The 144,179-nt window shown below is 37.3% G+C and overlaps 1 protein-coding gene and 1 long non-coding RNA gene across 51 annotated transcripts; both read left to right on the plus strand.

Moving 5' to 3' along the window:
- Positions 1-16,677: 16,677 nt before the first annotated feature.
- Positions 16,678-121,174, plus strand: KTN1 (kinectin 1). 50 transcript variants are annotated; one of them, XM_054666570.2, is made up of 46 exons: positions 16,743-16,841; positions 34,781-35,118; positions 38,377-38,500; positions 48,643-49,195; positions 53,175-53,312; positions 54,618-54,788; positions 55,834-55,964; positions 64,588-64,704; positions 66,630-66,770; positions 69,922-70,028; positions 71,213-71,345; positions 73,136-73,223; positions 73,886-74,052; positions 74,469-74,537; positions 75,876-75,913; positions 76,597-76,687; positions 77,058-77,126; positions 77,617-77,654; positions 77,811-77,892; positions 78,376-78,444; positions 83,590-83,624; positions 84,660-84,750; positions 85,433-85,501; positions 86,404-86,441; positions 86,957-87,047; positions 87,196-87,264; positions 88,517-88,554; positions 89,473-89,563; positions 89,640-89,708; positions 90,177-90,214; positions 92,665-92,755; positions 95,165-95,233; positions 96,277-96,314; positions 98,124-98,214; positions 100,554-100,640; positions 103,847-103,936; positions 107,335-107,415; positions 108,172-108,261; positions 108,391-108,483; positions 109,235-109,306; positions 109,530-109,613; positions 109,773-109,856; positions 112,432-112,515; positions 114,950-115,042; positions 116,162-116,282; positions 120,694-121,174. In XM_054666570.2, exons 4-46 carry the CDS (start codon positions 48,673-48,675, stop codon positions 120,696-120,698), a joined length of 4,074 nt encoding a protein of 1,357 aa, XP_054522545.1. In that variant the 5' UTR covers positions 16,743-16,841; positions 34,781-35,118; positions 38,377-38,500; positions 48,643-48,672; the 3' UTR covers positions 120,699-121,174. The 50 variants fall into 50 exon arrangements, with proteins under 50 accessions (XP_054522551.1, XP_016781605.3, XP_054522541.1 ...); XM_054666567.2 differs by having other exon boundaries at positions 16,747-16,847; XM_016926115.4 differs by lacking the exon at positions 34,781-35,118 and having other exon boundaries at positions 16,699-16,841.
- A 16,780-nt stretch (positions 121,175-137,954) lies between these two features.
- Positions 137,955-140,737, plus strand: LOC134808357 (uncharacterized). Its single transcript, XR_010151126.1, has 2 exons — positions 137,955-138,084; positions 139,845-140,737. It is a non-coding gene; the product is annotated as an uncharacterized LOC134808357 (long non-coding RNA).
- Positions 140,738-144,179: the final 3,442 nt, after the last annotated feature.

Consider the following 144,179-nt stretch of genomic DNA (forward strand, 5'->3'; position numbering starts at 1 on the left):
GTAACTTTCATTCCCCTCCTTTTTACATATGAGGAACTTGAGTTCCAGAGATGTCAGCAAAGCGGCCCAAGGTTGTACAACAATTGGGCTCAGAGCTTGGTTTTGAGCCCTGGTAGGTCAGATTCCTGTGCATTTTATACAGCACCTGGCTGATTCCAGTAAAGGAGAGCCTAGGCTCTGTTACGAAGATGAGATGCATTTCACTCAGCTGCTTGCTACAGTGCTCGTCTGTACTTGATGGCGGCCTGGTGTCTGTTCTCTCTTTGGTAACATTACTCCAGTTTTCCTTTGGGCAATAACCTCTTTCCCACTTTTAGTCCATATGACACAGAAGGGAGCTGACCCCATCACTGGCTTCAGGAGTAGGTATGTAGTTGGAGCCTCAGAAACTGACATAGTCCTTCCTCCTAAAACCACAGTGGTTTTTCAGAGGTCGGCATGTGACCAAAGCTCAACCAAATTCAAATCAACCCCAGACTTTTGCTAGAACTATTGGAAACAGATCTCCCCCTTTCCCTAGGGTTACTAATCTCATAGGGTGAAAGCCTAAATCTATTGGTGGAAACTCCCAAAGAAAGCCTTCCAGAGAATGACGCTGACAGAGGAAAGCAGGGCCATGGGTGGGAGCAAGAGTGAGGGATTCCTGAGTCTCTGGATCTTGCTGTGCCTGAAGCCAAACTCTCCTTGGACTTTTCTGTGACATCAAGCAATAAATTAGTCCCTTCTTTGTTCAAGGAATTTGAGCTTTGTTTCTGTCATCGCTGAGACAGTCCTTCCTTGGTTCTACTGTAAATGGACATTTGACTAATATTAAGTGGCATAGTTATTCACTCTAAGCTTTACTTTTGTTTATTCTGTTAGTCAAGAATACACTACCTAAGGTCTCCTTTTTAATTACACAATACGGGTTGAAGATTTGTTTGACCTGGGGGAGTAAATTCTAGTCAATTAAACTATTTACTGAACACTCACTATGTTCAAAAACTACTAAGTCATGGAGAGAAAAAAAGATGAACATGACTGTTTTAGGGCACAGGTAGGTCATTGAGCCCAATCGGATGACCATGAATTAATACTGCAGCAGCTGATTCCAATTAAGTAGTAGACTCCCCCACCCACCAAGCTCTGTTCCGAAGGTGAGATGCAGTTTATTTAGTTGCATGCTGTGGTACTCACCTGTTGTTTTGGGAAGGCTTGCATCCATTTCCTCTTGTTTTGGTGATGGTGCCCCAGGCATAAATCAATTTGTCTCCATAGGCAAATCAATAGAGACAGAAAGTAGATTAGTCATTTCCAAGTAAGGAGACTGGGGTAAAATGAGGATTGACTGCTAATAGGTATGAGATTTCTTTTTGGGATGATAAAAGTATTCATAAATTGATTGTGGTGATGGTTGCACAACTCTTATACTAAAATCACTGGATTGTACACTTCAAAAGGGGTGAATTGTATGGTTTGTGAATTATATCTCAATTAAGCACACGTGTGTAGTAGTCTCATTGTCTGTGGAGGATACAATTCAAGACTTCCAGTGGACACCTGAAACTGAAAATAGTATTAAACCCTATATATACAGCTGACCCTTCAACAATGTGAAGGGTAGAGGTGCCCATTCCCCTGCACAGTCAAAAATCCACATATGGTCAGGCACGGTGGCTCACACCTGTAATCCTAGCACTTTGGGAGGCCAAGGCAGGTGGATCACCTGAGGTCAGGAGTTCGAGGCCAGCCTGGCAAACATGGTGTTTGCGGGAGGGACCCTGTGGGAGATAATTGAATCATGGGGGTGGATTCCCCCATACTATTCTTGTGGTAGTGAATAAGTCACACGAGTTCTGATGGTTTTGTAAGGGGAAACCCCTTTCACTTGGTGCTCATTCTCTCGTCTGCTGCTGTGTAAGACATGCCTTTTGTCTTCTGCCATGATTGTGAGCCCTCCCAGCCATGTGGAACTGTAAGTCCATTAAACCTTTTTTATTTTATAAATTACCCAGTCTCGGGTATGTCTGTACTAGCAGTGTGTCAACAGACTAATACAAAATCTTTCATCTACTTTGATAAATTTATTCCTAAGTATTTTATTCTTTTGATGCTATCATAAATACATTTTCTCTTTGGATTGTTCATTGCTAGTGTGTAGAAATACATCTGATTTTTGTACGTTGATTTTGCATCCTGCAAATTTACTGAATTCATTTATTATTTCTAATAATTTTTTGTAGATCCCATAGGACTTTCTATATATAAGTTCATGTTACTTGTGAATTGAGATAGTTTTGCTTCCTCCTTTCCAATTTGGACTGCTGTCTTCAAGACCACTGCTGAGCTGCAGAGGGGTAGAGAGCAAGGGTAAGAAAAATGCCACCAAGCTCTTCTACCATGTTTCTGTGGCCCTTCTCCTATCTGAGCATTCCCCTTGGACTATCTTCCAGTGTTCTGATTAAAGTTGATTTTGGAAGCTCTTTTGGTGTTTCTGTGGAGGGACAGGTTCTCAGAGTTTTCTACTTTGCCATTCTTGCTGAGAACATGCCAGCACAATGTCTGTGGGATTCATCATGTTGTTTCTTTCAGAAATTCATTCTTTTTTATTGCTGACTGGTATTCTACTGTACTGATGCACTACGATGTATCTGATTGACAGTTATGGGTGTTCATTGTTTCCAAATTTTGACTATTATGAATAAAGAAGCCCTAAACATTCACCTATAGGTCTCTGTGTGGATATATCCTGTCATTTATCTTTCATTTGCCTAGCAGTGAGATTGCTGGTTGTATGGTTTTATGAATTGTGTCTCCTTCAAATTCCTAGATTGAAGCCTAACCCCTAGTACCCCAAAATGTGGCTATATTTGGAGATAAGGGCTTTAAAGAGGCACTTCAGTTCAAATGGAGTTGTTACGATGGACCCTAATTCAATATATCTGGTGTAGTTATAGGAAAAGATGAGGATACACAGAGAGACACCAGGGCTGTGCACGCACAGAGGAAAGACCATGAGCACACAGCAAGAAGGGGGCTCTCTGAAAACCACGGAAGAAACCAAACCTGGCGGTACCTTGAGATAGCCTCCAGAACTGTGATGATTTTTTTTTTTTTTTTTTTGAGACAGACTAGGGTGCAGTGGTACAATCTCAGCTCACTCTAACCTCCTCCTCCCGGGTTCAAGTGATTCTCTTGCCTCAGTCTCCTGAGTAGCTGGTACTACAGGCACATACCACCATGCCCGGCTAATTTTTGTATTTTTAGTAGAGACGGGGTTTCACCATATTGGCTAGCCTGGTCTCGAACTCTTGACTTCTCGTGATCTGCCTGCCTGGGCCTCCCAAAGTGCTAGGATTACAGGGGTGAGTCACTATACCCAGCTGTGTTAAAGGTATTTTTAAATGACAGCCGTAGCAAACTACAGGTTGAGTATCCTTTACCTAAAATACTTGGGACCAGAAGTGTTTTGGATTTTGAATTTTTTAAGATTTTGGAGTATTTGCACTATACTTACCAGTTTTCCCTATCAGAAAATCTGAAATCTGAGCATCATCTCAGCACTCTAAAAGTTTCCAATTTTGAAGCATTTCAGATTTTTAATTTTCAGATTGGGGCTGTTCAACCTGTTATATATATGTGTGTGTGTATGTGTGTAAATATATATATGTGTGTGTATATATACATATAGTGTGTGTGTATTTAGTTTTATAAGAAATTGTCAAGCTATTTTCTACAGTGGCTGTGACATTTTGCAGTCTTACCAGTAATACATGAGCGTTCCAGTTGCTCTGCATCCTTGTCAGCACTTGGTACTGTCACAATTTTTAATTTTAGTCATTCCAGTAGGTACAGTCATTGTTCAGTGTTCATAGGGAATTGACTTCAAGACCCCCTGCAGATACCAAAATCTGCAGATGTTCAAGTCCCTTATGTAAAATGATGTAGTATTTGTGTAAAACTACACACATCCTTATACTTTAAATCATCTTTAGATTACATATAGCACCGAATACAATGTAAATGCTAGTAAATAGTTGTTATACTATATTGTTCTTAAATTTGTATTATTTTTATTGTCTTGTTATTTTATTTATTTTTCAAATATTTTCAATCCAAGGTTGGTTGAATCCACAGATATGGAGAGCTGATTATATGCTGTAGGACTCAAATGTGTTTTAAATTTGTATTTCCCTAATGACTTAATAATATTGAGCATCTTGTATTCTTCTTATTTGCCACTCGATATGGTTTTAATTTGCAATTTTCTGATGATCAGTGATACTGGACACATACTTATTGGCCATTTGTAAGGTGCCTGCCCAAGTCTTTTACCCATTTAAAAAATAAGATGTCAGTCTTTTTCTTTTAGAGTTGTAGCTGTTCTTTACATGTTCTGGATACGAGTACTTTGTTGTGTATCTGTATTGCAAATGTCTTCTTCCAGGATTTAGCTTGCATGTCACTCTCTTAATGGTGTCTTTTGATAAAAAGAATTTTAATGAAGTATTATTTTCAATGTATAGTGTTATGCTTATTTTTAAATCTATGACAATTTTTGTCTATGTCAAGATTTTAAAGGTATTCTCCTATGTTTTCTTCTAAAACTATTATTTTATTCTTCACACTTAGGTCTACGTCCATTTCAAATTAATTTTTTGTGCATGTATATATGAGATAGGCATCATATTCCCTTGTCCAATTGATTCACCACTATTTACTAAAAAAAATGCACAAAATTTAACTATGGATAATATTTGCAGAATGGAAGGCAGTGGTATTCCAACATGAGAAAATGGAAGGCATTACCAATGAAATAATATATTTAGGAATGGGTAAGTAGGTCTGTTTGAGGTGGACATCAATTTATCTTTTTTTTTTTTTTTTTGACAGGGTCTTGCTCCGTTGCCCAGACAGGAGTGCAGTGATGCAATCATAGCTCACTGTAGCCTCGAACTCCTGCGCTCAAGCGATCTTTCTGCCTCAGCCTCTTGAGTCGCTGGGACTACAAGGGTATGCAACCATGCCCAGCTAGGATGTCAAATTTTAACATCTATACGTATTATCTATTATAAATGTTGATTCCTGGATATGCCTCCATTCTTTTCTCTCCCTCCCTACCCCTGCAACATTCAGACCAAGAGGTCTGGTGTGGATCACAATTTGTGAGTTACACTTTGAAAAATGCTGGTAAAATCAGGGTAGGTGCTGTCCTGTCTCTCTTTCTCAGATTAAGCTTATATAATTACCTTAAAAACTCTGTGGACTTCCTGAGTGTCAGTTTATAATCCACCCATCATATAAAAGCCAAGCCCACAAACCTCTTGATATAAGTATCTTCCCTGGACTCTCTGAAGCTGTTGTGGGACAATGACCTTACATTCCTGGAGGCCCTGCTGTTTAAGCAGAGAAAGTCTGCAAGATAAACTCTTAAAATCCCCGGAAGGCCTTCTTCTGTCTGTCTGCTAGGACCTAGGAGATGCCACCTTAAATTTCCCTGACTTCTTAATAAAAGATCTCACAGCTCTATGCTAGATTTGGTTTTGCTCCGAAGCTATTTGATAATAGTTTCCTGCCTAACATAGACTCCTACCACTGATGGGACAAGAGTAACTAAAAGATTTGTGAAAAGACACTGGAAAAAAAAAGTTTAGAAATCATTCAACCTGAAGCTTTGTGTAATGCTTTGGCTGTTAATTTGAACTCCTCCTTCTAATAAAAACTTTCTGTGCAAAATACTTATTTTCTTTTCTCAATAATAAATGACTTTTGACAAAACTATTTATAGAACTTAGTGGAGCATTGATGCTTGGGTCTGGTCTTTTTAGCACTCTTAACATTCTATCCTCTATTGTCAGGCTAGAAGCTGAAAGGTGTTTGTTGCTGCTAATCTTGGTGCTTCTGTAATCTTGGTTTCTTTTCAAACCCCTGAACGAGTGGGAATTGAGATCTCCCATAACGGTCCAAATACACTCAATAGAAGAAAATTAAGTTATAAAATAATAAATTTTAAACCCAAAGAAGGAAAAAAGTGGTAAAAAATATTTTTCTTTAGAAATCCCCTTTCTTTCCTGGCAATTTTACAGGAGGTAGACTCTGACAAACCGGAGTGAGTTTCTAAGCATAACGAATATCTCTTGGTTACAATTTAAATGGCGTCACAAATTCTGTTCTTCTTTATTGTTAACCTCAAAAAATTAGAGGACTGATTTGTAAGAGCAAAATACAAGACCAGCAGTCAATTTACCCCATTATTTGACTGAGATTAGCACCAGTGGAGGATTTGTGGGATGGTATTGTTTTATCTCAGTTGTTTCTTATATGAAATGAAATAAATCTTAATCTTGGTTTTTGAGTTCTACTCTGTGGTTGGCGCTGTAAGCCAGGTCCATATGGAAGCAGATCTTTTGACAATCACAGATGTTATTACCAAGACACAATAGAAAATGGGACTTAGCAGACCAAGGTCCCTCATCAACAAGCTCTCATTGAGTAGTGATTTTTGATGAGATGCTAGAGAACACTGAGGTTTTGAAACTCAGAGTTCACGATCATTATACAAGCAAAAATAAATTACTCACTACATCAAATGTGCAAGTGTAATTTTTGGTCAATTGAGGAAATGAATGCCTGGTTAACATGACAAATCATAAGCTAAAACAAAAATAATGAAGTTCTAATATTAGGGCAGTTGCAGATGAACATGAAATATTTGGGTTTGGGTTAGATGATTTCTATGATCCCTTCTTGAACATAAATTTTCCATGGTGCTGGAAAAATTAGATTGATGAGAGAATTCATTTGAAAAACTAAATATCAAGTAGTACATCATTCTGGGAAAATATGAGTAAAGAACAAAAATGAGCTCAAGTATATGACATGCAGGGTTTTCCCTTCAGCTTGCCAGGGAAGCACTACTCCATCCTCAAAGGCATAGGAGCCACTGAGGATGATGTCTGTGGATAGAAGTAAGCCAGTGAAGGAGCAAGCCAATGCTATCTGCAAACATTTCTCCCTGGGATGCCAAATAAGTTTGAGTGTCATCAAGGATCTACTTTGGGAGGATTGGGATGGCTTCTGCTTGGCATAAACAAGATCCACTCTAAAGCAAATGTATTGAGTATCTACGATGTCCTAGGGAAGTTAGTTGGGTAACCAATTGTCCCAAGTTGCCTAGGACTAAGGGATTTTCCAGCATGTGAGACTTTGAGTGATATAACTGAAAAAGTCTCAGACAAACTGGTATGAGATGGTTAATGCAGTTACAAGAAAATCAAGCAGGGGTCAGATCCCCTTGGTAGTACGGATCCATGATTCCAGTAAGAATAGTATATCCCTTCTCTGTCTGTTCGGTGGCTGGAGAAACACATAAACGACCACCTGGAAGCCTCAACTGTCAGATCAAATAGGATATATTTATCTCCTGATAGAAGTCTTCCTCCCCTGGCATCCAAGACCTCTAAATATGCAGAGATTAATAGGTATAATAATAAGAGCTGGCGGGGCACGGTGGCTCATGCCTGTAATCCCAGCACTTTGGGAGGCTGAGGTGGGCAGATCACCTGAAGTGAGGAGTTCAAAACCAGCCTGGCCAACATGGTGAAACCCTGTCTCTACTAAAAATACAAAAATTATCCCAGTGTGCCGGCACACGCCTATAATCCCAGCTACTCGGAAGGCTGAATCAGGAGAATCACTTGAACCCGGGAGGCTGAGGTTGCAGTGAGTTGAGATTGAGCCACTGCACACCAGCCTGGGAGACAGAGCAAGACTCCACCTCAAAAAAAAAAAGAAAAAAGAAAAAAGAAAAAAAAATTAAGAGCCATTCTCACTTCTTCCTTTTGGTTTCTGCACCTATATATTTTGTCTACAGATTTTTAAAAAAGTCATACAGATTTGTAGCTGATTTGGAGCACACATATTGCATCTGGTAGAACAGCACTCTAATGCCTCGGTCTCTGTCTCTCATTTGTCACCAAAGCTGTTTTTTTGATAGCCATTCCAACCATTCTGTAATGTTAGCTGCTGCTTGTGAATTCTTTGCCCATTGTCTCACTCTGCTGTGATTATCAGTTTGTCAGAAGCAATGGTGTGTGGTGTGTCAGAAGAGCCATGTGGATGAGGTTTCGACTGAAGTCAAGGAAAGAGAAGCATTTCAAGAAGTGATCAGTGCTGTCATATGTAACAGAGAGGTTCTACCAGATGAAGACTGAGATGCTTCACTAGAGTTAGCAGCAAGAATGTCATTGGTGACTTTGGTGAGAAGTGTTTCAGAATCTAGTTGTGGGTACAGAAGCATAATATGAGGAGTGAATGTGAGTGAAAATACTCAGTCAAGTAAGTGACTCCTTTTGTTTTTTTTTGAGACGAGGTCTCACTCTATCACCCAGGCTGGAGTGCAGTGGTGTGATCTCAGCTTACTGCAACCTCCACCTCCTGGGCCCAAGCGATCCTTCCACCTCAGACTCTGGAGTAGCTGGCACCACAGGCACACACCACCATACCAAGCTAATTTTTGTATTTTTTGGTAGAGATGGGGTTTTACCATGTTGCCCAGGCTGGTCTCAAACTCCTGAGCTCAAGTGATCCACTCACTTCAGCTTCCCAAAGTGCCGGGATCACAGGTGTGAACCATCACACCCATCCTAAGTAAGTGACTCTTAATTAACCAATCAGCCAACCAACCAACCAACCAACCAACCAAAAACCTGGCTTTGCAAGAAATGAGGTAGATGGGGTGATCTGGAGTTGGAAGTAACTTTTTTTTTCCCATTTAAGTGGAGAGAGCTCTCAATGCACTAATGACTGACAGAGAGGGAGAGGTTGGAAATACAGACAGAAAGGGCATTGCTGATGGAGTGAGGTCCCTGAGGGGGCTGAAAAGGCTGACATCCAGAGCTCTGTGTCATGAGACTTGGCATCTAGAGAAATTATTCTACAGCCTTCATGGAATAATGATTTGTAACAGAGCTTGGAATCTATTTGCTTTTTCTCATAAATAGAAAATTTCCAAAACAATATACAGAAGTACCAAAAGGTGGCTTTAAAAAAATTGTTGACTCAGAAGAAATTGGTATACTGGAGATGTGGTCAAAAATAAATGGAACAAAGCCTATGAAGGTTAACAGAGCTGTCATGCTACAGGGGGAAAAACACTGGGTAAGGGCTGGCTGGGGTCCAAGTGTTATCACAAAGGAACTGAATAGGAGTCAGTAAACAGGAGCGAGGTTTAAAATGTGAGCACCACTTCGGAGGACAAAAATTTTTGAATGCATGTTTTACATTCAAATACCTAACAGGATGCTATGCACGTTATAAATATTTGCTGACTTGATTTGATTTGTTGCTACTTATCTGCCCTCGCCTGGTCATATTAAGAGTTATTTGGACAGCAGTGGTGATGGTTTATGCTGACATATCCACATTCTCTAGCCTGATTCCTCAGGCCAGGTTTATCCCTGCAACATAGTTGGTCAGGATGAAGGTTGTGCAGGCAGTGAAAAAGAACTTTTTTGTTTTTCTTTTATATGACACATATATGACAGCCTGCTGCCTGTATGTTGACCAAATTTTTTATTTAGGCCTTGTGGAAGAGCTAATACTGATCACCTAAAACTGATCTAACTTTCCAAGCAAATAAAACTTGTCAAGTGAGGACTAAAGAACTACAAAGTAACCTTCCATTACTGGGAGCATTCTTTAGGGATCTTACTAGCAAAAGTGTAGCATTCATTATTAAAGAGAGCCATGGAAAATCTTCCAGAGACTTCCCCAACCACACCCCAACCCCCCAGAGACGAGGAGAGCACTAGCAGCATAAGATGCATGGGTAATTGGATTAGAGGATAAAGACTGCAAGGCTGATTTTTAATAAACACTTTAAAGTATTTACAAAAAAAGTGACCATCACAAAAGATACAAGGAAAGGTTGTAAACCACTGGGTTTTGCTTTTACATTTTTTTTTCTGCAAATTTTCTACAACAGCCATAGTTTTCTTTTCTTTTCTTTTTTTTTTGAGATGGAGTCTGGCTCTGTCACCCAGGCTGGAGTGCAGTGGCGCCATCTCAGCTCACTGCAAGCTCCGCCTCCCGGGTTCACACCATTCTCCTGCCTCAGCCTCCCGAGTAGCTGGAACCACGGGCGCCCGCCACCGCGCCCGGCTAATTTTTTCTATTTTTAGTAGAGACGGGGTTTCACCGTGTTGTTAGTCAGGATGGTCTCGACCTCCTGATCTCGTGATCCGCCCTTCTCAGCCTCCCAAAGTGCTGGGATTACAGACGTGAGCCACCGCGCCTGGCCTCAATAGCCATAGTTTTCTTTTGGATTTTTCCCTCAGTATTTTATTGTGAAAATTGGGAAGCATGCAGAAATGTTGAAAAACAGTGCAATGTACACCTGCACACCTACCACTTAGACCGAACAACTGTTGACATTTTTCCATGTTATCTATATATATATTTACTAAATCATTTGAAATGAAAGTAAGTTAGACATCATTAATTTACTCCTAAGTACTTAAATGGGTGTTTCTGAAACACAAGGATATTGTACATAATTCTGTAGTATAAGCACACATATAATCATTCCCAATAAAATTAACAAGTCCTCTAATATTCAATATTCAGTCCATATTCAAATACCTCCCATTTGTACCAAAAACATCTTTTATAACTTTGTTTTTTTATGAGGATCCAATCAAGGGTAACTTACCATGTTTCTTTGATCCGTCTCTTTGGTCTTTTAAAATATATAATAGTCTTCCCAAATTTATTTGTTAATTTTAAAGTCAGAAAGAAATAGATGTTAAAAAAAAAAAACAACCCAGGATATTATTTAAAAGTTTTGCATGTGTTACTTCATTTAGTATTTACTAAAACAATTACAATAAAAGTATGCTGGTATTTAAAAAGAAATAAAAATGTTAGGGTTATCTCTAGATATAAAACTATAGGTGATTTTTCAAAACTTCTTTTTATTTTTTTCACAATGAACATGCAATTTAAAACGTTTATAAGATTGAAGCCAGGTGCGGTGCGGTGGCTCACACCTGTAACCCCAGCAGTGTGAGAAACCGAGGAGGGTGGATCACTTGAGGTCAGGAGTTGAAGACCAGCCTGGCTAGCATGGTGAAACCCCGTCTCTACTAAAAACACAAAAAATTAGCCGCGCGCAGTGGCAGGCGCCTGTAATCCCAGCTACTCGGGAGGCTGAGGCAGGAGAATCGTTTGAACCCGGGAGGCAGAGGTTGCGGTGAGCCGAGATTGCGCCACTGCATTCCAGCCTGGGCAACGAGAGCAAAACTCCGTCTCAAAAAGAAAAAAAAAGGTTCTAAGATTGAGTTCAGAGTGATAGAGGAATTACATAACTGTGAAGAACATTAAACCTTTAAACACTGGGTAAGTAGCTGCTGAGAAAGGGTGTTGAATTATATGTAAAGCTTTTAAAAATAAAGGTTGGGAACTGTGGCTCGCGCCTGTAATCCCAGCCCATTGGGAGGTTGAGGCGAACAGATCACTTGAGCCCAGGAGTTCGAGACCACCCTGGGCAAAATGGCGAAACCCTGTCTCTACAAAAAATAAAAAAATTAGCCTAGTGTGGTGGCGTGTGCCTGTAGTCCCAGCTATTTGAGGGGGCTGACGTAGGTAGATTGCTTGAGCCCCAGAGGTCCTGGCTGCAGTGAGCTGACATTGAGCCACTGCACTCCAGCCTGGGCATCGGGAGTGAGACATTGTCCTTCCGCCCCCGCAAAAAAGGATTCCCACCTATGTGGTGAGGCTAAGAGTGGTTTGGGCTAAAAGTGAGAAGAAAGAGATCAAATCTCCCTTTTCTCCTGCTGTTCAAGCAGGTTGTAAACTAGCCTGTTGGCATGTAGGGAATAGTTTGGTAGAGAGGAAGGAGCTTGAACTTCAGAGTTTCAGTCCCAGCTCTGCCACTTAGTAGCCATTTGACCTTAGGCAAGTTATTTTATTCATTCTTTCTATTTTTTCCTCCTTTTGCACACTTCTTTGCTGTGAATTATTTCCTTTCCTAAGCCTGCTGTCTCATCTGTAAAGTGAGCATAATTACATCCCATGAGGTTGTTATAATTGGCAATTATATATAGTATATGAAAAGTAGCTACTAGGGTGGTTATTATTATTCAGATACATTATAGGTTAAATAATGCCTATTTATATTTAGACCCTATGAGGTGGTTACTCTGTTATATAGTTATATGCTATTTTGTAGTTTAAAAATATTTTAAAATACATTATCTCATTTATTAATAATTCTCACACTCTTAGAGCTAACTCTTGGCCTCCACTAACTAGTGAGGAAACTAAAGCTCTGGGAAGTGAAGTGACTTGTCCAATGTCTCATTACTAGAAAGGGACAGAACCGGGAGGAAAATCAGGTTTTGTAGTTGCAAATTCAATACCTAAAAAAAATTCTTATAAGGAAGTGTATAAAAAAAAAATCACAAAATCAAGCATCCAAGTGGCTTGGATTTTTTCTTTCAATTGCCAGGTGTACTTGGACAAAAATGTACACATTTCAATGCTACATTCTTTCTGTTAGAAAAATTTACATGAAACTGGTTGATAGCCAGTATAATATTGCTGATTTAAACTTACATATCTATTATTATGCAAGTGACAAAAAACATATCATAAGCAAAAATTACGTATAAATGAAAATTCACATTTTAATAGTTTGTATACCTGAAGATTTACACCTTGGGAGTCAACATGGTATTGGGGCACGTACATGGGAATCGGAGTCAAAGAGCTCTAGGGTCAAGTACCAGTTTGTGAGCCTTGTGTCTTTGCACTAGTTAGTTACCCGTGTGAGCCTGATACTACAATATGGGGTTGTTTCGAAGACCACATGAGCTAAGATACGTTAAATACCTGGCACAGTGCATATGCACAAATACTAGTTTCTCTGTCCTCATTTAATCCATTAATTTCCAATTCACTGGCAGCCTTTGAGGATGGGAGACATTAAGGTGGTTTTAATCATGTTAAGTAATGTTACATAATAGCTTTACCTCTCTACCTACTTCTGCCCAAATTTCCCTTGAAAGGCTCCAGGGATGTCTTGAGACTGTATGAACAAGGTAGAAACTTCCTTCTGCTTGAATAAGATTTCTTGCAGCTATTTAAAAGAGTGGAAGAAGGCTGTTCCATTTATCTATTACATGACAAATTATAAAAAATTACAAAAATTATTTTATTTGTAAGGGGTCAGAATTCTGTGGGGTCAGAAACTCAGGCAGTGCTTGGTTAAGTGATATTTTTGCTCCACATGGTATTAACTGGGGTCGCTTGGTGGCATTTAGCTTGTAGCATGGATGGTCTGGAGTTCAAGAAGGCTTCATTTATATTTCTGTCATCTTGATGGGGACAGTTGGAAGATGGTCCAGCTGAGCCCCTCTCCCACCCAATGTAGTCTCAGGGCCTCTCTACATGGTTTTTCCAGCAAGGTAGATGAACTTTTTACATGGATCTAAGAGACAGTGAGTGGAACTGCCTGTCTCGTATAGCCTGGACCCAGAAGTTGGCAAAGCGTCACTTCTGCTATATTCATTGGTCACAGCAGTCACAGAACTCTCCCAAATTCAAGAGGGAGGTCTACAGATCCCACCTTTCATGCAATGAGTGGCAGATAATTTTCAGTCATCTTTAATCTGTTATGACAGCACATGCTTGAAGACACAGGTCAAAAGAGCACAGTGCAGACCTTTATGAAGCACCTTTCTGTGACAGATACTTTGCCAGAATAGCTAATGACTTCTAGATCTGCAGCTGAAGAAGTTTCGATGAACCTTCCGTCTCCATTACTTGGGTGAAAGTGGACCTGGAATCCTCCAGTTGCTTCCATTATACTTTCATTTCTGCTATCCCTGATCTTGTGGAGTCAAGAGATATAATCTGTTATGCATTACTCAAATCTCTACACAAGTCACCACTTATGGGAAAACTACCCTAGTCAAAACAGGAATAGCCAGCTTGTTCTCCATCTGCAGGACAGGCATGTATTATTTGTCTTTAAAACTTTCCCCAAACTCAGAAGAAAGAGTTGTTACACGCAAAAAATTCAGAAGACAGTCTTCAGTAAATTGCAATTTTGTTAAATTAAAAAAAAATAGGATGTGTGCTCTTTAGGTAACAGTGTTTAGACTTTATAGTTTTCAATAAAATTTAATTTCTTAGTTGTTGCAACTAGAGGTACCTCAGATCCTGGGTGTGTTGCTAATCCTTTTTAACAAGTTAGTTGTTGGTTTCAGTGACATTGGAGGGTAGTAAATAGCAGCCAAAGTTAATTATATCGTAGGTTAATTATATGTGTTAACTATAGCTAATTATATTATACTACACTTCAAAACCTAGAGGGTTGGTGTTAATTCATAATAGGGCTTGCCTATTATGCATAACACTAGAGAAGCATAGCATTTCTAGTGAATCTTTTTTTTTTTTTTTTTTTAAGACAGAGTCTTGCTCTGTTGCCCAGGCTGGAGTGCAGTGGCACCATCTTGGCTCACTGCAACCTCTGCCTCCTGGGTTCAAGCGATCCTCCTGCTCAGCCTCCCCAGTAGCCGGGATTACAGGCGTGCACCACCATGCCCAGCTAAGTTTTGTATTTTTAGTAGAGCTGGGGTTTCACCATGTTGGCCATGGTGGTCTCGAACTCCCGACCTCAGGTGATCCACCCAGCTCGGCCTCCCAAAGTGCTGGGATTACAGGTGTGAGCCACCGCGCCCGGCCTCCAGTAAATCTTTTTGTTTTGATGTGAATAAATAGAAAGCTTATAAAAAATAAAGCATTCAACCACTTCCCTTTCAATAGTCAAAGTTCAAACGCCAGAAAAGCTGAAATAGGTGATACAAAGTCATCCTTTAGTATAAGCAGTAGTATGTTTTGAGAAAATCCTAAACTCCACTCATTGTCTTACTTACAAGTGCACCGAAATATTATTGCCTGTAAATGACACTGCAGTTTTACTGGTCAGGAAAATGAATGATATAAATTTTTAATTCTAACCTAAAACCTGCGTTAGTACTAACCTGAGGAAATAACATGGTTGTTTGTAAGCTAATCAAGAGCCCTTAAACTCCATTACATAAATGATACACTTACCCTTTGTATTAAGGGACTAACGGCTTCGCTTTTCAACAAAGCTGGATCTTCTGGCACACGCTCAGAAGATAGCCAGTACTTCAGAGATAGATTGCTTTGAGGGCACTGGAACCGCTGAGGGGCAGAGTAATCCTAATGAGAAAGAAAAAAGAGGACGCCTCTGGAGTTAAAATAAGACAATGCATCTGTGGAGAACACGGTGACTGAAGACTGGCAGAATTCTCAATATCTCAGGCCACTATACACTGCGCAGTTCTCATTTGTATTTTGGAGGTGCTCTAGAAAACTTAGAAATGATTAGAATAAAAAGTATAGATACTTTTAACCAGCCCATGTACAGGAAATTCTGTTGGTGTAGAAACGGTTCTGCTGTTCATTCCTTAACTGCTTCTGTTCCCACTTTGTCAGATGTAGGGCGAGGTGGTGGTGGTGAGTCCTAATTTTTTGTATCTCTATCCACAGTCTGGAATCGTTAGGATTATTTTAAGCCTTCATAACATTTGCGGACAGCTTGGAGTGTTTTGTACATGTAGTGGGGCAGTGCCTGGCCTCCTGTGAGAGATTGATCATCGGTAAACAATCCACACGAAACTCACTTGCCAGTGGACCGGGAGGATCGCTGCCATCCTTTCAGCAAAGAGCTAAACGAATAAGCAGAGATCCGGGCCCATCCCTCCTCGCGCAGCAGTTTCTAGATTTTTACCCCGGCTTCATAAATGGCTACCAGCTGGCAGTCACAACACTTTCATAATATTTGCACACAACTTATTTGGGTCGCTTTCTTTTCTTTCCTTTTTTTTTTTTTTTGAGAGAAACGGAGAGTCTTACTCTCTCGCCCAGGCTGGAGTGCAGTGGCGAGATCTCGGCTCACTGCAACCTCCGCCTCCTAGATTCGTGCGATTCTCCTGTCTCAGCTTCCCAAGTAGCTGGGGCTACAGGCGTGCGCCACTATGCCCAGCTAATTTTTTGTATTTTTTTTTTTGGTAGAGACGGGGTTTTACTATACGTTGGCCGGGCTGGTCTCGAACTCCGGACCTCACGTGATCCGCCTGCCTCGGCCTCCCAAAGTACTGGGATTACAGGCGTGAACCACCGCGCCCGACCATTATTTGGGTCGCTTTCTAATTTCTTTCTCCGTTTGTAGCTAGCGTTGCCCGAAGGAGATTTCAGAGAAATCTGCCCTGGAGAAAGGGACGGGGGATGTCGTTTTCCAGTAATTTCTGGGGGAAATCTGGGATAGTCAGGGGGTAAATCTAGTGCCGTTTGCTGAAGTTAAAAGGCGTGGGGAGCCAGGTGGTGCCCTGGAGGGAGGGCCGCGCGAGACGAGACCAACCTTCGGGACAGGGGAGAGCGGGGCTACTGAACGCAGGGGATTCCGCTGAGCCTCCAGCCCCTGAGCGTCCACCTTCGGCCCAGGTGGGGGACGCGGTCTCGGGAAGAAAGCCCGGAATCCCGAGCCGGCCAGCCGCGAGCAGCGGGTACCGGAGCGCGTGGGCAGGCGCGCGGAGGCAGAGGCGGGCCGGCGGCTGTCCCTTTAAGGGGCCGGTCTCCCGGCGCCGCCGGCCCAGACGCCAGGACGTGCCGGGGCCGCCCCGCCCCGCCCCGAAGCCGCCCGTTTCCTGCCGAGCGGCGCGACGGCACCTGAGCGACTGCGGCGGCGGCGGCGGCGGCGCCTCGGAGCGGGCGGCCCGGGCTGTAGTGCCGGCGCCGCCGCGTCTTCCCGGTCTCCCGGGCCGCACAGGGTGAGGGTGAGCAGGCCGCACCGGGACGGGCGCCGGCGGCGGGGAGCGCGGGGGGAGGCGGCGCCGGCCGCGGGGTCCTGGGGCAGGCGGGAGGGCCGCGCCGGGCGGGGGGGGCGCGGCCGCGGGGCCCGGACGCCGCCCACTGGGTAGGCCTCGGGCATCCGGTCGCCGCCGCGGGGCTCTTGCTGGGGCCGGGACGCCGCAGGGGGCGGGCTCGGAGGGACCTCCTCGGCCTCGCGGGGCCACTCTGGGCCCGACCCCGGCTCTGTCGCGGCACCCGGGGCGCGGCCGAGGGACACCCCCCACCCTCCCCAAGGACGACTCTCCCGAAGGCGAGGTCGACCCGAGCGGGCCCTGGGGTGACCGAGGCACCTATTTTTAGCCAAGCCTGAGGGCCCCCGGGAGGGAAGGCGGATTGCCGCCTCCTCGGCCGGTGGACGGAGGCAGCGCGTCTCCGGCGGCGTCCCCGGGCCGGAGCTGGGCCACACTTACGCCATGCTGGAGTTCCAGTCCTCGCCGCTGCCTCCGGCGGTCTGGGCGCTCGCCCCCTTCCCCGGCGCCCCTCCCGCTGCCCTTTGCGAGTCCCCAGGTCAGGGCGGGAGGCGGTTGGGCACGGAAAGCAGCATGAGGGGGGACTTTGGAAAAATCCGTGGACCACCCTCGACACCGGCGAAGTTATCCCTTCCTGTCCCCGAGGGGTGTGTCTTAGCGATTTGGCCTGACCCCTTCAGTTTCCAAAAGTGAGATTTTTGGCCTTGGGGACCTCGCCAGAAAACTATACGGGAAGTCTAGAGAAGTCGTCTGGCTCTCAGCCATACGTCTGGTGTGGGATGTGCAGCCCCGCACGCTGGCGGCGAAGGCGCTGGGTGCACTAGACGTGGGCAGCCCCGGACGCGGGCAGCGGCGTCCCAGCCGGCCCCAGTTGCACCTTGACTAGGTTAGGCTGAAAGTAAGCTGTTCAGTGTTGGCCCTTCTTTCCTGTGGGAGGAAGGAGGAATCTAAATTCAGAACTGTGTTGGCAAACGGATTCCTTAGCCGCTATTTAAGTTAGTAGTGCTTAAAGAGCTACGGTTGAAGTTAACTGTTAAGGTGTGTGTGTGTGTGTGAGTGTGTGTGTGATGACTTTGTGGAAAGCCTTGAGTAAAGAGCTACGGTTGAAGTTAACTGTTAAGGTGTGTGTGTGTGTGTGTGTGTGTGTGATTTTGTGGAAAGCCTTGAGAAATGTAGACACCCATAGCCAGCAGTTAAGGGGTGTGTGTGTGTGTGTGTGTGTGTGTGTGTGTGTGATGACTTTGTGGAAAGCCTTGAGAAATGTAGACACTCATAGCCAGCCCAGCTAAAGATAAGCATCTTCAGGTGAACTAAAGGTTCTGAATTGTATAGGAGTTGACTTAAAGTTAGAATTTTTGCTAAATTAGGTTGCATTTGTTTTCCTTAGCTTACCTAGCAGGCTAATGGCAACAGTGTCTCCAGTTTGGTCCGAAGCAATTGCTGGTGAGACTTGGGATAATTATCCCAAGAATAACACTAAATTACTCTTGAGTATTTTGGGTAGACATGCCTTGCAGTAGACTTTCATATTTGATGTGCTGCCTGATAAAAAAAGGCTCTTTTTTTTCCCTTTTTCCTTTTGTTTTTAGTTTAAGGATCTAACCTGAAATAGCTGGGTCTGTTCATGAGTTTCCCTCCCACCCCAACATTGAGTTTCAAATGTCTCTTCTAATTTTGTAGCCTTCAGCAGACATAACAATACCTTATCAAGTGAGCTTAGAGAATAAGGTGTTCTACTTGATTTACTTGAGGCTGATAATGAATTTGAAAATATAACAAGATCTATTGAAAAATTTTCTTAATACTTGAAAATTATAAAGAATAACAAGTATTTAACTCTTAATGATTCAGCGTCAGCATTATGAAGAGACATTTACGATTTTGTTTCCAATTTAGATCTTTCTATATTCTTTTAATACCAGTAGTCTCTTCCGTTTGATGTTGTGTTTTTCCCTAAAAATGCGTCACTTCAGTCTCCCTTCTAGTTTATAGGCTTTAATCTGCTTTTGGTAGGGAGATCGTTTTAATAATTATATTTTTAATATCAGTCAAGATGGCTTTTTAAAAGAGCCTAAAACGTGAAAACCTTTTTGAGACTTCTAAAGAACCCATATTAAGATTGTCACTGTTGTTAAGTTCTTAACTTGAATTTAAGTTATGGTTAAAAGTTCTTAATCAGCCTGTCATGGTTAAGATGACACGTAGAATACTGAATCATAATCGTTTTTTTAAAAGTTGAATGTGTCTTATACATTTCCTATGTGTAAGTTAATTTCTTAACTTGAATGGAACGTGTGTTTTTAATTGTATGCTTATAATTTTTATAGCAAATTAAGTTTTAACCTGAAAGATCTCCAATACTTTGTTAAAATATAAAATTGTTAATGAACTTAAGTGGTTCTAGGAAGGTTTTGGTTCTCTTGGGAATCTGACCTAATATGTAATAAGGAAATGAGAAAAATCGTGCTTTGCAAGATCGTTCATATATTTGAGAATACACCTTATGACCTGCTTGTTCTCTGTACTGTTTTTAGTGACTTTGAAGGTAAATCCAGAGTATACTTAGAGGATACAAGCAGGTAACTATTTCTCTAGAAGTGACATTGATGATCACTCATGCTCAAAGAGAATTGCATTTCATTGCTTCCTCTTTCAGTTCCTGTGAACATGACTTTGTCCCAATCAAAAAATGTAATTTATTTTCAAATCACCAGGAAAATATTGGTCTAGATGAGAATATAAGCCTTTTTCCCTCCTCTATAAATAGAAAATTAAACATTAAGGGGAAGACCCTTATGTGCTGTGAACTAAGGGGTTTAATTTAACCTTCTGTATCTGAGGTCTAGAGAAAGAGAAATAATGACAGTTTACAACTGTGTGCCGAGCTGTTGTGCTTAAATGTGTTTTTGACAGAGGTAGCAGTGAAAACTATGCTATTTTTCTTTTTTAAAAAATGGTACAAGCTTTTAATTGGTTTTATGTAAAAGAAAATAGGCAAGATATACTTTTAATTCTAACAATAGTTTTAGTAGATACTCTGATAGGAAATATAATATTCCTCGGAAATTTAGAAGACATACCCTAAAAAAAGTTATGATTTAGTATTTTACGAGTCGTCCTAGCTACTACAGGGAGATTAAGAACTTTTCCGTAACTTAAATCTGGTTTCAGCAAAGTGATTTGTACACTAAATGTAATTTGTTTGCACTCTTCTTCCAGGACATTCTGCTTTTTGGGCTTTCTCCTTCCTAATTGCTTTGTTCATTCTATCTTCCATCTTCTACTCTTAAAGTTGACATGCTCAGTCCTTGTTTCACTTTTCTTTTTATATTCCTCTGACAATCTTATCCAGTGTCATGGTTTTAAATACTTATATGCTGATGGCTCCCATATTTATATCTCCAACCCAGACTTTCCACATGTCCTGTTAGGCCTATCCACTTGGATGTGCAGTAGTCAACTCCAACTAAATTTCCATATTTTTCCTCAAACATGTTTGATGTTTGATGTTTCCATCAAACATTCAGGTAAAAAAACGTTGGAGTCATCCCTGACTTATCTCTTTCACACTTGGCATTCTGTGCTCTGTCTTATCTTGAAAATATAACCAGAATCCAATCAGTACTTACTGCTTCCACTGCTCACCAGCCTGGTGCAAGCCATTCTTATCTCTTACCTAGATTTATGCAATTAGCCTCCTAACTGATCTCCCTGCCTCTGCCCTAACTCCCTGCAGTCTTTCCAACACAACAACTGGATCATATTACTTATCTTCTCAGAATGCTACAGTGACTTTCTCTATGCACAGTGAAAGCTGAAGTTCTTATGTCCTTAAGGCCATACAGAATCTGGACACTTCCACTCTCCTCATTCCTCCTTACCTCTAAGGTTAGCTACTATTGTCCCTCTGCTTACTTCTCTCTGGCTCCAATGGCTTTCCTAAGGGCAGCTACATATCAGACATTGCCCTAAACGCTTAGGCTCCATCAATAAACAAAACAGACGAAAAGCTCTGCCCTGATAGAAGTTATGTAATAGTGTATGTTTGAGGGCAAGAGGAAGAGATAATAAACACAATCAATGAGGAAATTATATACTGTTTACTTCTCCTGGCAAGAAGGTGACAAGTGCCATGGAGGAAACAGAGCTGTTTTTTACACTGGCTGTTACCCTGTAGATACATGCATGGCTTGTTGTCTCCGTCCAGTCTTTGCTTTTTAAATGTCAGTTTCTTAAAAAGATGTGCCTATTTTATTTAAAACTGCACTCCCCTACGTCTGATTCTTGTACCTTGCTCCGTTTTCTTTATAGCATTTGTCACCTTCTGTCATACTATATAATTTCCTGGTTGTGTTTATTGTCTCTTCCACATAACCCCCAAACACACAGTATTACATAGCTTCTATGAGGGTAGGCTTTTTGTCTGTTTTATTGATGACTCTTTAAGAGTTCAGAGCAGTGTCTAGCACATAGCAGGTCCTCAATAAAAATTTGTTGAACACAATAATTAAATCCTGGCTAGGTGTGATGACTCACATCTGTAATGCCAGCACTTTGGGAGGCCAAGGTGTGTGGATTGCTTGAGCCCAGCAGTTTGGGACCAGCCTGGGCAACGTGGCAAAACCCCATCTTTAAAAAGAATATAAAAATAGCCAGGCATGGTAGCGTGTGCCTGTGGTCCCAGCTTCTTGGGAGGCTGAGGTGGGAGGATTGCTTGAGCCAGGGAGGTGGAGGTTGCAGTGAGCTGAGATGGTGCGACTGCACTCCAGCCTGGGTGACAGAGTGAGACTCTGTCTCAAAAAAAAAAAAAAAAAAAAAAAAAAAAAAAATCTCGCATTCCTTCGTTTGATGGATAACTCATTATTGGATACATGTAGTTTTCAGTTTGCTCCTTTCCTCTTTCAGGGATGGTCAGAGAGTGGAAGAAAGTGGCATGGAGCCTTTGGGAGCTGCTTGGTGGAAGGAATGATGTTAGAGTGTGGTGGAGACCCTCTTACATAGTCCACATGATTAGGACCATTTGTTAGTTAATTCAAAACGTTGGTTAAAGCAAGGAATCAAAATATATGTGCACCTTAAATGTTTTCACTTAAAATATTTGATTTTACTTTTATTTGCCTTTTTATTTTTACTGATTTCTTTTCTTAAAATAAAGGTTATCCTGATTTTCCTTTCATAGATTGTACTCTAAAAGCATTATCTATAATTTCTAGTATTGGTTTCTTTAAAGTGGAATGAAAAGATAGGCACTGGGAAACTCTCCAAGTACAAAATCTTTATAGATTTTTCCAGTTATTCATCAAGGCCTTCCAAAGGATTTAATGTCATTTTTATAGAAATAACACCTTTTGACTCTATTTTCATGTTTGATAGATATATAGAAATAAGTGAGTAGGAGAGTAACTGCTAGCCAGAAACAGCTTTCTGAAGACACCAGCCCATGTATTTTTACAAAGGAGGAGAATGTCAGTTAATCCAGTGAGAGATCCTGTAAGACAGCTTCCACTTTGAATAGGTTCCATAGGGGCCGTAGGATCATAGCAGCCTATAATTACTAGAAGAGAATGTTATTTACCCTTATTTCTTTATTTTGACTCTGAGTAACATCTACCATTAGTTTTCAGAACTTATGTGAATTCAAGTAAGTGTACATTGTCTATCAGGAGACATGATGTTACACTGCATTTTCACTGGAAAATGTGGGACAATTATTATTCTTAAGCATGAGTCATTGAGTTGTCAAGGAAACAATCTGGTCTGGTATAATAAGCTGGAAGTCACTAGTTAGGAGACCTACAGGTCTTAGACCTTATTAACTGTAAGGTTTTATGCAAGTTCTTTATTGTCCAGTTCTTTAATTACATAATGTTCTGTGGGGTAGTGGAAACAGCTTGGGCACTAGGGAGCCTGAAGACCTTGGGCTTGAATTTAGTTTTGCTAGTCAGTACCACTTACTGCATGTGTGATCTTAACCTATATTAACCTGCCTAAGGCTCATTAAAGAATTATCTTACCTCAGTAGTTGCCTCATAAGTGATAGCTAACATTGGAGTACATATTTGTTGTCAGACTCTAAATGCTTTAGGTGCATTATCATATCATATCATATTTAATCTTCTCAACAACCTTATGAGGTAGGTACTATTTGGTGAAAACTAGAGAGACAAATAATTTGTTCAAAGACACAAATATCTTTAGGAGGAGCCTGAATTTTAACTGAGGCATTCTGACTTAGAGCCCATTCTTACCCGTTGAGCTGTTTTATAAGAATGCTTTCTGAAGAAAACAAAACGCTGTCCATGTGCAGCTGTCTAATGTTAGGCATTACAAAGCTAAATGAAGGTTATAAGGATCCCCCTCCCCCGCATAGGAATTAGAAGATTAATTCTTAAAACTAGTGATTTAAATTTAAAGACTTGAAGTTTTTCAAGTGGAGAAAACAGTAAAAGCTACTTAAACCACATGCTATAAAATGTTTTAGTTATATGGAAAGCAGTAGATAGAATGTCGTCCTTTTGTTTCCAAGAAACTTTTCTGTTTCATTTCCTGCATATGTTCATTATAAGTTACTCTTGTGTGATCTTATAGACATTTCTTAATGGTTACCTCGAAAACGCCAACTCTGACCCTACCTAAAAATGCATACCCTCCCTATTCTTTGTCACAGCCTTATTTTTATTAATTGCACTATCAGTCACAACCTGATGTTATAATACGCTTATTTCTTTCTTGGTATCTGCCTCACCTACAAGAATATAAACAATGTGAGGCAGGGACTGTGTCTTGTTCATCGCTGTGAACTATATGTCTGACACCTAGGTAGTGCTCAATTTGAATGAATGGGTGGTCTGATGCTTGAAAATGATTGGGACTCATTGAGTCTTTTGCTTTACTTGCCATCCATTATTAGCATGGCTAACAGTGATATTTGGTATGCCATATAAAGTGAAACTCTAAGAATAAGGGTTTTAGGTTTACTCTTGGGAGAGTGGAATGGAAAACAATTTGAAACACGAATTTCAGCAAAATGCGTGTGCTTAGTCCCAGTTAATCTTGTTCATCAGTAATGTAAGTGTTTTGAGTGGAATCTGTACATAAATAATTTAGTGAATGCTTGTGTTTAGATCTAATTACCTTCTGAAATAAATTTGGACAAGCTAAGCTGTGCACTGAAAACTCCCTAGTGTTCTGAATGCTATGTTGCAGAACATTGAAGATGTTGCCTTAAATCTGTAATATCCACACAGGTTGAATTCACTTATGTGCCACCAACCTGTACTTGCCTACTTTATTGGGAAGTCATGTTCATTTGAAATGTTTCCGTAATTACTTTACATAGTTTTCATAATCTGGGTCTCTTGAGGTTGGCTGAATGTCATGATTTCTGTGAAGGGAATTCCTCAAGCTTCTATTTAGTGCTCTTATTTCTGGGTACAGTTTCAGGTGCTGTGCTGGGTAATCTTTGTGCTTGGTACTCTATTGCTGGGGAATCATTTCTTAAATAGCTTCCAGTTTGACTAGATGTTTGCTGTAATTTTAAGTTTAAATTGAATCCTTTTGTAAAAGTGGCTTAATTCTTTCACTCTTTTTTTTCTTTTAGTCTAAATAATTGGATTTAGTTTTAACTTGAAGTATTTCTGAGCTTGAAAATTCTGGGGCACTTTTCAAGTAAAAAATACAGCTGACCTTTGGACAATGTGGGAATTAGGGGCACTAGCACCCTGTGCAGTCAGAAATGTTTGTATAACTTTTGACTCTCCAGAAACTTAACTACTAGTACCCTACTTTTGACTGGAAACCTTACCAATTACATAAATAGTCAATTAACATGTATATTGTACGTTATATGTATTATATACTGTATTCTTATAATAAAGCTACAGAAAAGAAAATGCTACTAAGAAAATCATAAGAGACTGTGTATTTACAATACTGTACTGTTTATTGATACCATAAGTTTATATCATCTGTAAGATGAATCATCTGTCTGAAACAGTGAGCAACTGTAACTGCAGACCTCAGTCTAAGTACATATCAAGTAATTCAACTTTTCCTTGTCATGACTTTTCTCTGCTTCTCGGGAGCACTTCCAGCATTACTAGTGGCACTTGGCGTGGGTCTCATGGTGTTATTCAGGGTTTACAGTGTTGTGCTAAAAATGATGAACAATATGCGAGAACTTTGATCACTTTTTACTGTGATACTGTTACTGGAAGGACAGAATGCTCATGTGGAGATAATTAGAGTCATGGATAGGAGTCAGGGATACTTCAGACACTTGAGCTCACAGTAATACCAACAGTAGGTGGCCACAAAATTATTACAGTGGTACAGTATGTACTGCAGTTAATTTTATGCAGTTGTGATTTGGTACTGTATCTTGACCTTTGTTTACATTTCCATCTATTGCAAATGGCACCATGTACGGTAACCATATAGGGTCTGGTTTGTGTAAGTTTTGATAAATTTTAACTTTATAATTTGTGTATATTTTATGGTAGTAAATTATAAAATAGACTGGGATCTACATATATTTTACGCATTCATGACATTTTTCTTAATTTTTTTCAATATTTCTAGGCTGTGGTTTCCCTGTGAGTTTTTTTCATATTGTTGCAGTCTCCAAAAAATTTTCCAATATAGTTACCGAAAAAAAAATCTGCATGAAGTGGACCCACACAGTTTAAACCCATAGTGTTCAAAGGTCAGTTATACATTCAAGATTAGCCTTGGAATTATATGTAAAATACAGCCGAGGCATTTACCTTGTCTGAGGTTTTGGGGAGAAAAGAAATAATTCATAAATATAAGTTAGTTGTAAAGTGATGAAAGCCGAATTTTTGTCTGCTCTTTTAGGATTAATTACTGGCATAAATTGGTAGTTATATTTCATATCCTTTCAGTGTTATGTAACCTTCATTTAAGCAGAAAGTCCTGGCAGCATTCAAAATAACATACTACTTTTGGTATAAAGAGATTCTTTTTTTTGAAACGGCGTCTCGCTCTGTCACCCAGGCTGGAGTGCAGTGGTGCAATCTTGGCTCACTGCAACCTCTGACTCACTGCAACCTCTGCCTCCTGGGCTCAAGCGATTCTACTGTCTCCCGAGTAGCTGGGATTACAGGCACCTGCCACCAAACCTGGCTAATATTTGTATTTTTAGTAGAGATGGGGTTTCATCTTGTTGGCCAAGCTGGTCTCGAACTCCTGACATCAAGTGATCCACCCGCCTTAGCCTCCCAAAGTGCTGAGATTACAGGCATGAGCCACCATGCTGGGCCACAGATTCTTTAATTATTATTCTTGGTTACTATATTCATGTGATTTCTTTTTCTTTTTTTTTTTTTTTTTTTGCGATGGAGTCTCTCTCTGTCGCCCAGGCTGGAGTGCAGTGGCACGATCTCCGCTCACTGCAACCTCCGCCTCCCAGGTTCAAGTGATTCTCCTGCCTCAACCTCTTGAGTAGCTGGGACTACAGGCATGCATCACCACGCCCAGCTAATTTTTGTATTTTTAGTAGAAACGGGGTTTCACCATGTTGGCCAGGATGGTCTCGATCTCTTGACCTTGTGATCTGCCCACCTCAGCCTCCTAAAGTGCTGGGATTACAGGTGTGAGCCACTGCACCCAGCCTTATTTATCTGATTTCTTAAGGTAGCTTTGTAATAAGTAAAAACAAAACAAAACAAAAAACACACATACAAACCTAGATATTTTCTGTAAACATTTTTAACAGATTTCTTATTTTAAAGGACTTTTCTTTTTGGGGAAAATTTCTTCCAAAGTAGGAATAACTTTCTACAATTATTCAGTGCTTTTATTGTAATTGTGTAAGTTAAGAAGCAGGGAAGCTTATGCCTGTTTGCTTGTTTGTTTTGATTTACATTTATCTCTTCCTACTTGTCTTTTTATTTTATTGAAAGTTGAAACCACTATTAAATGATTCAGACATATAAGAGAATATATAATGTATATGTACAGTTTAAAGATTAAATGTAAAATGAACATCTGTGTACTGAACACCTGTGTACCTCTCAGCTTTAAATTTTTTCTTTTAAAATAAAATACATATGAAATAATATTTTAAGAATACGTGTAAGATATAAAGACATAATGAACAGCCTTGTATCTAATACCCAGTTTGAGAACATAATCCTTTTTATTTCTTTATGTCTCTTCCCACACTCTAACCACTACCTTTCTTACCTTTGCTTTTCTTTTAGTTTTGCCAGATCTAGTTGTATCCCTAAACTATTTTGTTGTTTTGTTGGTTTTTGAACTCTAAATGGAATCCTTCTGTATGAGTTTATTTGTAACTTCCTATTTCCCCTCAACCTTGTTATCAGGATATTCTTTTTTTTTTTTTTGTGGTGGAGTCTCGCTCTGTTGCCCAGGCTGGAGTGCAGTGGCGCGATCTTGGCTGACTGCAACCGCTGCCTCCTAGGTTCAAGCGATTTTCCTGCATCAGCCTCTGAGTAGCTGGGATTACAGGCATGCACCACCACGTCCAGCTAATTTTTATATTTTTAGTAGAGATGGGGTTTCACCATGTTCGCAAGGCTGGTCTCGATCTCCTGACCTTGTGATCCACCCGCCTTGGCCTCCCAAAGTGCTGGGATTACAGGTATGAGCCACCATGCCCGGCCCAGGATATTCTTTCACCATGTTGTATGTAGCTCTAACTGATTTGGCTACTTCGTGTATGAATATTTTACAACCTGTTTCCTGTTGGACATTTGGGTTTCTAGGTATTTTTGTTGTTAGTATACACAGTGCTGCTATGAACACCCTGAATAGCATAGGTCTATTTGTTGCACTTGTGTCTCTAGGATAGTGTTTTTTTTCAAACTTTTTGTTACCACTCACAATAAGAAACACATTTTAAATTATGACTCAGTATATTATCAGGTATACTATTCCATGCTGTTCTGTTTCATTAAAACTAAAAACGCTAGTCAAGACCTAAGTTTTATGCTAATCGCTAGTGAATTGAGACTAGAGTGTAGATAGTTTTGGGGCTTATGACTAGCTAGAAATAGAATTGCTGGATTGTAGGAGACAGACATTTTCAACTTTACTAGTTCGTGTAAATTGTTTTCTTTCCAATATAAATGTGCCAGTTTATTCCTGTCACCAGTGTATATGTGTGATGGCTCCACATTCTTCCCTATACATGATAATGGCAAAAACCAGTTAGCCTATTGTGTGTGAATTGATACATTGTATGTCTTGCATTTCTTTCTTTCTTTCTTTTTTTTTTTTTTGAGACGGAATTTTGCTCTTGTCTCCCAGGCTGGAGTGCAATGGTGCGATCTCTGCTCACTGCAACCTCCGCCTCCCAGGTTCAAGCGATTCTCCTGCCTCAGCTGGGATTACAGGCATGCACCACCACACCTGGCTAATTTTGTATTTTTAGTAGAGATAGGGTTTCTCCATGTTGCTCAGGCTGGTCTCGAACTCCCGACCTCAGGTGATCCGCCCGCCTCGGCCACCCAAAATGCTGTGATTACAGGCGTGAGCCACTGCACCTGGCCTTGCATTTCTGATTAATGAGAGAAAACATATTTTCAGAGTTTGCTAGGCACTAGTTTCCTTTTCTCTGAAATGACTGTTCATTTTTCTGTTGGGTTTATCTTTTTGGGTGGCAAGATTTCGTCATATGTTCTGAATACTAATTCTTTGCCAATTATGTGTTATAAATGTCTTCCTACTTTGTGGCTTGTCTTCTGACTTTCTTATGGTGTCTCTGTTAAAAGTTAAAAATTTTAATGTAGTTGAATTTATCAGTGTTTTCCTTTTATAATTTGTACTTTGTGTCTAGTTTAAGAAATTCTTCTCTACCTCACGGTTATGAAGATGTTCTTGCATGTTGTCTTATAAAGTTTTATGTTGTCTCACAGTTCTTTCCCTGGAATTGATTTTTGTTTCTTCCCCTTTATGCTGTTTTCTTTTTTCCAAGATTTCCACTGCTTACCATTTCAGTTTTTAAGGGCTAAAATGTGTTTATTTATAGATGCTTTGAAATAATACTTTGACAGTATGGAGTTGTTTCGAGGATTGCATCTACAACTTACTTTTAGAGTCATAAGAAAATAATTGCAGTTGACCCTTGAACAACATGGGTTTGAACTGCATGGGTCCACTTATACGTGGAGCAGGATGGTGAAACCTGAGTAGATGGGCTATGGAACTTGACTATGGGCAGATTTTGGTGTACCTGTGTGTGTCCTTAACCAATTTTTGGTGCATACTGAGGGATGACTGTATGTAGGAGTGTTTTGAAAAAGAAACTTTGGATAGTTATTCAATAAACTTTGAAGTCCCTCCTCCAGTCCCTATTTGACATCCTAAGTGTTTTGTAAATATTTCACAGTGATGCCAGTGTTTGCATGTGGTTTTCTTAAATTGTTTTGCACATATATTGTGAAGTAGATCTTTGTGCTTGGTATTTTGAATATGTATGGACAAACTTCTATGTATACAGCTTGTACTTAGAGTATACTTACAGTATGAGGAATCAAATCTTTAATTTTGAAAAATTCTCACCTCTTTAAATATTGCTTCTTTTATTTTCACTTTTCTCTTTTGCTAGACCTGTCTTGGAGGCTAAGTTTATCCCGTGTTTTTAATTGGTCTATCATTTTTTTCTCTTTTCTGTGCTTCATACTAGGTGAATTCATTACTGTCTAGCAATTTACCATTTTATTTTTCTATTTTGTCTAGAGTGTATTGTATCTGTTAAGTCTATATGCCAGTATCTATAATTTTCATATTTTAAATTTGGAATTGCTTTTTCATAATCACCTGTTTCAATTCTCTTTTTGTTTGGCAACCCTTTTGCTACTTAGAAAACCTCTATCTCCTTCTTTAACATGTTCAAATTTAAAAATCTTTGTCAGACCATTTCATCAAACATCTGGTGTGAATTCATGTTTTTATATGGTTGTTTTTTCTCATTAAATTTCTTGCTATGTTTTGGATTAAAAAAACTGGTTTTAATGTTGGACAGACTCATTATTTTGACAACTCTTGCATTCAAATAAAAACTCTGAAATTTAATCTTATTTTTGAATTTACTAATTGATCAGAAATAGACAACCCCCCCACCAAAAAAAAAAAAAAAGAAAAGAAAACTTGTTAAACACTGTGAGGGTACTATCAACAAAATTCACACTGGGAAACGCGCTAGGACTAGCTGCTTGGTTTTTTTTCCCTTCCCAACTAAAAGTTCTAAGAATTGTAAGAAACTGACAAATAAAGAGATAGGTATAGTAGGTGAAAGGAGACAAGAAATATACCAGTCAAGGAATAACAAAATACTTACAAAGTACATGGGGAATGTGAACGAACACTAGCTTTGCATTAAGGAATTACTAATTTTTAATTTGCTATGACATTGGATGTTTTGTTGTCTTTTTTTTTTTCTCCAGGCTTGGAGCTTCTGTAAAGTTATAGCTCTGGATTTGCAGTGTCATTGTTTTTCTCCCCTCTCCTCCCCTCTCTTTTTTTACCTTTTTATTTTTTTGAAACCTCTCTTTTTACAAGCTGTGCAAATCTTGACCCCTTGGTGTCAGGCGATGAACCTGGTTCTGTTTTGTTGCTGTTACCTTTAGGAACTGAACTATCCAGCCATCTTCCTGGTTCCTTCTTCCCTCTACTCCACTTAAGATATGGGTTACTGTTTTGAATTTTTATTGCATTTCTCACCCAGTACGATGTTTATCTTAGTTTTGAGTTTAGCCATATCTTTTAAATTTCCTTTTATATTCGTGCAAAAGGTTGGCGCAAAAGTAATATTTCACACTATTACTAAGTATTTGGAGGAGGTTCCTTATTGGAAGTCGTTATCTTCATTTCTACCTATCTTAGGCTTACTTGTTTTTTGAATCCCAGCTTATGTATCCTGAGTAGTATTCATAGTGTATCCTGAGTGCTCTAGTTCAGTGATCTGTTCCCTTCCTTTGCACAAATCTTTTAATCTTGTTGAATATTATTCAGCTCTACAGAACACATCTGATATTAGCATCACACTAATTTATGATTATATAATAATTAGTTAGACTCTTTAAGCATTGAAATGCGATTCTTGCTTTTGCTGCTCGATCTCACTCATCCTGTGTTTCTTCGTTCTGTTTTGGAGTTGCTGTTCCCACTCAAGCAGAGTAGAGTTTTTTTTTTTTTTTTCATTTTTTTTTCATTTTTGAGTTTGGACTGGTATCCATTGTTGTCTGAAATATTTTTGCTTGTTATCTCCAACTTGAAAATCAAATATCCAATGTTTTGAATTCATTCTTGAAAACCCTGCTGCTAATTTAAAAGCTATTAAATGAAAGCATATTTCCATTAATTTTAGTAGGGAATTATGATGCGGTATTTCATCCCAAACAGTTTTCACACGTAGGTAAATATTAATCTAACAATGAAGACAAATTTGTGTAGGTATAAACAAGTTGAAAGTAAATACACTTTATACATAAAATAATAATGTAGTATAATGAAGGCTAATTGTATTTGCCAAAGGAGAAAGAAGATTTGATAGTGGATGGTAGTGTAGTTGGTAGAGTGTCACTTTTTGGGAAGTCTGTTTCTTCTGTACTGTGTTTTTTCACCAATTCAAGCTTTCTGGAGTTCAGAGTTATCTTGCATTCAGTACGCACTTAAGTTGTCTGCACAGAAAAGCACCACTAGGGCAATAACAAACACAAGTTGTTCACAACACGGGAAATAGAACACATGCAGAAAAGACGGAGTTGTAGGAGCTGGAAGCTCATTGACTTTCTTGCTCTGCATATGTACACAAAGCATATCTAGGTTCATCCAGTGTACTGTATGTACAGTATAGATCTGTTCCATATGATATACGCTGATGGGAAATAATTAATGTTGAATAAAACATTGAGTGTGTTGAATAAAACATTGAGTCTGAAATCATAAATGTTGAAATTTCACTCTATAGAATATTTTGTGTGTGCTTAGGTAAACAGTCACTAATACCAAAAAAGGTCATTGCTTGAAAAGTGGTAATTTTCAAGAGCCATTTTGATGAAAACCAGTTAAATGAACAGCTCATTATGTGGTTAAGTCTGTAGTAGACTTAGTAACGTGGTGTTCCAGCTTATCTGAACTAGTTGTCAGAATTTCTGCTATTCTAACCAGGTAACTCAAAGAGTAACACAGGATAATACAAATCTTACGTTCTGAAACCTTTAATTGGTTTGCCCTTTGTTCTCATCCTCATATTCAACACATTTGTAACCTGGCAAGATTATCTTTAAGTAATTGATTAAAATGTTAGTAAGGTCAGACTTAGTTTTTTGGTACATTGTTAAGATACTTTCTAAACCATTAATTGTCAACTTTGGGATATTATTTTTTAACCTTTTAAATATTCTCCAATTTATGCCACTATTCAGCCATGTTCAGGATTTATCAATCTTATCTCCAAGGATAGCTTGTTTACTTTATTGACTGTTCTGACAAAATCAGACATTCCATAATGTGTATTGGGTTTTCCTGATTTAGTAACCCTTTTATTTAAAAAGGTATCGGAGTGATTTTTTTTAATAGTGACTGGTTTGGCGGCTGGGCGCGGTGGCTCACGCCTGTAATCCCAATACTTTGGGAGGCTGAGGTGGGCGGATCATGAGGTAGGAGATCAAGACCATCTTGGCTAACATGGTGAAACCCCGTCTCTACTGAAAATACAAAAAAATTAGCTGGGTGTGGTGGCAGGCGCCTGTAGTCCCAGCTACTCAGGAGGCTGAAGCAGGAGAATGGTGTGAACCTGGGAGGCGGAGCTTACAGTGAGCTGAGATCGTGCCACTGCACTCCAGCATGGGCGACAGAGCAAGACTCAATAGCAAAAAAAAAAAAAAAAAAAAGAATAAATAAAAATATGTAAAATTAAAAAAATAAAATAAATAAATGGTTTATAGTGGATGGCTTTTGATGTGCCTGTATTTTTTAGTAACATTGTCTGGATTTACCTAAAATAAATTCATCAATTTTAATTTGACTACTTTCTATTTTTAGTACATGATATTTAATAGCTTTTACTTTTTTCCCCCTAACTCTTAGGCATCTTCTAATAGTGAGGAAAGCAGAAGCCTTTCATGGAACGTGAAATGTAGGATCATGGCAGCTGTGTCTGTTGAAGGCAACATCTATCTTTGCATGGCTGTTGAGGTGGTTGTGTTGTAAACATGGATTCTAAGGATGACCATAGGATAGGAGCCTCTACTTGTGGCTATATTTTAGGTTCTGATAACTGATCACCTTTCATCCTCTTACCTCATATTTCTGTTGTCTGGAAGGCAGTCTTTGCAATCACAAATTTTGAAGGTTCATGGTGTGCTGTGTTTTAATTATGTTAATTACATAATTGACATACTTAAACCAACTTTCAGTTGGTGAAATCACAAGGACTACTTTTTCTTGGCGTTAGCTCCCTAAGGTTCTTAGTAAGATCGGGTCTCTCACTAATTTTTTGCTTAGGTTTCCTATTATTGCGAGTGATGTCAAAAGAATAGAACCTTTTTTTTTTTTGACAAAGTTTTTTTTGCCACTGTAGACTTAAACTTTGTTAATATATCAAAGCTACACTTATTTCCAATTCAAGGTAATTATATCTGTACTTTTTGATGTTTTTTCTGTCATAGACTCTTTTTGCAGCTTCAAGAATAGAACATTATGGTGAAGTCCATATCATGATAAAACATCCTTGATTTTGTGTTTCAGAGTACCAGTGAACACAAATAGGATTAGTATATACTGTATATATGAAGGATTATTTTGAAAAAAAAAATCCAAAGGGAAGAACTCACAAGGACCACCTATATAAAGTTATTTATGTTCAGAGAAGTAAATATTTGACAACATTGTGCGTTGGACTCTGTGTTGGGCTCCCAGATAGATGGGAGAACATATATTTGAAAAGGGGAGTTACTCATTTGGCTTACACTTTTTGAGTAGTATAAGCTAAACTTTGTGTAATAAGTGAGTAAAAGTCTTCAGGGAATGTTTTCTTAAGCCATAGTTCTTAAGGTACAATTTCAGAGAATGATAAACACGTAAGATTGTGAATGTATTAAAGCAAATGCCTCTTAATTTCAGTGAATCAGAATGAACATTTCTTAATTTTATCGGATTCTTCATTTGTACTTGTTTTTAGATTGTGTGTAAGATTTTGCTGTTTATTCACAATTTTGCTGTTTGCGTAGATGTCGAATATCTTTGCTGTTTCTTAAATAGCAATGATAGGAATTTCCCTGTGGAATATGAACATTAAAATTGAAATGTAGAAGGGCTGGCATGGTGGTTCATACCTGTAATCCCAGCACTTTGGGAGGCTGAGGCGGGCAGATCACTTGAGGTCAGGAGTTTGAGAACAGCCTGGCCGACATGGTGAAACCCCATCTCTACTAAAAATACAAAAATTAGCCAGGCATGGTGGCGGGCACCTGTAATCCCAGCTACTTGGGAGGCTGAGGCCAGAGAATCATTTGAGCCCTGGAGGGGGAGGATGCAGTGAGCCGAGATCGCGCCACTGCATTCCAGTCTAGGCGACAGTCAGACCCTATCTCAAAAAAAAAAGTAGAAATGTAGGTTGTAGAAGTGTAGAAATTAAAATGTAGACTACAGAATAGATTGTAAGGTTTAGAAAAAAAAATTCAGGCTTTCACCATTTGATTGGTGTACTTGACTATCTGTGAAGATTTATCCTAATTTCATATGGCTTTGTATACGGAAGCTTGGAGTAATTGAGGGGCCAGAGAGGGAAAACTCTTTGCTAGCACTCTTCTTTGTGCATTCCTGAAAAGTTTATTAGAGAAAAGCAAAGGTCAGCTGTAATCCCTAGTGAAATAATAAGAATATTGCTTTCTCGGCAGGGCGCGGTGGCTCACGCCTGTAATCCCAGCACTTTGGGAGGCCGAAGCGGGCGGACCACGAGGTCAGGAGATCGAGACCATCCTGGCTAACATGGTGAAACCCCGTCTCTACTAAATATACAAAAAATTAGCCGGGCGTGTTGGCGGGCGCCCGTAGTCCCAGCTACTCTGGAGGCAGAGGCAGGAGAATGGCGGGAGCCCAGGAGGCGGAGCTTGCAGTGAGCCGAGATCCCACCACTGCACTCCAGCCTCGGCGACAGAGCGAAACTCCATCTCAAAAAAAAAAAAAAAAAAAAGAATATTGGTTCCTCAATCAGTCATACTCTGGTTGGAAAGAGGTACTGTTCATTAAAAAAAAAAAAATTACATTCTGGATTAGTAAATTTCATATAAAGTCTGAATTAATTTTTACTAATTATTTACTAATGTTGATCAGTTTTGTTTGTTGCATAGCTGACAGACTTATTGCTTCTAAAAACTAATATTCCAGTGTTCAGCAGGGTCTAGAATTCTGTGGTAATTAATGGTCATTGTTTCTATGGAGATTTTATTACATTATTCTTTGGCTTCTATTGCTAAGTACTATGTAAGTCTAAATTTTTCGGTACTCTTTTCTGTATTGCTTTCAAGACTTGCTTAAGTTACACAACGTTACAACAGATGTTTAAATATCTTTTATTCTGTTCAAATTTTGTTGCCTTTCCTGAATTGGAAGATCCATAGCTTTCAACAGGTTTTGAAAATTCTCAGCCACTGTGTTTCTTTGTTCTTTCCTCTCCTTGAATTCCCATTGGATTTATTGGACGTTCTCATGTATCCTTTATGTCTGTTAATTTTTCTTTCATATTTTCCCTTATGTATAATTTTTTTGTGGTACATTGTCAGTTTTTTAATCGTCTGTCTTGTTTGATAATTCAACTTTATATAGTTATCAGGCCATTTAGCTTTTAATTGCTGGGTGTTTGTATGTCTGTGTACATATGTATGTACACACATAATTTATAAAATTCAAGTTCTAAGTTTTCTGTTTTTTTATGAGTGTTTTCTGTGTTTCTGATTTCTTTTATAACTCTAATGGCTGAAATTTTTGTTTTAATAGTCTTTCACATTCTGTTATCAGTTTTTTTGGGATCTACTCCCTGTTTGTATGTGCTACTCTTGTTTATTTTGACTGGAAGTTCACCTCTGGCAGGAGTATATCTGCAAATACTATACTGTACAGACTAGATTGGACAGAGGTAGTTTTTTTTCCAGAGAGATTTTTCCTTCCCAAGAGTTTTTCCTGAGTCCCAGGGCTTTTGTGGCCATTGAGCCATTTTTTTTCTTTTTTTTGAGACAGAGTCTCGTTCTGTCGCCCAGGGCGGAGTGCAGTGGCGCAATCTTGGCTCACTGCCAACCTCAGCCGCACAGAAGCACAGATTCAAAGCGATTCTCCTGCCTCAGCCTCCGGAGTAGCTGGGATTAACAGGCTCCCGCCACCACGCTCGGCTGATTTTTTGTATTTTTAGTAGAGACGGGGTTTCGCCATGTTGGCCAGGCGGTTCTCGGAACTCCTGACCTCAGGTGATCCGTGAGCCATTTTTATGTCAATATTTGTGGTAGGAAGGGGGCAGTAGGGGGTGTTCTGGATTGGCAGAAACTGTAGATCAGAATTTAAGGTTGTAAAATCTTAATGGAGACTTCTGGCCTTTGGAAAAGCAAACAAGCTTTCTCTTGTGTCTTTTTCTCATTTGTGTCAATACTACTTATTAAATCTGTTTTTTTAACTTAGTGATTTGAAATGGCACTGTGATAATATACCAAACTTTTTGTGTGTATTTGGGCTATTTTGCCTTTAATTGGGTGTTCTTGGACAATAATTAAAAATTCTTGTTTACATAAGCAAAACTTTTTCAGTAGTCATTTTTGATAGTATTTGATATTCTAATTTACATTTTATGTTTAGTTTGTGAGATGTTTTAGGTATTATGTCTCTTCTGGGGATAAGCAAGAATATCCCCAGAAGAGACATAATACCTAAAACATCTGATCATTTTAGTACTTCCATTGTTGAGTGACCTAAGGTGATACACCTAAGAGTTATTTTATTAATATTTTATTAATTAACCCGTTATGTTCAACTTTAATACCCTAGCTAAACTTTTCCAAAGGATGATAAATTTTTGTGAATGATAAATTTTGAAGTAAGTTTTTCTATTTGCTGCTAAATTTAATTTCATTAAATTTAAGCATCAGTTATTAAGACTACCCTGTGGTAGTGGGATTGGACAGATTTGTTATGGTTAGGGTAGAGCTAGGACCACTGGGAGAAGTTATAGGATGATGTGATTTTGGATCAAAACTAAAAAGAACTTGTCTTTCTAAAGAAATAAAAGGGGTTTATGGGAGGTATTCATCCCTGCTTTTCAAACATAGGCTGGCTGCCTGTTCAGCTGGGTTTAATCTCTGAGTGGCTAGTTGGATTAGATGGCCCTTTCTTACTCAGAAATCTTATGAAAGGAAAAGTAGGTCAAGATGGTAGATTTTAAGGGGAGGAAAGCTTCTGTACATGGTGTAGCTGTTTTACGGTATGAATTTCATGTTGTAGTGTTAATTTTTGAACAGTTTTGATGACATGTTCTTTTGTCTTCGAAAACTGATTTTATGTGTTGATTTGAAAGACTGTTTTAAAAAGTTATTACTTTTTTGGTATTAAAGCTTTCAGTTTGTCTAATTATAAGTTAGATTTTTTTTTACCGAATAAACTTCTAACCAGATTATTTCCCATGAAAGTGTTTTTAAATGAGCAGTGCCTTTTCCTGAGAAAATGGGCTGGTTTGGGCATGATGAGTAAGCAAAAGTCTAAAAGATACTTTCAGCAGCTATGACCTCTGCAATTCCTTTTCAGTTTCTTGGGAAAGCTGTTCAAATGGATTGATGTATTCTCATATTAAAGGGAAAAAAGTTTGATTAAAAAATAGAAGTCTCATTTGTTGTGACATGATACCTAATGGAGAAATTAAATTTCATTACTCATTTCTGGCATTAGTTGTATTCATTTCACATTGGGTTAGCAGTACTTTAGAATGGATATTGCTGAAGTAAGTGGTGTGTTAATAAGATGTGAGTCATAGAAATAACTGTCTTGCAGTTTAAAAGGAGAAATTGTACCATAGCTTTGAAATTTTAGTGTGGTCTATAAAGTTAATCTTAGAAAAGATACTGTAAATGGGATTCCCATGTTGGGGAATTCCAGTGTTTGGATTTCCTGGATTGTTTTGTCTTTTGCTTGCTTTGAATGTTTTTCCTCTTATCTTATTGTATAATTATGTTGTGCACTCCGGGGCCATTATACTTTTGGTGTAGTGACTGACTAGGACAATAGGAATTTAGATGAGTTTTTGCGTTTTGATGGCCGTTTCAGGAAATGGTTAATGCTTTGTCTATTTTTCTCATTGAATTTTTTGTTTTTTTCAAAATGATTTGTAGAATCATTTATTTTTAAAAATTCTTACTGCAAATGGAATATACTTACAAACATTTAAACATGTAGAACTATGTAAAATGAGCCTATTTTCTTGTGTTTTGAAGTACTTTATATTTTTTCTTTTTTTCAGGTAGATTTTCGTTCCGTCACCCAGGCTGGAGTGCAGTGGTGTGACCTTGGCTTGCTGCAGCCCTTTGCCTCCTGGGTTCAAGTGATTCTCATTGCCTCAGCCTCCTAAGTAGCTGGGATTACAGGTGCGTGCCACCACACCCAGCTAAGTTTTGTATTTTTGGTAGAGACAGGGTTTTATCATGTTGGCCAGGCTGGTCTTAAACTCCTGCCTCAAGTGATCCACCCACTGTGGCCTGTGAAGGTGCTGGGAGTACAGATGTGAGCCACCACGCCCGGCCCTCAAGTGCTTTATATTTTTTCTTATGTTTGAAACTTTATTTGGATGTTTTTAGTCGATTTGAATGATACAGCCTTCTACTGATTACAAATAACTTAGAGCAAACTAAATTTTTGTATGTATTTAGATTTGTTTTAGATTTTGAGTTCAATTTTATTTTCTTTATCACACTGCAGTATGTTGCTGCCTTGCTATATTAGTTGAAACCATTTACTGTCTCATAGAATTATATGCATGTCTGTGTAAATAGAGAATAAGTGCTCTGGAATTTTAGGAGGAGAACTAGCTGTAGACATGGTACTTGAGCTGGAAGAGTAGAACCATATGGAGGCTCAAGTTAGGATTTTTGCTCTAGTTAGGTTTGTAGATACTATATACTTCCTTTCTCAGTGAGATTATAAATTCATTTAAAGTCAGCAAATTTATTTGTGAACACTGTCAAATACCCTGCATTCAAAAACTTCAGTGGAAAATTAAAGTGAGTGCAACTTACAAAGAACGAAAACTACAGCAATAATTATAATGTGTTTTATAAGGCCTTCAACACTGTCTTTTTTTTTTTTTTTTGAGAGAGGGTCTCCCTCTGTCGCCCATGTTAGAGTGCAGAGGTGAAATCATGGCTTACTATAGCCTTGAGCTTCTGTGCTCAAGCGATCTTTCTGCCTTATTCTTCCAAGCAGCTGGGACTACAGGTGCATGCCACCACGTCTAGCTAATTTTTTATTGTTTGTAGAGACAGGGTTCTGCTATGTTGCCCAGGATGGTCTTGAACTCTGGGCTCAAGCAATCCTTTCTCCTTGGCCTCCCAGAGTGCTAGGATTACAGGCATGAGCCACCGTGCCTGGCCACCATCTTTTTTCCACTTATTCTCTGCTTATGACTTTGCTTCTCATTTCATAAAGAGAATAGTAGCATTAGGAACAGAATTTTCACAAATGTCTATACCGTCTACCTCCTTTCCTGTCCTGGGTCTGTGCTTTTATATTCTTCCTTCTTTATGTTTCTGCAGATGAACTGGCTGTGCTACCATCTAAGGCCAGTCACTCTATCTACTTGTCCAAATTCTGTCTTTTCTTGCTATTTGAAAACATTGCCTCTCACTCCTGCATCATTGTTCTTTCCCTTTTTACTGGATCATTTTTTTTGTCAGCATATTATCATGCTGTAATTTCTCCCATCTTTAAAAACCAAACTGTTAACCTCATATTCTCCTCCAAGTTCCATCTTATTTCTCTGCATCCTTTCACAGGAAAGCTGCTTCAAAGAGTTGTCCACACTTGCTAGAGTTCTTCTAACTTTTAAATTCATTTCAATCAGGTTTTGATCACCACTACTCTACTGCTTTGGTCAAAGTCACCAGTAACGTCTGTGTTGCTAAATTCAGAAGTCAATTACTAGTTTTCATTGTATTTTAATTACCAACCCCATTTGACAAAATTGATCCATCTCTCCTCCTTAATAGACTTTATTCATCTGGCTTCCAGGACAGCAGACTCCTAGTTTTCTTTCTAGCTCTCCTCAGTCTCCCTTGAGAGTTCTTCATTTTCCTGTTGTTGAATTTCAGTGCTTCAGTCTTGAGACCTGGTCTCTATTTATACCCATTTGTTTGGGATTTTATCCAAGTTTATGGCTTTAAATATAGTCCATTTGCTGAATACTTCCAAATTTATATCTCCAGCCTTCACTTGTCACGTGACAACTCTTATTTAGCTGTCTCCTGGACATCTCCACTTACCTAAAACCTAACTCCTTATCTCCAGCCTTAACCATGTCCCTGCCACTTTTCCCCTATCTCAGTAAAGGGCAGCTCCTTTGTTTTTGGCCTAGTCTAAAAGCTTTGGAATTGCCTTTGGCTTTGTTTATTCTCTCATACCCCACATCAAGTCCATCAACAAATCATCTTGGCTCTACCTTTATAAAGTATCAAAAATTTGACCATCTCACCTGCTACCATCATCTCTAAATTATTTCAGTTGTCACCTAACAGTTCTCCCTGATTTCACTTTCTCCCTACACCCTTCCCTAGTCAGACCCCTCCAGTAGTTTTCCCATATTACTGAGAGTGTTAGCCACAATCCTTTTCCTGTAAGAAACTACATGAATTGTTAACCACATCCCCTCTCCCTTTCAAATTCTCTTTGACCTCATCAGTTTATCCTTTTGTTCATTCTACCCGAACCACATTGTCCTTACTGCTCTTGCTCATATATAGCAGGTATGTTACTGTCTCATGATCTTTGTGCTTGCTCTTCCCTCATTCACTGTATTTTGCTCTTCACTTAGATATGGATAGCAACATGGCTCTATCTTTAACTTACTTCAGGTCTTTATTGAGATGTCATTTTTTAAAAATGAAATAATCTCTGACCATTCTACTCTAAATTTTAACCATTAGGAGTTTGAGACCAGCCTGGGCAACATGGCAAAACCCTGTCTCTATATTAAATAATTAAAAAAAAAAATTTAAATAAAATTTAATGACTGTCCACATCTTCCTGTGCTCCCTATTTCTCTTCCCTCCTTATCACTATTCTTGCTACTTGTTACCCTTTCATATACTGCATACTAATTGTTGGTCTGTCTTACCACTTAGTAGAATGTTAGCTCTGTGAGTGCAGGGTTTGTGGCCCTTTTACTGCTGTTTACTCAGAATGTCCTAGAGCAGTCCTGACATATGGTCGGTGCTAAATAACAAATGAATAATAAAGACTATTGTGGAAGAGAGTTGAAATTACATATTCATAGGTTTGATTTAAGCTGGGTTTTGAAGGATAGGTGGAGATTTCATACAAAGGACATGGCAAAGATTTTTAGATTTGATTGCAGGGATAAGGTGAAGTGCTTTAAATGGAACTTTAGAAAGTGTTTCCTTTGGTTGCCTGATTTAGAATCCATAGTAGCCTCTTACTGCTGATTTTTCCCACTTGGTTGACTGCTGATCTTTTCTAGCTGGTCGTCCCATATTTTCTTCAAAATCTGATCTAGAACTCCCAGATAGGAGCCTATTCCTATATTCTTAATCTTGTCAAGGGGTTTCCTCATTTATGGAACCTTCCAGGCATGACATGTTGGAATTGTCTTATTAGTGTCCTCACTCACTTTCAAATAGTTGTGTTTTCTTGTTAGTTGTTCCACCCAAGTATTTCTGTGTTGAAATTGATTTATTGTCATTAGATCTACTTAAACTACTGAAAGTCATTTTAATTGGTCTCCTTGCAATTATTTTTAACCTATCCATTTGGTTTTATTTATTTAGTTAGTTATTTGAGAGGGAGTATTGCTCTGTCGTCCAGGCTGGAGTGCAGTTGGAGATCTAATTCTTTAGCTCGTTTCTGCTGCCTCTTGTTCATGATGGCTTATCACATGTTCTGTTATTTTGTGTTGTGGGCTTATATCTGGATAATAATTTTTAAAAACCTTAAGGAGCCTGGCTTGGGGAAGGAGTCCGCCAAAGAGGTTATGCATTTGCTTCTGCCACGGGTACTCTGGGCACCACCAGCTGGGGGCCACTTAAATTTTTTGGCTGGCATATCCAAGATCATGCAAGTAGTTTGGACCCTAAAGCCATGTGAGAAGAAACTCATGGATAAAACTTTTTAAGTAAGACTCTGAGTGAAGGCCGAATTGGGACTAAAAGCCAAGACTCTTGCCTTCCATTTTACTGCCTCATTATATTGCTATTCACTAATCTTAAAATAATTTACTTTTGCTCAGGATGTATCTGCAATATAACACGCATACTGTATTTGAAGGTTATCAACTACATGATGGCTAATATTTACTTTTAGCAGGAGGAGTTCATTGTATCTAAACCTTTTGCAGAATGGAAATCTAATTAAATGATACTTGGCTACCAATAGTAAACTTTTTATCACTGTAGAGTACTTACCATAAATCATTTTTCTTAAAAAAAGATCAACTTGTCTGTTTAAAAAAAAAAAGATAGTATTGTGGGTTTAAAGAAAGGTAAACATGGTATGAAGAGTGGCCCGTTTGGAATGCCAAGTATTTAGATTCAGTGTGATCAGATTACAGATAGTTTTTTTTGTTGTTTTTTGTTTTGTTTTAACCTATGAACATTATTTTTACAAATAACCTGTAAAAATAGCTTTCAGCTTAGGCCTCACAGCTACTTCTGTAATATTTTAACTGTATTCAAATAATGAAATAAAGCTCTTATAGGCTACTCTGGGAGCCTGTATATCTTAAAGGTGTATTCATTTAGTTGTCCAGACATTGATTTATACTGGAATTTTTATGAAATTATGCATTCCTGTGTTGAAAATTACGTTTCCCTCAACTTACTGTTTTTGTTTTTTTCAAATGTGTCTGCTTGCTTAGTATGTTTTTTGGTAGAAAAAGATTTTCACTGCGTTCAGATTTCAGTCTTGAATTTTGATTTGTTAAGTTTTTGCTAATGGTTTTTTTGAGCCACCCCAGCTGATAAAATTGTGTCAATTGAAGGACAGAAATATTGATAAAATTAGTTTTTTTGTGTCATTTGTTTTCATTGTTTTTAATGTGAAGAAAAGGATAGCAGAAGCAAGAGCAACTGAAACACTATAGTAAGAAAATATAATTCAAAATTGTTCTATTACTTGAAATAAAGTATACTTATCAAACTGCCTCAGTTTTTTCTCATAATATTAACAATTCTTATGTTTATGTATTTAAGCTTTTAAAAGTTTAATACTGTGCATTCAGGTTGGTTACTTAAATTATTGTTTCAATGTGAAATTTTAAAAGTTGAACAATTAACCAAACAGTAAAATGTTTGTAATAATCTCCCTTCAAAAAATGTAATGATTCTCATTTTTTAGGTATCATCTATGAGTGTATGTAATACTCAACACAAAACTTTTAGTCTTTCTGCTGTGTAATGTATTTTGCTGCATTACAGTCTTAATTATTTTAAATGGTTGTGTGATGTGTCTTCACATGTCCCACACTGAAACAGTTTCATTGTTTTATTATATAAACAGTGTGGTCTGTCTTGTATATACATAAATATATTATCCTTTTTGGTTAAGCAGTTCTATTGAAATTCTAATAATTGCCGCCAGATTTTTATATCACTTAAAATTTTAGGTTTCACTTCTTTGTTATATTAATATAAATGGGTCATTGTGCCTTCTGAGAAGTTTGTAAAATTTAACTCAGTGATGTGTCTCAGTTTTTGTATGAACAAATGTAAGTTATAGGAGAGCGAGTAAATAGAATTTTAAAACTATTTGATTAGTATTTGTAATACGTACTCTGACGAAACACGACTTACATATTATGCGTGTTAACTTATTATAATTATTTTTTTAGTTCTTTTAAGATAGGGCAGGAATGAAAACTCAATATAGAGCAGGATTTTAAACCTGGGGCCCGTGCATATTCTTCAGGGAATCCAGAAACCTTCTGGAGATTATATGTAAAACTTAGTGAGTGTGGATACTTTTTTTCTTTGAGAAAGAGGGTCAGTATCTTTATCAGTTTCTTGAAAGATTTATGTCCGAGTGAAAGATAAAAGACAATGGTGTGGAATGTGGTTTTAAAATAGTTTGGACTTGCTTTCCTATTGTTCCATGGATATTTCTCTCCTGGTTCTCTTGACAGAGAAATCCTATTTGCCACCACTGGCTGTTCATTGCATTCAGATTGGAATCTATTATGACTTATGTGTGATGAGGTTAAAGAGGTAACTAATATTAGAAAGGGTAAGCCAGGCTAGGTGGTACATGCCTGTAGTGTAGTTCCAGCCACTTGGGAGGCTGAAGTGGGAAGACCTCTAGAGTTTGATGCTGCAATGTGCTATCATAGGGATTGTGAATAGCCAATGTGGTCCAGCCTGAGCAGTGTATATATAGAGACCCCATTTCTTAAATGTGTAAAAATATTATACATTTTTTGTGATAACTCGGGTTGTGAGTTAGCAAAAATCACCAGTGTTATTTCTTCCATGTGTGAAAGAACAACATGAGTGTCTACATGTCTCCATGTTTTTCAACTCAACAAACATGTATTGAATTGTATACTGTGGACTTAGAAAATTTTAATGACCTGGTTCTTATTACCCAGAGCTAAATTAACTTTGTCTCAACCTCTTTACTTTTATTTTTCAGTTTTGCCTCCCTGCTTTTAAAACTTTGTGTTTGTTCTTCCCTGAATTTTCCTCAGTTTCATTCCCAGTTCCTTTTTGTCTCCTCTTTTTTCCTCCTCATGTAATTCTGATGCTCATGGGTAAAATGTGAATTTGAGGTATATTTATTGGTATTGTAGTATTTATTCAATAAACACTCATGTTTTGCCTTTTTAAAATAATATTTTATGAATTTATCATAAACAAAGTTTAAAACTAGAGTATTAAGGCAAATGAGACTGTCCCCATGATTCTGGCACAACTCCTTAGTTACTGAACTTGCATACATAAAATGTTTTGATCATATAATTACATATGATTTTGACTTTTTAGCAGCATTGAATTGAATTTAACAAAGTTTTAGTGTTCATGGTTTTAATACCTATACTTTGAGTTGATATTTGCTGATTGAAATCATTCTGATTTTGAATGTTTTATTTCTTAGTTTTTATGTAATATTGCTGTGAACTTTTTTTTTTTTTTTTTTTGAGACAGAGTCTCGCCCTGTTGCCCAGGCTGGAGTGCAGTGGCGCGATCTCAGCTTACTGTCACTGCAACCTCTGCCTCCTGGGTTCGAGTGATTCTTTTGCATCAGCCTCCTGAGTAGCTGGGATTACAGGCACGTACCACCACGCCCGGCTGATTTTTGAATTTTTAGTAGAGACGGGGTTTCACCATGTTGATCAGGCTGCTCTCGAATTCCTGACCTCAAGTGATCCGCCTGCCTCGGCCTCCCAAAGTGTTCACAGCCACCATGCCCAGCCTGTGAACATCTTTCTATATGTTTTTTTCTTGCAAATAAATTCCTAGGGATAAAGAATTGGGATTATTGGGTTAAAGGAATGCAAACATTTTCTTCTTTTTTATTCTTCTAAAAAAAAAAACAGGATACATGTGGAGAACGTGCAGGTTTATTACATAGGTATACGTGTGTCATGGTGGTTTGCTGCACCTACTGACCCATCCTGTACGTTCCCTCCTCTCAGCCCCCACCCGCAACAGGCCCTGGTGTGTGTTGTTCCCCTCTCTGTGTCCATATGTTCTCAGTGTTCCACTCTGACTTATGAGTGAGAACATGTGGTGTTTGGTGTTCTGTTCCTGTGTTAGTTTGCTGAGGATGATGGCTTCCACCTTCATCCATGTCCCTGCCGAGGACATGATCTCATTCCTTTTTATGGCTGCAGCAAACATTTTCTTGATTCTTAATCTCTTGGTGTCTAGTTAGGTTCCTCTAAATGCATAGTGAGACTCAGGTGAGCTCAAGTGAAGGTGAATTGAATTGTGTGAAGAGAGACTCCCGTGAAAATCCAGAGACAGAAAGCTTGATTCCTTCACGCCTATATATGGGACCTGGAAAAGGAAACTAGAAAATCATTAAAACATTTGAAGAATCAGTGTTTCAGAATTCTTGTGGTCTCATACCCTCTCTTCTTGAACATTTGCTACTTTTTCTTTCTATACGGGGGAATTTGCTGTGCTTGATCATAATTTCTGCTTTCCTAAAACCTAGGTTTGTACAGGGCTGCAGCTTATTCATTAGGCCTTTTTGACTTTTACCCCTTTTTTCAGCTTCTATTACTGCTGCTAAGTGCCTTAGCGTCTCTTCTTCACCAAAGCAAAAACTCGAAGCATTCCAACTCATTGTTTTGTGTTTTTTCTCCCTCGGCTGCCCAGCTTATGTTGAATAGGCTGTGTATTCTGTGGATGCTATGTTAAAAAAAAAATTCTGGGCTCTTTTAAAGCATTCCTGGTTGACGAATCACACTTAACGGAGGCACAGTAAAATGTGTCTAATTTTAAAACCTGGATAGTTCATGTTAATTTGAATTATCAGGGAAACAATTCTGTATGGAGTTTCTTTTAGTATTTTGTTAGCACATGATTCCTTTTCCCCCTTAACTTGTTAAAACCTTGTCTTAGTAAATCTAGGGTTTAACTAATACTATTAAAAAATTGCTTATGGAAGTATGAAATATTACTTCAGTCATATAGATTAATAGCATGCCTGTTGAACAAATGACAGTCATTCCTTGGTATATGCAGGAGATTGGCTTCAGGACCCCTGTGTATACCTAAATCTAAGCATGCTGGAAGTCCTGGAGTAGTCCCTGTGGAACCTGAGTATACAAAGTTGACCCTCCATATACTTGGGTTTCACGTCCAGCGAATACGTATTTTCAGTAACAATTGGTTAAAAAAAAAAAATTCATGTGTAAGTGTACCTGTGCAGTTCAAACCCATGTTGTTACAGTTCTGGCAAAGTCTTATATTCAATAAACTCACATTTATCCAATTTAAAATCAGATATTTTCTTAGGTGTAAAATAATTCTTAGAATAAGTTCCCTGTTTAGGTAGAATTTGGTTTCTTTATCTAATCATGACATATCAAGACTCTCCAAATTGATAATTTAAAAACTTAAAAAATTCTCAGATTTATTTTTACATTAAAGATGTAGCAATTAACTTTAATTTGCTTTATCCTAAACATGTCCTGATGTTTAATTATGTCTGTATTATATACCTTGTCTTTTTCTACAACGCATTTAAGATAACATAAGAATACAAGTCACTTTTATGTGGCTTATGCATGTTTGTAAGGAGCATCAATATCTAGAATCTCAACATCAGAATCATTTATACTTTGAGATTTAATTTTAGCAGAAACTACCCTTCACGTAAGTGATATGTATATTCAAGGCAGATGTTGGTAGTCAAATTACATCGCCACCCCACCCCCCCCGCCCCGGGCGTACTTACTGAGTCCATCTAAAAGTAGGGCTGATGTTCTGTTGATGAGGCAAAGCCTTTTATTTAGCAATTTCGGTAGGATGTTGATGGCAGCCTCGCTTTTGCTGTATAACTTGTTTTGTGCAGTATGGGGTGCCTTTAAAAAACTGAGATAAGTTCCTAACTTGTAATTTATTTCACTATTTTATTTTTTTGAGACAGAGACTTGCTCTGTTGCCCAGGCTTGGAGTGCAGTGGCAGAGTCACAGCTCACTGAAGCCTCGACTTCAAAGGCTCAGGTGATCCTCTCACCTCAGCCTGCAAGTAGCTGGGACTACAGGCTCACTTAACTACGCCCAGCTAATTTTCTTGTCTTTTTTTTTTTTTTTTTTTTTTTGTAAAGGCAGGGTTTCGCCATGTTGCCCAGGGTAGACTAGAACTCCTAGGCTCAAGTGATCCGTCTGCCTCAGCCTCCTAAAGTGGTGGGATTCAGGCATGAGCCACTGCGCTTGGTCTGTAATTTATTTTAATGCGAAATGCCACATCCTAACATTTCAATTTTAATTTTATTAGATTTTTATATCCTTGATAGATCCCACTGCATCATGAGGCTGATAGTCACTGGTGTAAAGATGCAAGCAGTTGGTGACTGGTCTTAATCTGTAAATAAACCACCTCTTTTTGCATGTGTGTGCATTTCAGAATATGACACTTTTAATGAATGTCCATTGAGTTAATAGTACCTCCTTATTTTCACGTGTAGTAGTTATCAACACTGTACAATAAACAAAAAAGTTAACTACTAATAAAGTACCAAAAGTGGATATTTCGGGAAAAGAAAGTAACGAATATTTAAATTTTTTCTCTTCAGTTAGGATATTTTCACATGATTTAGAAATGGAAGGATGTGTTCTCCTCCTTCTAGTTACCACTTGTCTTATTTTTCATAGTATATATGAATTGTAGTTGGCAAATAAATCAAGAATGTGATTTAAAGAACTAACCTGTTTAGATTTGTAGGTCAGGTTAGATTTGAAATGCCACTTGAAAGAGCAGCAGTTTTGACTTTAATTTTTATGAGACTGACAGGTTCTTTTTTTTTTTTTTTGTCCCCACCTTCTTCCCTATTTAGGTTTTATAGGATCACATTGACAAAAGTACCATGGAGTTTTATGAGTCAGCATATTTTATTGTTCTTATTCCTTCAATAGTTATTACAGTAATTTTCCTCTTCTTCTGGCTTTTCATGAAAGAAACATTATATGATGAAGTTCTTGCAAAACAGAAAAGAGAACAAAAGCTTATTCCTACCAAAACAGATAAAAAGAAAGCAGAAAAGAAAAAGAATAAAAAGAAAGAAATCCAGAATGGAAACCTCCATGAATCCGACTCTGAGAGTGTACCTCGAGACTTTAAATTATCAGATGCTTTGGCAGTAGAAGATGATCAAGTTGTACCTGTTCCATTGAATGTCGTTGAAACTTCAAGTAGTGTTAGGGAAAGAAAAAAGAAGGAAAAGAAACAAAAGCCTGTGCTTGAAGAGCAGGTCATCAAAGAAAGTGACGCATCAAAGATTCCTGGCAAAAAAGTAGAACCTGTCCCAGTTACTAAACAGCCCACCCCTCCTTCTGAAGCAGCTGCCTCGAAGAAGAAACCAGGGCAGAAGAAGTCTAAAAATGGAAGCGGTATTGTAATCTATTTAATCTATTTAATTTTATTGTATGATTTGGAGCTTGGAATTGAGATATTCTGTTAGGTACATACACAGAATGTTTAATACTGAATTTGAAACCATGATTATTCATTTCATTATGTGTTTGCTTCATTAACATTAATTGCTGGTAGAAATTAGTATTGATCATAAAATAGCACTTTAAACTTCAGGGCCTGATGCAGTGGCTCATGCCTGTAATCCTAGCACATTGGGAGGCTGAAGTGGGAGGACCCCTTGAGCCCAGGTGTTTGAGACCAGCCTGGGCAACAAAGTGAGACCTCATCTCTACAAGAAATTAAAAGAAAAAAAAAAAAACCCATACATCTTATAAATATCCAACTTTGGCTGTTTTACTTAAAACCACTTAGGACCTGTAAATATCAGCAGTTACGAACTTTCTAAATGATGTGGTAAGAATTAAAGGTGAAAAGCTAAAATCAGATATCATTTCTCACCCTTGATTGCTTCATTTTGCTAACATTTATCAGATATCTGTTTTATGCTAGGCATTATGCTAGGTAATAGGGCTACAGAGATGAATAGTGCATTTTCGAGGTAGTCGTGTGCTAGCTGTAGACACAGATAGGTCATTATGAAAGATTTAGTGTAATGGTCTAGATATGTCTAAACCAGTGTAGGAATTCTAAGGTAGACCACTTAAAGCATGTAATGCCAGAAATTTTAAAAGTTTGGTTAAGTACTAGTTAGGTTTTTTGGGTGGATGGGGAGGGGAGGGAGATTCCAGGGAAAGGGGGTTGATAGGTACAATGGAAAAGCCTTGAGAATTGGTGTGGCGATGTGTGAAACTGTAAACAGTTTGTTTTATTTGAAAGGACTTGTATGTACCATTAAGTCATTTGTGTGTCTTAACTTGTAGGAGGTTATATTTGATTTTTTTTTTTTTTTTTTTTTTTTGAGATGGGAGTCTCACACTCTCACCCAGGCTGGAGTGCAGTGGTGCGATCTTGGCTCAGTGTGTCCTCTGCTGCCCAAGTTCAAGTGATTCTCCTGCCTCAGCCTCCCGAGTAGCTGGAATTATAGGCGTGTGCTACCACACCCAGTTAATTTTTGTATTTTTAGTAGAGATGGGGTTTCACAATATTGGCCAGAGTGGTCTCGAACTCCTGACCTCAAATGATCCACCTGCCTTGGCCTCACAAAGTGCTGAAATTACAGGCGTGAGCCACCACGCTTGACCCGGTTGTATTGGATTTTAAATATTTGCATGTCAGCTAGGATCAAGGCATAGTAAGAACTACATGTTTTAGTTGGGGAAAAGGACACGTAAGCCAGTAAAAAAAATGTGGTTTATGTAGGAGATAGAGAAAGTATAGAGGAAATATAGAAGCCAAAGCAACTACTGCTTATGCTGGGCTGAAAGGCTTTACAGGGGAGGCAGTTCCTGAGCATTGAATCGCTTCATCAAGCAGATAGTGGGGTCTCATTACTCATTGGCAGAATATCATGTAAAGGCACAGAGCTGCAAGAGTACAGTGTATTATTGAGCCATACAACGTGAGGTATAGAGAGTGGTAGGGAACAGAGCTGAAAAGATAGCAGTGGCTAGATCATGGTGGTTTTTGGATACTGTGCCAGGGAGCTAGGACTTCTTAGGTTAGCCATTGTTGAAGATTTTCAAGCAGTTTAGTTACATGGTCATATTTCTGTTTTAGAAAGATTTTTTTGGCAGAGCTAGCAAGAACAGATTTCATGGGGCAGTATTTGATGCCGGCAGACTAGTTAAGAGGTTATTTTAGTTTTCTAAAATTAAGATGTAGGCCTGAACTATGGTAGTGACAGAAGAAACAAAGTTGAGAAGTATGCAAAGTAAGAATGACACGAATAACCTCACTATATAGAAGTGTGGCAGATAAAGGAGAAGATAGGATTAAAGCTGATCTCCCAAGTTCTGAGTTAGGTTGGGGTTGGCAAACTGCAACCTGTGAGCCACATGTAGCCCACTTCCTTTTTTTATGCCCATGAACCAAGAACACTTTTTGCATTTTAAATGGTTGGGAAATAGAATAATATTTTGAGAAATGTAAAAATGTAAAAAAAGTCAAAATCTCAGTATTCATAAAGTGTTTTTATATGCAGCTACATTCATTCACTCATTCATAATATGTTTATGACTGGCTTTCATGCTGCAGTGGCAGACTTGAATAGTTGTACCAGAGTCCATATGGCCTATAAGGTCTAAAGTTTTTACTACGTGGCCCTTTGCAGAAAAAGTTTGCCAACTTGTGCTTGGCAGATGGTTGGTAGCACTAAAATAGGTAATACTGGAGAGAGACTAGATGTGAATTGAGAAGAGAACACTTCCAGTTTGTGTTTCCAATGCCTGTGGGGCCGTCTACATAGAGCAACTCAGGATGCAGTAGGGTATGTAAATGTAGAAAAGTAGATTCAGAAACCTTAAGCGTGAAGGTAGTAGAAGGCATGGGAGTAGATAGCTCATCCAAGGGAAGTATTTTAATTGAAGCCCCAACCCTGAGAACAAGCAGTATTCAGTAGAAGCAGTTCCCAAAGGATACCGCAAAGGAATATTTCAAGTGTAAGAAGAGAATTATCATGGGAGCTGATAGGAGATAATTTATTTTATTTATTTTTATTGTGGCAAATTACATACAGCATGAAATTTACTATTTTAACAACTTTTAAGTGTGTAGTTTTGTAGTGGTAAGTACATTCACATTCTTATATAATCATCACCACTAGCCAAGTCCAGAACTCTTTCATCTTTTCCACATGAAACTCTGTATGCATTATACACTAATTCCCCATTCCGCCTGCCTCCCCCTTTTCCCCCGTCCCTCCCCCTTCCCCCATATCTTGACAATTACCCTTCTACTTTCTGTCTTTATGAATTTGACTACTCTGGGAATGTCATATAAGTGAAATTATACAATATTTATCTTTTTGTCACTGCCATATTTTACTTAGCATAATGGAGAGGAGATAATTTTAAGAAAGGGGTAGAGACCAAAAGTATAAAATGCCAAAGAGTAGTCAAATAAGGATTAATGAGTATTTGTAGAATATGGCATTTGGGACACTGGGGGATCTGAGTTAATCCTTTCGTGGAATGAAAGAGATAAAAATCAGGTTGCAATTAGTTGAGGAATGATTGGTAGAAAAGGAACTAAGAGTATTTTGTCAATATGTAAGGAAATGGATGTGGGATGCTGGGAATTACGGTGATGGGGAAGGGTTTTCTCTTCCTTCCCTTCCCTTCCTTCTTTTCCTTCCTTTCCTTCCCTTCCCTTCCTTCTTTTCCTTCCTTTCCTTCCCTTTCTTTCTTCCTTTCTCTCTCTCTCTTTCTCTCTGTCTCTCTTTTCTTTCTTCTTTCTTTCTTTCCTTTTTCTTTCGACAGGGTCTTGCTCTGTTGCTGAGGCTCGAGTGAATGGTGTGATCTTGGCTCACTGCACCTTCGACCTCCGGGGCTCAAGCTATCCTCCCACCTCAGCCCCAGAGTAGCTGGAACTACAGGTGTGCGCCACCACACCTGGCTAATTTTTTTATTTTTTTCGTAGAGATGGAGCTTTGTAGAGATGAGGTTTCACCACTTTGCCCAGGTTGGTCTGGAACTCCTGGGTTCAAGTGATGCTCCTGGGTTCAAGTGATCCACCTGCCTCAGCCTCCCAAAGTGCTGGGATTACAGGTGTGAGCAGCTGCACCTTGCTGTTTATTTTTTAAGATGATAGAGACTTGATCATGCCTATAGGCTCAGTAGGGTTGAAAATAGCTGAGGAATGGGAAAGCAGGAGTAAGTACATTGAAGAACTGGTGTAGTGGAGTAAGAAAGCTAGAATAAGTTATTGGTGAGAGCGTTATATGTCAGACTTTAAATTTTTAGTGGTAAAACATTCTGGGAATTACTCAGTGATTGCATCTTTTCCGTTATGTTCATTGTTTGCCACAATTATTTTTTTTGTTTGTGTTTAATAAAGATGACCAGGATAAAAAGGTGGAAACTCTCATGGTACCATCAAAAAGGCAAGAAGCATTGCCCCTCCACCAAGAGACTAAACAAGAAAGTGGATCAGGGAAGAAGAAAGCTTCATCAAAGAAACCAAAGACAGAAAATGGTGAGATGTTTAGATATGTATTTTTGTAATGCTAATTCTAGAGAAGTACACCAGCACAGGGACCCTGGAATCTCACACACTCTTTAGCTCCCAGTTTAATGTGTGCTAATGACAACTGTAATACTAACGCACGTCTAAAATTATCTTTAGCCTTATGACTTTATAGCGCTTTGACAGATGGGCAGAGTGTACATTTGAGATGAAAAAGTTTATATACCATTTACAAAGGGCAAAGCATTTATAAATATTCTTAACTCAGTTTTGAAAAAATAAATAGCATACAGACCATAGAAGAAAAACATTCTTGAAATTTTGTACTTTTTAATATCACTTAAAGGTAATGCTTAAGGACATTAGCTAGATCTGGCATTAGCTTACATTTCCAATTAATTCCTAAACAGAACTCACATGTGTATATGGCAAGCATCAGATTATAAGAGATGGAGCAATCTTATTTGTTCACAGTTTTCCAGGGAAAGCTTGGCTGTGAAATTTGTGAAGACTAAACAACTTAAAATTATGACATATCAATTAGGTATGAGAGAAATATTACCTGAATATATTTGTTAAAATTAAATGTTAAACCATTTTAAATAAAAGAAGAGACATATATAAGTAAAGAAGCTCTTTTTGAAAGGTAGGAATGAAAAGAAAAGAGATTTTCATCTGGGTGTGGAAGTTTGTATCTCTAACCAGCAGACATTAGGCTTAATGTTCAAACTCTTCAAATTCTTCCCATTAAAATTAGGAACAAAATAAAGAGGCTTCCTTCTTCCACTTTTAATGTATTTTGGAAGTTTTAGCAAGTGTAGATGTGCCATGGAAATTAGAGGCATAACTCTTCAGAAATGAGAAGCTATCTGCAAGGAGCACTGTGGTTTTTGCACTTAGCAAGTACAAAGAACTTGTTTAAAAATTATCAACTACAGTAAGTTGGTAAAGTACCAACATAAATAAAAACTAATAGTTTTCCTTGAGCACTAATTAAGTGGAAATCTTATATTAAAACAAAAATTAAAGGAGACCTAAGGATGCGTAAAAAGTTTTTAGATACCATTAGAGGAGATATGCTATACACTTTTAGATGATTTAAATGATTTACTATAAAATAAGACTGTTGAGCTGGTACGGCTTCATTAGAATGAGTGTTTTGACTTGTTAAATGACGAAATAGGAATTTAAAACCAATTTGAGCTACCAGTAAAGGTTTCAAAAGAACTGCATTTATCATTAAATTATGCTTGCATGTCATTTACTCTGTTTTGTAAAAATTCTAATTATGATTTTGTTGAACTTAAATTGCAGTCTACGTAGATGAACCCCTTATTCATGCAACTACTTATATTCCTTTGATGGATAATGCTGACTCAAGTCCTGTGGTAGATAAGAGAGAGGTTATTGATTTGCTTAAACCTGACCAAGTAGAAGGGATCCAGAAATCTGGGACTAAAAAACTGAAGACTGAAACTGACAAAGGTAATATATGGGATTTACAGTCTTTGTTGTACTATAAAAACACATTTCTGAGTTCTGATGGAGTCATAGATTTCATTTTCTCATAGAAACAATGCATTTCAAAAGAATCAAATCCTTGTGGTAGAAGACTTATTGGTAGTCTTTTAGTCCAGCCTCCTCAGTTTTGTAGATCTGGAACTTGAATTTGACTTTTTAAAGGTCCTACAGCTATTTTGCTATCTGATGATTATTTCCCAGCTACTACTGTCTCCTGTGAGGTTTCTTGGCTAATTCATAACTGTTGTTTTTTTTTAATAGACTTTTTTTAAGAGTAGTTTTAGGTTCACAGCAAAATTCATTGGAAAGTTCAGAGTTCCCACATATCCCCTGTTTCCACATAAGTACTCAACTACCTTTTAAAACTTATAATTTAGCTGAAGTATTAAAAGCCCGAGGCTCCTTTGAGTCTGATGGGTGGCAGCTCTTTTTAAGAAGAGGTTGTTAATGCCTAATAGGAGAATCTTGGGAAAATAAGGGTGGGTGGGTCAGGAGGTGCTTGACGCATGGATTTTTAAAATGTCAGGATGGTTTGCATATATTTGATCTTCATAGGATCAGATTTCCTTTTTATAATTATCTTAGAACTTATTTTCTCATGTGTGGAATTTGGCTTAATATCTCTCAGGATTATTTTGTTTTTCACAGTTGGTTGTCAGTGTGCAAGGATTATTAAAGTTCATTGAGATTATTGTGAATATAATAGTGCAGATATTAGCACATACTAGACACCTAAGTGATTTTCTTTTAAAGCGAGGGTATATTGGCATTTTAGTATTTTGCAGTTTGAGCAAACTTTTAGCTAATGTAATTATTCCGTATTATAGATGATAAACCCTTTTTTTCCTCTTGACTGGAGTATTTGTTTTATTTAACCTGAAGTATATATCTGTTTTCTTTCGGTTATTGACTTTCTGGGCCATGAATTCTTCATGCTTACCTTTGCTGAAGTTATTATTTGTGTTTTTTAAATGCCAACTCTTTGTTTGTTTGTTTTTTTCAAATTAAGAAAATGCTGAAGTGAAGTTTAAAGATTTTCTTCTGTCCTTGAAGACTATGATGTTTTCTGAAGATGAGGCTCTTTGTGTTGTAGACTTGCTAAAGGAGAAGTCTGGTGTAATACAAGATGCTTTAAAGAAGGTAAGCGTGTTTTTTGATTATGGGCATATTCATGACCAGTCATTAGAAGTTCACCAAACAAGACTTTAGCCAGAGCAATTAATATCTACTCCCGTCCTTAACATCTCAGAACATACATCTGGAATGCCTTCAGAAATTACTTTATATATTGTATTAGTCTGTTTTCATGCCGCTGATAAAGAGATACCCGAGATTGGGTAATTTATAAAGAAAAAGAGTTTAAATGGCTCACAGTTCTACGTGGCTGGGGAGGCCTCACAATCATAGTGGAAGGTGAAAGGCACGTCTTACTTGGTGGCAGGGAAGAGGGAATGAGAACCAAGCGAAAGGGGTTTCCTCTTATAAAACCATCAGACCTTGTAAGGCTTATTTACTACCACAAGAATAATATGGGAGAAATTGCCCCCATGATTCAATTATGTCCCACCAGGTCCCTCCCACAACACATGGGAATTATGGGAGCTACAATTCAGGATGAGATTTGGGTGGGGACACAGCCAAACCATAACATTCCACTCTGGACCCTCCCAAAGCTCATGTCCTCACATTTCAAAACCAATCATGCCCTCCTACTGGTCCTCCAAAGTCTTAACTAATTTCATCATTAATTCAAAAGTCCACAGTCCAAAGTCTCATCTGAGACAAGGCAAGTCCCTTCTGCCTATGAGCCTGTAAAATCAGAAGCAACTTAGTTACCTCCTAGATACAATGGGGTGTAGGCATTGGGTAAATACAGCCACTCCAAATGGGAGAAATTGGCCAAAACAAAAGGGCTACAGGCCCCATGCAAATCTGAAATCCAGTGGGGCAGTCAAATCTTAAAGCTCCAATATGATCTCCTTTGACTCCATGTCTCACATCCAGGTCATGCTGATTCAAGAGGTGGATTCCCATGGTCTTGGGCAGCTCCACCCCTGTGGCTTTACAGGGTACAGCCTCCTTTCTGGCTGCTTTTATGGGCTGGCGTTGAGGGTCTGTGGCTTTTCCAGGCTCACAGTACAAGCTGTCAGTGGCTCTACCATTCTGGGATCTAGAGGATGGTGACCCTCTTCTCACAGCTCCACTGGGCAGTGCTTCAGTGGGGACTTAGTGTGTAGGTTTCAACCTCACATTTCCCTTCCGCACTACCCTAGCAGAGGTTCTTCATGAGGGCCCCACCCCTGTGGCAAACTTCTGCCTGGACATCCAGGTGTTTCCATACAGCCTCTGAAATCTAGGCAGAGGTTTCCCAAAACTCAAATCTTGACTTCTGTGCACCCACAGGTTCAACACTACGTTGAAGCTGCTAAGGCTTGGGGCTTGTACCCTCTGAAGCCATGGCCCATGCTGTACCTTGGTTTCTTTTATCCATGCCTAGAGTGGCTGGGTTGCAGGACACCAAGTCCCTAGGCTACATACAGCAGGGGGGCCCTGGGCCCTGCTCAGGAAACCATTTTTTCTTCCTAGGTCTCCAGCCCATGATAGGAGGGCCCTTCTGCAAAGGTCTTTGACATGCTCTGGAGACATTTTCTCCATTGTTTTGGTGATTTACATTTGGTTCCTCATTACTTATGCAAATTTCTGCAGCTGGCTTGAATTTCTCCTCAGAAAGTGGGATTTTCTTTTCTATGGCATCATCAGGCTGCAAATTTTCCAAACTTTATTCTCTGTTTCCCTCTTAAAACTGAATGCTGTTAATAGCACCCAAGTCACCTCTTGAATGCTTTGCTGCTTAGAAATTTCTTCCGCCAGAGACCCTAAATCATCTCCCTCAAGTCTCCCTCAAATCTCTAGGACAGGTGCATAATGCCACCAGTCTCTTTGCTAAAACATAGCAAGAGTCGCCTTTACTCCATTTCCCAACATGTTCCTCATCTCCATCTGAGATGACCTCATCCTGGATTTCATTGCCGGTATCATTATCAGCATTTTGGTCAAAGCTATTCAGCAAGTCTCTAGGAAGTTCTAAACTTTCCCACATCTTCCTGTCTTCTTCTGAGCCCTCCAAACTGTTCCAGCTCCTCTGCCTGTTACCCAGTTCTAAAGTCACGTCCACATTTTCGGTTATCTTTACAGCAGTTCCTCACTCCTGGTACCAATTTAGTGTATTAGTCTATTTTCACGTTGCTGATAAAGACATACCTGAGACTGGTAATTTATAAAGAAAAAGGGGTTTAATGGACTCACAGTTTCATGTGGCTGGCCTCACAATCATGGTAGAAGGTGAAAGGCATGTCTTACATGGCAGCAGGGAAGAGGGAATGAGAACCAAATGAAAGGGATTTCCCCTTTAAAACCCTCAGATCTTGTGAGACTTATTCACGACCAGGAAAACAGTATGGGGGAAACTGCCTTCATGATTCAATTATCTCCCACCGAGCCTCTCCCACAGCACGTGGGAATTATAGGAGCTACAATTCAAGATGAGATTTGGGTGGGTACACAGCCAAACCATATCATATATTCACACTAATCAATTCACTTATTTAAAATGTCATCTGTTGTCATCTGATCCTTTGACAGAGCCAATTGCTTAAAATAAGTAAGATGATTTATATTACTTTTTTTTTTTTTTTGAGACAGATTCTTGCTCTGTTGCCCAGGCTGGAGTGCAGTGGCGTGATCTCGGCTCACTGCAACCTCTGCCTCCTGGGTTGAAGTGATTCTGCTGCCTCAGCTTCCAGAGTAGCTGGGATTACAGGCATGCACCACCATGCCTGGCTAATTTTTGTATTTTTAGTAGAGATGGGGTTTCACCGTGTTAGCCAGGATGGTCTCGATCTCCTGACCTCGTGATCCACCTGCCTTGGCCTCCCAAAATGCTGGGATTACAGGCGTGAGCCACCGTGCCCGGCCAGATTTATATTACTTTTAAAGTCATTTGGCCCTTGGCTAAACTGTACCGTGCTTTGCTCTGACTAGAAGTGCTAAAGTCAAAGTCAGGTGATTTCTGGATAGCATGTATGAACGGTTTTTGTGACTGAAGATCACACCGTTCAAAGAACCTCAGGACTATTATTGTGGGGGGGGGGGTGTGTGTGTTGTGTTTGTAATAGTACTCTTCTAAAAGAAATGATTTGAATGGCATAATCACTGCTATGGCTGATGTTTTAAAAAAATTGTAAAATAAAAACCCCACGCAGCTAACATCTATATTGTTATGGGTCATATTCACTATAATATCATATGTACTATGTCATACTGGGAAAGGTGACAAATTTTCAAGGGTTACCTATGTAAAATAAAGTGATATGTTGTCTGCTATTCAATATTAGATGGTGCATTTAACTGTCTTTATTCTAAAAACACACACATGCACACCTTTCCCCATAACCTCTTGCCTACTTTCAAACCTTCAGTGGTTTAATTTTTTCTTATACTAGTCTAGACCATTACCTTTCACCTGATTACCTACAGTAGTCTCCAGATTGATGTTTCTGCTTTTCCTCTTAGTCCTCTAATTTTGTTTTTTTCCCACATAACTGTAAAGTGACCTTTAAGAGATAAATTAGGTTATATTACTGCTTTAAAAACCCTTTGGTGTTTTTCTCTTTTGTAGTTAAAACATAAATCCAGATTCCTTAACAGGTCTATGTCCTGCCTCTCTCTGCAGCCTCATCTAATGACATTTTTTCTTATTCCCTCACTAAGTTTCACCCATATGGAGTCTTCTCTGGTTCTTCTGTCATACCAGACTTGTTTCTTCTGTCTGTCCTATCTCCCCTTTCCTCCCAAACCCTCCCTTCCAATTTCTTTCTATGCCCACTTCCTCCTTCAAGTCTCCACTTAAATGTCATTTTCTCATATAAGGCTAACCTGAATTCACAGTCTAAATTGTTTGCCCTGCTATTCTTTCTTACAACCGTCTGGATGTTTTTGCCATAGCATTTATCATAGCATTATAAGTCTGTCATACTTCTATTGACAGTGCATTTTATAAATCTGTGGCAATTTTACAATGTAGTATGCTTGTTAGTTTCCATGTGATGCCAGCAATGGCCCAGAGTAAAAAGGTAATCAGTAAATATGATAAATGTGACTTTAAATACAAAGACAGATGCTTTATTGCAAGGAACTTTCTTGATTATTTTTATTTTTGTTTTTATTTTTTTGAGATGGGGTCTGGCCCTGTCACCCAGGCTGGAGTGCTGTGGCGCAATCTCTGCTCACCGTAGCCTTCACCTCTCGGGCTCAAGCGATCCCCCCATCTCACGCTCCTGAGGAACTGGGACCACAGGCAATGCCTGGCTAGTTTTTGTATTTTTTGTAGAGATGGGGTTTCAGTGTGTTGTCTATGCTGGTTTCAAGGTCCTGAGCTCAATCAGTCATCCTGCCTTGGCCTCCCAAAGTGCTAGGATTACAGGTGTGAGCCACGGCTCCTAGCCTTGATATTGATTAAAGAATTTGTCCTTCGGTTTATTTTATTGTAATTGGGTGAGTAAATACTTAAAAAAGTTGTTAGTTATATGTGGGGATTGGGAAAAGCTCCTAGCAGGGAAGAACCTTGCTGAAGTTACTATGTTACTATATTGCTGTTTAGAGTTAATGCTTTTTAAGATTAAAAGTAATTGCTTTAAGTGTCTCTCTTCTAATGAAAGATGTTGCTGGTAGCTTATGGGGGCAAGAGTAATCATTTTATTGTCTGAGACAGCTTTCAACTCTAGAGTCTGGGTGGTAAATCAGACTACCCTTTATCTATTTTAGGCAGGCCTTGGAAGAAGTTGGAAACTATTAAAGATAGCATGGAGCAAGTGTTTTGAAACTGTTCACATTTTTCCCCTTTTCCTTGGAGCCATTTGGTTTTAGATTAAAATCTTATTGTTCTTGGTTTCTCACGGGGCGGTTCTATTCTCTACTGAAGGAACTCTGCCTTTGTAGGTCTCCTGTATCTGAGTAAGACTAGGTAAGTTGAATTTCTCCTTTTTCCTGCCAGAAGTGAGTTGGTCAGAGCTTTTCACAGATTGTTCGAAGTCCCAGAGGTAATTGAATCCTCGTGCTGAATAAAGACCACTTTAGAGCAAGGGGGAAGATAAATACAGGGCACTGGCATAGGATAGGATTTTTTGAGCATTTGTATGTAGTGGCTAAAGAAGAGTCCATGGTGACTGCTTGTTTTCTTTCTTGAGTAACTGGATAGATTGTGGTGACAGTGGTTTTTGTGAACACTTTGTAGAGAGTAGAGGATTCAGAAATTTCAGAAAGCTGTTTTAGGCATCCCTTGTGCCATTTAAGTGGATATAGTCATTTTATAATTAACATATTTCTCTGGAGTAGAAGAAAGGCTACAATGGGAGTGATTGAGGAAGATAATCCACTATCAACAGTACATATGGTAGATGTATATTAGATCAGGGAGGATGTGAGAGGTGATAGAAGGCTCAAGAATGAACCCCAGGAAACACCAACAATTAAAGGGCAAGGAAAATCACCATGAAAGATACTGAAGAGGAGCGAAGTGGTGGGAGGAACACCAGGAGGTAGTGGAATCACAGAAACTTTGAGTTTGGGAAGTAGGGAGGTTGGGGGAATGATCAACAGTAACATGCTTTAGAGATGTCAAGGAGGATTAAGATTGTAAAACTGGGTTTGATATCCTTAGTAAAAGCAGTTTCATTGCAGTACAAGACTATAAATAAGTACCAAATGAATGGGAAAAGTGACAGCGAGTGTCCGCTACGAGTAAGCTTAGGTGGGAAGGGGAAAACAGCAAAAGCTAGAAGGGTTGGAGCAGGGATGTTATGTTGTGTGAGTGCACACATGCCCTTGTATTCGAGTTATGAGGCACTTGAGAGTGTGGTTAAGATCCTGAGCTCTGGAGTCAGACTTCCCAAATTCAAATCTGGACTCTGCCACTTGCAGCTTTGTGGCCTTAGATAAGTTACTTAGCTTCAGTGACTCAGTTTTCCCATGACAAAAATGGGAATGATCAAGTTTTGAGAATTAAATGCTAGTGCATGTTAGGTGCTTAGAGTCCCTAGCATATAATAACTGCTGAAAAATGTAAACTATTATTGTAATTATTAGTAAGAAAATGTTTAATTATTAATTTTTTATCATTGACCTTTAAATATACTTGCTTCAGTTATATTTTAAACTTTAAATTATTAACAATTTGGGCCCCATGCTGTGTAGCAGGAGGAACTACTGTTACACCACTTAAATTTTTTTCCTAGCTTCTTTCTTCCTCCAGTCTCAACTTCCATTAATAATAGTTTTTCTGTTTGGCAGATACTTGTAATATTTGACATCTTTTCTGTGATTATAATTTTCATGTTTTAGTTTTAATTTTGTAGTTTAATGGTGGGTCCAGATCTCAATGTTAGTACTTTTGTCATAGCTTCTTTATTCATCTCTTGGTTAGCTGAAGTTGTTTTTCCTGGGATTTCTTCAAAAAATTTTCCAGATTTTGGCAAGTTAACATGCTTTTCTTGTATTTGTACTCAAATAATAGTTTGGTGGGGTATAACATTCCAGAATTTCATTTTTTTTCCTTGAAACATTCTATGCATTTGTTGTTTCACTGTTCTCTTTATTCATATTGCTGGTAGAGGTCTGACGCCAGCCTGCATTTTGCACCCTTTTCATGTATTTTTGTTAAACTGCACTCTCACAATAAAACATTCTTTGAATAATCAATCACGTGTTTATTATTTACTGGATTTTTTTCAGTGTCTGACCTACTCTACACACATCAAGGGATTCAGTTTCTTTGGCATTCAGTAGTTGTACTATAATATGGCTTGACATTGACTGCTCTGTTAAACTTCCCTTGGATACAGTATGCCTTTTCAATCATTAGATTCAAGTTAGCTTTTATTACTGGGAAGTTATATATAATGTTCTTGAAATAAGTAAAATAATGGAGATCAGTTAAATACATATGGGCTCTCCACTGCCTACCTTCGTTGTCTTTTCATATCTTTAACAAAAAAAAAAACCCTAACACATAACCAAAGAAAACTTTATTTCTACTTTTTATTTATTTCTCTTCACCATGGTCTCTATGGCTCTTACTGTGTTTACAGCGGCATGTGCTTTTCTGTTTGCTGCTTCCAACTGTAGTATTATTTCTGGGATGGTGTTGCTTTTGCTTCCACTTTAGTTTTGCCAGCTCACGTTTCATCTCGTTTTGTGTTATCTTTTCTCTGAGCTCTTTTATTTTCCAGAGATGATTACTATATTAGATTTTTAACCACAGTTTTTTCCTGCTGTGTGATAACCTTTTTCTGGTGATTTTTCTTCACTTGTTATTTGTGTTTTTCTTATTTTCATTTTTTGGTATCGTGTATAGATCCTGTTTTGTTTTGTTTTGTTTCATTTTATTTACTACTACTGTTCTTCCAATGAGGGGTGTTTTTCTTGGATCATCTTTGTGCTAGAGCTTGGTGTTGTTGAAGGGTCAGGGATGGCTGGTGTTCTCCTTGGGGTCTGTGTATGTAAAATGATTTTTTTAGCCTTTGCTGCTTTTCAGATAAGAGGCTTAGGGTCTCCCTGTAGAGAATCTTTTGACTGCCTCACTGGCTAGTTGCTCCCTTTGAGTGATGTTTTTCCTCTTGAGATGTGGGATTTTATCTGCAACGTTTTTTTTTTCCTTCTTGAGACCTTCTTCCAAGAAAGTTCCTGCTTGCAATCTTTGCATTTGTTTGTTGTTTCCCATGTCAAGTTGGGGATGGCTGGTTTTACCTTTCAGGATGTGCCTGTTAATTTCAGAGAACTACACATCTATGGCACCTCTGTAGCCATGGGTATATTCTGACAGGGTCGTGGAGCATCTGAATTTGATCTTTACTATATTTGGTTTGATCTTTACTATATTTGGTGGTCTTTCCTCATATACTTTGAGATTACAGGTTACTGTTTCATTCATAGCAGCTTACATTTTGGTTTCATATTCTCTCTTTTGATCTAGCAGGAGAAGGAGGAAATTACTGTCTTGACTCTGAGTTTAAAACTGGAATTCCTGTAATTCTTCGTAAAAATCTGTTTCTTGGTTGATATGTATCTAGTTGGAAATTTCAGGATACGCAACATTAAAGAGATTTTTCTGAATATTTCACTGATCAGTATTTGGCAGTTATTTTACTTTTTATGTAATACAGAACTCTGCATTGACCCAAGAACACTTGATGTTAGATACTTCATTTTCATAATTTTTTTTAAATCTTAGCACCTTTTATTTTTTATTTTATTTATTTATTTTTCTTATACTTTAAGTTCTGGGATATATGTGCAGAACGTGCAGGTTTGTTACATAGGTATACACATGCCGTGGTGGTTTGCTGCACCCATCAACCTGTCATCTACATTAGGTATTTCTCCTAATGCTATCCCTCCCCTATTCCCCCACGCCCCGACAGGCATGTTGCCCTTCCTGTGTCCATGTTCCCCTTCCTGTGTCCATGTGTTCTCATTGTTCAACTCCCACTTATGAGTGAGAACATGCAGTGTTTGGTTTTCTGTTCTGGTGTTCGTTTGCTGAGAATGATGGTTTCCAGCTTCATCCATGTCCCTGCAAAGGACATGAACTCATTCTTTTTTATGGCTGCATAGTATTCCATGGTGTATATGTGCCACATTTCATTTTCATAATTTTTATTAGCCCATGGTAACTATTACTAATTCTGCATTGCTTTCTCAATTGCAGTCAAGTAAGGGAGAATTGACTACGCTTATACATCAGCTTCAAGAAAAGGACAAGTTACTCGCTGCTGTGAAGGAAGATGCTGCTGCTACAAAGGATCGGTGTAAGCAGTTAACCCAGGTGAAGACATTCTTATGTACGAGGGATATACTTCCCAAATCAGAAGCAACAAAAGATTTTAGAAATTGTCCATAATCAGTAGTTTAATTATTTGTAATTTATGTCCAACAAAAGTAACTTTCCTTTAGAGTTTTGGGAGGGTAGATAGAGCTGTCTGTCTCTTTTGTGATATTATAGCCTATAGTTGAATTATTTAAAATAAGAGTACTTACAGATATCCTAGCTTCAGAATAACAAAAGCACTCTGTACAGAAGCATGGGAATTTGTTTTAATTGGATCTGACCTAGATCTGTTCTCTATAGAAACACAGAATTTGGTGTGATCTTGTTTTAGTCTGATTAATGGAATAAGTGTGAAACTCTTAACATAGGTAATTTATTTATGGAGCTTCTTGTGGTAAGTATAATTTTTTGTCAAGTTCGTCACATCTCAGAAATTTTACTTTGAGAGGTTAATAGTAAAAAATACCAGAAAAGCCAATCTTTAAAACATCATGAAACTGAGAGAACAGAATTGAAACTATAGAAAATATGGTTTCATTATTCCTGAAGTGCTTGTTTCTCTTTCTAGGGATTAAATGCAGTAGAATACATGATGTTTGTTTATGAGTCATTCACCTAGCCACTTGATGACATTGTAAGAGTGAATGGCTTTGTTTGAATATAAATCCTTTATGTGAATTTGAAGTAAATAAAAAAAGTCAATGGAAAAAGTTGGCAAGATTAATTAAAGTTGTTAATAAAATTAGAAACTTTAACATAGTTTTTTGTGACTATGACTATATAAAATATTAAAAATTAGGATAACTAATTTGATAATTCATTGAGCTGCATACTTATGATGTGTATACTTCTAAGTATGTTATACAGGAGTATAACAATTTGTAAAGATGAATGAACAAACTCAGGCAGCCATAAATTATGTAATATCTCAAATTTTGTCATACAATTGCTTTAGAGCAGGAACATGATTAGTCCTAATGATACCTGCAGCTAACTTTAAAATTGCTTGGCTTTCATGTACTTTGATAATTAATATTTGTTCTAGGAGTTCATAGTACCGGCAAAACAAAATGAAATCCCTCATTTAAGATTTGACTTAGTGGCCGGGCGCAGTGGCTCATGCCTGTAATCCCAGCACTTTGGGAGGCTGAGGTGGGTGAATCATGAGGTCAGGAGATCGAGACCATCTTGGCTAACAGGGTGAAACCCCGTCTCTAATAAAAATACAAAAAAAATTAGCCGGGCATGGTGGCGGGCGCCTGTAGTCTCAACTACTCGGGAGGCTGAGGCAGGAGAATGGTGTGAATCTGGGAGGCGGAGCTTGTAGTGAGCCGAGATCACGCCACTGCTCTCCAGCCTGGGCGATGGAGTGGGACTCCGTCTCAAAAAAAAAAAAAAAAAAAAAAAGATTTGACTTAGGAAGATGATAAAACTTTGCTTTCTGAATTTGCTTTCCCTTGTTTCAAACTTTGACTCCACTATAGACATCTTATCCCTATTTTTTCCCTTAGGAAAGAGAATTATTTCCTTCTAGGCCTTTTTTCCCTGAAAGAGAACGTGTACCTGGGAATGATAGAGAATGAACTGTTGTGCTTTAAAGTGTTCTTTCGTGTAATCAAGTTAGAATGTAGGATTTATTCTAGGTTCATAGTCTTTAACTCATAATAAACTAGAAAATGCATTTGAATTAAGAGTAAACAACAGTGGCAAAGTGTTTATGAAGGGAATTGGCGTGAAGAGCAGATGAGATGCAGAAGACTGTTTTTAAAAACTTTTGACCTTGCTTTTTTTAAGCAAGTACTTAATGTTTTATCATTCATGATTATTTTACTGATGTTAAATAACATCATTGTTTATCATTGTTGCAGGCTTATGATACTTATTAAATAACAAGTTTTTTAATTTCTGGGATATTCTTTTAGGAAATGATGACAGAGAAAGAAAGAAGCAATGTGGTTATAACAAGGATGAAAGATCGGATTGGAACATTAGAAAAGGAACATAATGTATTTCAAAACAAAATACATGTCAGTTATCAAGAGACTCAACAGATGCAGATGAAGGTATATTTTCATTCTTTGGAAACAAGATGAAATGGTTGCATTGACTTTATTAGCAAACTTTTAAGTGGCTAGTATGTACAAGGCCCTTTGTTGGGCCATCAACATACAGTGGCTAGTGAAGTTCATTCTGTGTCCTAAGTAAAACAACTTTTCTAGGTGGGGATGAGGTAGGGAGGCCGGATGCAGATAAATATGATGATAGAGATAAGTATTGGCGACTTTAGAGCAATGGTGATGGGAGGTAGGGAAGAAAAGGATTTGATAGGGAAGACTTTTTAGAAGTGATATGCAGACTGTGTTAAATCTTTTAAAACAATTAGGCATTATCAAGTAAGAGAGTAAAGAAATGGGCACTGAGGATAAGAGTTACTTGGTGTGATTTCTTAGTCCATCTCTGGAGGTGATAGTTCAGTGGGTATATTTTGGGACCCAGGATTGAGCTTTTTAATGAGTGCACTCCAGGTGTTACCAGTACAGATTGTCTAGAGTAACTGCTCTATGAGAAATACAGTAAGAGTTGTGGTATTTGGTAATGAGGGCTGGAATGAAGAAGGGATATTGAGAAGTAGATAGAGGCCCCATCTTAAAGGGCCTTGTATACCTGAAGACTGGGGAGCCAGTGAAGGAGTTTAAGCAACGCAGTAGTCGCTGGAATTATACTACTATTTTAAATTTTTACCTTGGTAGCAGTGGGGAAAGTGGAGCAAGGGATAGTTGGAACACTTTGCTAGAATTCAAGTCGAAGAACAAGGGCCTGAAATTAGATGTTGACAATGAGAGAATGAGTTTGAGTATACAAAGAGTTAGTTAGATAGGGCTTGGTGTTAGTGTGAAGGGGAGAGGCGATAGTGAAGAATGACTTCCAAGGTTTTGGCCTGAGTGATTTTGTCTGTTGTTGCTTGCTACCCTTTCACCTGTCTTCTGTCAGAAGGCTCAGTTTTTACAGTCTGTCTTTTGTATATATTTTCCATTTTCATGATTGTAGTTAGGACTAGACCAGTGAATTTTTTTTTCTTATTTTTGAAAAGATTGAAATATCTTTATTACTGCTAAAGAGGCTATTGAAGAATATGGCTTGAGTCTGCTTGCTTGGTGGTCATGTAATACCTTCCTTAATTTAACTTTCTTGACCAGTGACTTTTTGAAATTGTTACTTCCATCTGCTGGCTGATCCTTCAATTCGGAAGGTCTGTCATTACCTCAGATTTAATATATGTCTAAAACTCACCTATTGATCAGGTTGAGATATATATATATATATATATATATATATATATATATATATATGTATTTTTTTTCAGGCCAATCATGAGCAATGATGTTTTTAATATTTTGAGGCATTATTATCTTTATGCTTGAATCCTGTGACTTTTCTCTGCCTGGCTTAGGCTACAATTTGCTCTGAAATCTTAAAGACACTTTATTTCTATGGCCAGGTGCCGTGGCTCATGTCTGTAATCCCAGCTGAGGTGGGAGGATCACTTGAACCCAGGAATTTGAGAACAGCCTGGGCAACATAGTGGGACCCCATTCTATAAAAAAATTAAAAAGTTTGCCAGGCATGGTGGCATGCCCATGGTCCCAATTACTCAGGAGGCTGAGGTGGGAGGCTTGAGCCTGGAAGGATGAGGTTGCAGTGAGCCGTGATCACACTATTGCACTGCAGCCTGGGTGACAGGGTGAGACCCTGTCTCAAAAAACAAAAAACTCCAAACCTCTTTATTTCTAGTTACTCTTGCATTCAATTCTTAGACATGTCTTTAGTTTATTATTACATACTGGGATAATTATGGCTGATATTAATAGGTTTGTCATTTTCATTCCGTCTTGTATTTGGTACCAGATTTTTTTTTTGGTAAAATATTGCTTTGATAATATCACTAGTCTGCTAAAAATTTTAAAATATTCTTTGCTGCTTTCAGAGTCCCAATGTTTTCCTCTGAAATGCCATTAATAGCAAAAAAGAAGTGAATGATGCTGTTTTCATGTTCTTACCCTATCCACTGCTTTTAGCATTTGTTTAACTCATTCCTTCATCTTCTCTTCCCCCAGCAATTTGAGTTAGTGAAGAACTGATTTTCCTAGCCTCAAGTGATCTTTTCTTCTTAATCCCTAATTCCTGTTAATTTGAAAATTAGGCAGATACTTGTAGCAGCATCTTTTGTTGAAGGTGAAAGGTATTTAAGTGATTCATCCTGTTTTACTTGATTACTTACAGAGGTCAGGATATAGATTCCATATGATAACTTCTGTGAAAAATAGAAACGTATACCTTCATTTCCCTTAATAAGCAACAGTTTCTTTTGAAAGAATTATTAATAAGATTATTTCATACAAAAACATGTTCTTATGAGAATATAAGAGTCAGTGTGCCTTTATCTTTAGATTCTTTAATCCAAAATTTAAAAATTAGAAGAAGAAAGTTAGAGTGGTGGTCGCCAGGGGCTGCAGGGAGAGGAATGGGAGTTATTCGTTAAAAAGTGTAGAAGGTGTTTTACACAATGAAGAGAGTTATGGAGATGAATGGTGGTCATGATTACACAGCATTATGGATATATTTAATACCAGTGAACTGTATACTTGAAAATGGTTAGAATGGTACGTTTTATGTTATATGTATTTTATAATGTAAAAACTTGGAAAAAAAATTAAGAGGTCAGAATATTTTAGCAAGCAGGTTTTTGTGTTATCTGTATGATTATGGCCCAATTTGTAACTTAATATAAAGTATACCAAACATATTTTCAGTTTTTAAACTTTGGCTTACTAAAGACTTTAAGAATATTGCTAACGTATAATTGACATAAGATCAGGACAAGCTTAATTTTGTATGAATCTATTCGGTAGGAAAGAAGTCCTAAATCATATTTAGTTCTGAAACATCATCTCTAAGCATGTTTATCTTGTATTTCAAATATGATAGCAGCTAGCATCTACTTGTATTCTTGAATGTGGTGACAGTTTGTATTTGATTTGCATTCATCACTAACAAAATATAATTCTTTTAAATTTGTTTATATTTATTTGAGAAGAATGATTCAAACTTCATTCTATTGATGCTTTTTATATTCTCATTTTAATAAAGTTTATTTTAAAAGTTAGCTTTGACAGTCTTTGTTTTCTAAGTTTTATATGTGTAAAATAATTTTAGTTTCAGCAAGTTCGTGAGCAGATGGAGGCAGAGATAGCTCACTTGAAGCAGGAAAATGGTATACTGAGAGATGCAGTCAGCAACACTACAAATCAACTGGAAAGCAAGTATGTTTCCAAATACCTTATTTTTAATTGAATGGCAGAGTATTTTCTTGAATCATCAAAATATTAATAGCGTTTGATAGTAATTGGTTAGACTTTTGTTTTTTTACATTTGTTTCTAAAATGAGTTACTTTTAAAAACAATTCTCTTTTGCTTTGTGAAGAACTTCTTCAGTTATACATATGTAAACTATATTATATTAATGTCATACTATTATATAGTTATACAAATACATTAATATATATCATATATTACATATTTATGTAAACATGTATGTGTATATTGTATATAAACTATGTAATAAATACTAGTACCACCAATGGAATGGTCTACAAGCTTATGAGTTTATAAGTTTTAAACCATCTGTCCCCTTTCACAGTAGCTCCCAAACTTCAGTATTCTGAAGAGCACCTGGCATTCTAATTAAAAAGTGTATTCTTGAGTCCTCCCCTTAAAAGATTATGATTCACTGACTCTGAGGTAGAGCCCCAGGAGTCTACATATTAAGCCACTTTCGGGCCGGGTGTGGTGGTTCATGCCTGTAATCCTGGTACTTTGGGAGGCTGAGGCAGGCGGATCACCTGAGGTCAGGAGTTCGAGACCAGCCTGGCCAACGTGGTGAAACCCCTGTCTCTACTAAAAATACAAAAATTAGCTGGGCTTGGTGGCGCACACCTGTAATCTCAGCTACTCGGGAGACAGGAGAATCGCTTGAACCTGGGAGGCGGAGGTTGCAGTGAGCCCAGATTGCGCCACTGTACTCCAGCCTGGGCGACAGAGTCACACTCCGTCTCAAAAAAAAAAGACACTTTCCTTGTGATAGTGATTGGCTCTGAGGCCATACTTTGAGAAATAGTACCTTAGAGAGACTAGTAATACCGGTACACAGTACCCTGACTGGTTGATTTTTAATACGTTTTCAGAAGACCAGTTTGAAGGTGACACTATTTATGGTCGTCCATTTTTCTTGATATTTTACAGTGATTTTAGAATTTGAATAACTCATTAGAATTATATAGGAATTATACAACTAAACTTTATTGTTAGTAGTCACTTGTGTTCTGTTTCAGTTGGGCTGTAAATGGAACTACTAGCTCAGCTCAGCAAAACTAACAAAGTATGTTTTGTTTATTTCTTATATATATTTGTAATAATGGAAGGCTCCTAATCCAGTTACTGTTTTCAGGCAGTCTGCAGAACTAAATAAACTACGCCAGGATTATGCTAGGTTGGTGAATGAGCTGACTGAGAAAACAGGAAAGCTACAGCAAGAGGAAGTCCAAAAGAAGAATGCTGAGCAAGCAGCTACTCAGTTGAAGGTGATATATTCTCACCTTTATTTGTCATTTCATGAATAATATAGGCGTATTAGTTCGTTTTCATACTGGTATGAAGAACTGCCCGAGACTGGGTAAATTTTTAAGGAAAGAGGTTTAATTGACTCACGGTTCAACATGGCTGGGGAGGCCTCAGGAAACTTACAATCATGGCAGAAGGTGAAGAAGCAGCAAAGCATCTTCTTCACGAAGCAGCAGGAAGGAGAAATGCCGACCGAGGGGGAAGACTCCCTTATAAAACCATTAGATCTTGTGAGAACTCACTATCACAAGAACAGCATGGGGGAAACCATGCCTATGATTCAGTTACCTCCACGTGGTCTCTCCCTTGACACGTGGAGATTATGGGGATTACAATTCGAGATGAGGTTTGGGTGGGGACACAATGCCTAACCATATCAGTAGGTATTTAATTTGATGACTTAAATGTGTATATAGGTTTGAAAAATATAGTTTGAAGCCTAATGGGACCTGTAGTCTAAATGCTGTGCCCTGATGAAAGAAAAAGAAGCATGTGCCCTATTGAAAGAATTGAATATAGGCTTGAATTTGAAGTTAAAGACCGTTTGAAGATATGGTAAATGATGTTAGCTGATTGACAGATATAAATTGTAGAATTTTATCTTATATATGGGGGTTAGGGTCTACAGTATAGGGCAGAAATCATGTAGTTAAAAATTACCCTTAATACCACTTTATCACCCATAGCTTGGATTTTTCAGTAGGTCCAGCAGAACCTAGTTTTCTTTCAGCACTGGAATAGGTAGTTTTTCCTTTGCTTCAGCACAAGACTAAGTAGTGTTCCAGTGGCTTGCGCTCGACCCATGATGTACAAAAAGTCACATACTGTATCTTTAGACGCCAGAGTGTCACTTGGTCCAGTGAGATGCTTATACTATGAAGAGATGCATGGCTTTGCTCAGGCTGACTGAGGGAGGAGCAGATTCATTTATCTCATTTTATATGCATTCTGAAGCATATGTACATTGAATAGAATGATGAGTATAATTCTCTATTCCTGCTTTTATTGAAGAGGAAATTTGTTGAAAGTATAGTTCAATTTGTGTAAGTTAAATGCTACCTCATTATAATAGATTCCTACCTAGGTCATTGATACAATTGTACTTTGATACCAGTTCCAGAGTAGGAGTTAAAAAGGCTTCAAGAGTAATTGAGTATGGAAAATAGTGTTTTTCTTAAGTCTTGTTGGGAGATTGATATAAGTATCCTTTCTTTTATTTAATATTGATCTTGCTGGTGGGTTTACTACTGGCATAGATACGGAAGTCTGTTCTCTGTGGATATGGATAAATAAATGACATTAAAGATTATAGTCATGATTGGAGTGTTGTGTTATAAAAATACCTCAAAATAAGAATTTTTAGCTACTTAGATTTAGCAATAAAGACACCATCCTGTCCTTCGGAAGCTTATCAGCTAAAGGAAGGTTAGTGGGAAACAGGTTATTGCTAAGTGGATCAGATGTATATAGTAGTAGCTATCTTGATAGAAACTCAGCACAAATATTGAGTCTGAAATAATCTCCAAACTGTAAACCCTGTAATGCTGGAGGATAGGATGGCTATGGCTAATAAATAAATGGCTTTTAGACTGTGTGTATCTGCTTATCTTATTGAAATGTAGGAAACTAGTTGCAATAAGCAGTTTTATGATACAACAGTAAAGGTAGAGGATGCTTTTTTTCCATCTTTTTCAAAGTAGAAATTCTGTGTTTGTGCTAATTTATCCTTTCTCCCTTTTAAAATACCAAGGTTCAACTACAAGAAGCTGAGAGAAGGTGGGAAGAAGTTCAGAGCTACATCAGGAAGAGAACAGCGGAACATGAGGCAGCACAGCAAGGTAAGGGGAAGAAGTATTCATGTAAACTTTGTATATAATTTTGGGTAAAATTTCCTCTCTCTTCCATCTGTGAAGAAAGTATAATTTGGCATTTTGGTTATAGCTCAATAAAAATAGCTTTTATGCTTTCAGAATATCTTTCTTTCTTTGACATTTGTTAGGGTTTTAAAATAAGTTACCTACTAGCTTTGCCTGAAGCATTAAAGTTGCAGGCAAAATTATAGTACATGATAGGTTAATGGGATCCTGGCTGTGTGTGTTTCTTTTCTGTAGTTATTCTCTTTGGTTCTTTGGTTAATTCTTTTTTTTTTTTTCCCAAGAAAATACTCACTTCTTATTTTGAAGAGAAAAACAGAGCATTACCATCCCAAGTAGTTTACTTAAAACTGCCCATTTAATACATGCTAACTTTTACTCATTTACTCTTAATTTGATGGATCCATCTGGGAGATAATGGAGTACGTGTTATGTGTATTGTTTGTTTCTCTACTACTCCCTTTCTCCCATGAAACGCAAGTATAGCCTGCTACAGGAGCATGCAAGAATGGAAGCAGGAGAGATTCAAAGAAGGTTTTCTAGAGGCGAGAATGCCTACACGAAAGATGAGTATGAGTAACTAGGCAAAGAAAGAGACCTCTGTAAAATGTAATGTTTTATTACAGATTTACAGAGTAAATTTGTGGCCAAAGAAAATGAAGTACAGAGTCTGCATAGTAAGCTTACAGATACCTTGGTATCAAAACAACAGTTGGAGCAAAGACTAATGCAGTTAATGGAATCAGAGCAGAAAAGGGTGAACAAAGAAGAGTCTCTACAAATGCAGGTTCAGGTATTTTTTTCTTCTTTTTTTTTAAAAAAAAAATACAGGTGGTCAGTTATTAGATCTGTGTGTCTAGAAGAGAGACTAAAGTCTACCTTATCCTAATTCTGAAATGATGATGAATAATTATAACTTTGTCTTTTGAGCACTTGTCACAATATGGTGTGTTTGAAGGTGTGCTCACCCACAGTCTTAGGCTCTTTGTGTTAGATTAGGAATAGCACAAACATATCTTTAACTTCTGTCTTATAAGCTAACTCAGATTGTCTAATCATTGTTTAAAATAATGCCTTTTGGAATCTAAGAATGCCTTAAAAAAAAAAAAAAAGAAAAGATAAACAAATGTACCTATAATACGTTGTGTTCATATACATGGGGTTATTTATTAGCATGCTTTTTCTCTTTTTGGTTGCTATTTATGAAAGGATATTTTGGAGCAGAATGAGGCTTTGAAAGCTCAAATTCAGCAGTTCCATTCCCAGATAGCAGCCCAGGTAATGATGCTTTCTTATTGCTTATGATTAATAACTTGCAGCCATTTAAACACTCACCTGAATGTCTGTTGAGTGCCAAATACTGGATTAATAGCTGGGAGACTAGTCAATGAATCAACAAATGATGATCCTGAGTGCTAAACACTTGCTAATTATGTACGGTGCTGAGGGAAAACACTAAGAAAGAAATCCATACCAACTAATTGGATGAGGGGAAGGTTAGAGAGCTTTTATTATACAAAAATGTCCCCAATCCTGTCACAAAACAAGGAGAGAGAATTGGCCAAATCCTATCTAGAATAGTGGCTTATGTATTACAGATGTTCATTAAATATCAGCTAGCTCTGGAAAATCCTAATATATCAGCAGGGGGAACAATATGGTAACCATAGATCACAGATTATATTTGCAAAATGATCAATTGAAAATTTGTACCTCAGTTTAGTGACTCAGCCTTCCAAAGTTTTCAAGTGATAGTGTAAGACCTGTTATTCTTTGATGTGACATAACGTCTTTATAAATAATATAAAGAAAATCAAATAAAAACAAGTATTGTGAATTTTGAGCTTCAGTTTTTCAACTTGAAAATTCTGAGAGTTATTTGTAGCAAAAAGTATTGGCTCAGAAGTCTGACATTTCTGTATAAAAAGTGGTTTTTAACATTAAAATTTTGTTTTTAAGGTTCAGAGAAGTTCAGACTCCCAAAGCTTTGACCATATAAATATATTTTTCCCAGTTGCTTTATCTGTAGAAATTATAGTCTAAAGTAATTGAGGAAGAATTAATGCAGGAAAGGGTGCTGGTGTGGATGTGTATGTATATGTGAATTACCAACTCAGATTGAATTGTGATCTTTAGTTATCAGCTGAGAAGTGGCTCTAAAAAATTTATCAGGAGTTAAATACATAGAGAATGCTGTAAGAATCTTTTAAATAGTAAACATGAACATGGGTATTACTAAACTATATTAGTCATGGAATGGATAATTTTATTATTAAAAGTTGTTACTAAGGAGAAGAAACACAGGATGACAAATGGCCTTTCTGGCTGTTTTTCCTACTCATTTGTTGCTTGTCAATTATTTAGTTTCCAGGCCTGTCAACTTGTTTTATTCTAAATGTCTTGTGATATGTAATTCGTGACTACTGGCTGTTGGTGATCAAACTTGCTTTCAGAATGATAGTTACTCTTTATTGAACACTTACCATGGGCCAGCTACTTTCATAAAAATTTATATACATTAACTTCTCTTAAAATTTAAAGCTCTGTTACGATTATTGTATAGCTATAAAGCTTTCTCTTAAATACTTTTATGTTGACACTATTTTTCTTTCTTAGACCTCCGCTTCAGTTCTAGCAGAAGAATTACATAAAGTGTAAGCCTACCTTTTCACACTCTTATAATTGTGTAGTCACCACTAACTGATACTTGTTAGATGCGACACTTATGATTAACTTTATACCTCTGACCTGTTCAGAAAATACTCTGAACTAGATTTGGAGCAACTTTTGCTTTTTTTTTTTTTCCTTTTTCCCATTAGTGAGTTGGGTCCCTAAACATTATATATTCTGCTTTTATTTATGTTTTTATTACAACAAGAGTTGGGGAGACTTTCATTTGAGTGTTAGCAATTATGTGGAAGAGGTAATTGTTTAGAAAGTAGTGGAAGGAAATTAGTTTTTGTGTCTTATAAGTAGTTGTAGTTCTTCTGTGTCCAGCTCTGTGGTAGTATACCCAAAACAAAGTTATATGCTTTTTTTGTGCCGTATAATTTTGCATAGACACTGATCACTTGAGTTCGGAAGATCTGAAATCTGGTTTTGACATAGCTAGCTTTAACAAATTAACCTCTTCTATCTCGAGTTTTAAAACAGGGTTATGTATTTTAAGGAGTTATAGTAATGTGTATGACAGTTGTTAGTAAACTGAAAGGGGCTATAGAAATGGAAGGTATATGAGAACTACTGAAGTAAGGATGATGCTTTTTAAGGCTTTAAATCCTTTTGATTTGTGACTTCTGAATGTTTATTGAATGTACAAATGTCTTTCCTTCTAAAGGATTGCAGAAAAGGATAAGCAGATAAAACAGACTGAAGATTCTTTAGCAAGTGAACGTGATCATTTAACAAGTAAAGAAGAGGAACTTAAGGTATAGTAATTTGTATAAATGGCTACAATATTTTACAGAACTGAAATTTAAATTACTTTGATCCACATAATCAGTGAGGGTATATGAAGAATGGAAAATAGTCTAGAATTCATTTGAAATAACTGTTTTTCTAAACTACAAAATTCTCTAGCTCTCTACGAGGAAAAATTCAAAGGGCTTCTCTCATGTGATATAATTTACAATAATTTGATAGGAATATGCTAAATAACAGGAATTGGTGGTTTCTCTTGATTATTTGGGAAATTTTGTAAGTTGAGACATTTGCTTAACTCTTTTGTAGAAAAGATGCTTTACAAACTTTAAAATCAATTGTATTAAGTATTTTAAATGCTGTTTTTCCTTGTTCTAGGATATACAGAATATGAATTTCTTATTAAAAGCTGAAGTGCAGAAATTACAGGCCCTGGCAAATGAGCAGGTAGATCTTTATTGCTTTTGAGCATTGATCTCAGAATTTCAATTTGCGTATTCTTATTTTCATTGATATTGTGAGCCCCAATTTGATTGTGTAAGTAAAAAATATAATGGTTTCTTATCTTTGGCTGCATGATTTGATGTTACTGTTTTTATGTTGAAATAAATATTTGATCCAGTGAATTAATCACTTCAAGATATCACAGGAGGCAGTTAAAATTATCTTACTATGCTGGTTTGTTTGAGTCTTTTATTTGAGCCATTTAATTCAAAAAGGATATACCTTTTTGTTAGTGTGTATGAAGAATGGAAAATAGTCTAGAATAAAAGAAGTAAAAAATATCGAACAGCAAAACATGTTACAGAAATATATAGTATTGCTGTAACTTCAAATATATGGAAATACAGCTTTTTAATATGTAAAAATTAGTGAAAAAAATAGTTTTGAGCACTTCCTGTGAAGTGATATCATTTTCTTCTCATTCCACACACAGGCTGCTGCTGCACATGAATTGGAGAAGATGCAACAAAGGTGACTAAAGTATTGTACATCTAGTCGTTCATACATTTATGTTTAATTATAATTGTTGCAGAAAATATTGCTGCTTCTAACTGATAGTTGTGCCCATAATTCCTGTAGATTTTCTGAATGTATGAAGTATTTTAATTTTTTTTTTCACCCTCATAGTGTTTATGTTAAAGATGATAAAATAAGATTGCTGGAAGAGCAACTACAACATGAAATTTCAAACAAAATGGAAGAATTTAAGGTGTGTGATTAAGCTTGTACACTCAGGTTTCTTAGAACAACCTTGTATACTTTTCAGTTGAGTGATTCCAGAAATACTACATTTTGTATGAAGTCACTCTGAAACAATGTTTCTGTAGTTTATTAGGGGACTTATGCAAACCATGAATTTTATCATAGACTTTCCCCCTAGATTATCTGTTCTTTTAGTAGAGCTTGGAGATTTATTTTTGGCCCCCAATCTTTTCTCAGCTGATAGTTTCTATTTGGGACTGCCTTATTTGTCTCCACTGTTGCTGTAGTTCTAGTTTCTGGTCATGGCCAACCAAGTGCTAGGGTGCATCTCTGTGTCCAGTGAAATTTGAATTATGTCAGTGTATAATTCACCTGTCACTTTGAGGACTGAAAGCTGAGATAAAGGTTTGATTGTTCAAAAACCCATTCAAACGATTGCTTTATTACCTTTTTTCTTAATAAAACAGTAAATTGAGACTCTTTCTTCCAGATTCTAAATGACCAAAACAAAGCATTAAAATCAGAAGTTCAGAAGCTACAGACTCTTGTTTCTGAACAGGTAAGGCTTTTCCTAAATTACAAAGTAGAAATACTTGATATATAACAAGATCTGGTTCTTCTTATTTAGGTACCAAATTACTAATTGAGAAATTTTGCTTAAGCTTAGATATGGCTGTTATTGCCTTTCTATTCATCCTGTATCTAAATTCAGGAAATTCTTTCTCCCTGAGGTGAAGCTAATGCCAATCTGCTCAAAAGCACATTCCAGAAAAATAAAAATGTGTAATAGGATGCATAAAAATAGTTTAAGCCATTTTGATACATTTGACTTTCGGAATAAATGTCCTGCCTTAGACTTGGAGCCTCAGCTTTTTCTTTTAGGGAGTATGGTGTCTTTAAAGGTTGAAACTTATTACCAGCACTTAAAAGCAGTGTGATGTTGATCAAATAGCTTAACCTTTGTGACACCTCTCATTCCAAGCCTTTCACGTGGAGATTATATTATATTTACACCATAAAGTTGTTAGATTTGAAAGGAGAAGCTTATGTATGGTGCCTAGCCTAGTGCTTTGTTTATGACAGGTATCTAAACCTTAATTCTTTTCCCTTAGAGTATTTATTTTATCCATCTCATCTCCATCCCCTGCCACCATCACTATTCATTTTATATTTATAGCAAGGCATCAAAACTATATCAGCTTTGAATAAGCATGGTTCCATAAATTAGAGCCCAGTGTTAATCTGTTCTCTGCCTATTCCTCAGTGCTGCCTTCGTACTCTTCTTCTACGCAGCTCTTACAATTACAATTTATTAATAAAACACAAACTCTTGATGACACATTAGAATAGGAAGTTTGCGTTTGTTCCTAATATTAAGTTTTTGAATTGTACTTTTATTGGAAGCCGAAATGTAAAGCCATTGCAAATGATAGCACTTCTTTAGCAAATGCATGCGTTCTTTCATTCATTTTAAAATTCACATTTATGCAGATATTGAGCTGGTGTAAGTAGCTGTGCCTCTGGAAGTATTTTGTTAACTTGTCAAGAAATAATCCATTTATTCTACCTCCCCGTATGATATTAAGTGCATTATTACATAGTCTTACTACTTACTTTGTATTTGCTTTACCCTTGTAAACTAAAGGTAATAGAGGAGACAGTGCTGAAGGGATGATATTTAGTTTAAATGGCATTTAAGGCTTATTCTTTTTTTTTTTTTTTTTTTTTTCTTCTTGAGACAGAGTCTTCCTCTGTTGCCCAGGCTGGAGTTCAGTAGCACTATCTTGGCTCACTGTATCCTCCGCCTCCCAGGTTAAAGCCATTCTCGTGCCTCAGTCTCCTGAGTAGCTGGGACTACAGGCATATGTCACCATGCTCCGCTGATTTTTGTATTTTTAGCAGAGACAGGGTTTTGCAATATTAGCCAGGCTGGTCTTGAACTCCTGGCCTTAAGTGACTGCCTGCCTCGGCCTCCCAAAGTGCTGGGATTACAGATGTGAGCCACTGTGCCCAGCTAAGGCTTATTTTTGTCTTATTTCCTTTTCTGGTATAGCTTACAAAAAAGATATGATATCAATTATAAGATTTCTCTCCCCCCACCCTCCCTTACCATCTCTGAAATAAGAATGTATCTTGTAGTCTCTGGTTACAGTTTAGTTGTTTAGTTGGCAGCGTTTTTAATTTTTACTGTTAAATAGCAGTGGTGAGATATAACATTGGTGACTTGGATTAGATAAAATGTAATAGATTTTTGTGTGTGTGTTCTTACTTGGAAAAGCAGAGTATAGTTTCTGTGTGTTAGTTACCAGAGATTTTTGAAATGCTGATAACCAGTGTATGAAGTTTTAACCTTTAAAATTAACTTCATGGAGGTAAAACAAATGCTTAGAAACTTCTGAAACTGTCCTAGAATTCTTATATTCTAGTAGTATCCAGGTGCTGGCAACTCTTATTTAAACAGAAAACTTTTGTTCTTTGCTAAAAATGGTATTTTCCATCATTAGATAAAAGTAAAACCACCAGCCTTAAATTTTTCTTTTCCTTTAAAATCATATAATACCTTGAGAAATGCCATTGTCATACCTTATGTAAAATTCCCAATCATATTTATGAAAGTTAATATTATTGCTATCTTATTAAGTCAGCCTTTTATTATAATGTTTCTACGTACTTTTAGATGTTCTGTTAAAGTGACAACTTTTAGTATGAGATGTGCTTTTGTTACGAAGAATAATTAATTCACAGGATACAATTTTATAGCCACATTTTTTGATTTATTTAAAAGAATTATTTGATAAGGGGAAACTCATTTTGTGATACTAATTTAAGATCTGTTGGGTAATTCTTAGAATTGTTCTTCTGACTCTGAAAGCTTTTTATTAATAGTCTAGAAAGCATATGACTGAGGTTTTGGTTATAGTTGAGACTTCTTTCATCTTGGCAGACAAAGAATCATTTTTGTGGCTTTTCCTCTAGTCGTTTTTATTGTTGCTGCTAGTGAAAGAAGAGAAAAGATTGGTATAATCTTAATTTCTGTCATTTCCACTTTTCTTTAACCCCTTTCTATCCCACAGTCAGAATTCCAAGTGACAGTTGAGAGATTGAACAGTTTAGTTATGTAAAAATTTCAGTCCTTTTACCCCATGGATTTTTATTCTGGAGGAAAAGATTGAGCGTATGAAAGCAGAAACCAATAATGGTGCCAAGTTGTTGTTTCTTCAGGTGTAGGAAGCAGAAAGACAACAGGTACCAAGTAAGTTAACCTGTTGATACCCTAAAGGAGGGAAGGCTGCATTTGGATTTAGGCTTGCAGATGGTCAGATAATGCAAATAAATCATTTACTAATATTTCATTTACTCAGAATAAGACTTTTTTTGTTTTTTGCTGTGGGAGAGCACATTTTGACTTTTAGTGAAGGAGCAACATGACTTATTCTTATTCCAGTAGATTTTTAAGATTCAGTGATCAAGATTATTAAGTGAAAACTATAAGAAGTTTCTTCTTTTTGCCCTACTGCCTTGTTAAATTGTATTGCAGAATATATTGTATACGGTTTAGTTTTGGAAATCATCTAGGGGAGGAAACAGTAGGATTGGATTAAACCAATAAAGTATGAAGTAAAGTAAAAATGTTGGAGATGCAAACTAAGCTGGGTCAGGTTTATGCAATAGAGTATTTGATGAGCTGCAGACCAAGAATACTTTCTAAACTGGAACTTCATTAAAAAAAATTCATCAAATACTTATTTACTAGTTGAGTATATGCTAGTTACTTACCTACATGCTGAGGTTACAGAGATGAATGAGACTTGATTCTTGCCCTCCTAATATGGAGATAGATCTGTTAAACAGAAAGTTATGGTGAATGAAGTTTCTGAACTCTGTACAGGTTTAGAGGAAGAGATGAGATAATGCATTCTATTAATATTTGAAGGAGGTGGGGAGGTAACACAGGGAACAGCTAAACCTGATTTTGAAAAATGAGCTTGAATTTGCCAAAGAGCTAAGAGACAGTCCAGGCTGAGGGAATACAATGTTCAAAGACATGACAGTGTGGCAAGATTGGCATATTCAGAGTATTGGTATATTGCAGAAGTACAAAATACAGGAAGGATGTAAGGAGTAGAGAAAGATTTGCTAAGACCTAATTATGAAGGGCTTTGTATGCTGTGTCAGGACCATGAACCTGATGCAGCATGTGGGTAAGCCACTAAAGAGTGTTGCAAGGATAAATGAGCATTTAGCCTAACATTTTAGAAAGAATACTCTGGTAGGTAGGAGTAACTAAAGGTACAATACAGTAAATGGTTAAGGTGCAGGTAACTTAGACTTAATAGTGTTATGTCTTTTTGTGAGATGGCATTCATTGAAAATAAAGATGGACAAAAACCATCTTCATGAATGATTTAAAGGCTTAATGCATGATTTGTTTTTCGTAGTATAAACCTGATTTAATGTACTTTTGACAACTCCTATTTCCCTTCTCATGTTTGGATTATTTTTTCCCATTGGGAAGTTTTTTCCTGTGCCTCCTACAAAACAATTCTTATGAACTAGAAGCAGAGAGAAGAATTAGGGTATTATGATATTTGAGATGAGTAAGCTGAGGGCCAAAACTTAGGCATTAAAGAGAAGGGTTTAATTTCATAAATATGTACAGAGTGGAATTTTAGGACTTGGATAGGGCAATGGAAAAATTAATATCATTTGTAAAAAATGATTGTAATAAGATTGGGAAAAACAAAAAAATGGGAAAAAAAGTAAAAAACTAGCAAGATTGGGAAAGGGGTGCACAGAAGAGAATGTTCTAGGAGAAAGACCCTAAATCTTTTTGGTCAGGCTGCTTGGCTGTCTGAAGATAAGGGAAGATAAGGGAATACTGAGGGAGAAATCCCACTTTGGACATAAGATAAATTTTAACACTGGGGACTTGTGTGTGTACCAGAGGATGCCAGGAGAAGTTTCAAAGGGGACTCATCTTACATGTCATGTTCTAATGCTTTATAAATAGAATGTATTCCTGTTGCTTTTGCAATTTACAATCAGTTTTAAAACATTTTATATCTTGATCTGGTTGGTAGTTACATAATATCTATCTACCAAAATTCACTGAGCTGTGAACAGGATTTATGCACTTGTTTATGTAAATGTTACACCTTAGTATAGAAAAAAAAAATCAATTAAAAGAGCCCCTGTTTGCCTGTCTTTCTTTCTTTCTTCCTTTTTTTCCTTTCCTTCCTTCCTTTCCTTTCCTTTCCTTTCCTTTCCTTTCCTTTCCTTTCCTTTCCTTTCCTTCTCTCTTTCTCTTTCCTTCTCTTTTCTTCTTTTCTTTCTTTTTTTTTGGGCTTGCGAGGTCTTAGAGTCTGGATTCTTTGTATTTGAAGAATTGAATTAATGTAAAGGAAGTGAGGCAGATTGTCTTAAGGTTATCTTTTCTAGGGATTAAGATTTTTTTCATAAGATACTAATTCATTTTGCCAGCCCATTTTACACTACTACTTTTTCTGTGTCTCTTGTGTAGATGTATCTCTTTGTTTTGTGTTTTCTGAATTTTTTAATTATCAAGTCTTCAGATAAGTTATTGTCCTAAATTTTGTATCTATTTAATAACCCTAAACAATTTTCACAAAATTACATTTCTCATCTGGTTTTACTTCATGCAAATTTGGTAAAGTTAAACTTTTTTTGGTGATTTTTATTTTAGCCTAATAAGGATGTTGTGGAACAAATGGAAAAATGGTAAGAGTTTAGTTTTCTTTTTATATTTTGATGAGTTACTTCTACCAAATTAACTACATTAATTAGAGTTTTAAAATTCTCTTTAAACTTTGTAATGGAAGAAATGTAGTATGCTGTTGATTTGGGATTACATTACCGTTTGTGGGTTTCACGTGTGGCAGTAATTTTACTTGTTGAGGCTAGCATATAAGCATGAATTACTTGAGTACATTTTACTTGTAAAGAGGAAGTATCCTCAGACCATGATCAAAGATCCCTAGAAGCCTTTCTAGAATTAAAAGTTTGTAAGAAATGATGGACAAAAGAGTTGATCCGTTTAAAATGATTAGAAATAATATCATTAACTGGCTGGGCATGGTGGCTCACACCTGTAATCCCAGCACTTTGGGAGGCTGAGGTGGGTGGATCACCTGAGGTCAGGGGTTTGAAACCAGCCTGGCCAACATGGCAAACCCTGTCTGTACCAAATGTACAAAATTAGCCAGGCATGGTGGTGCATGCCTGTAATCCCAGCTACTTGGGAGGCTGAGGCAGGAGAATCGCTTGAACCTGGGAGGCAGAGGTTGCAGTGAGCCAAAATCATGCCATTGCACTCCAGCCTGGGCGACAAGAGTGAAACTCTGCCTCAAAAAAAAAAAAAAAAAAAAAAAAAAAAAAAAAAAAAAAAAAAAAAGAGCCGGGTGTGGTGGCTTATGCCGGTAATCCCCAGCACTTTGGGAGGCCAAGGCGGGTGGATCATGAGGTCAGGAGATCGAGACCATCCTGGCTAACATGGTGAAACCCTATCTCTACTAAAAATATAAAAAATTAGCCAGGCGTGGTGGTGGGCGCCTGTAGTCCCAGCTACTCGGGAGGCTGAGGCAGGAGAATGGCATGAACCCGGGAGGCGGAGCTTGCAGTGAGCTGAGATTGTACCACTGCACTCCAGCCTGGGTGACAGAGTGAGACTCTGTCTCAAAAAATAATAATAATTATAATAATAATATCATTAACTGAAAAATAGTTAATACATGTGTTACAAACTTATAATTTCAGCATTCAAGAAAAAGATGAGAAGTTAAAGACTGTGGAAGAATTACTTGAAACTGGACTTATTCAGGTGGCAACTAAAGAAGAGGAGCTGAATGTAAAGCATTTTGTAGTTTTGTTTTCCTTGTGATTATTCAGTGACATAAAAGGATTTCTCTGTAATTTGTGTAAGGTTTTTCCCATAGATCTTAAACTTAATAGTACCTCTCACATTTATAAATTTATATAATGCTTTTTTAAAGTTTTTTTAGAAGTTAAAAATGCATAACATTGACTGCCTTAATGAGGTAGATACTATTGTTATAGTTTGTCAGTTTCCCCACTTGCACCAAAATTATAACCAAATGATAACTAGCAGACTTAATTCATGAAATAGTACTGGAGGCCAGAGAAGAGATTGCCATTCTATTTTATGGTTGTCATTAGCTTTACCTAACTTGATTGGGAAAAGGTTGCTGAAAGAAGTAAGTTAAAAGATGTATTTGAATTTAGGGAGAGGAGTAGCTTAACTAACAAGTTGTATACTGTATATTTTTGAGGTTGTCCAGATATGAGTGGAAATATATGTGGGTGTAATTGAATTAAAAATTTGTTTGGATAGCTATAGAAGTTACAGAATTATAGACATTACAGAATTATAGACATGGAAAAAAGTGAGAGTTTTGGGCCTTCCAGAGTAGAAAAGAAGCAGCTAAAGAAATGAGAAACTAATGTATTTTGAAGCTAGCTATATTTTTCAGAGAGTAAAAGCATGTTTTGCTTATGTGTCTTTGAAAAAGGCAATAAGAACAGAAAATTCATCTCTGACAAAAGAAGTTCAAGACTTAAAAGCTAAGCAAAATGATCAGGTAATGTAAATTTTTACAACTGTTCTTTGTCTCTGTGTTTTTTGTTTGTTTGTTTTTAAATTAAAAGAAACGGGGTCTTGCTCTTTTGCCCAGGCTGGAGTGCAGTGGTACAATCATAACTCACCGTAACCTCGAACTCCTGGGCTCAACCAATAACTCCTCCCTCAGTCTTCTAAGTAGCTAGGACTATAGGCTCATGCCACAATGCTCGGCTTTTATTTTATTTTTTTGTAGAGATAGGGTCTCGACATGTTGTCCAGACTGGTCACAAACTCCTGGCCTCAAGTGGTCCTCCCACCTTAGCTTCCTAAATTGCTGGAATTATAGGCATGAGGCACTGTGCCCAGCCCATTCTCTTTTAAACAGTGGGCAAACTGTTGCATAAAAACAGGTCTGTTGTTTCTCTTCCTCCAGGTTGGAATATGTCAATTATAGTTTTAATTTATGAATGATAATCAGTAATAGAGGCTGCAATTTAATACTGATTGTATGCCAGGTACTGTGACAAATGCTCCAGATAGGGTGCCATTGCCTCTTACTAGAGTGATAAAAAGGTTCTAAGTATACAAATATAAAGTAAGACTCTAGTAAAAGAGGCCGCCTGAAATTAGGCAGTTTCTTAGTTTTGTTTTCTCTATGGTTGGAATTATTGATTAAATAATTTTAACATTTATCTAATGATTTTTTCTTTTGGCATATTTATAAGTGACCTTAAAGCTACCTATGTTCAAAATGCTATTTGTTGTCATTATTATGACATTAAAAAAGTCTCGAAAGAATGCCTGGGCTTTTCCCATTTGGATTTTGATTGTATTGGAAAATCTAAGGATAATGTGCATTTCTATTTCTGACCCATTTCTATTTTGAACAAATTACTAAGTAGGATACTTTCCTATTTCCAGGTTTCTTTTGCCTCTCTAGTTGAAGAACTTAAGAAAGTGTAAGTGATAACATTATTATAAACTGGTTTTTCTTCTTTGGTCCATTTTTTGTGTGTGTGTGCTTAGAAATCTAGTTTTATTGTGCAGTTGGGACAGCTGATGTGTGTTTAACTTTCACTCTATAATTTTTCTTAATGGAATAAGACAACTTAGCTGTGCTTTCCCAAATTCAGTATAATTAAAAGAAAAAAAACAAAAAAAAAACTATTTCCAGAGGATGGGAGTCAGTATAGTTGAATGGAACTTGATTCTTCTCTGTATTCCTCAGGGTACAAATCTTATATTTCTGATGTACTTCTGAAGCACTTAACTGACTTCTTGTGTGCATAGGCTTCAGCTGTCTGTTAGGAGGAGCTTTATGTTCACCCTGGCCATTCTACAAAGACATGTTGCTATTTTATTTAAAATGGGAAAGGGTTGATTTGGAGAGCCATTTCATTATTTGGTGCTATTTTTATATCTTGGTGGGTCTTGGTGATTTCTAATCAAATTATACTGCATTTCTTTATTGAAGGATCCATGAGAAAGATGGAAAGATCAAGTCTGTAGAAGAGCTTCTGGAGGCAGAACTTCTCAAAGTTGCTAACAAGGAGAAAACTGTTCAGGTATTGGGAGACAGAGAACTGTGTTTTATGTTTTTGTTTATCAACTTTAGTTAATATCATTTAATTTCGTGTGTTTGTCTGTGCATTGCATTTTATGTCAATTTCTGTGTTTCCATTGTCCAATCTTGTCTGTTTTGTCATTGTCAAGGATTTGAAACAGGAAATAAAGGCTCTAAAAGAAGAAATAGGAAATGTCCAGCTTGAAAAGGCTCAACAGGTAAAAATCCCAGAGCCATAGCATGACAGATTTATTAGTTGTGTTATTTATGAGCTATTTGATTTTTTTTCTTGTTACTCAGAAAAAACTTAGTAGTATGCTGTAGGTATATTGGGTTATGTGCTTTTCATTTTATTTTTTGCCTGATTTGAGAAAGTATTCTTGATATTTTAATCTGTATGTCTTAAAAATTTTAACTGTTAATGGTTATTTTCTAGAACATTTTTTGTGTTAATGTTTCATTTTAGTTTGCCAATTACAAATGAAACACGAAACAGTTTGGCAATTTTTTAAATCCCCCTGCCCCCTTTTAAAAGAAAACTGCATGGACCAAAATGTTATTTGAATATACATTGCTCTATCTCTGCCTTAGAACAAAGTACAAGTTTCATTGGGATTTCAGACATAGATGTGATTATTGGAAATTGATGAGTTTTGCTGATTTTAATCTGATAAGGCTTTCTTGAAAAAATAGATTTCATTGAAGAGATGATTCATTCATCTCATAGATTCATTCAGCAATATTTATTGTCAAAACAGTACTTGTCAAAGCACTGTACTTGTGATTGGTGGATCACTAGCTAGTGATTGGAGATAATGTGTTGAACGAAACAGGTAGGATGAAAAGATCATACTTTTCTAATATAGATTGAGAGTTCAGGAAAGTCTCCTCCTGAGGAACTGACATCTAAGCCAAGAATCTGAAGGGCCTGTGAGAAGAGAGTGGAGGATAAAAGGTATTATCAGACTGTGTATGATTAAGAAAAAATTAAAAAAGGACATCATAGAGTACTGTTGAGTAGTTGGCCTTGAAAACTGGGATGGAGAAGAGCTCTGATACGGTAGGGAGGTGTGTGGAGAGTTAATATTCTAATTTTCAGTACTGTAGAAGTATGACTGGTCTGAGTGCAGTGGTGTTTACAACTGATTGATCACAACCAGTTACAGATTTCTTTATTCCTTCTCCATCCCACTGCTTCACTTGACTAGCCTAAAGAAAAAAAGCATCACATTAGTTAGACTTATTATTCATAACTATTTTCCTTGTCCCTCCCCCTTATTATTTTTAGTTTATTAATTTTCCTGTTAATTGGAGTCAAGAGGAGGTAAACTCAAAACACATCTCATTTTGTCATGAAAAATTCAGCTAGTTTCTTTGTAATTTGAAGTGTACACATTATAAAGACTTATAAAGCTTAATAAGTTAAATTGAAAGGATTATTAATTGATTTTTCTGTCCTTTGTATTTCAGTTATCTATCACTTCCAAAGTTCAGGAGCTTCAGAACTTGTAAGTACCATTTATCTCATTTCCTTTTACTATTTCTTTTTCATGAGTTAAATAGAAGTATAATGAAAATTATAGCTTCTTGATTTCAAGTGGTGTTTTAGAAAATACGAAAATACTGATTATCTCAAAACTCCTAAAGGCCCTAAGTTTCTTATTTGGCTTTAACCTATTAAGTTTTTTTGTGGGAAGGAGGTAGGAAGTCTTTTCATGATTTATAATCTGAATATAACCTCAAATTGAGATGTTGCTCTTTGCCTATTTTAATAGCCATGTGAAATTGGTATCTTTCACATCCAGATCAATTGTAGTAAGTTTTCCAAATTTGTTTGTATTGACTTAAGGTGATACAGGGTAGAGGTACAGCTAAACTAACTTACTCATGTCTGGATATTCAGTGATAGAATGGTTTTCCTTAATCATCCTATGCTTCCTGATTTGATTGTCTCCAAAATCTTATATGCCTTTTTTTTGTTTGTTTGTTTTTTGAGATGGAATCTCGCTCTGTCGCCCAGGCTGGAGTGCAGTGGCATGATCGCGGCTCACTGCAACCTCCACCTCCCGGGTTCAAGTGATTGTCTTGCCTCAGCCTCCCGAGTAGCTGGGACTACAGGCGCGCACCACCACGCCCGGCTAATTTTTTTGTATTTTTAGTAGAGACAGGGTTTCACCGTGTTAGCCAGGATGGTCTTGATCTCCTGACCTTGTGATCCGCCCGCCTTGGCCTCCCAAAGTGTTGGGATTACAGGCGTGAGCCACTGCGCCTAGCCTTGTATGCCTTTATACTTGATAAGTTTTAGTTTAGTTTAATCAGCTGGTCTGTGAGTACTACCCAAAATATACTTTTTTCAGTGTCTAAGATTTTTGCTTTTTATGGTCATGTAACATTTTCATTTAGAGTTCTGATTAATTTATTATCAGATTAAAAGGAAAAGAGGAACAGATGAATACCATGAAGGCCGTTTTGGAAGAGAAAGAGAAAGACCTAGCCAATACAGGGAAGTGGTTACAGGTGAGAAATTAAAAACAATAAAAAATAGCCTTTTTATACTTGACTATCAATTTAATTTACGCCTATTCTTTTTAAGGATCTTCAAGAAGAAAATGAATCTTTAAAAGCACATGTTCAGGAAGTAGCACAACATAACTTGAAAGAGGTATAGTATAAACAAATTACCAACATGTTACATAAGGAATGAGAAATCTTTGTTTAAGGCATTAGAAAGTAAAGATGTTAATATGTTCTGAGTTTCTTGCCAGAAAAATTATGTTGTACCGTAGTTTTGTTGTTGTTTAAATAAGTTAGCTTTTATTTCTGGCAAGTCATACTTAACTGCTTAATCTGTCAACCTGAGCCTACAAGCATTTCCTTATCTCTACCTTTTCAAATAGACTCTTAGTTCATCCTTAACTGTTTAAAGTATTAGTCTTTAATCTTTTAATAAGTATGAAAAATTATTTAATAAAACTCATTCTGTCCTTGCTTTATAAATGACCCAATCTTAAATTTACTGCATATAATTATGTTTTTGTTTTTATTGGTGGGTGATTCCATATATATGTTGTAGCACCTACAACATAACATTTAATGCTAACAGCATTAAAAATATGATTCTGTTTCTCAGGCCTCTTCTGCATCACAGTTTGAAGAACTTGAGATTGTGTAAGTATGCTTTAAGACCACATTTTGAAGAGAAACAAACGTCTCATTATTTTCCAGGGTGTGCTTGAATATAATGATGAGTTTCCTGTACATCATTAACTTTATTGTTAAGTGGAAATTATAATTCCAGACGCAAATAGGCTAAGTCTCTGTTGGGTAAAATAAAGGTTATTTAAATGCTTTCAGATACCTGGAGACTTTATCCTTTCCAAATCCATCAAACCCATTTTTTCAATTATTCTTTCCGCAAATATAGACTGGTTTTAAGTTATTTTTTAAAACAAAGTATGCAATTATTATAGAGATTAAACTTATTTCAAATGAAAATTAGTATTTGAATTAGATGTTAGTAACATCTCTGAATTAACCAAAAGATAATCTTAGCCATAATCTTGATAATGAATTTTAAACCTTTCTGTAATTTTAATTTATTTATAGGGAAAATGGAACTTGTCATATTATCCTGTGCTGAATAGGAAAACTGAATCTAGTCAGCATAAGAGGTGTCAGTTTCTGTAGATATTAATCTTAGAAAATGTTTTATTCTAGAGAGTCTGTTGTCTTAAGGTACAGCAGGTTACAATGGTGGGAAAGGGTATCTGGACCTGATCTTCTTGGCCCCATTTAAAATTGCTTTTAACAAATTTTTCTTGGTGATACCATTACTCTTTATTGATACTTGTTTTAAAGAAGTGCCCCGTTTTAAACTGTCAAGATATTGAGGATATTCATTAGGTTATTATCTTTCTAAAAATAAGGGTGATTACTCTGTTCTTGGAAGATTACTCATTTGTACAATTATTGTTTGTCTTTTGGCTATGGTGTAACTGTCGAGGTGCTTATCTCTTATTTGCTTGGAAAGCTTAGGGCCTCATTTCTGGCCTGTTTATAGTAGAGATATGTAGACCATTAAAGTAGGTAATTTTAGGTATATTTCTGCCTTACTTTTTTTTTTTGCCATTTTCTTTTTTAAATTAATAGATTTTATTTTTTGTGGTGGAGAACTTTTTATATTTATAGGGAAAAAAGAGAGAAATACCAATTCTCCCTATTAACATCTTGCATTAGCATGGTACATTTGTTACAAGTGATGAGCCAATAGCAGTACATTGTTATCGTTGTTATTAACTGAAGTTCATAGTTTCCATTAGGAAACTATGTGGGTTTTAACATGTATAATGACATGTATCTATCATTACAGTATCATACAAAACAGTTTTACTGCCTTAAAAATCTCCTGTGTTCTACCTGTGTATCCCTCCCTCCCTTCCTCCACATCCCGGCAGCACCCCCCACCCAACCAATGATCTTACTGTCTTCAGAGTTTTACCTTTTCCAGAATTTCGTAGTTGAAATCATACAGTATATGGCTTTTCTGGTTTGGCTCTTTTCTTTTCTTTTTTTTTGGGACAGAGTCTTTCTCTGTGGCCCAGGCTGGAGTACATGGAGTGCAGGGCTGTGATCATGGCTCACTGCAGCCAGGACATCCTGGGCTCAAGCAATCCTCCCACCTCAGCCTTTCGAGTAGCTGGGACTACAGGCACATGCCACCTTGCCTGGCTAATTTTTTAGAAACAGAGTCTCCCTGTGTTGCCCAGGCTGGTCTTGATCTCCTGGGCTTGAGTGATCCTCCCATCTTGGCCTCCCAAAATGCTGGGATTACAGGCATGAGCCACCATGCTCAGCCTTGGATTGCCTTCTTTTACTTAGCAATATGCATTTAAGTTTTTCCCTTTTTATACATTTATCTCACTCTTCATGTATGCTGTTTTGTCATTTTTTTCATATAGATTTATAAGCATCTTGAAATTCTGGATCAAGGTGTGGTAAAAATAAGTGTTCAGCTCAACGAATACTTGAGACTCTATTATGTGCTTTCTGGCATTGGGGATACCGAAATGGATAAGATTTCCTATCCTGAGGAAACAGTTAAACAGATCATTTTGATGGTGGTGTTATGCTAGCGGTCTATTGCTTAGGATGACCAGGGCAATTGAGATTCACTTGGGCTAGATAGAGTAAGATTTACGTCAGCATTGGGTAAGGGAAAAACAGATTAAATTATCCATAGCATCTCTTCAGTACAAAGGTTAGACATATTTTGTAATTTCCAGGGTCAACAAATTATGACTAAGATTCTTGGGGGCAAAACTCCTTGCTTTTGAAGTGGTAATTTTTGCAACAATTTGATAAAATATAGTTTTGTTCCTAGTTTTTGTTTTAGAGTTTCTTCCTAGATAAAGCCACATTTGCTTAAGAAATGTTAAGTATGACTGAGTAGAATGATCCTAGAAATATCTTTTAAAACAAACTTCTAAGTTGGTATAATATGGGGAAAAAAAAGCTGGTATGTATTGTTTCTGCCATCTTTTTTCTTAGGGGTGATATTGGAGTCTGGTTTTCCTTTTTTATGTACTTTAGTTAATGCAGATCTTTGTAAAAAATTCTAGGTTGAAAGAAAAGGAAAATGAATTGAAGAGGTTAGAAGCCACGCTAAAAGAGAGGGAGAGTGATCTTTCTAGCAAAACAAAGCTGTTACAGGTGAATATGGTGACTTAAAATTAATTATTTTGTAAATTATTGTCTTTGCATGCTTTAAAATAATTTTTAACTGCTGCCAAAAAATAGAGTACAGAATGAGTCTCCCTCCCACCCAGATACTAGGTGTCATTATTGGCATATTTTTTGAGTAAGTACCCATGCATAAAATGTGTGTATGTATGTATACTTGTTTATTAAATACTCTGTTGAACTATACTAACTTGTATATTTTGCTTTCTTCACAATTAACAGTGTTTTCAAGATCTTAACATATAAAGCACATTTCTGCCTTAACTTTTAATAGTTTTATGATACTGGATGGTTATATCATTTATTTTATTTTTATTTTTGAGACAGAGTCTTGCTTTGTTGCTCAGGCTGGAGTACAGTGGCGTGATCTCGGCTCGCTGCAACCTCCTCCTCCTGGGTTCAAGCCATTCTCCTTGCCTTAGCCTCTAGAGTAGCTGGGACTACAGGCATGCACCACTATGCCCAGCTAATTTTTGTATTTTTTAGTAGAGATGGGGTTTCAGCATGTTGGCCAGACTGGTCTCGAACTCCTGACCTCAGGTGATCCTCCCACCTCGGCCTCCCAAAGTGCTGAGATTATAGGTGTGAGCCACCGCAGCCAGCATATATCATTTATATAACCAATTCCAGTTGATGGATACCTAGATTATTTAGGGCTGTTTTTTCTGCACAAACAATGCAGCAGTGAATATCCTTGCACATGTTTTGAATACTTTTACTAGTGTTATCTGTATCCTAGAAGTGAAATTCTGGATCAAGGCTTATGTAGCTTTTTTGTTTGTTAAAAGAGATAGTTAAATAGAAAATCAATATCTTACCTTCATGCAGTTAGTATTCACCTTACTTACAGAACATTGATTTGAAGTCATAGCAAATGCGTAGATGCCTACATTGTCTTGGATTAATCTTGCTCACATTACATGCTTCAAGGTTCGAGTCTACCACATTCCTTCTCCCTCTCATGTAGGTTCATTTTAAATTTTGTTAGACAATGCTAGATAGACCTGCAAAAGTGTTTTCACTAATTGACACATTCACCAACTAAGGGCCATTTCACCTTCTTCCTTTCCAACATTGACAAGGATAAAAATTTTTGATATTATACTTGAAAGATGGTAAGATTATTTTTAATTTGCATTTGACTGTGAGAGAAGTTAAGCATTTTTCATATGTTCAAGTCATTTTTATATGAATTGTCCTTTAATTTTTCCCACACTTTTTCCACTGAGTTGACTTTTTTTTTTTAACTAATTTGTAAGATCCTTTTTATGTAATAAGGGAAATTAAATAACCTTTTCTTATTATATGAGGTGATTTATTTTCCCCATTTTTTCTTCTGACTTCATTTGTGTTTTTCCCCTTTTTGGGAAATTTGAAACTTTTATGTACTCAAATATAAGTAATTTCTAGAGTTTTAAGTCTCCGGAAGAAAGGTATCTCTCTACGATCATAAAAATATATTCGGCTGGGTGTGGTAGTTCACAGTAGTAATCCCAGCACCTTGGGAGGCCGAGACAGGTGGATCTCTTGAGGTCAGGAGTTCGAGACCAAACATGGCCAACGTGGTGAAACCCCGACTCTACTAAAAAAATACAAAAGTTAGCCGGGCATGGTGGCAGGTGCCTGTAGTCCCAGATACTCAGAAAGCTGAGACAGGAGAATCACTTGAACCCGGGAGGCAGAGGCTGCAGTGAGCCAAGATCACACCACTGCACTCCAGCCTGGGTGACACAGCAAGACTGCCATCTTTAAAAAAAAAAAATTACATTTTCTTCTAATGTGTTTATAATTCTTTTTGTTTGTTTGTTTGTTTAGCTTATTTAGTGTAACTTATTTCAGTAAGCTGTAACAATAACATTGTAACCATTAAAAAGAGAAGGCTAGCCACATTATTAAATAATCCATCATAGCAGTAGTAATTCCGTTCCCCAGGGGACATTTGTCAATATCTGAAGACATTTTTGGTTGTCACAGCTGGGGCAGGCGGGCTGGGGCATCTAGTGGATGGGTGCCATGGATGCTTCTAAATGTCCAGCAGTGCATAGGATAAAACCCCCACAACAAAGAAAAATATCAAACCCAAAATGTTACTAGAGTTGAGGTTGATTTGAAATGTCACTTCATACTAAATTCTTAGAGCTATTTGGGTATATTTCTGGATTCTATTTTGTTCCATTGAGACATGCAAACTCCGCAGCTAGTACTAATATAAATACTCTAATTTCATCATATGTTTTAATAAAGAGCTTATTACACCCTTTAAAATTATTGCTATTTTGGAATTTTTCTAGCTTGTATGATCTGTTTCTAGCTTGTATGATCTAAGTTTATGTGGAAAAAATCTGTTTAGATACTGATGTTTAATTTTTATTTAATTAGGATGTACAAGATGAAAACAAATTGTTTAAGTCCCAAATTGAGGAGCTTAAACAACAAAACCACCAACAGGTAGGTATTATTAGATGTCTTGCCTTTCACTTATGTGGCAAAAAAATTATATAACCAGTGACATATGAGTATTTTTGCCATTTCTGCATTTTCATTGAGAATGAAGTATGTTTTATGTTTATCAAATTTTATATAAAAGAAAGCAACTTGCTATGTCATATCCAAAGTAAAACAAATCTATAAAGTATACACAAATAATATTATTGCCTGTATTCCAGCTCTGTTTTGTATTCATGTGTGTTTTCTGATCCTAGAATTCTTAGCAAGTCAGTTTAAATACTGTAGAGGTTGGGTTAAAGATATGTGTACACTTATCTCCCCTCTTCCCAAATGAAACATTAGTAACTGGAGAGAAACTAACAAATGTATCATAAGCAATAGTCTACTACTATTTAAAAGAGGTTTTCAAGTTATAATTCTGCTTGGTAAAAACAAAAGTGTGTTTTTATAAAAGATGCTACCCAAAATAGCCTGTAAATTAATTTATGCATGTATATGGATAGACTTGATAGTATTTTGAGAAACAAATGAATTGGAGTCCTTGCAAACAAGAAGCTTGAGAGATTATTGTCACCAAGGAATAAATACCATATATGAAGGGCTGTGTACCTTTGCATGTTGATGTATAAATAACTTTGTTAAACGTGAGGAAACATAACTTGTCCTAGTTTTGCTTTTGATTTCTGGTATTTTTTTTTTTTTAAACTTGGAAGCTTAACATTTTTATGTAGTCAAATTTGAATTGTGCAGTTTGAAAATGTAAGGTGTGCTTCCATGCACATAGTGGGAAATTGATAAATACTTATTAAATGAAGAGTTCAAGTACATTGCGACAGTAGAGATTGGATTTAGCATTCAATACATTTTACAGATTTGTACATGTTTTTATTAAAATCACTTGATTAAAGTCAGGGTTACTGGCATATGAAATATATACTATTTTTACTTTTGTTGTTTTCTTAATTTATATTTGAGAAAAGCTTCAATGTTTTTAAGTCTCCTGAAAAGTTTTGTTCTGAAATAACATTTAACTCTTTTGATAGGCATCTTCTTTTCCCCCTCATGAAGAATTATTAAAAGTGTAAGTAATAAGTTTGAGTCACAGTTTATAAAGTAGTAACTATTTTTATGTGATAAACCATTCTCAAATAAGCAATTTAGTGTAACTGCAAATGGCACCTGATTTTTACAGTTCTATTTGGATATCTTGAATTGCAGTTTAGAGTTGAGCAGTACTTTTGGCTAAGATGCTTTTTTTATGGTATTTGGATTTGAATATTTTGTTGAGGGAGATGTTTGTTTTTGTTTTTTTAGGCATTCAGAAAACATCAAATCAAGTTAAACTATACTTTGCAGGGTTTTCTAAATCACCTTCTATTATCTCAGTTATCTTACTGGGTCTTCTTTCTTCTAGATGTGGTTGTGTAATTGAATGATGCAAATTTTGTCTTAGCTTCATTTTTTAAAGAAATTTTAGGAAAGATGTGGTAGCTCACGCCTGTAATCCCAGCAGCTGGGGAGACTGAGACGGGAGGATCACTGAGCCCAGGGGTTTGAGATCAGCCTGGGCAACATAGTCAGACCTAGTCTCTACGAAAAGTTTAGAAATTCCGGGTGTGATGGCATGCACCTGTGGTCCCAGCTACTTGGGAGGCTGAAGTGGGAGGATCTTTTTAGCCCAGGAATTTCACACCATTGCACTCCAGCCTGGCACCAAGAAAAAAAAAATACATATATATAGTCTTTATGATTGTCTTTCTTAAGGAGTTTTTTTTTTTTACTGATACCTTTTTCTTGTTGGCCTGTAATTTTCTCTGTGAGGCTACATTTAAGGTCATTTCACATAAGTTAGTGTGTTTCAACATGTTAAAATGTCAACCACATTAAGTATATTAATAGATGATGTAAGTGATCTATCATTGGGAATATTGTTAATTTTTTTTCTTTTAATCTAAATGTTTTTCCATCTTGGTTGGTTTACAGAGTTGCTTGTTTACTAGGTTAGAATTATTGACTATTAAATCGAATCTTGAGTTTGACTATATAGAGAAAAGGTTGGCAAATATTTTCTGTAAAGGCCCTGATAGCATTTTAGGCCTGTGGGACCCATAGGTCTGTTTTATACATGTGTATATATATGTGTATATGTGTGTACATGTATAAATAAAACAACACTTTAAAAATGTAAAAACAGCTCTTAGTTTGAGGACCTACAAAAACAGACTGTGGAGTGGGCCCATAGCCCTAGTTTGCCAGCCTCTTATATGGACACTGATTCTCAGGGAAGAGCTATTTGTTATTTAACTTTCTACTCCAGCCACTCTCAACTATAACAGAATCAAATTATGAATCTTTGCCATTGCCTTCTGCGTTTCTGGGAAACAGTAGCAGAAAAAAACATGAATGTTGAGATTGGTATGAAAATGGCAAGAAAACACTGAGCTCATTTTAATATTATACTTTTGTTGTGGGTTAGCCATTTAAAGTTATAACTGATTCATTGCCCTCTGGAAAAAAAAATATATTTAAGGGACTGCTTCTACATCAGTTTTAACTCCTCTGAAAATAGCTACTGTGTACTGACCCAGGTAAAAATATAAATAGCTACAACAGTTCATATCTTCATAATATGTTTCTTAGGGGATGAGATTTCTCTTTAGCACAAGCCTGAGCATACCATATTAGGCATAAAAACTAACATTAGAAATCATTTCTGAAATTCATAGGATGGGCTTTGTATGGTCAACAGTAGGTAGACTCTTTAATGTACTTTTCAAGGTGCTATCTCTTGATATTTTTGTTTTGTAATAGCAAATGTTGATAGGTAGGGATCTAAGTTGTATTACTGTTTACCTAAAATCTTGCTACATGTATTCATGTTCTGGTTTAGAATTTCAGAAAGAGAGAAAGAAATAAGTGGTCTCTGGAATGAGTTAGATTCTTTGAAGGATGCAGTTGAACACCAGAGGAAGAAAAACAATGTAAGTAGATCTTTATCAGAATGAAGCTTTTCTTTTTATTACTTTAACACTGAAATATGGTTCAGGAATTTTTTTAAAATCTACTTTTACTTTCGATTTCTTAATCTTTGTAAGAAAGTACTATTTTCTGTGTGTAGTTTTTTCGGGGGGCGGGGCATTATTGGAGAACAGTTTTTTTTAAGTAAGTGAAAAGATGAATTCTTATTCTTATAAATATTTAAATGTTGAAGCTATAATTATTATACCTTTAGTTATTTTAAAAAGCTAAAAATGCAATTGACTTTTTGTTGAACTTTTATTTGGAAAAACATGTTTTTCAGCTTGGTATTTTAAAATCAAAGATATTTCCTCTTAGATTGGGCTGGCCTTTTTGTAAACTAAAAGTAATGCCAGTATTCAAACCCAGTATACTCAGTAATGAGGTCTTTTGAAAGCCTTCTGGAACCTCCTCCTGCCTTTTTTTTTTTTTTTTTAAAGACAGGGTCTCGCTCTGTTGCCCAGGCTGGAGGTGGCATGAACTTGGCTCACTGCAACCTCGGCCTCCTGGGTTCAGGCGATTCTCCTGCCTCACCCTCCTGAGTAGCTGGAACTACAGGTGTGCACCACCATACTCAGCTAATGTTTTTTGTATTTTTAGTAGAGGTGGGGTTTTACCATGTAGGCCAGGCTGGTCTCGAACTCCTGATCTCAAGTGATCCACCTGCCTTGGCCTTGCAAAGTGCTGGGATTATAGGTGTGAGCCACGGCGCCTGACCAGAACCTCCCATTTTTAACTGAGAGGTGGTTCAAATTTTGGTAATTAAGTGTGTTAGAGGCTTTAGAACCTGACTACATTTATACTAGAAAGGGAAGGGATAGTGCTTTCAGAAATATGAACCCTAATAACTTACTCTATAGACAAACAATTTAGTAGAATTTCTTAACTTTTCTCATACCAGAGGGCAACACCTGTAAGTAGAGTCCAAGCATTCTTGCTAGAGAAGAAATTTTTGTACACTGTAGTGTGATTGCTAAGACTTGAGCAAGGATAAAATGTTACTGAAATCTAAGGGAGTATTGCTAGTAAATGGATGTGTGTTTTCTGTTTTTCAAAGTTTGTGTTAAATTGTTAATTTAACAAGTTGACATTTTCTTGTACTCCTGAGTTTGTCAAAATTAGGTACATGAATTGCCACTTGTGTGTTGGTATAACAGTACTAACAGCATTGCTTAGCCACAAAACTTGAGGTGAACTTGCCGATATACTGCTAACATCTTAACTGTGTTTTATTATTGGAATTCTGAGATAAGGAGGGCATGGTAATGCAGCAGCAGCAGCAGCGCTGGAGACATTGAACCCGTGTGAAAAGAGCCAGGACACTGGAGGCCAGCAGATAGCAGTGTCAGTCTTTCCTTCTAGTTTTGCCACTTCATTTTCTGTGTATACTTGGCTCAGTTTCCTAACTTACTTGAGCTGTGGTTTCCCTATCTATAGAATGGGAATAAATACCTCATGGGGTTGTTGTAACGGTGAGAATTTGTGAACTGCCAAGTACAGTGGTTGGCATATATTAAGTAATAAATGGTGATTATTGGCTTTTTATTTTTCGTTGTTGGTTTTTATCTGTTTAGATTTCTCATTCTGAAAAAAAAAGACTGAAATATAGCAGATTATATTTGTGAATGAAATGCTGTTAAAATCCAGATCTCTCAATTTTTAATAACCTCTTTTGCCTCCAAGAGAATCTATTTTATAGCCTTCCAGCCTTCCCCTTTGCTTTGATCAACTAGCTCATACAATTCATGTAAGGTTGTTTTGTGGCATGAATGTTTGGCCATGCCAAGAAAGACATAGGACACAGTGGGTTACTATGGGATTCCTAGGTAGATTTGAAACATGTTAATTGTATTAAACCATAGAGAAAAAATGTTACACTGCAGTGGAAAGTCCTATGAGTGTTATTGGGCCTCGTTTAAACATCACATGAAAAGCTTTTTGTAATACTTCTATATTTGCTCTGTCTTTAATCTTCTAATGTTCAATGTACCTGAAATCATGTATGTATTCTTGGTTTGTGTCTTTACTTTTGAATGCTTTCTTCTTTGTCACGTGCATAGTAATTATTTTAAAAGCTGGCCTATTTGATATATATACTAAAACATGGAAAGTGGGCGTCTTTATTTTCTCATTCAAACTTCTAAACATTGCTTTTTATTTTTTTGCTAATATGCATATTTTCCCATTGAAATAATTTTGCAGTAACCAGCATTTAAATGCAGTGCAAAATACTGATGAAGTAAAAAAGCAAAAATCTTTCAATAATGGATAAACTGAAATCATTCTTTCTAAAAATGATTAGGACCTTCGGGAGAAAAACTGGGAAGCAATGGAAGCATTGGCATCAACTGAAAAAATGCTGCAGGACAAAGTGAACAAGACTTCCAAGGTTGTAATGCTAACTCCTAGAAACAATCCACTGAACAGAGAAAATCTGCAGCTTGTCTTAAAATCAGACTAAAGCATTTACTTTTACTGCAATTTAAATATAAAATCTCCTTATCCATATTTATCATCTCTGTCATCTCTGCTTTTTTCATCTACTCCTTGAAGCTTTAATTTTGGGCATGCTGATTTGTTGTGATTACCTGATTGTTTGGGCTTTGTTGAGCACAACTTTAAGCTGAAGAGTCTCAGAAGACCGATGTTAACCTCTTGTCAGACAATATGCGCCTTTTGGGTTGGTTAAGATAACTTTCATGAAAACTTTGAACCAAAGAAATCTAGGTGAATTAACAAACACATTTGAATATGTAGGATGTGCCATAAACTAGGTGTTTTGGAGGGCACACCAAGATGTCTCAGATAAGGTAGAGAAATGATCAAAGTCTTAAATACAGGAAAGGCATCAACTTTGGGTGTGTTGCTTGGAATGGTTCCCTAGAGGTGGTGGACTGAAACTTCATGTATTACTGGCTAGCAATGATACATATGGCATGTTTAGATGAAATATTACTATCAAGGGATAATTCTCTTGACCAGAGTATGTAAAGTACTCCTGAAATATATAGCCCCATCTGTCTTCAGAACAATGGAGGACATTCTCCTTGAGCTCAAGTTGTACCATTGGGTGTGAAGATTTCTAATGAATTGTAATAGAGAAGTTGTTTTTAAAGATTGAGAAAATTGAATCTGCCAGTCCAGTTAAGTATTTTGAAAATTCCTGCCAAGAATAAATGTGAAACCAGGGGTATTGAATTTTGCAGACAGGTAAATGAAAGAACCTACATGATTAATTTTAGCACTATGAAAATATTTTGTGTGCCATGGTACTCTATTGAATCTTTAATATAAGTCTTAGTGACACCTGAAGGAATGTTTAAGCATAAAATAGTTCTGTAAATTTTTTTTTTTTTTAGCAAGTATACGTTTGTAGTTACATTTCCTATAGCTTAGTGGATTTGTATTTAACTATATCCCTATTTATCTAGCCATAATTTTCAGTAAAGGTTAAATTCGAGGTAGCTGAGAGGTATATTGGGACCTGAGAGTAGGAAAATCTAGGTCAGATAGGACATTTCATTATTATTTCACTGGGAGTGGTTGCAATTGTACAGTCATTTCTGTCAGCGATGAGGGTTTTAGTGTGGTTTCTGGTTGTTTATATTACTTTGTTTTTGATGGTTAAGAGCCACCTTTTTGGTTATTTTTTTTAGTGGGACTGGGTATGTGGGTGCTAATCACGCCATTCCTACAAGAAGTTACATGCTGCTTGCCATAGGCATTTTTGCATTTTATGATTCTAAAAGAAAGAATTTTTGTGCATAATGCCTTCTTGCATAGCTAAAGATCTACAGAGAATAGAATTGAAAGTCTTCTATATTTCAATGGAATTTAGACAATCCTTAGATAGCATAGGTGTAAAGGGATGTTGATTGACCCAGTGCCATAAATTATGTTGTGATGAAAAGGAACTATGTGAAACACTTTTAGTATTTTAACTAGAAATAAGTTACGGTCAGCTTACCTAAAATGTAAAGAGGATGATATGTGCTGTCTTTACAGGATTATTTTTAAAGGCTAAATACTCTTGAGGAGCTACTGAAAGAAACTCTTATACATTTCACTTAAAGATGGTATGCAAATTATAGTTCAGTTTTCAATATTAGATCTTTCCCAGATGTTAAAGTGGAATGGAAATTGCTGTCTATAACCAAACTACTGTGTCAGATGAAAACTACTTAGCTAAAATTGTTAATACCAAATAAAAGTAACTTCCCATGTTTGTGGCTCTTGGTTATGTTAGATACTTTTTTCTTTTAGTTAGTCTTTTTTTTCCCTTGGAAAGTTTTCAAAAAGCTGTTCCTCAGTGTCTCTTTTCCTAACCGGTTTTCTTTAAAGATTAGTACTTTGGTCAAATGATAAGAATTACCTCTTAATGTCCTTGAAATAGCATTAATTATTTTCCTTATTTTATGCAGTTAGGTGTATTCCTGAAAATTAGTGGACTTCATTGAATTATTGAAAATATCCTATTAAAACACCTATTGTAAAAATACTGCTGCTGATCTTTAACAGCTTTTTGTGTGTATGGAAAATGGCAAAATCTGTAGCTGTTGTGTAAATTTTCATGTGATTAGATTTTCTAAAATTGAAGTGTGTAGACCTTGAATCAGTGATAGATTTCAAATTTCACATATAAATGTTGGGGGAAAGATATGGTTGAGATGTTTCTAGCTTGCTTGCCTTCTTGTCACCTGTTGAACTTTGTGACTGTTGTTTTTAGATGATTTTCTTGGCTTGGTTTAGATATGCATTTTTATAGGGGTCTTTTTTTTTTTTTTCAGATCTTGTGGAGGTAGTTCAAATGTTAGATTTTTTTTTTTTGGTGCGTGATAAGTCATTACCCTAATTTTGACAAACCATGGTTTTGAGTTTATAATTGATATCCATTAGACTTGGATTTAATATCAGCACATTTAGACTTAGACATTTGTAATATTTGTAAATTTATAGCAGAGTCCATATACAAGTGTCAGAACTAGTTTTTATGATGTGTGGCATTAGTGAAGTAATGTGCCATCAGTTGCTCCTTGTTCTTTCTTTTTCCCATTTATGTCATCCATGAGATTTTGATGGTCCTCCTTGTTTAGCATAAATACTTCACATGACCTTGAAGTTGGAAATAAGAAAGTTACCATTTTAATGCCATGATGTTATATAGTCCATCAGTGATGCATTTTTTAATAGAGATATACCAGCCAATAAAGCTCAGTTGTGTTCCTCCAATGTGTATTTTCTACTATAGGTAGTTTATAAAGTTTTAGCTATAAGGAATGCTTTTTGTGTGTCTGATTTTGGATCGTTCCTGGACAGGCAAATCACTTGATTTCTAAATGCCAAGGAAAATGTCCATATTGTCAGATATTGCTAAGGCATTATTTGATATTTAGGATGCTTTAGAGATTTTGCAGATTTTTTCTTATGGGAGCATTTTAATATCTTAAAGTGGGAAATTTTAACATTTGTTAGTATTAAAAATTTTTTTAAACTTTTTCTTCCCGTAGAATTTAAAACACTATAGTTTTTTTCTTTTCTTTTTTTAAAAACATTCTGTGATCTTGTAAGTTTGATTTGGTTCATCTTCTGCTTTAGGAAAGGCAGCAACAGGTGGAAGCTGTTGAGTTGGAGGCTAAAGAAGTTCTCAAAAAATTATTTCCAAAGGTGTCTGTCCCTTCTAATTTGGTAAGACTAATTTATTATTTTTTTTAACATGATGACATTATTCAAGAAAGGTGTGAATAAGCAACATCATTTGCAGTCCACTTGGTTTCAGTAGAGTGCTGATTTCTTGATCTTTCCTATTGTTAAGCTGGTGCTTTTCAGTAAAGATTAATAACTTGGTTCAAAACTCATTTCTATTTACCTGATACTATTGTTTCTATAAAATTTTATATATGAGACATTATTTAGAGGATTAAAAACATCATATTTGGGAAAGAAATGTTTTTTAATGCTAATAAAACCAATATGGTAACATTCTTAATGGCTTTATTTAAAACTTAATTTTAAGTGATTGCTTCTTAGTTTTAGCAACACTTCCTTAATGTACTTGATACTATGAACTAGGCTCTTTACATTTTAAAACTCAAGATTTTTGGTCATCTATTACCTTCTTCAAGCAGAAATCTTACAGATAATATAGAACAACTTGGTTTACTTGAGGTAGTACATGTTATCCTTTGTTCAGAGAATTAACAATAATTATTTGAGGGCAGAGAAAGTCAGTGAATGTGCATGTGAGTTTCCTAAAATAGAGTGTAGGGTCTTTTTTTTTTTTTTTTTCTTATTTAATGGAAAACTGTTCAACAGTAGAGAGACAAGCATAATGAGGCCTGATGTACCCAACATCTCTCCATAGCACTTATCAGTACATGGCACGCATATAAGCAATCTTGTTTTACCTCCCACCTTGCATTCCCTAGATTATTTTGAAGGAACTCAAACATCAGAGCATTTCTTCGGTAAATATTTCAGTACACATTTCTAAAACAGCATTTCTTTTTAAAAAGTGTGATATTACACTTAAAAATACATTCTTAATTTTGTATAGTATGCATTTCTCCAGTTGTCATAAATTGTCTGTTTTATTAAATAATAACTTATTGTAGTTTGTTTTAATCAGGATCCGAATAAGGTCAGTATGTAACTGGTTTGAGACATCTCTTAGATATTTTTTAATCCTCGGGTTCCCCGACTCTTTCTCAGCAACACCCCACCTCCTTTAAAAAAAAAACAAAACCAAAACTTAGTGGTTTCCTATGAAGTTTCCCACAGTTTGGATTTAGTTGACTGCATCCCTGTGGTGTTAGCATGTTCCTCTTTTCTTTATGTATCTTTTATGTATCAAATCTGTAATCAGGAATCTGATTCCTGGTCAGATTAAGGCTCAGTATTTTGGGGGTAGGGTAGAGTAGGGGCAAGACCACTTCATGGGCGGTGGTGTGCACTTTCATGAGGAGATTCGTAATGTCTGCTTGTCTTCCTTTGGCCCATTGGAACTTATTTAGGTTTGTTACCAAGTCGTTTTGACACAATGCTGTAAACTTTGATAGCTTCTATGCTTTGTGGTATGATAAGGTGCTCCTGATTTATCATATACATTTCCTGCCCCAAACATAGAATCAACTATTTCTCCAAGGAGCTCTGTGGGTGCTAGGGGTGGGGTAAGTAAACTTAATGGCTTGTTCTATTTGTAGTCTGAGTTAAGTATAGCCTACATTTATTTCAAGTAAGGAGACAAAACTCCTTTGTTTCCATTGTAACTATCGAGGATATGTTCCGATTTGATCAGTTTAGGAGATCTCTACCACTTTTGAGTTGAACTGATGAAATATCTAGCACTGAGTAAACGTATAGATACACTATCAGTTCTAGTGCTGTTGTTAAATTGAACCTAAGAGAAAGGGTTGCTATTAATATATTTAATTTTTTTTTCTTTGTGGCATAACCTGTTTTTGTTTCTACTTTATGGAAATAATATTGGGGGATGTATTTTTTGGCAGTACTTTATGAGCCAAGAGAATTAATGATTGATAATTTCTGTTCTTCAAAGATTGTATAAGATCACCAGCAGTAAAAATTTTCTTTTCTAACAGCAATACTACCCACTCTCAGTAACCAGATCTTTTTGACACTAGAAATATTTATAAGTCATCATAATATATGGATGATACTGTTTGGCTTTTGTTCATATACTTGTTAAAAGTTGAATATTTCTGCATATAGTCTACAAGAAATGTACTAAACTTTCTATGTGCTAACATTAGAGTCTGGCATTTTAGGTTTGTAAAGATTTGAAGGACAATAAACTATTTATGTTATAAAATAATAAAGCAATAAGCTTCATTAATATTAAGATAAGTCAAGATAATTAGTAGATATAAAAATATATAAATTTTTTTACTGTTTCCTTTTGCTGTTTTGCTGAGCAGTCAACATAGGAGAGATCTAAATTAAATGACCTAGAGGGAAATTTACAAACTTTAAGCAACAAAACTAGTTTTTTATCTTATTTTAGTTTATGTTGGGTACCAATAGTTGAAACTGTTAAGTAGGATTCTGATAGTGTACATTTAGTCTTGGTTCAGATTTATAATGTGAGAAGGTTAAATAGTGTTTTAAAACTAATTTGATATTAAAGGTATTGTACTATGGAGTGACTCAGCATCTACTTTTGTTTTTTGCTATTTGATAGTTTACAGAGAATCCTGATTCAGCTGCATATGTAACAGTTTATATTATAGCAGTTAATAAAAATTTCATGAGTTTTTTTTCTTAAATTTAATCCAAAGACTTAAAAGAAGGAATAAGAGGAAATTTGATTTAAAGTATCTAACACACAGATACACTTTATCAAAGTGTAAAATTCAGATAAGCATCAATAATTTAGAGTAATTTATTCTAAAATTTAGAGTAAATGCCAAAACTGTAATACATGCATATTTACATCAGCTAACCTGTCAGCACAAATTGAGTTTTTGTTGGATTCAAACAAGTGAATGTGTATGCATATCACTTCTCATTAGGATTTTTTAAATACTGAATAATATTTCCTAATTTGAATGAAATAATTTTAGAGTCCTTGGAGCATTTTCATAGAATTTGAAATCCTCCAAATGGAACATCTTTATGAACTCAAAATACTTCACTTTCACTTTATGAACTCAAAATACTTCATTTTTGAGAACTGATTTACTTGGAAACAGTTTTGAAAAATTATTCTGGGTTTTTTGTGTTTTAAAGATTATTTGTCCTGGTGCTAGTAAGTGGTAGAGGCCAGATTTGAACCCAGGCTTTTCTACATGCAACTGCAGAATTCAGTTGAAAATACTCTTGGTTAGGTATATAATATTTTATTTTGATGGTAGGTACGTAGGTCTGTTTTTAGTGCTTGTTTTTAAAAGTGGGTTATGTCCAACTTATGCAGTAGTTACATTCCTCTTTGAAATTTGTAGCAATGTCCTGTTTGTCTGTGTAGGTTTCTTTTATAATTATCTAATTTGGTTATTTTAAATGTTTCACCTATTTTATTTGGATTTTTTTCTTTGGAAATTAATGATTTTAACTTTTCTCGTCCACAGAGTTATAGTGAATGGTTGCATGGATTTGAAAAAAAGGCAAAAGAATGTATGGCTGGAACTTCAGGGTCAGAGGAGGTTAAGGTTAGTTCAGCAGATGAACTGTTTGTAATTTAAACATAGAAAAAAGAAGCAAATAAGATTTTGTTTTCATAAGCTTGGAAAAGATAAAAGATAATCGAATAAGGCTCTTTTGAGAAAGTGTACGAAGGTGATTTCATTTTGTTTAAATTTTAGTTGAAATACAGTAAGTCGTCTTTGCATTTGATTTGTTTACAAAGCTAGTGTTTGCCATTCCTTTAACTCTGTATTTTAATTGTTTCTAAAATTGAATATTTATCCCTTACTATCTTTTTAGCCTAGGTTTAAAAAGTAAAGATTAGTCAAGATAGGTAGAATCTCACTGGTTTGCTGAAGCATCCCCAAATACATCATTAGAGGTATTTAGAAACTGGATTGGTTTTTATCCTTGGCTACTGAAATTGGGGGGGATTTATTATTATTGTTTTCTTGTATCTCAAGTGGCATGAATAAAATCCTCTTTCCCATGTGTGTAGCATAGGCATTGTGACCATACTTCACATGTGGGTCTGCTTTGATCTTACCACCTGACTAAAGACTTTAGTACCAAGACTATTTATTATAACATTGTTTAATAAAAATGACCAAAAGGGTTATTGAATGAACTTCATCGCTACTTAGAAAGGTTGAAATGTAGTGTTTCCTTATAAAACACTTTGAAACCATTTATCATAATACAGTATTAAGTACTAAAACAAACTTGAAGCATAAAACTTTCTGGTAGAATTATGAAGTTTTTCTTTATTTCGTTCTTTGCAGGTTCTAGAGCACAAGTTGAAAGAAGCTGATGAAATGCACACATTGTTACAGCTAGAGTGTGAAAAATACAAATCCGTCCTTGCAGAAACAGTAGGAAATGATTTTTAATCTACATTTTGATTTTACTTTAAATCGTTACCTTCTTCCTTCATGGCCTAAATAGTTTTATCTTGGCATTAGAACATGAATTTTTCAAAACAACTATACTTTTGTCTGTAGGAAGGAATTTTACAGAAGCTACAGAGAAGTGTTGAGCAAGAAGAAAATAAATGGAAAGTTAAGGTCGATGAATCACACAAGACTATTAAACAGGTATTTACAAAAGAAAAGCTTAGAGCAGTGGTTCTCAATGTGTGGGGCTTGAACCAGCAGCATCAGCATCACCATGTACATTCTTGGGCCCCAACCCAGCTACCAAATCCAAAACATGTATGTGGGGTGGCAGCAGTCTGTGTTTTCATGAGCCCTCCAGAATAGTCTAATGCCCACCCAAGTTTGAAAATCACTGGTTTTAAAGTATGACTAAAGGGTAATCATATAGAATGTAGAATGCTAGTTACAGAACTATTGTGTGATAAGGTAAAGAATACTGGGTTCAAAATCAGTTTTAAAGTATTTAACCCATAATATAGAATTCAAGAAAAAGTCATTCTTCTATTCGTGGGACCTGAATGTTATTTTGCAACCTTAATTTTTCTCCCTTTTACTTCAGCGTGATAAAGAGTACCATTACTCACTTATTTTTTGGGGCCAATGTGCAGAATTTACAGTTGCTGATGGTACTCTAATGCACTTGCAGAATAAATACAGCTGAATATCAGTTAATACTAATCAAAAATTAATCACTTTTAGCCGAGCCTAATATACAAATGGAGTAGGTTTGGACTACAATTTAAATCAAGTTCAATGTGACTCATTTTTAAGGTCTTTTAAAATTCATCTCTTTTAAATGAGATGCATTTCAAAACCTTGGAAGTGTCTTTTAATTGATCAGAATTCTACAGGATAGAAACTGCTATATCCTTGGTGGTTTACTTGGCCATGTAATTGTTTCACATTTCAGATGCAGTCATCATTTACATCTTCAGAACAAGAGCTAGAGCGATTAAGAAGCGAAAATAAGGATATTGAAAATGTATGTTATTTGATTGTTTTACTTGTAACCTATGGATTTGTTTTTAGCATTAACGGGTGTCTGAAGATCTATAGTTTAAGATTACTTTATAGTTATGCTCTTAATATCTTGGGTAGTGTTTGAGTTGATATAGTTTTATATTCGTGTCATAATTTTGTCTTGTGGGGAAATATTATGAAAGGAAATTTTAAGTGTGTTAACTTTTCCTTTGTTGCATTGCTAGCTGAGAAGAGAACGAGAACATTTGGAAATGGAACTAGAAAAGGCAGAGATGGAACGATCTACCTATGTTACAGAAGTCAGAGAGGTACTTAGAACAGAATCTTTTCAAACTTGCTTCTCAATTCAGATTAAGTTTATAACAGTGATATTTCAGTATAAGTTGTTTGTGGCAGAGCTTCCGAGTAGCATACAAAACATGGGCTATCATAAGGAGATCAATCTTAAACTCTAAACTTCATTGCAGCTGAAAGATCTGTTGACTGAATTGCAGAAAAAACTTGATGATTCATATTCTGAAGCAGTAAGACAGAATGAAGAGCTAAATTTGGTAAGAAGCTTGTCCTCCACTGGGTATCAAGTAGGCACTGAAAACACTTTATTGACATGTGGAGAAACCATCCAAGCTTTTTTTTCTTTGCTAACGTCTTTAGCTTGGCCTTTTTGTAAGTCTAAGATAATCTTCATATTCCAATGATTCCTAAGATTATCTTTCTTTTCTTGACTCCTAAAATGATCCTTCTTTTCTTAGCTCCTAACAATGGCATGTTTGGCTTCCAACTCTTTTTCAAAATTTTCCATGTTTTACAAATCCTATTTTCTCAAACAGCAGTCTTTTCTGTGAATAAAGAAATGAAATAAAGATTGGCTGAGTTACGAAGATTTTCTTCTCAGACTATCATAGTTAATGGGGCCTTTTATTTTCTAACCTGGGAGAAGATTATATTGAAAGTCAAAGACACATATTCTTCATTCAAGGGCAGTAATCTAATCCAGTTTCTAATTTTAACCTAGTCTCTCTATATATTACAAATATTAAAAAGCATATAAGAGTCTTTATTATCAACATATTATTTAGAGTATAGTAATCCTAAAAGCATAGGCTTTGAGATAAAGTTAGCTAAATGTCTTAAAACATATAATACCCTGTATTCCTATTCTCAAGTTTTCTAAAAACTGTACTGATTGTGACAGACTTAGCTATTAGACAAATATGGCTGTCTTGCTCTCTGTTTCAAACAGCAATTGTTATGTCTTCCTTGTGAGTTAAAAATTGTTACAGCACAAGGATTAGATTTTTTTTTTAAGTACCTTAATAAACTCTCAGAAGATTACAGTAGTAAGTTTTTTCCTTACCCAAAGTTCACCCTGCCCAGTTTGGAATTTTCTTGTTAGCATTACTCCATGTACCAAGAAAACTTTAACTCATTCATTTGTGGTTGGTATCCTATGTTATGGCAAAAATTTATGGGAATCAATTTTTAGAGTAGAGCGGTATGAAATACAGGTTGCGTATTCTTTATCTGGAATGCTTGGAACCAGCAATTTTGGGGGGGATTTTGGATTATTTGTATTATATGCTTGCTCTGTATGTGTCCCTTATCTGAAAATCCGAAATCTGAAATGCTCCAGTGAACATTTCCTTTGAGTGTCATATCAGTGCTTAAAAAGTTTAGGATTTTGGAGCATTTCGAAGTTCAGATTTTCAGATTAGGGATGTTCATACACACAGAGCCCTACACACACAGAGCCCTACACCTCTAATTTTTAAATCTTTGTTTTATGTACCAATGTTTTACTTTAATTGAACTCATTCACACTGCATTGTGAGACTGGTTCTATGCTATGCATTGCACAGATTAGGACTGTGATATGTCATGGCTATAAGTCCTCACTCTATGTTTTTAAAAAATCATTTCTAACTAGTTGTTAGAGTTTTACTTATTAACTTTGGTGCTTAGTGGCTGACTCAACAGTTACATGGTTACATCTCCACTCGGCTTAATGCTTTATTTTGATTTTTTATCCCTCTACTTCTGTCAGGAGATCATTTTGAGTGGTTGTTACTTACTTTTTTTCCCTAGTCTTGAGTTTGGGATCTTTATTTTAATGTTTGTTTGCTCAGAATAACTGCTGCTACTTTTTATGATAAAATAGCTTTGTTTGCCTGTACGTGCTTTGTGTATTCTTGGGCCAAAAGATTAATTTCTCTGATGGAGAATATTAAAACTCAAAGTTGTGTAAAGGACCAAAATTTATTTGGGTACTTACATAGAATTCCTCAGATAAAATTTCCAAGTGGAATTTCCCTCCGCCCCACTGCCACCCCTTTTTAATTCTCCCTCCAATTTTAAATGTCACTGCCTTGTATTTCCCCCTTTGGGCCTCTAGAACTGTTTCAAAAGTGCCCATGGGTGGGAAGCAAAAACAATTACCTTATGAGAATAAGAAGAAAGTTTTTTGGGAGCAGTATAGTTCATTTTCCTTGCTCATATTTAATTGGAAAATCAGAGAAGCGGCATTATATATTCGCACTGGAGTTACAGAACTTTCTGTTTTGACAGATTGGTTATTCATAGGTATATCATAAAGCATTTCTTGATGGTATAATATAGGCCAGTGTGGTCTTGTACTACCCCTTAGTGAAGCCTTAAACGATGGCCAGTATTTGGGGAGTTTTAATTTGACTGGATTTGTAGTCTTCTGTTCAATGTTTTTAAAAATATTGTATAATTGACTCTTTAATTGAACTGTATAGATTAAGAAAGCCTTTAAAAACTAACGGGTAAAGTATCTATTTGGCTTTTAATTTGAAATCATTTCAGTGACTGTTATAAATAGTGATACCTTTAAAAGGTACTTTACTGGAATTTGATGGTTTTGTTTTTGCATTTGCAGTTTTCTACTCTAAACTGTAGTTCATTTCTGTGGCTTTTCTTATGTTTAGCTTTACAGATGGAAACCTCTACTGCTTAGCCTTTCTATACATCTGGTGCAGCATATTGGCTAATCCACTGTACATAATAACTGTTAGCAGTCCCATTCATTCTTCAGTCCTAGAGGTATCAGCATAATCAAAGAATGATGCAAATTAAGTTAATTGTGGTGTTCCTTTATTTTTACAGTTGAAGGCACAGTTAAATGAAACACTCACAAAACTTAGGACTGAACAAAATGAAAGACAGAAGGTAGCTGGTGATTTGCATAAGGTAGGCACTGTTTGTCCTAGAGATATAGTATCATGAGCCTATGTTGTGTGTTCAATCTTAAGCAAACCTATGCTTCTAATCCTGGATTTGTTGTTTTGCATCATAATATTAACCTTTTATAAATTTAAGCTGCTTGTTAGTTACTATTTTGGAATGAAACTTTTTGGCTTGTTTTTCCAGGATTCTTAATTCACCTCATTATTTCCTCACATTTCTATAATTAATTGCTTTATAAAGTACAGAGTAAAATTTAGTTGGAGTTACTAAAATTTGGCTGCATCCATATATTTTTTAAAATTGGGATTTGGCTGTGTATTCATTTACAAAGTATGTTTCTCTTGGTCTTTTGGATAAAACAAAGATATAAATTTCTATTTTTTTCAGAAGTTTTCCCTTCATTTATTTCTTCATACAAATGTATTTTTCCAATCTCAATCAAATGAATGATTTTTAGGACTGCATTTCTTTGCATTGGTTTGACAGGTTATTTATAATTCTGTTTTGAGGTCTATTTTTAATAGTAGAATTCACATATTCTTATATCAAAGCTGTTTTAGAACTATGATAGTGTTTATGGATATATCATCATTAGCAAAACAAGTGTCACTTTTTGGAATTGCAAGAACAAGAGGTACACACTTAAATTTTGATAGTATAAAATGGAATCCCAGAAACCCAACAGTAGTAATTTATACTCCTCTCAACATGGTATGAGAACATGTATTTCCCTATACCCTCACCAATATTAGATATTGTCTAACATTTAAATATTTGATATTCTAATAGATTTTAAAAGTTATCTCATTTAAAAAAATAATACTCCTTTTAAAGAGTTGAAAGAAATTTTTTTTTGATTCTATATGCTTATAGTTTATAATTGTTATGTAAAAGTCTAGGAATCCACAAGTGTTGTCAGATTATTTTAGTGTAGACAGAATGTGAATTTGGGTCTGTTTTAGAGGACAAACTTTGATGCTTAATACACTGTTATGGTTGAGCAGTCAGTTTACTTTGATACGTGATTTTAATTTTTGACCTCTGGATCAAAATATAAACATGGAATTTAGCCTAGCAATGTAGTTTCTTAGAAAGTACTTTAGAAATACTAAACGGGTGCTCAAAGTTATATAATAGATATACCATCTTATTTACAGTAGCTAAGATGGCAATGATAGGTGACAATTAACTGCCCCATACCTATACAGTAGAAATATTGTGCAACATTTGATTGGAAAAGCACATAAATATTTGACTAAAAAAAGTTTATAACGGCTGGGCATGGTGGCTCATGCCTGTAATCCCAGTACTTTGGGAGGCCAAGGTGGGCGGATCACCTGAGGTCAGGAGTTCAAGACCAGCCTGGCCAACATGGTGAAACCCCTGTCTCTACTAAAAATACAAAAATTAGCTGGGTGTGGTGGTGCACACCTGCAGTCTCAGCTACTCAGGAGGCTGAGGCAGAAGAATTGCTTGAATCCGGGAGGCAGAGGTTGCAGTGAGACGAGATTACGCTACTGCACTCTAGCCTGGGTGACAGAGCAAGACTCTGTCTAAAAAAAAAAAAAAAAAAAAAAAAAAGTTAATAACATACTTTGTAAAATAGGTAAGTATAAAGCAGTATGTATGTTAAAGCTCACTTATGTAATATTTTCTATAAGCACATAATATGTAGAGAGGGATCTAAACTAGGGGTGGACAAATCCCAAAGCTTTTTTGGGGTTTGTGGGTCACATATGATCTCTTTAGAATATTTTTGTCTCCTTTTTAACATAACCCTTTATTTTATTATATATTTTTTGAGATGGAGTTTCGCTCTTATTGCCCAGGCTGGAGTGCAATGGCACGATCTTGGCTCACTGCAACCTCCGCCTCCCAGGTTCAGTTGATTCTCCTTCCTCAGCCTCCCTAGTAGCTGGGATTACGGGCATGTGCCACCACACCCGGCTAATTTTGTATTTTTAGTAGAGATGGGGTTTCTCCATGTTGGTCAGGCTGGTCTCGAGCTCCCGACCTCAGGTGATCCGCCCGCCTTGGCCTCCCAAAGTGCTAGGATTACAGGCGTGAGCCACCGCGCCCAGTAACATGGCCCTTTAAAAAGTAAAAAATATTCTTAGCTTGTATTCTGTACAAAAACAGGCTTTGGGCCAGATTTGACTAACCTTTAATCTAGACTAATACTAACCTAAATATCAACTATGGTTATTTCTGTTTTTAAATTTCCTTATATAGTTTCTGCATTACTTAAGCTTTTAAAAACAGTGAACATATGTTCTTATAATCTGGTGGGGGGTGAAGCTATTTTCATTTTGGAGGGAAAAACCTGTGTCGTCTTTTGAGAGGAGCTTTTATCTTCTACAAAATGAATAAAATTATTCATTTTTTATGTATTTATCAACTGAATTATTTAGTAGCTACCATATTGTTTTCCTTATAGGCTCAACAGTCACTGGAGCTTATCCAGTCAAAAATAGTAAAAGCTGCTGGAGACACTACTGTTATTGAAAATAGTGATGTTTCCCCAGAAACGGTATGTATTTTCTTCATCCCCAGATCTCTGAGCTAGTTACCTTGTGACCTGTGTGAAGAACAAAAATGTATAAGGTCTATCTCCGAAAGTCATCTTTCTTGAAAATATCCTGTCCCTAAAATGTAGTGTTTTCATTGATGTTTGATCGCATTTTTGCTTAGTGAGGTATGTTAATTTTAAGGGTTGTGTTGAGAGGTATGGAGCAGGGGTCCCCAATTCCTGGACTGTGGACAGGTACCAGTCAATGGCTTTTTAGGAACCAGGCCACACAGCAGGAGATGAGTGGTGGGTGAATGACCATTGCCGCCTGAGCTCTGCCTCCTGTCAGATCAGTGGCAGCATTAGATTCTCATAGGAGTGCAAACCTTATTGTGAACTGCATGCTCCTTATGAGAATCTAATGCCTGATGATCTGAGGTGGAACAGTTTCATCCTGAAACCATCCCCACACTCACCCATCTGTGGAAAAATTGTCTTCCACAAAACTGGTCCCTGGTGCCAAAACGGTTGGGTATTGCTGGCCTAGAGTATAGACTCTGGAGCTAGACTGCCTATGTGTGAATCCTGGCTCTGCCACTTAGTAGCCATGTGAATTTGGGCAGATCTTTAGCCACTTTGTGCTTTAGTTGCCCCATCTGTAAAAGGCAATGATAATAGTACCTATCCTGTAGGGTTTTTGAAAGAAGTAAATGAGTTAATACATAAAACACTTAAAATAGTAGGTGGTACTTACAACAGTGCCTGGCACTTACTTAGTAAGAGCTCAGTATATGTTAACTTTTTTTACTGTTTGGAATGTACTTTCTTTTGCGGGGCAAATTTTCTTTTTCTGAAAGAAAAAATGGATATATTTCTGATATTCATAGATTCTAGATTTTTTTCCTTTTGTGTCCAAGTGACAACATTTATAACATAGTTTTCTTTGGTGCCAACTAGTTTGCACCACTAGTTAGCAAACAGTATTTCTCTATGTGGTTTTTGTTATTGTTGATTTTCATGTCATTGTTCAGATTTTTTAATGTTTGTGTTTAAATCAGCAATATAACATTTTCTGTTGTTTGGTTGTACATTTCTTTTCCTTGTGTATGGAGTTTATCATCACTTCCATCTTCTTTTTAGGAGTCTTCTGAGAAGGAGACAATGTCTGTAAGTCTAAATCAGACTGTAACACAGTTACAGCAGTTGCTTCAGGCAGTAAACCAACAGCTCACAAAGGAGAAAGAGCACTACCAGGTGTTAGGTAAGGACAACTGAAATATTGCTGTCTATGGGTAATTGATGTTATGTGTCTGTGTAATGTGTATTTACATAAATAAACTCACTTCACTAGAGGAAATATTCCTTCTTTATCTCTCAGAACTTCCAGATGACAGCCTTAAGCTTTCTTGGAGCTTTAGTTCTATTTTGTGCATATTTTGAAGGTCTTGTAGCTTGGAGGGGTTATCTTTGCCTCCTTTGACCTTTGTATCAAACAGACTCTCTTGTAACTTGGCTGCCTAGGTTTTTGTGTGTTGCCTTAATACCTGCAACTGCTTCGTTAGTTTATTCTGTTCTTAGTTTAGAGTAAGTATCTGTGACCTTTTCTCCCCCCTCCCTTCCTTCCTCCTTTCCTCCCTCCCAAAATAAAATGACCATAACATTTTAACTGAGGTAAGGTTGCTAAACTGAAAGTAAGGTCATCACAGTGTCTTAAAATTGAAAGCTGGTTTTTATTCAAGTTTGCTTTTGTTAGGTAATCTAAGAAATTCGTTCATTAGCTCCTGAAGTGAGATTTTTACTTGAGGATAGCTAAACCCATAATTAACCAAGTCATGTTATGAGCTTTTATTGTCTATATTACCTTGGAAGGCTCAGATTTGGTAGCATTTTAAAATGACTTGTATTCCAGCCGGTGAATGCAGTTTTTGTTTTTCTGGTTGTAGGGTTTTTTTTTTTTTCTGTTGCTACCTGGATTTTACCTGTTTTATGAATAACTTAAGTCACACTGCCTAGAGTGTAATTAGAGTATTCAGATATGCACTGAATACTTCAGATATTCTTCTTTTGAAGATACTTTCTCTAAAACAATCATGATATCCTGGAGACCCTGAGGGGCAACTCATCACTGAATTATCCCTTTCAGAACCCCTGATAATACTGTGTTGGGCTATACAAGGCCTCAGGGAGAGCTTAGGTATCCTGGAAAAGTTGGGATGGACTTCCATTTTGATCTTACAGGAGCATTTTGTCTCACTTTAGAGTGATCATCCTCTGGCCTACCTTGACACATGCTCTCCTTCAAAATGCTAATTCAGGTCAGTTATCTCTAACATGACTTTCCATATAATAAGCCCAGCTCATTCTTCAACATATCAATAAAAGTAATTAAGCCTCATCCCAAATCTTTTATCCTTGGTAAGCTGACTTCTCCAGTTTCCCAATGTAAAAATTCTGCCACATTTCCTCGCTTTTCCAAATTAGGAAATAACTTTGCTTCCTAGGGAAACTCTTCCATCGCTTCTTCCCAGGACTTCAGCCTTATTCTTTCCACTGGCTCCCTCTGTTCAGTCTTGAAAACATGCTCAGATGGCTTATTTTAACCTTGTACTTCCTTCAGGTTACCACCCTTATTTTTTACTTTTTTACTATTTAGTATTCTTAAGAAAATACTCTCTATCTACTTACTTATTGTTATTGATTACTTTATACACTCTAGAATGGCTTTTCTTCCTGCTATTTCAATGAAATCATTTTTGCAAAAATCATTAATGATCCCTAATTGCTAGATCCAATATAGGCCCTTCTTTTGCATGTGATGAGATACTGAAAGTACTTAATGAAATATGTCAAAAATGCTGACGTTAGACCTTTGTCTCATAAGGGAAGGGTTTCATTTCTAGAGAGCTTAAACAATTAAAAGATTGCCTATTACCCCTTGCCTTTCGACCTAAGCAATATTCTCTCTTTAGCATCTCATAGATGTTCTTTAATATTTTCCTTTTCTTCCTAAATACATAGTCTGCTCATTTTAAGTCTTGTGAACTATTTTTGGCTTGTCCGCTGCCACATTTGTTTTAATTGTATTACATTTGAGACATATGAATCATTGATAATAACACTTTTTCTTTTTGATTTGCAGAATTATAGTAATTTATTAAAATATGTCTGTATACCCTCACAACGCAGTTGGCAGGCAGCTCCCCTCCTAAGTGATAGCACAACATTCTTTTGTCAGCTGATAAACATGAGTCCAAGTTTGGCAAGTGGGTGGTTGACAGTATTATATCATGAATGATAGGCTGGATTGTTATGAAAATAGAGGCCCACCAGGCACTCTCGAACTTCTTCATTCCTTAGGCTCTACCTGGCATTGACATTGATAATTCTTCCTTATGTACTTATGTTTTGGTTCCCGTAGCTCTTCTTTATACCCGTTAAATGTTTGTGTTACCCTCAGGTTTTTATCCTTAGCTATCATTTTTGCTACATATATTCTCCCTCCTGTATACTCTATTTAAACTGACACGAGATGATTAAATTGAAAATACACATTTCTTAATCATTGGAATGTAGGTAATAGGTTAATATATCTAATGTCAAGAAACCTTTAAAAATATACACAAGTATTTATGAATTGTTTATGATAATGCTGCACATATTCAATAAAGGGAGAGTTGTTTTTAAAAACAAATATGCAAGAAATAATATGCAGTGATGTAGTTTTTCTAAATCCTGATACATAGTACTTAGCGTTTCTTAGAGCTGTAGGGGTAGGTGTATTTAACTGATATCTTTAATTTGTGAAAACTTTTCTCTTGGAAATTTTTTTCCCCATTACCTATTTTTCCTCCCCCCCATCAAAAAAAGAAAAGGGTACCATCCTCCGCTTTCCATTGTGGGGAGTGGGAGATTGATTAAGATGCCTTTTATATGAATTGACAGTATTGGCATTTTATAATATACTTTTTTGTTCCCAGATATCTACTCTTTATGTTTCACATTTGCCTGGTTTCTAAGTTTTCTAGGTGTATTTCTAACCAAATCAGAAAACTTTATTATCCCAGGTTACCTTATCTTGGAACCAGTTTGTAGAATCCTGTTGAGGGAGGATGATAATTTAAATAGCTGATACTTCATGAGTATGCCTGTTAGCATAAGCATGCTTCCAACACGTGGCAACTCCTTTAATCTTCACAACCACCCTGTGCGTTAGGTAGGTAGGTATTATTATTCCCATGTTACAACAGACCCAAAGAGATTCTATAACTTGTCCAAGGTCATACGGCTAATAAATGGGCGAGCTGGGGTTTAAATCAAGGTAGTTTGGGTACAGGGCTTGTGTTCTTAATCAGTGCTTTTCTTCTCCCTAATTCAGGCACTGTGTTCACTGATCCCTTTTGTCACTGTTTTCTTTTCTCCTCATTTTGTCTTTTTATTTTTTTTTTGGCCAGCCTCTTAGAAATTTTGTCAATCAATTCTGACTTTTTCCTAAAGTTGATATTTGGTTTGTCAGTAGCGTATTGGAGAGGCTTACAGTAGTATCCAGAAGAAATGGAGGTGAAGCTCTGTGTGTACTCTCTGTACTCCCTTTAACAAATAGATTCTTAAGTGTTTCTGAAAGAAGAAGTCCTTTTGTAGGGCTCCTGAAGTACAAGAGTTAATGCTCTGGAGAAAAACTTATCTTATTTCTACACTGAACCTTAGCTATCATATGGATCAGGTTTTCATTTTCTGTGTTTACATAGCACTTTAGAGTTTAATGTACTAGTGATCTTTTTAGACTTTCCGATCAACTGTTAATAGCCAGTGATAACTTTGCTTTTTAATTTTCCAATTGCTTCTTTCCTCTAAACTTTTTATTTCAACACATAAAGTTGAAAGAATAGTACAACACCCGTAAACCCTCCACCTGCTTCATCTCTTTCTATATGTCTACATATTTTGTTGTTGTTAAACTAATTGAAAGTAACTTTTAGTCATTATGACATTTTATCTCTAAGTACTTTAGCACGCATCTCCGAAAACAAGACATTGTTTTACCAATCAGTGGTACCATTATTACAACCAAAAAGACAAAATAGTAGTTATGTACTATCCAGTATTAAATGTTTATTCACATTTTGTCAATTGTACCCAAAATAGCTTTTTAACTATTTTCCTCAAACCAGAATCCAAGGCAAAATTTAACATGTGTTTGGTTAAGTCCTCTTAGTCTCTCTAATGGCTTTTGAAGTTTAATTTCTTTAGTCATCTTATCTGACTTAGAAAACTTCATATGACCTAAAAAAAAAAAAAAATCTATTTCTGCTCTTTTAAATTATTTATTCACTGGGGTAAGGTTGTATTCAACCCCTTTTCAGTGCTACTCACTCACTTTAGCTTTACATTCTCTTGAGTAGGACTAATAAAAATGGATTACCAGTGTTGTTGTCTTAAATGTTTTCTAACAGAATTTGGCTGACATTTAAAAGTATCTACCTAAAAGCTTGTTTCCTTTGAATCCTGAGATTTTTCTCAGTTTGATTACCATTAGTGTGAATTGCTTTGAGTCTATTTGAAAGGGCCATGCTAGATCAAATGGAATATGTACTTTTGGTGTTTGACAAATGTCTTCTGATTGCCTTCTGTTGCTTTGTTTTAAAGTGAAATTCATTCTTTCTGATCTTTTACAGAGTGAAGTAATTGGGAAACTGTTCATTTGAGGATAAAAAAGGCATTGTATTATATTTTGCCAAATTAAAGCCTTATTTATGTTTTCACCCTTTCTACTTTGTCAGAAACACTGAACAGAGTTTTGTCTTTTCTAATCCTTGTTAGACTACTGATTTAAAGAAGGAAAAAAAAAAGCCAACTCTGTAGACACCTTCAGAGTTTAGTTTTATAATAAAAACTGTTTGAATAATTAGACCTTTACATTCCTGAAGATAAACATGTAATCTTTTATCTTATTTTGCTCAATAAAATTGTTCAGAAGATCAAAGTGGTAAAGACAATGTAAAATTTAACATTTTAATACTGATGTTGTACACTGTTTTACTTAACATTTTGGGAAGTAACTGCCTCTGACTTCAACTCAAGAAAACACTTTTTTGTTGCTAATGTAATCAGTTTTTGTAATGGCGTCAGCAAATAAAAGGATGCTTATTATTCACACTTGACTTGTTCTAATTTTTATTGAGCTTTAACAGATTTCATTAGTAGTACAGATCATTGTAATTTAGAATACAGCTATTAATTGGCAACCATTCAACAAGACAGGTTTATGTAGCCTCTGTAACCTTTCTAACTGATGCTCTGGGTCCTCTTCAGTTTGGTCCAATGTAAAGTGCCCCAGGAGTGCTGGGGTTTCAGAAAGGACAGAGCAAGCATTTAGGATTTCAGACTTAACACCCACACTTCAGGTAGAGGAGCTCTATTTTTACCATTACTATTATTTTTTTGAAGTAATAATAATTAACTTTTAGTTTTCTTTTTCAGGCACGGTTACACAGTTTACATGTGTTATCTTTTTGTTGTTGTTGTTGTTGTTGTTGTTACTGTTTTTTGATACACAGTCTCACTCTGTTGTCCACGCAGGAGTGCAGTGGCACTATCTGGGCTTACTGCAACCTCCACCTCCCAGGTTCAAGCAATTCTCATGTAGCTGGGATTACAGGCGCCTGCCGCCATGCCTGGCTAATTTTTGTATTTTTAGTAGAAAGGGTTTTTCACCTTGTTGGCCAGGCTGGTCTCGAACTGCTGACCTCAAGTGATCCACCCATCCCAAAGTGCTGGGATTACCGGTGTGAGCCACTGTGCCCAGCCAATGAAAGTTTTTTAAATAATTTGTTAAAAACACTTCAGATGCTAAATAACCACTGAGAAATATCTTGTGCCTAAAGTACCCATTAGGCTGCACTGTGGTCATTTTGTTATTTTTGTGCACATAACAGTCATGCTTCTGTCATGGGGCCTCTGCATTTTCTGTTCTCTGGGCTTGGAAACTCTCCTCTGGTGTGTCAGCTTTGGCTTGCTCCTTCACTATGTTGAAATCTGCTTAAATGTCACCCTTCTAATTAAGTCTTTCCTGACTATCCGCTATCCTTCTGCCCTCCCTATTCTGCCTTATTGTCTGTCATACTTGATTTCTACTCCCCTTGTTCCCACCAGTAAGTAAGCTCCACAAGGACAAGAAACATCTCTTTGGTTCTTTGCTGTATCTGTAGCCTGAGACAGTGCCTGATACTTCATTGTGCTCAACTATTTAAATGAATGAATGGATAAAATTCATTTTTGGAGGTTGAAGATTATCTAAAGTGGTGCTTCCTAACCTTTTCACTTCACTGCACATGTAGTATTTCTAAGGCATATAGAAATCAACTGAAGTGACTTCTTATGGCCAGTGAGGACTGGTGTGGGGATTCAAGCTACCTTTTTCTACCTTTGCTGCTTTCAGCAAATCCTTGGGAAATTGATCTGAAGGCCAGATACTACATCATCAGCCTCTTTCCTTTGTCCTTTCCCATTGCCTAAAGGTGCTCATGTTGCTGCCACCTGTAACAAACAAATTCTGCCTTCCAAGTTACAGTATCTTCTTGCTACTCTTTCTCTCTTCAGAGCTAAGTTCCTCAGAATAATTGTGTAATTCTGTTTTTTTTTCAACCTTTCTGTATGTTTGAATTTAAAAAAATAAATTTCAAAGGACTCTGGGGACACAGTCCAGTCTCCTGTCAGTTTGTATCCCTTCCCTCAACATCCCAACCTTACAGTCATTCATCTTTTGCCTCTGAAGTAGCAGGAAGTTCATAACATTGCCTTTTCTAACTTGACAGCTGTAACTGTTAATGGTTCTTCTATGACATTATTAAAAGTTGTGTCCCTGATACTTGCATCAATCTGTCCTTTCTCACTACAGAATCACATAGGAAAATCTTATCACACTCTCAGTGATTGTTCAGATATGCAAAGATAATTCTGTGCTCTACGTTCATTCCCCTTACAGTTAAATATTCCCAGCTCCTTAGTTGCACTGAGTGATTAAAGGCCAAACTAGCCTCCTTGCCTCAATCCCCGACTGTCCACCTTCTCCCAGTATATTACAAACCTATCTCCAGGAGAGGAAGGGAGCATCAAAAGAGAAGGAATTCTGTGTCATCAAACTCAAATGGCTCTCCTTGCCACTATCACAGTCAACTGAGGCAGAAAGCCCCAAGAAAATTACACATTGAAGAAAGCTTACAGGAAGAGAATAAAGAATAGTCAGGGGCAGACCTCTTGATCCCCCAAAAGAGAAGAGAGAGACGTGGAAGGGAGGAGTGGGGATGCCTGTGAAGCCGGCCATACCCTTGGGTTTGGCGTAGGAAAACTAATTCGTTTCCTGGAGGTAGTGATATTGTGTAAAGCATCCAGGCTTGAGCTGCCTTGCATGCGTTTCACTCTAGCTGCAAGAGGCTATGTGGTGTATAGCTGTGGGCAATAGCTGTGAGGCTTACAGAGTTAGAGCTAGATTTTTCATGTGTCTTGCATCCCGGGACAGAGACTGCATATGGGCACCTGCCACTTGTGGAATCTGCCCAGGATGAGATGTAGGGAGAAGCAGTTACCACCAGAAGGAGGCTGCAGTTATACCCTCGTTTGTTAAGACACGTTTGTCCCTTGACCTCATTCATTTGGGTCCCCAGAAAAGGAAGGGCAAAGGAAGAATGAAAGAAAAGACGATTCCTTGTTGGCATTATTAAAGCCAGGGGGCAGATGGGAGATGGGTTATTACACTAGGTTGGACTGGACTTGTATTAACGGAAGTTACAGAACAGCTTTTGGGTCTGCTTAGGATGTGCAGAAGAGGGAGACTCCGCAAAGCATAGTTGAAGACTATGGTTGGGAAAGGACACTAACTTCTTAGGCTGTTCTGCAACCTGGGTGGTAGATTTTTTTTTCTTGACTACATTTTTGTCATTTTTATTTTCCTAGAAAATCTGGCCATTTCATATTTGTTGGCAGAGTTCTGCAAGGCAGCCAACATACCACTTGTACAACCTATCACATGCCAGACGTTTTTAAGCAGTTACGTTAGTTCATTTAATCTTCCCTAGAATTTAACTGGCCAGGGGCTTGTGCTTTCATCATCTTCATTTTATAGATAAGGAAACTGAGGCACAGGGAGGATAATTAAATTAAGGTCTCACAGCTACTAAGTAGAGGAACCAGGTTTCCAACCTCCAACCTAAGCTGTCTGGCTTGATTGCCTTATTTATACTCATAAAATTTTTTTTATATATGTATGCATTTATAAATGTGAGTGTAATTATATAAATTACTGGAGTAATTTTTAAAATTAGACTATACATAGTCTGATAATTTTTAAATTTACTCATTTTTTTCCCTCCATTTGTTCCTGTTGTTAAGGTGCCTTCTCTCATTTTGTCTTGATTCTACTTTGCAAGGGATTGCCTACCTTTGTGGTTCTCAAAAGTATGGTTTGCAGTCCACTGGGAATCTCCAAGACCCTTTCTAGGAGTTTGCAAGGTCAAACTTAATTTTCATAATAAGACATTATTTGCCTTTTTCACCATATTGACATCTGCGCTGAATGGTACCTCAGCAAGTGTTAAAGCAGTGGCTTCCAATTGTTTGTTTGTTACTGTATTTACACCACTACTCATCCCAGTAAAAGTCCTACTACAATATCAAAGTCACCTAAGAATGTCTTCTGATGAGATCAGTAGTGATGGTAATGAATGTGATTTTGTGATATGTGTAATGAAGTGTGTAAACATTTGGAAGATCTGTATAACTCAGTGTACCAGTATTTTCCAAATTATCAATGCACAGTGTTACAAAGTCATGCATGGGTGAAAAATCCCTTCAAAAAGCAAGACAGGGCTGGGCGTGGTGGCAGGCGCCTGTAATCCCAGCTACTCGGGAGGCTGAGGTGAGAGAATCACTTGAACCGGGGAGGCGGAGGTTGCAGTGAGCTGAGATTGTGCCACTGCACTCCAGCCTAGGCAACAAGAGAGAAACTCCATCTCAAAAAAAAAAAAAAAAAAAAAAAGGGCAAGACAAACCAATGGATTTTAATGTAACAGTGCAAAAAGTTCATTGATATCATTTCAGACTCCGTATTGTGGTTAATCTTTAATAAATTACGACTTGAGTTTGGCTGTAGCATTAAAGAACATCCACAGTTGTCTGAAATGGCTGCCTTTTTTCCAAGGATATGTCTGTGTGAGGCCAGATTTTTTTCATATACTTCAACTAAAACAACGTATCACAACAGATTGAATTCAGAAGCAGTTGCCTTCTATTAGGCCAGGAATTAAAGAGATTTACAAGGCCGGGTGCAGTGGCTCATGACTCATTACAGCACTATGGAAGGCCGGAGTGGGAGGATCCCTTGAGGAGGCCAGGAGTTCAAGAGCAGCCTAGGCAACATAGGGAGACCCCTTCCCTACAAAAAAGATTTGCAAATATGTAAAGTCATGCCACTCTTCTCATTATATCTTTTGAGTTTTGGAAAATGAAGTTATAGTTCATGAAAATATGTTCATTGTATTGTTATTTTAAATTAGTAAACTTCCAATTTTCTTGGTTTTAATTTCTAGTACGTTGAATATTGATAGAAATAAGATTTTAAGTCTAAAGCAGTTCTGAGATCAAAAACGAGTCACTGGTCTGGCATGTTGGTTTATTTTTCCAACAGTTTTAAATTATATTGGACAACTTAGCACTATTTTTTATGTATTTTTTATATTCAATTCATTTATGTTTTTATACTTTTTTAATTTTCTTTGCCAACTTACCTGTAAATTTTAATTCATTTATTTTCAGTTCCTGTTTTCTAATAATTTAGGCTATACATTTTCCTCTGGACTTCTTTACCTGCACCTCAGATTTTGATATGTAGGTATTTTGTTAGTCTTCCAGTTTTTAATTTTTTTAAATTGTGAATATTTCAAACATATAGAAAAGCATAGAAAATAAGAGAAAAAGTCTGTGTTCCTCCACCTTCTGTTTGCTTGAATTTTTTAAATAAAAGAAAACATTAGCTACAGTTGAAACATCTTGTATAACCCCCATCAAATTTCCCTGCATTTTCAGAGGTAGCCACTGCACTGAAGCTGAGATTTATCATTTAATTTCATGTTATTATCAATACCATAGGTAGGTATCCATAACTAATGTAATACTATTTTGCATGTTTTCAAAATTTATACAAATCATTCTGCCATTTGCTTTATTCATTCAATATTAACTTTAAAATTTATTCATTTTGAACTAAGAATATGCCACAATTTATACATTCCCACTTTCAGCTGGGCTTGCTTTAAGCTTTTTTATTTTTTTTGGAGTGTGTTACATATTTTTCACATGCGTAGATTTTTAAAGGATCCTTTTCTAATATTGCATTTTTGTCAGTGAATATGACCTATATGACACCAATTTCCTGAATTTGTGGAGAGTTCAGAAAGAAATTATAAACCAAAAAAGAAATTTATTTAGTCTTGGTTTAGAATAAGAATGTGTCAACAAGAATGTGAAGCTTTGGCAGGAAATGATTTCATTATCTGAAAATTTGAGTTTTCAGGTTACTATACCAGACTGGTTGTTACCCTCTTCAGTTAAAAAATAAGAGGGAGTTGGGGAATATTTATTTTCCAGTGACCTCAGAACATAGGAAACAGAGTCAAACAGGTGGGGAAAGGTCTTATTTAGATTTGCATTTCTGCGTTGTCTCTTGCTTTTGCTATGAAGAATCTAGCAGTTACGAGTTTATGAGTCAATAGCAGGTTCTTCCTGAGCTATTCAATACAGAGTTCTTGGGATTTCATCCAGTGCCAAACACAAAATTCCTATTTAGTGAATGCAGTATTCATTTCAAAATATATAAAATATGTTACTGTTGAGTTAATCCACAGACTATAGTTACAGGAAATGGAAATTTGCTTACTTATGTTGATGAATTGTGTTGGTAAGTTCCATTGCCACCTAAATTGTGCAGGCTTATCAAACCTCTGCATCTAGTTTTTCTCCTTGCTAGCTATGTAAATAAAATTAAAATGTGACCGTGTTAGTCATTTCTTGCATTGCTAAAAAGAACCATGGCAGGGTAATTTATAAGGAAAAGCTTAATTGGCTCATGGTTCTGCAGGCTGTACAGAAAGCAGGGTGCTGGCATCTGCTTCTGATGAGACTTCAGGAAGCCTATAATCATGGCAGAAAGCAAAGGGGGAGCTGGAGTATTGCATGGCAAGCAGGAGCAAGAGAGAAGGGGAAGGGACTGTGCACTTTTAAACAACCAGATCTCGTGTCAACTAACTGAGCAAGAACTCACTCATCATGCTAACTAAGCAAATCATGAGGGATCTGCCCCAGTGATCTGAATACCTCCTGCTAGGCCCTACCTCCACTGGGGATTACATTTCAACATGGGTTTGGAGGGGACAAACATCCAAACTGTATCAGTGACTGGCAAATTCTAACCCAAATGCAATAATATGAGTTTTCTCTAACAATTCCTTTGTTGCCAATTATATAGTCAATATCTGTAAATGTTCCAAACTATTGAAAGTATGCTTTATACTTGTTAAAATCAAATTTATTAATTGATAACATTCTCAGTTCCCAAACTGTGTTTCTGGTTCAGTGGGTGTGGGTTAGGGTTCAAGAATTTGCATTTCAAACAAATTCCCGGCAGCTAATGCTGCTGGTTTGGGGAACACACTGAAAGTCATGCATATGGTTTTCAATTTGCCTTTCTTCTTTTGCAATTTCTTCACAGTTTCTTATTAAATGAGTGTTCTTGTTTTCAAGGTTTTAAAATATTTACTAAGTATTTTTATACCACTTCTATAAATTCTACAAATTTGGAGAGGAACAGAGACTGCAACATGTGTTTGGCTCCAGTTGGTGGTTCTCTTGGTGTTTCTTGATATTTTCTCATCATGTCACACAGAGAATATTTTTTTCAGAAATAAGTCAAATTGAAGCTTTTTTCCTCTTCAGTGAATTTCTTTGTTATCCACCCTGACAAAGTCTGAATATGCATGAATGCTGTTCTCCAATTGACCAATATTATGATTTTTATCCCCTCGAAGAAGGAATTGCTTGGAATAATGTAAGATGAGACAAGTGTAAGTTTTTCCCACTTTTGGTAACAAGGACAGGGTGGTTTATTCACCTAATACTATGAGGACAATATAGGAACCCAGGTATAAAAGTTTTTATGGAATCTTAGCCCTAATGTTCTGTTAGGTAACAGTCTCTATAGACTTAGTCTTCTGTTAGAACAGATAAATATGTCCAGTCAGATGAAACAGGTTTTTTTCCTGACAACTAATCCTGGTAACTTTCTGCCTGTATCTGGACACTTATTTTGAATAAACTAGCTTGCATTTCCTACCCACATTTGCATGGAGAATACAGAACTTTTGCATATGTGCTGAGCACCTGGTTTTAATATCATGAGTAGCTTTAACACATAATTGCCCCAGTTTCTGTTCACTCTCACAATGGTCTAGGAGTTAACTTTACAATTTTTAACTGGATTGTGGCTGATGCTTCTATAAAGCAATTAGCATGTATTATTAGTAATAATTACAACAACAAAATAATGGCAGTTATAATAATTGCAAACATTTATTGAGTGCTGTTTTCCAGGTACCATGCTTAGTGTTTTAAATCCATGTTTCATTTTGCTACTGGTACATTGGAAAGTTATCTAGAAAGTTGTATTGTTGTAGGAGTTTATTCTTTGGAGTCTTTATAGAGCTTTACAGTGCCTAAGTTGAATATTTGGTAATAACTGTTTCTTAAAATCACTTTTATTTATTATTGATTTGATTGAGAATGACAGTTGTAAAATACCTGTGAGGTATAAATAATAAGAATGCAATGAGCACTTGGTTACCTGCTATCCTATTTAAAAGAGATAATGTTACCGTTACTTTGCATTTCCTTGGATATCCTTTCCCAATCCCATCCAACTCCGACCACTCACAGATATAATCACAATTCCAAATTCGTGTATGTTACTCCTTTGTTTTTTGTAAGTAGTGTTTTTGTATAGGTTTACACGTCCAATAGTACATTATTTAGTTTTATATGCTTTTGACCTTTACTAAGATGGATGATTAATGTCTTCTGTGATGTGCCTTTTTTGCTCAACATTATTTTATGAGAGTCATAAATATGGTTGCATATAGCTTGAGTTCCTCCTTCTTTTCCCTTTCTCTGTCCCCTCTCTTTTTTCCTCTTCCCCCTTCATCTTCCTATATAATGTTTAATTGAGGGAATATACCAAAATGTCCTTATCCATCTGTTCTAAATGGACAGTAACAGGGTCCATTTTTTAGAATATGAGCTATTGTGAATAATGGTACTATGTATATTCTGGTACGTATGTTCCTGGGTCTGAGGATAGGAGCTTTTCTAGGGCATATACCTAGGGATGGAACTTTGGCTTATGGAATATGTACATGTTCCATTTTACTAGGAACCACAAGCCTGTTTTCTATAGTGGTGGTTTTAATTTACATTTCCATAAAAAGTATGTGGGAGTTTCTATTGCTCTATAACTTCACAACACTTGGTATTATTCTACAAATCATTTTTCTTTTGCCAATATAGTGGGAGTTAACTGAGATCTCATGGTTTGTTTTTAAACCGTTTTATTAAAATATAATAGATGTAGAATAAATCACACGTGTACAGTTGGATAAATTTTGCAATATGAACCACAATCAAGATAATGAATATAAACATTACTCACAAAAGATTTCTTGTGTACCTTTGTAACTTGTCTTCTCCCCCACTTTCGTGTCTCCAAGCAACTCCTGATAATGCTTTCTCTCTATGGTAATATGCATTTTCTAGAATCATACAGTAGGTACTTATTTTTTGTCTGACATCTTTCACTCAGCATAATAAGAATCAATAGTCCCTTTTATTTCTGAGTACATGGCATTGTTTGTATATACTACCATTGATTTATTTGTTCATTTATAGATGAATGTTTGTATTTTTCTAGTTTTTGCCTATTATAAATAAAGCTGCTATCAACATGTATATACAAGACTTGTACATAAGTGTTTTAAAAACATAAACCAAAATACCAAGCTATAATTGAACATTAAGAGACGTCCACCAGGATAATCTGTATCAGTCTCTTGCACAGATCATCCTGTTAGTAAGCAGGGCTACTCCAGCCATCAAATCATGGAAAAGGAAGATTATGAGGCAGTGATAATTCGGGATATGGTGGGCAGGAGGGAGTCAAGGGACAGCATCCCTGCATTGCCCGTCAGTCTCTCCCCTTCAGAAGTCACTCTTTGACTTCATTTCCCTAGCTCCCTCCTGCCAAGCCACTGTGTCTGAAGCTGATCCACCTTCCTATTGATATTCTTTGTGATCATTGTGTTTTTTTGCTACAGTGATAATAACAATAGTTAACATATGTCGAGTTTTCCATGTGCTACCACCCTTCTCCCTAATGGTTTATCCTCACCCCATTTTACCCTCACAGCAACTCCAGGAAGTCAATAATGTTTCTCATTCCCCCTGCCTCATAGGGCTGCTATAAGGATGAGGTAAGAGAATGCTCATAAAGCACTCAGGCTAGTGTCTGGAACATAAACTTAATGTATGTTAGCTGTTACTATTGTTTTTAAAATGGTTGCCTGGATACTAAACCTCTCTCTGTAACCATTATACACCCTTTATCTGGCCCCTGGCCTCTGAGGGCTTTGGGCACCAGTTCGCGTTTTCCAAAAAATCTTTTCCAGAATTGCGAAGGGCTGGGAGAGGCCAGGAGTGAAATAGAGAATCCCATACAGTCAGGCTTCCAACTTTGCATTAAAGAAAGCGTATTGAATAAATTTTTCTCTTCTCCCTCCTAAGATCTCACTAAAATGATAATAGAAGAATTATAAAAAGGTATAAACTTGAGACATTTTCAGATAAATGAAAGCTGAGAGAATTTATCACCCATACACCAGCACTATAAGAAACGCTAAACGCAGTTCCCTGTAGCTGGAGGTAAAGGTAATGACACCAGATGAAAACTTGAATGCACAGGAAGAAATGAAGAGTTCCAAAAAGGCAAAATATGTGAAAATATAAAGACTATCTTTTTATTTTTAAAAAACTTATTTAAAGGGTAACTAAATTTTAAAGTAAAACTATATAGATGTAAAATACATGACAGAAGGAGCACAAAATACTTGGGACAAATGGAATTATGTTATTGTAATGTTCTTGCATACATGGGGCAGTACCACATGAATTTCAAATAGACTGATAAGGAGGCATAATGTAATCTCTAGAGCAACAAATAAAAATAATTACACAAAGGGGCACAGCTGAAAAGAAAGGGAATAAAACATAATACTAAAAAGAAGACTGGAAAAAAAAGCAACAGTAGAAAATAATGATAACAAAAACAACCAGTAACTAAAAATCTGAACAAAATACAGAATCCACCATTTTTAGACATTGGACAACAGACAACAGGACCATGGTGACTGAGAAAAAGGGGACAAATGAGATGAGCTTTCACTCCCCAGAGTCTCTGCCTGGGAGCCATGTCCAAAATATAGTGTGAGGAAGGGGATGTTAAAGAGTCATGCAGCCTCACGGAGTTGAAGAGATAGAAGTTAGAGTTTGAGATAGCCAAACCAACTGTACTTTGTGGAGCAGAATACTCAAGAGGACGGAGCTATAGAGTTTCAGAAATTGAACAGGGATTCCCTTGAGTCTTTGGCTGAATACTAATCTGCTCGTGCTTAGGGCAAAGCCCCACAAAGCTAAGCCAGGATAACTTCCAGGGAGAGAATAATTACTGCTCATTAACAATTCAATTGTTTATGAAATAAATTGGCTTATTAAATAGATGATTTGATAAGTTTGGATTGGTTCTTTGGTGCCTGTTCAACCTCACAGCAAAAGATTTAAAAATTTTCATTCTGTTCCAGAAAAAGAAAAAGCACAAGATTCTGAGCCAGTAAAGACCCTATCAGAGTACATGCCACTGTCCTGAATGTCTTGCTGTCTCTACTCCCTACCCTGCATGTCTTTATTTCTATTATAATAGCAGAATTCCAAACACCAAGTTCCTTCCATGCCAGATAACAGACTTTACTAGACTCTCGTCGGCCTTTCATAGGTGAGGTAACCAAGACAAAGCAAGGTTGTATCTTGTTATAGATGACATATAGAAAGTCAGCTGGAAGTAGAACTTACTGCGCCAAGGTTTCAGTCTGGCTTACTTATAGGCTTAGGAGGGAAAAATGCCTGCTAATGCAACTTATCCCAAGGGAAAGTTTAGAAGCAGGGGTAACTGCAGAGAAAAATTCCACAAACTGTGGCATTTTTGCCATTGGCAAAATAAGCCACCCAACTCAACGATTTAAATGATTAGAATAAGCACAATTGAGGCTTCAATGTGGGACCATTTGTCTTCCTGCCAGAAAATGAACAAATGGCAGATTCAGTTACTACCATTTTAATGACAGCCATATTGTTTCCTTTTATTTGAAGCATTTGAATGTTTGGAGTCCCAAGCTTAAATTACCCTAATCATGATAGAGCAAATAAGCACATTTTAGTGATATTGACACTTCCCACAACCATAGCCCTCAGCAATTTCAATAGCCAGATCTGAAGAGTGAGAGCCAAACTTTAAAAACTTCATTAACTACAGAGCAGAATCAAGTTGAAATTCCTAAGTGTTAAGGCTTGATATCTTTACTTCCTTGAGAGATCATTTGATTATTTCAACTGGCTTCTTGGTGTGTCTGATGAGATCATATTTTACTTGCCTTTATGGAAGTGGCTGAGGGATTCAAGGTTATAGCATTCCAAATGAAACCTGGAAGGGAATTCACCAGCTGCTGAATTATAAGGAGAGTGATAGGATTTGGGATTGAGGCTACTTTCTATGCGATAACTTAAAAGAAAAAAAATCTCCTTTCCCAAAATGGTTGTAGATTGAGGGTGGCCTAAGTAGGCCCAGGAGGGATGGAGCTGAATGAGATGACATGTAATTTGATGTCTCAGACATTATAAATGTTGAAAAGAAATATTTTGCAGTTTGCAATAAATTTTTAGGGGTTTTTTATAGTCCTGGCCTTTGGCTCCCCCCAGGGCCCAGTCTATACAGGTCTTAGGGTCTACAGGCTCAGCTGCTCTGTACTGGCCTTCACATCTACAAGTGCGGCTGGCCACCAGCTGGCCACCATCTAATCCTCAGTTCTCTAGTAACTGTACACCAGGGTTTTTCTGGAAACTAAGACCAGTAAGCTCACCAGCCTCATATTACTGCCATCCTTGGTTACCACCTCAAATGTAAGGGCCCCCTGAGCCAGTTATAAATTTATTGCTTCTCAGGTGCAAACCTACTTTTCATTGTCTGCCCTAAAATGGAGCTGGGTCCTTTAAACATTTCTCCTTTGGAGCAGGTACACTGTTAAGCTTTGTCAGTTGAAGTTGTTGGAAGGACATGAAAGGAAAAGGACCTTCTCTTCCTGGTTCTGGTGTTTTCTATCTGCTTATTGCTCCTATGGTATGGCTGCCAAGAGCATGTGTGTGTGTGTCTCTGTGTGTGTGTGTGTGTGTGTATACATATATATATACACCACCATATATGTATATACCACTGCGCCCGGCCCAGGGTATTCTTTAGTGCTATTTTTACCCCATGTGTAGGTCATCTCCTGTTGTAATGAATAACTCTTTATATTAAACTTTTTCTGTTCAAGTTTTGTGGGGTTTATCTCCAGATTGGACCCACTGATCCACCTTTCAATCAAATATCCTCCCCTAGATTCTTATCCCCACACTGCCTCGTGCTTCCTCACCACTGACCCAACATCTTGTTTTCTTTTCACCTGGGTCATCCACTCCTCCTTTTGATAACCCTTTCCCTTGGAAAACTGATACCCCTCCCCTATTCTTTAAAATAAAATTCTGCTCCCCTGAGCCTCACGCTATCTAGAAACATTGCTCTCCCCTTTGCTGTCACCCATTCACCCCCTGGTCACTTCTCCCCCATGGGTTAGAAACTGGCATCCGCCTTCCAGCTTCCTCTCCAGTGCAAATTCCGCAGCCGTCGCAGGTGATTTGAACTTACTGTGGATCTCACCCAGCGATCTAGGCTCACAGTTCTTAGACCTTGACTCATGTATAGTTTCTCACAACTGATGAAGCAAATTACCACTAGTAGCTTAAACTAGTGGCTTAAAGCAACAAAAATTTATTCCTTTACAGTTCTGGAAGCCAAAGTCCAAAGTGAGTCTCATGGGCTAAAGTCAAGATGTCGTCAGGATTGGTTCCTCTGGCAGCTCCAGCAGGGAGTCTCTTCCCTGACATTCTCTAGCTTCTGGAGGCCCCCTGCATTCCTGGGTTTGTCAGCCCTTCCTCACAACACTCCAACCTCTTGCTTTGACATCACATTCCCCTTGACCTTTGCATTGGTCTGGATTCTCCAGAGAAACAGAAGCAATAGGAAAGACATCTATGTATAAAGGGATTTAATATAAGGAATAGGCTCACATGCTTATGAAGGCTGAGAAGCCGCACGGTCTGTGTTTGGTAAGCTGGAGACCCAGGACAGCCGACAGTATAGTTTCAGTCTGAGTACAAAGGCCTGAGAACCAGGAGAGCTGATGGTATAATTTTCAGCCAGAGTATGAGCCTGAAAGCAGGAGAAAGTCGATGTCCCAGCTTGAAGACAGGCAGAGTGAATTCTCCATTACTGAGACTTTTGATCTATTCAGACCTTCAATGGATTGGGTGAGGCCAGCTCGCACTGGGGAGGGCAATCTGCTTTACTCAGTCTACAGATTCTTATGTTAATCTCATCTAGAAACAGCCTCACAGACACACCCAGAATAATGTTTAACCAAATGGGTTAACTGGGTACTCCATAGCCCAGTCAGGTTGACTCATAAACATGATCTTGACCTATTGCATTAAACATAAAAGGCTTCTTGCCTCCCTCTTAAGAGGACCCTTGTGATTATATTTAGGGCCTATTGGGTAATCCAGGCTAATTGTCCCTTCTCAAAGTCCTTAATCACATTTCCCCTTGCCTTGTAACATAACACATTCACAGGTTCTGGGGATTAGGATGTGGCTATCTCTTGGGGAGCCATTATTCAGACTATTGCAACTCGAAAGACCTTCTTCTCTTTCATGCTTAAGACCACAGCTTGAACCTTGCTATTGTTCTCCAGTATTCTACCCTCTGATACACTCTGTCACCATTCCAGATTTCTTAGCTGCTAAATTCCATTGTTTCTGTCATTTGCCCTCATGGAGGTGTTAGCCCCTTGACAGCTCTAAAAAATTTTAAAAATAATATATATTTCTTTTTCTGTGATTCATTATATACATGACTTTTGTCAATATATTAAATTCTTTTACCCTCTTGTCCCTCACACATGCTTTGCAAAGGGCTCCAAATCTGTATATTAATATATCAAAGTGGAAGCTCACATGTATAGAGACGAAATTGCAAAGTGGGGTGTGATTCTGAAACATGCAGTACTCTGAAAATGGAAGATGGGGAAATGGTGTTGCTACTCCTAATTCCTGCACCTATGATCACATAAATGGGAGTTAGAAATTAGGAGAGAAGGGAATTTTTCAGAGATTGCTGTTGCTGTTATTGTACTGTGAGTCCCACCTCCGTCAAGGGTCAGGAATGGGGGAACCCTTCATCTAAAGAGGGAGGGCCTTCCACGAATCCAACTTGGCAGTTTGTTATGCATCCTCTGCATCTGGAAAACAGAGTAGACGGGTCTGACTCCATCCCGGAAAATACAAAGGTCAAGAAATGGCTACTTTGTTTGACGGCAAAATAAGGGAGTGGTGGCTATGCTGGATGGCCTGCATTTCCCAAATTTTTCAGAACAAAGGGTATGTAGATGTCTGCCATGGACCAGACATAAGTCATGTTAGATAGAAAGCCAGTGGCATTGTCTTGGCATCTATCCAGTTGGGCCATCTGGAGGAGGAAGAGACCTCATCAGACAAAAGGCAAAGAAACCATTAGATACCTACGAATTGAGGAAGAAGTAAACGACTAGTTGGAATAGCATGTTCTTGCTCTCAAGGGAGTTGCAGGTGAGAGATCATTAAGGATGGAAATGAAGGACTCGAAGTTGGTGGAGTCACACCAGGGAGCTTAGGTCCCAGAGTCACTGCCTGGAGGAAAGCTGTGCAGGGCAGGGCCCACAGCACACTTTGCATGGGTGAGAAATGATCTTCTATTGTGTTTAGCCACTGGGGCTTATTAGTTAACACATCATATTATAGCCTTGTTGCATGTTCCTACAAACAGCATACCCATTCTACCTTAGAGGGTTGTGAGAAAAATGGGATGGCCTGTGGAGGGCCTGGTGTGTGTTGGGCCCTCAGCAAGTGTTCGTCTCCCTCCCTCCCTGTGAGCACATGCCAAGGGCCAGCCTGTGTTCTGAGGCGTGTCTGTAGCAGGGAGCTGGCTCTTGTTACCAGAAAGCCAGTTTAGGTCCTTTGAGCACCATCTCCTGATTGTTGGTTTGTCTTTCTTATTCTTTCTAATTTGGGTTCCAATTTTGAGATTATGTACAGATGTCAATAGAAAGTAGCACCTTGATTGATATTGAGCCCTATCTGAATTAAGCCAGTTCCTTCTCGGCTTCACTTCTAGGGTGGTTTTTGTTTGTTTGCTTTCTTGGTTGCTTTTTGGCTAGGAAGAAAGGCACTTGCCTAAAAATATGGGGATGCTACTGTATATCTATGGAGGATTTGTGATTTTTGTTCATTCAACAAGTTTTTATTGTACATCTTCCAGGAACCAAGCAGAAGTTCTGGGGCTAGAACCACAGCAAATAACAATAGAGACATAGCGGTGCTTCCATAAAGCTCGGGGCAGCCGTGGGGATGACAAAGACAGAAAACTAAGCAGGAGGGGCACTGAGCCTAGGCTAGGGAGGGCTCCTAGAAGGACACAATGTCTAAGCCAAGGCCTGAAGCAGTACAGGCAAAGAAGGGAATGCAGGCTGCTGGGGAGCAGAGAGGGAGCAGGGGATGGAGCAGGAGGTACAGGAGAGGACAATGGAATAACATTACGTGTGTTTCCATCTTTGTCCAAATAGTTCTGCCTTCCTATTGTTGAACAGGTATGTGGTAATGATAATATGAAAATTCTATACATAGAATTCACTGTCAAAGCATTTCTGAATGAGAACTAGCACACTGATCATGGCACTCATTTATGGGTTACGATATGGTTTGGTTGTGTCCCCACCCAATCTCAACTTGAATTGTATCTCCCAGAATTCCCACGTGTTGTGGGAGGGATCCAGGGGGAGGTAATTAAATCATGGGGGCCGGTCTTTCCTGTGCTATTCTCATGATAGTGAACAAGCCTCATGAAATCTGATGGGTTTATCAGGGGTTTCCACTTTTGCTTCTTGCTCATTTTCTCTTTCTGCTGCCATGTAAGGAGTGCCTTTCACCTCCTGCCATGATTCTGAGGCCTCCCCAGCTATGTGGAACTGTAAGTCCAATTATACCTTTTTTTGTTCCCAGTTTCAGGTATGTCTTTATCAGCAGCATGAACCCGAACTAATACAGGTTATGAATTAGAAATCAAGATTTGGCTTAAGCATCACCTCTGCTTTGAAACTTTCCTGCCCATGTGTGGTCTGGCTATCTAAATGTCACATCAAACCTCCTTCTCCCTTACTGCCTCTCTACTAGAGGGGCTGAAAACCAAATATTCACTTTTCCAACTTCCCTTGCAGCTAAAAGTGGCCATGTAAACTAGATCTGGGCTGTGACCCCTAAATAAATGTCTGCAGGGGAGGCTTCTGGAAAAGCAAAAGTTCTCTTGATTTTTTTTTTTTTTAAAAAGAAGAACACATGAGCTGATCCAGCCCTTTTGCCTTTTCTCCTTTTCTTGCCTTGAACATAGACATGATGGTTGGTGATGCAGCAGCCATCTTGTGACCAAGAAGAAAGGCCAAAAGAATTGCAGGAGAATTGGCCCTAAAATCAATGAAACTCTCACCCACCCCTTTAACCTCTTGTCTCCAGACTTCTGGGTATGTAAAAACAGAACAAAACAAAACAAACAAACAGAACAACAACAACAACAAAAACAAAATAAAAACCTAAGACCAAATACCATTGATTTTGTTTAAATTGCTCTAGTGAACTGTAGGCAAAATAAGTCCTACTACATCAAACTGGGCAGAATCTGGTAGTCCTTCCTCTGAGTTCCCATCTCACATGTTGCATAGGTCTACGTTCAATTACCATTGAGTATTTGTTATTTTTGCCTGTCTGACTTTCCTGATACTGTGAGTTCCCTGGAGTCAGGGATGACTATGTTATCCACTTTGGTGACCCCAAATCTACTACTATGCCTGGCAATGTTAGCTGCTTACTAATGCTTTGTGAAACTTATTAGTAATGCTTAGTGAACAAGTTAATGGCTGACCGAATGTGGTTATGTGGAGGGTGATGTGGGGGAGGAGTCATTTGGGAGAGGAGTCATTAGTGGCAGTGAGAACAATGAAGAGATTTTAGCAGTGAGAATCCAGGGAAGAGGTGATGAGAGCCCAAACTACAAAAAGCAGGACCATCTCAGGAGAGATAAAGGGATGGGTTCAGGAGTTACTTAGGAGGCAGAAGAGATAGGATCTGGTAGGGGTGAGGGTAAGAGTGAAAGAGAAGAGGGGCTCAAGGATGGCTGGAAGATCCTTAATGTGTGGTGGATTTGGGCATTCACTAGTCCTGTGATCTTGGGCAAGCTCTTCAAACATGTTGGTGCCTTTGTCACCTCATCTGAAAAACAAGGATAACAGTAATGTGCGCTTCGTAGGTTTGTTGTGGGAAGTAAATGACTTAGTGTGTGTAAATTGCTCATATTGGTGCCTGGCACAGAGTAAGTGTTCAGGCTATGTTTTCAGTTACCATCATCATCATCACCGACTTTGGGGCAGGATAGCAGGAAAGTGAGGAGACTGTTGAGAAAGGAGGGTGACAGTGAGCAGGAAGGGGCAACTCAGGAGGAATGAAGAGGAAGAGGTAGGTTGGTAGCAGTGACTTTAGGATGCTAAACACTTCCTCTCTCTTCCTTGGAAACAAAGATTTCATTTAAAGTGGGACTGCAGGTCATTTAATGAGCTCAAAAGGAATGGGATTAGGGACAGCCCGCTTTTATTCAAGGCTTGTGTCAACGGGTTATGCTGCTTTGATTATTGTTTTAAACATGTCCCAGGAGGCTTGGGGCGAGAAAAGAAGTGCTGAGGATGCTCATTTGTAATGTGAAGAATTGTAAGCTATTCTGGGGCGCAGTAGGAGTCTCAAGAGGGTTGTACCTAACAGATTTCTGCAACAATTAATGAAGCCCAACAGCAAGAATATCATAAGAGGCACAGTATGAGGGCCATTAGCCTCAAGGCAGTGGAGGATCCTGCATGATTAGGCAGGACGAAATGGTAGGGCAGAAACCACACTCAAACTATGGCAACCGGGGGCCATGTACCAGCTTCCACGGGAACAGTGAGCTCCCACTTAATGACATGCCTAAGAGGGTCCAGTATTTTACACGTTACTTTCATCCTCTCGATTTCCCTGCAAGAGTGGGCTATTATTATGCTCATTTTAAGAATGAGGAAACCAAGGATTGAATAGATTAAGCAACATTTCCAAGATGCACAAACCCAGAAGAGGTAGGACTAGGATTCGAGTCAGGCCTGGCTACCAAAATGTGGCTATTTCCTTCTCACTGTGTTGAGCCGCAGGACACTGACATGCAGGAAATTTTATTTGGTGATTTTTTTTCTCTGTATTACAGGAGGTGTTTTTCAGCTCATACTCAGTCTGGAAGTTTACTTGCTGCTGGCAAGAGCAGAGTATAAACACTAAATCACAGGCCGAGGATGGATAAACACTTCATCATCGCTAAATCACAGGCTGAGAATGGAGGGCCCAGCGGGAGACATGGCTGCAATGCAGGGAGGAAAACCTCACACTGCATGTGATGGCTACTTTTTTTTTTTTTTTGAGATGGAGTCTTGCTTGGTTGCCCAGGCTGGAGTGCAATGGTGCTATCTCCATGCACTGCAAGCTCCACCTTCGAGGTTCACACCATTCTCCTGCCTCGGCCTCCCGAGTACCTGGGACTACAGGCGCCCACCACCACGCCCGGTTAATTTTTTGTACTTTTAGTGGAGACGGGGTTTCACCATGTTGGCGAGGATGGTCTAGATCTCCTGACCTCGTGATCCACTCGCCTCGGCCTCCCAAAGTGCTGGGATTACAGGCGTAAGCCACTGCGCCTGGCCGTCATGGTTAATTTCATGTGTCAACCTGGTGCCCAGATATTTGGTCAGACATTATTCTGGGTGTTTCTGTGAGGGTACTTTGGGATGAGATTAACATTGAAATCTGTAGACTGAGTAAAGCAGATTGCCTTCCCTAGTGTCGATGGGCCTCATTCAATCAGCTGAAGGCCTGAATAGAACAAATACTCTGACCCTCCCCTGAGTCTTTCTGAAGGAAGTCAGACCCTCCTGCCTGATTTCCTTCAAACTAGGATAGTTGCTTTTTCCTGCCTGCAAGACTTGAACAGAAACATTGGCTCTTCCTGGGTCTCCAGCTTGCCGACTATCCCTGCAGACCTTGGGACTTAACCAGCTTCTGTAATTGCATGAGCCAATTCCTTATAATAAATCTCTTATAATAGAATCTGTCTACTCTATTGGTTCTATTTCTCTGGGGAACCCTGATGATACACTGCTGTATCTTATGTGTATATGCCAACAAGTGGTGGTAAAGCAAGAAAGTGCCTTTCCCTTCAAAATGGAAACTTTTTATAGAAATATGTGGACTTGGAGCAGATATTAGTTATTCCTTGCATTTAGGGTATGGACCCTGGTTCAAGGAAAGGAACAAGTCAGGGGGCAAGGCATTGATGAACAGGGCAGTTGATAGCTCTTTTGCTTAGGCCCCAGAACTACTACCACCAGACTTCTATCACAGTCCCTGTGAATGCTCTGTTGACCACGCTGGTGTCTGATGACCAGTCTGGAAGCTCTCCCTCCCTCCTGGCCCCAGGATGAAGACAAATGGGGAAAGGGCACACGTTGCATGGAACAGAATCTGCAGAAAATGCAAAACCAAAGAAAAGAAAGACATTTCCTTTAGCCATATCTGGCTAAAGTTGTTCAATTCCAGCAAGGAGAATTTGGAAATTAATGTGAGTCCACCCCAGTACAGATTATTTATCTTTTATTATATATAATTATGATTGATAACTGTAATGATAGTAATATAGTAATAACAGTGGTGAGCATGAATTGAATAATTGCAATGTTTCAGCTGCTGTGCTAAGTACTTTCAGGATATCATCTCATTAAACCTTCCACTAAATGAAGTAGATTCCATTATTATCCCATTGTACAGATGAGAAAACTGAGACCCAGAGAGATTCATTGACTTGCCCAAGATCATACAGCTACTAAGTGGCTTAATCAAGGCGTCACCCAGGTAATGTGACACTAGAACCTCTATGCTCTTAACCTCATTCCCTAGAGTGAATGTGGTCATTCTTATCTGGTTCTTTGTGCTGGCTTCATAAAGTTAAAGAACCCTCTTCAGTTCTTGAATAAGGTAGCCCTCAACTGACAACTGCAGTCAAGATTTGGGTGTCCAGACTGGGCTGAGGAGGTGCACAGCTTGCCTATTAAATGCTGCCTTAGCTAAGCTTGTCCCAGCCAGGTGAGCCATCTTTTCAGGTGACAGTTCCCACTCACAGTAACATTTGCTGCTTCTTAGGATGTCAGCATTGTAATCACACCACCTTTAAGTAGACAGCCTTTGGTTCCAAATTCTTGTTCTGTTCCTCAAGCTGTGTAGCCATCAGCAAGTGACCTAAACTTTTACAGCCCCAATCTTTGTACCTGTCCAGCAAGGATTCTAACACCTTCTCATAGATCATTGTGAGGACTATAGGATAAATGTGGGTCAAGCATCTTACGCTGCCTGGCACGTAGACAGTACTCAATGAATGTTCATCTCCCAGAGCAAGAGCTGTATCTTCTTGGTCCTGTACACTTCACCCACCATCACCTAAGGCTTGGAGACATCATTTTTTTCAATGTGCATGAATAGAATCCTTCAATCAGACATTGTTGAGCGCAAATATGGTGTTGCAAATACGATGCTAAGCACAGTGAATTAGGCCTCTGATTCCCAAGTGTCCCTGGCTCCTGAGGTGGGGTCAGCATGGCAGGTCCCTGGTTACAGTTTTGTCCACCCTTGGTGTGGGCTCACAGGGAAGGCTGGAAGCTTTGAAGAAACTGAGACTTGGATGGAGTCTGCTGTGTGCACTTTAGGGACTGGAGTATGAGTTCTCCAAGCTCATTGCAGAGAGGCATGCACGGGCTTGTATCTCACATCCAGGGCATGACTATTGAGAAAGACCTTCCTAGTATGCAGGAAAAAGAATTATAGACTTCTGCCACTTGGAGGTGGCAAGGATGGTGTTTTCTTCAGCAGTAGGAAGGAAGCATCAGGATAAAGAAGTTTCTGTAGTTCCTGAATGCCATTTTACTTTCTCTCCTACTTATTATTTCATAAGGCCTAATGGGATGTGGCAGACTCTTGACTCCTCCGTGAAGTGGAGACAGGCCAGCACCTGCGATGAGGGCTGCCTGGGTGACTTGTGGTTGTGTCAAAAGTGTTTGCTCAAGAATAAGCTGTTTGCTTTTCATCCTGACATCTGCTAAGCCCAGGTGCTGAAGCTATTTTTGGTAGCTGACTTCAGGAATTACTTTTCGCTATCCCCAAGCAGATCTCATAAGCCCATAATTGCTGTGAACCTCTGTGTGTGTGTGTGCGCATGCACTCAGGTGCATGTGTGCTTCATAAGCTTGCTCACTGATAATAAGCCAGATTTAGAGTCTTAAAAAGCTCCCTATCTGATTTTTCCACACTTTCTTATGACCACTAGTTCCTCTTTAACCACCAGGGATAAAGTCTTTGAGGAAGAGAATTGTTCTGAGCAACGCCTGGTCTAATGTGCTCTTCTGATTGCACTTAGCTCCCAGGGTTCCTAGGCTGGACAGGCAGACTTTATAGCATCTGAAGGAGCATCTGGAAAGGACATCCTGCAATTTTGCACTTCTTGTCAGGCCAAGGTTCTTCTGCTTTAGAAATGAACCCTAAGACAGGTCATAAGCCAGGCCAAGGAGGGAAAAATAACTGGAAAATAAGGAAAATTGAGAAAGAGAAGTAGATTTTTTTTTTTTTTTCTGAGACAGGGTCTTGCTCTGTCACCCAGGCTGTAGTGCAGTGGTGTGATCATGGTTCACTGCAGACTTGAACTCCTGGCCTTAAGCGATCCTCCTGCCTCAGCCTCCCAAAGCACTGGGATTACAGGCACAAGCTCCTGCATCTGGTTGAAAGTAGATTTAAGTAAAGTACATGTTTTTCAGTTAGATACAAGGAAGAATTGTCTCCCAGCAGGCTCAGAAATCATAAATGTGATCCTGAGGAAGTGAAAGGCCACTCCTAAAAGATGCCATTAACAAGCAGCAGCAGCAGCAGCAGCAACAACAACCACCACCATGACATTTTAAAAGGTCTAACCTCACACCAGGCACAGTGCTCAAGCCAGTACTGAATGATTCATATAGTGGTTATTGTATCTCTATGATATATGCAGTCTCAACCCATTTTACACATATGGAAATGGAGGCTCATGGTTTAAGCCACTGGCTCGAAATCACAAAGGGGTGCATGGTGGCACCAGGCTACAAATGCAGGTCTGACTCCAAATCCCTAGGTAGTTTTCTGTCTCGGATTTTGATTAATAGGCTCCAAAGCAATGTCAGTGTGAGATGATTTGGAAGTGGAATCCATATTGTCTATTTTACAAAGTAGTTATCCAGATACATGAAATTACCTGTGTGAAAGCACTTTGAGGAGCATGCAATACTGTTCAAGTATAAAAAGGCATCATCATCATCATCATCGTCATTGTCATCACCATCATCGCGGTCACTTAATTTCTCCAGCTCTGCCAATAGATTCTTATGGCATTTCACATATCCAATCACTAGGGGGAGGCAATAGACAATGCATATAAGCAAACTTAGTTTTGGAAGGAAAGTTTATTTTTCCTGTA

The sequence above is a fragment of the Pan troglodytes genome, chromosome 15 (assembly GCF_028858775.2).
Source record: "Pan troglodytes isolate AG18354 chromosome 15, NHGRI_mPanTro3-v2.0_pri, whole genome shotgun sequence".
Taxonomy (NCBI): domain Eukaryota; kingdom Metazoa; phylum Chordata; class Mammalia; order Primates; family Hominidae; genus Pan; species Pan troglodytes.

Coding starts and splice junctions, on each gene's coding strand:
- KTN1 (XM_016926116.4), top strand. CDS start 48,673: ATGGAGTTTTATGAGTCAGCATATTTTATTGTTCTTATTCCTTCAATA. Junction 73,224..73,885: donor ACATGAGGCAGCACAGCAAG/GTAAGGGGAAGA, acceptor GTTTTATTACAG/ATTTACAGAGTAAATTTGTG. Junction 77,127..77,616: donor AGGCCCTGGCAAATGAGCAG/GTAGATCTTTAT, acceptor TTCCACACACAG/GCTGCTGCTGCACATGAATT.